Consider the following 141453-nt stretch of genomic DNA (forward strand, 5'->3'; position numbering starts at 1 on the left):
GGAATATAAAATGAAGCAGGGCAAAGTCTTGCAAAGAAAATGCACTGGTCGTAGCAAACACTATATTCCAACAACCCAAGAGAAGACTCTACACATGGACATCACAAGATGGTTAATACCAAACTCAGATTGATTATGTTCTTTGTAGCCAAAGATGGAGAAGCTCTACACAGTCAGCAGAAACAAGACCAGGAGTCGACCGTGGCTCATATCATGACGTCCCTATTGCAAAATTCAGACTTCAATGGGAGAAAGTAGGGAAAATCCCTAGGCCATGCAGGTATGACCTAAATCATATCCCTTATAGTTATACAGTGGAAGTGATAAATAGAATCAAGGGATTAGATCTGATAAACAGAGTACCTGAAGAACTATGGACGGAGGTTCCCAACATTGTACAGGAGGCCATGATCAAAACCATCCACCAAAATGAAATGCAGAAAGGCAAAAAGGGTTGTTTGAGGAGACCTTACAAATAGCTGAGACAAGAAGAGAAGCTAAAGGCAAAGGAGAAAAGGAAAAAGATCTACCCATCTGAATGCAAGGTTCCAAAAAATAGCAAGGAGATAAGAAAAACCTCTTAAGTGAACAATGCAAAAAAAAAAAAAAAATAGAGGGAAACAATATAATGGGAAAGAATAGAGATCTCTTTAAGAAAATTAGAGATACCAAGGGAACATTTCATGCAAAGATGGGCACAGTAAAGGACAGAAAAGTTATGGGCCATTTCTGAAGCAATAGATATTAAGAAGAGGTGGCAAGAATACACAGAACTATACAAAAGAGATCTTAATGACCCAGATAACCACAATGGTGTTATCACTCACCTAGAGCCAGACATCCTGGAATGTGATGTCAAATGGGCCTTAGGAAGCATCACTATGAACAAAGCAAGTGGAGGTGATGGAATTCCAACTAAGCTATTTGAAGTCCTAAAAGATGATGCTTTTAAAATGCTGCACTCAATATGCCAGCAAATTTGGAAAACTCAGCAGTGACCGCAGGACTGGAAAAGGTCAGTTTTCATTCCAATCCCAAAGAAAGTCACTGCCAAAGAATATTCAAACTACTGCACAATTGTGCTCATCTCACATGCTAGCAAAGTAATGCTCAAAATTCTCCAAGTGAGGTTTCAACATACATGAACCAAGAACTTCCAGATGTTTAAGCTGGATTTAGAAAAGGCAGAGGAACCAGAGATCAAATTGCCAACATCCATTGGATCATGGAAAAAGCAAGAGAGTCCAGAAAAACATCTACTTCTGCTTTATTGACTATGTCAAAGCCTTTGACTGTGTGGATCACAACAAACTGTTGGAAAATTCCCAAAAGATGGGAATACCAGACCACTTTGCCTGCCTCCTGAGAAATCTGTATGAAGGTCAAGAAGCAACCCTTATAACCAGACATGGAACATCGGACTGGTTCTAAATTGGGAAAGGAGTACGTCAAGGCTGTATATTGTCACCGTGTTTACTTAACTTATGTGCAGAGTACATCATGTGAAATGCCAGGCTGAAAGAAGCACAAGCTGGAATCAAGACTGCCAGGAGAAATATAAATAACCTCAGATATGCAGATGACACCACCCTTATGGCAGAAAGTGAAGCAGAACTAAGAGCCTCTCGATGAAAGTGAAAGAGGAGAGTTAAAAAGGTGACTTAAAGCTCAACATTCAGAAAATGAAGACCATGGCATCCAGTCCCATCACTTCATGGCAAATAGATGGGGAAACAATAGAAACAGTGAGAGACTTTATTTTCTTGGGCTCCAGAATCACTGCACATGGTGACTTCAGCCATGAAATTCAAAGATGCTTGCTCCTTGGAAGAAAAACTATGACCAACCTAGACATCATATTAAAAAGCAGAGACATTACTTTGCTGACAGAGGTCCATATAGTCAAAGCTATGGTTTGTCCAGTAGTCATGTATGATTGTGAGAGTTGGGCCATAAAGAAAGCTGAGTGCCAAAGAATTGATGCTTTTGAAATGTGGTGTTGAAGAAGACTCTTGAGAGTCCCTTGGACTGCAAAGAGATCCAACAAGTCAATCATAGAGGAAATCAGTCCTGAATATTCATTGGAAGGACTGATGCTGAAGCTGAAGCTCCAATACTTTGGCCACCTGATGTGAGGAACTGACTCATTTGAAAGACCCTGATGCTGAGAAACATTGAAGGCGGGAGGAGAAGGGAATGACAGAGGATGAGATGGTTGGATGGCATCACTGATTCAATGGACATGAGTTGAGCAAGCTCTAGTAGTTAGTGATGGACAGAGAAGCCTGGCGTATTGCAGGCCATGGGATCACAAAGAGTCAGACACGACTGAGCGACTGAACTGAACTGATAAGGGGAAAGAATATGAAGAAGAATAGATATCTATATCTATATTAAGAGTAGATATCTATACCAGGCCAGCTGGAATGTAAGGGATGCTGATTGTATCTAGTTCTAACCCTCAAGACTTTAATCAACTGAAGCTTGGAGTCTGCCACAGCCCAAATCCCTTAATGAACATGCCTGTAAAGTTAATATGTTAGTCACATACTCGTGTCTGATTCTTTGCAACCCCATGGACCACCAGGCTCCTCTGTCCATTGGATTCTCCAGGCAAGAATACTGGAGTGGACTGCCATGCCCTCCTCTGGGGATCTTCCCCACTTAGGGATTGAATCCGCGTCTTCTGCTATGGGCAAATTGTTTACCGTCTGAGCAACCATGAAAGCCTGAACATGCCTGTACCCATAGATTAAAGCTTCCCCAACTTTGCAGTTTAGAGAGATACTGCTCTGGAAAGCTCCATGGTGTTCTCCATAGTTCTGCAAGTAATACACTTTTCCTTCACATGAGCTTTGGCTGGGTTGTATCTTCTGGCTCAACAACCACCAAGAGGTAAACTCACTTTCCTGGTAACATTTCTCCGTCCAGACTCCCAACCACCACTTGATACTAATTCTACGGTCAGTTGTCTTGCTTCCAATACATGGAAATCACGTTCTTTTTCTGTGAGCAAATCTAGCTAAGGGCCAGAAACAGTGTCCCTATTTTACCTTGTGAAGCCAGTAGGTGTCAAGCAAACTCAGCTCTCTGGATCCTTTGTCCTCCAGTTCGATGCCTCGTTTTACAGAAAACACTTGCAAGGCTTTGAGGTTTTATTTATACCTCATTTCTGAAGGCTTTTAATACCTACATTAATATACAGATGACTCATCAGTGCCACTTCTACTTTGAGGTTTAAAATCCTCCAAGTTTTTTCTAACATACTTATTCCATGCCTTGCATTTAAATCTTTGACCATATGTTGTTTATCCTGTGTCTCATCAGAATTTAGTTAATTACACCATTTTCCTCTGACTAATACAGTAGTCATCACATAGAGTTCTTGCCAAAACTGGATTTGAAAAGGTAGGGCACAGATGGGCCTAGGAGAAAGTTCGGGAGCACGACTACAGTCTGGTGGAGCCAAGTTCTAGTTGAGAGCACTGGAAGGAAACATCCAGCCTGAGGACAACCCGCTCACTTGAGGATCCAGGCCTAAGAGGCCATGCCTGAAAACAAGCAAAGAAAACTGCCAAGATGCGCCTGCGCGCTGGAGGCTTCCTGACAGACACGCCCCCAGAGCAGCCAATCCCCGAGCGGTGGGGCGGGGCCTCCATCGCACTCCGCACATTCCCGGGGCCTATTGGCCAGACTGCCTCGGTCGCAACGCCGATTGGTCGCTCATGCCTGACTAGGGTAGCGGGCGGCCGCTGGCTCTTCGCTTCGCCTCAGCGTGGGAGAACTGGACGTCGCCGAGATACTAGTGCGCCCCAGGTCGGGTTGGGCAGCGCCGCAAGACAGCGGGCAGACTGACAGGAACGCACCCTGCACAACCCTCATAAATCCTTAGCCTGACGGCTTCAAATTCCAGGGTGAGAGGCCCCAAATCCCGTCAGCGTTGAGGAACCTGAATCCTGATCTGAAGGAAGCTTGTGTCTCATCAGCTTCAGGGACTACAAGTCCCTTCACCGGCAGAAACACCGAATCCCCTAGTGCTGGGACCCTCAAATACCTAGAGTAACCCCTGTTCCCCTCAGCCTGAGGCACCCTAAAAATAGCACCCGCAGAGAGACCAAATTTCCTTAACCTCGGAGACCCTGAATACCTCAGCCTGGGAGCTCTTAAAGCTCTTTGTCCTCATGACCCCAACTGTCCTGCCTGTTGGAGACCTAAAGCGCCTTAATAAGAAACCCCTGATTTCCTCAGCCTCAAAGATCCAAAGTTCGCTCACCCTGTGCATTCTACATCAGCCAAAAGATCCCCAGTCCCCTCTGTGTAAGGATCCCAATTCCTTCAGCCCGTGGGACCCAGATCTCCTCAAACCAAGTGACCTGTCCCTTAGATATAGAACCCACGTTATGCCCAGATTTCTCTGAGTCCCCAGGCAGAGATCCTCAAAACCCTTCTTGGAGAAATAGTCCCTCTCCTGCACTGGAACAGAGCCCTGATTTCAGCCTGACCCCAGGCCAGCAGTTACGGTTTTCCAGGTCTCCTCAGGAATCCCTCCGTCACCCACAGACATGTCCCTCCCAGTGCCTTTCCACAGAGGGGCTGAATTGTAGGGGATCCAAAGAAACCAAATCTAGTTCACATTAGGCTGGTCTGTCATAGCTAGTCAGGATCCCTCCATCCCACCAATACCCTCACCCTGACTTTCCCCTCACCTTCCTGCCCTAGACACTCCACCCAAGGAAGACAGACCAGGCTCTGGACAGTGGTCTGGGCTGTCTCAGCACCTTCTTCTTTCACAGGCACCTTGGCCTTGAGCACTCCAATGGCCATGAGGCCCAACAGGTCTCAAGAGGAAAGCACTGAGGGAGATGCCGGGAGAACAGAGCGGAAGCCCACGGTGAGAGGCGGAGGCGGCAAAGCTGGGCTCTAAGCCAGCTCTGTCGGAAGGACATGGCGCTGGTCCCTGAAGCACCACAGACTGCTTGCCTGGGCAGCTGAGTGAACTTCCCTGTGACTGTACACAGGATGGGAATGCCTGGTCCTGTCTGAGATGGTGGGGGGGGAGTGGGACAAAACAGTACACTAGATTCATCAACTGCTCTGTGTCCAGGGAGAGTTACGAAAATGCTCAGTGTTTGTTCAGTTAAGCAGGACACAGTTGGGGAGGAAAGTCTTCATCCCTGTCTCACACAGACCATCCAGTAGTTTCAGGCTACTCCCTGCTCAAAAAGGTGGAGGAGAAGGCTCAGCTCTAAGGTCTAACTTAAATTAGTAAATCACTGATGAAATCTATTATTTTCCTTAGGCCAAAGATGCTTTCAAAGACATCTCCGTATACTTCTCCAAGGAAGAATGGGAAGAGATGGGAGAATGGGAAAAAATCCGATATAGGAATGTGAAAAGAAACTACGAAGCGCTGATTGCTATAGGTAACAGGAGGTGCTGGGTACCTGTGAGCCTGGGAAACATGAAACAGGTCTTCACCCTCAGTGTTCACTTGGCCCTCTCTTAGGTGGCTTCATCTGCTCACAGTTCCCTTTTGTGTGGAGACTAACCTGAAGGAAATGTTTACAGTTTTGTACCAAAGGGAGGTTGACCCTGCAGTGCAGAGCTCACCCCTTGCCCTGTTCTAGATTCCCCCAGCCCATCCTACTGATCCCCTGACTCTGTGGTCTTCGCATTGCTTCTGTGCTTTGTTCCTCCTTCTTAGGACAAATATTTTGCTTCTTTCCAGGTTTCAGAGCCACTCGACCAGCTTTCATGCATCACCGCAGGCAGCTCATCAAACCCCAGGTAGATGACACTGAGGATTCTGATGAAGAATGGACACCAAGGCAGCAAGGTGAGGGGCCAGGAGGATTTGGAGGTGTCTTCCTGAAACCAGCCTGGGCTTAGGTCTCAACTACATCTCAGCCATGAGCAAAGAAAACATAACTTTCAGCATTCCTAAGTGGTTGTGTCCAAATATTGACATGAGCCTGAATGAAGATGAATGTATAGGTTTTCCAGTGTAATTCTCAAAAGTTTTATGGTTAAAATTTATCATTCTTTTTAAAAAGAATTATTTTTGCTAAACATTCTTAATGAAAGGCAATTAAAGAAACCTTAGACTATAAATTCACCAAAGAGATTTAATACTAATATCATAATAATTTGGTTATTGGATTAAATCTCTTAGAAGAGGAAATGATTAACATATTATGTCAAGATACATTATTTATGTATGTATATAAAACAATACCACATAATATTCTAACCCTAAGGTTAAACTAATTCTTTGTTTTGATTCTGGGAAAGAGTTTGAGAGAACTATTTATTCTCCCTGATCTTTCCCATATTTCACTAACCAGAGACAGCATCAGGTAAATAAAATGAAGTACACTCATTATAAAATAGAAGTGAGCAACTCACTTCCTCTTCTGCTGCTCAAACAGGTTAGAAGAGTTAATCTTCCTAGACTGGAGAAAACAATTTAGATAGTTCTATGATTCTCCACCTATGAATTTCTGTTCTCCCAGATTTTTTTAAATTATTTATTCAGTTTTGGCTGCACTGGGTCTTCGTGGCTGTGCACGGGCTTTCTCTGGTTGCAGTGAGTGGCTTCTCGTTGCAGAGCACATGCAGGCTCAGTAGTTTGTGACACACAGATTTAGTTGCCCCCCAAAAAGTGGAATCTTCCTGGACCAGCCATCGAACCTGTGTCCTCTGCATTGGCAGGCAGATTTTCATCCACTGTGCCACCAGGGAAGTCCTTCTATTCCCTTAGGTTATTAAAACTAGTGAAAGGGACATGAAAACCAAACATTTGGTTGTCTGCAAAGGTTTTGACATGAAGAGAGATTCTTTATAGGGAAAACATAGTCCACAGTTCACCATACCTCTGCACATCTTAACTTACCTTCTTAACAATTTCTGAGTGTATGGTACACTGTTGCTAACTATGTACACATTAGTGTTAGTGGCCATAGTGTTAATTGCTCAGTTGTGTCTGACTCTTTGTGTACCCACGGACTGTAACCCGCCAGGCTCCTCTGTCCATGGGATTCTCCAGGCAAGAATCCTGGAGTGGGTTGCCATTTCCTCCTCCAGGTGATCTTCCCAACCCAGAGATCAAACCTGCATCTGTTGCATCTCCTGCATTGCAGGCGGATTTTTTACCGCTGAGCCATTGGGGATATATATACACACTGCTGTACAACAAATCTGTAGAAATGTTCCATCTTGCATGACTGAAGCCCTAACCCACTGAACAACTATTCTCCAATCCTTCATCCTCATAGCCCTTGGCAACCATGATTATATTTTCTGTTTCCATGGATTTGATTAACTTAGATATCTCATAGAAGTGGAATCAGGCAATATTTGTCTTTTTTGATTGGTTCATTTCACTTGGCATAATATCATCAAGGCCCATCCATGATGTAGCATATGACAGAATTCTTTTTTAAGGCTTAAAAACATTCCATTCTGTCCATGTGTATATAACAGATATAAGATATATCTTATATATAATCTTTATCTGTTTACCTACCAATGAACATTTAGATTGCTTCCACATCTCACCAACTGGAAATAATGCTGCAATGACCATAGATGTGCACACTATTTATTCAAGATCTTGCTTTCAATTTTTTATGGAAATATACTCTTGAGTTGGATTGCTAGATCATACAGCAGTTCTAATTTTCTGAGGACACTCCATACTGTTTTCTATGAAGATTGCAACATTTTACATTTCCAACAATAGTGTATAAGGGTTCCAATTTCTCCACATCCTTAACAAACTTGCTATTGTCTTCTTATTCATATTGCCCATCACAGAAGGTATGAGATAATTTCCATTGTGCTTTTAATTTGCATTTCTCTATTGATTAGTAATATTGAGCATCTTTTCATATGTTTGTTGGCCATTTGTGTATCTTCTTTGGAGAAATGTCTATTCAATTCCTTCTCCCACTGTGTTAGTCAGCCCAGGCTGCCATAACAAAACAGACTGCTTGCCTTAAACCACAGACATTTGTTTTCTTACAATTCTGGAGCATGGAAATTTTATATCAGGGTGCCATCATGGTCAATCAAGTTCTCTTCCTGGCTTATAGGTAGGCTTCATATTGGTGTATGCTTATTAACCCCTTATCAGATACATATTTTACAAACATTTTCTACCATCCTGTAGGTGGCCTTTTCACTCTGTTCACTGTGTCCTTTGCTGCACAGAGGTTTTAAGGTTAATGTAATCTCATTTGTCTATTTTTACTTTGTTACTAATACTTGTGCACTTGGTACCATATCTAAGAAATCATTGCTGATTCAGTGTCATGAAGCTTCACCCTTGTTTTCCTCTAAGAGTCTTATTGAGTCTTGCATTTAGGTCTTTAATCCATTCTGAGTTGATTTTTCTTCATGATGTAAGATCTTCATTATTTTGCATATGGATATTTTGTTTCCTCAGCACCACTTGTTATAGGGATTAAACTTTCCCTGTTGTCCTAACACCTTTGATGAAGATCATTAAACCATGTTTCCAAGAGTGTATTTCTGTTTATTTCTGGCTGTCTATTCTGTTCCACTGATTGACATGTCTGTCTTTATGCCCGCGGGCTTCCTCAGTGGCTCAGCAGGTGAAGAATCTGCCTTCAATGCAGGAAACACGGGAGATACAGGTTCAATCCTTGGGTTAAGAAGATCCTCTGGAGAAGGAAATGGCAACCCCCTCCAGTATTCTTGCCTGAGAAATCCCCTGGATAGATGAGCCTGGTGGGCTACAGTCCAAAAGGTCACAAAGAGTCAATACCACTGAGAGACTAAGCACATGCTTTATGCCAAAACTGCACTCTTTTGGTCACTGTACCTTTGAAATATGTTCTGAAATCAGAGGCCTCCAGCTTTGCTGTTCTTTCTAAGGTTGTTTTGCCTATTTGGGTTCTCTGAGATTCCAGATTAACTGTAGGATGGATTTTCTACACCAGAAAAAAATTCCATTGGGATTTTGATAAGAATTGCATTGAATCTTTAAATTGCTTTGGGTAGTATGAACAGCTTAATAATATTCAGTCTCCAAATCCACAAACATGAGCTGCCTTTCTATTTACTTATGTCAGATTCCTTTCAGCAATACTTTACAGTTTTCAATGTATAAGTCTTTCATCTCCTTAAGTTTACACCCAATTATTTCATTCTTTTTGATGCTATTATAAATGAGATTATTGGGACTTCTCTGGGGGTCCAGTGGCTAAGACTCCACACTCCCAATGCAGAGAACTTGGGTTCAGTCCCTGGTCAGGGAACTAGATCCCACATGCCGCAACAAAGACCCAGCACAAATAAATAAATAAAAGCAAATATATTTTTAAAATTTAAATTTAGCTCTTGACTATAGCTTTAAAAAAATAAAAAATAAATAGGATTATTTTCTTATTTTCCTTTTTGGAATGGTCATTGTTCATGCAGGGAAAGATATTTGAATGTTGATTTTGTACCGTGCAACTTTCTGTGCAGGTTTTTTTGTGTGTGTGGAATTTTAAAGATTTTTCTGTACATAAAATCATGTCCTCTGTGAACAGACATAATTTTGCTTCTTTCTTCCAAATGGAAGCCTTTTGTTTCCATTCCTAACCTAAAGCCCTGGCTAGGACTTCTAATATTATGGTTAATAGAAATGTTGAGAATGGGCATCCTTGCCTTGTTTTCTGGATCTTACGATGAATTTGTGGAGGAGAAAGTGGTCTCCCCGTCCTATTCCTCCGCCATCTTAGGACCGCCCCCTGTTTTCTGGATCTTAGAAGTTTTCAGGTTTTCACTGATGACTATGATGTTAGAGGTAGACTTTTCATATATGACCTTTATTATATTGCAGCCACTTCCTTCTATTTCTACTTTGTTGAATATTTTTGTCATGAAAGGCTAGTAAATTTATTAGATACTTTATGGACATCAGATGAGGCACAGATGAAGTTTCATTTTTTTTTTTAATTTTAGGAAAATTATGTAATGCTCCCAGTGGAAGCATAGAAGTTGATGATACAGAAATCATTTTTCATTTCTCCTTTGGTAATCCTTGTCCTTGTCACTCTCTGCCTCAGAATTATGTGTCCTTAATTAGAATGCCCAGAGTTTGGAAACATTTACCAACCAAAACACTGATTCTCATCATTTTTTAGGTAAACTTTCTTCGATGGCCTTCAGAGTAAAGCACAGTAAACACCAGAAGGTGAGTATTTCCCAAATCCTGTTGCCAAAATATCCTCCTCATGGATCCAGTCACAGGTGAGAATAGGAGAAAACACAGAGATCCTGGAGACGGCTGCCTTCCTGCCCTGAATCTTTAGCACACTGTCTGATATCATCACCATCTTTACAGTTAGTAAGAACAACAACAGTAGTAGGCTGTTCTGTTGTTACATTATTTTCATAATATTTCAGACTTTAAGCATTTTATGTGAATAAACTTACTTAAACCTTAAAACAATCCTACAGTACCTATAAGTAGGTATATAGCTATCACCATTATAGATCAAAAAAATGAGGTAAAAAATGTTTGATTATATGCCTGAGATCACAGTATCACTGGTAGTGCAATCTAATCCAAAGCATGTTCTCTAAACCCCTTACAAACTGATTAAAACTTCCATAGTTCTATGAAGTTTATTCACAAATCTTTATATCATTCATCTGAGAGATGTTTTCAACTTCAGTTCTTTTGTGCTGTGCTAGGGAGGGATATGCTAAGACATCTGACTAAGGGAAGCTTAAGGATATGTTGGGCAGTTTCTAGAGTGGACGGTCCAAGATAAAGAAGGCAACAGGATCCCTACCTCAGAACCTCCCACACCAATAAGAAGAAGCAACTTGCAGCCCTGACAAGCCTCAGGTTTATGACTGAAAAGCAACAAATAAGAAAATAACTGAAGGACTTCACATAGATTACCCACTTTTGAGTAGAAACTCATCATCTGGGCATCATTTCAAATGCTTATTCTTGCAGGAGGGAGTAACAAGTCCTTCTCCTGAGCTCTGATTAGGCAACTCTCCTGTTTGGAATCATTTACTTAGCCTACCCCTGTGTTGTGAGCTTTGAGAGCCTAGCCCATACCCGTTAATTCTCAGAAGTCCAGGCCCAGCTCAAAGCCCCTGAGGGCCCCCTGAATGTTTTATGAATGACTGTCTCCACATTTAAACATTCATCTAGAAGAAGGAAGGTCAAAGAATGCTGAGGATAGTATCTGTGAGCTAGACCTCAAATACAGAGGCAGTTGAAGGGATAAATTGATGGCAGGGATGTACGCTCACATTCATACTGTATTAAATAGCTCACACAATGATTTCTTGAAATAGTATTAAATTTCATGTCCACAGTAAAATTAAGAATTAGAATGTATACCAATTTATGCATCAGGAAACTGAGGAGAATCAGCTAGTTGTACAGCCTTGTTCAAGCAGAATTGATGAGACCAGCTACTTTGATTCCAAACATTGTCTCTAGGACATGGTAACCTGCAACTTTCAGCTCATTTTCTTTATTGTCTAAATGTGTTTCTGCTGATCATCTTTTCTCTTCTCAATCTCACTGCTTTGTCACCTTATTTTCCGGTTGTGTTTTGTCCCCTCTGTAATTTTCCATACTTCCTAGTCCATCAAAGCTCCACTAATTAATAGAAAACCCCCATATTTCTCTATGAGCCCTTACCCTCTTCTTTCCCTGACCTCCAGCTATTCTCTCTGCCTTGTTCTCAATTTTATGCAGAAAGTTGAAGGGAAAGAACCTTAAGATATGAATTCTAGTTTTGATTCACTACCCACTTAGGTCCTTTTTTTCACTCCAGTGTTCAGACCCACCCTCCACCAGGTATGTCCAAGAACTGTCAAAGTATTAACTAAAGTCATGCATGTGAAAACACTTCATAAAGTCCTAAAGAACTAAAGAGATGCATGTTGTCTTTTACTCACATGAAGGGAATGTCCAGGGCATCATTAAGCAAGGAATCTAGTTTGAAGGAATTGCCAGGAGCAGCAAAATTGCTGAAGACAAGTGGCTCCAAGCAAGTGCCCCCTCCCAGAAAAGCAAGGACCCCTGGACAGCACCCCAGAGAAAAAGTCGGTAAGAGAAAATTTGGGGAGTTCCTCTAATTAGTTCCTCTAATCCCTGTAGAAAAACTAATAAGTATGGCCTGGGTGTGTGGCATGGACTTTGGGTAAGTGTGGGTTTAAGCTGGACTGGTCTGAGACATGAAGTTAGCACTGGGCCCTTGGGGAATCTTCTACATTTTCTGAGGTCCTGATTGCTATCTGTAAAGTGAAGATGAGGATACATAACTCATACAGTGCTTGAAAACCTTACATTAAATGCAAAAGTCTGACACCTACAAGTAGTTCAATAAATCCAGCTGTGAAGATAGGGACCATGCTTTGTTAGTGTTTATGCCCAGACCTCTGCTCAATGCCTTACCTGTCATGTGCCCTTAACACATACTTTCTGAGTAGATGTGTCAGTGAACTATTTCCTGAATAAGAAGGTTTGGAAGTTAAACTTACCAACAGGAAGTGCAGGACGCTATCACTAAACTGGGCATCTGTGGTCAGGGTGGAGCCTCAGTCTCCTGAACCAGTAGTTAAAGGGAGAAGAAACAAAGTATAGAGAAGGGACTTCCTGGGGGTTAAGTGGTTAAGATTCCACGCTTCCACTGCAAGAGGTGTGGTTTCCATTCCTGGTCAGGGAACTAAGATCCCTTGGCCACATAAGTGGCCAAGAAATAAATAATGTAACATTAAAACATAAAATTACAAAAGTAAAAGTTTGAAAAATACATGTAAGCAAGTTTTAACAAAGTGTATAGATGGACAGGTAGGAGATCTCACACTTTCCGATAAAACAGGGACTAACTCCCCAGACCCCACCAGCCTTGCTTAGCTTCTGTTCTCCATCTTAGAACTCAGAAGAAAGGAGACTGGAGTGAAGAGGTACAGTCTACGAGAAAGAAAGGGCCACGTGTACCAAGAGGTCAGCGAGCCCCAGGATGACGACTACCTCTGTGAGTGACCCCGCTGGCCCACTCACGGAGAAGCGGCTACGAGGCCTTGGTCCACTAACCTCACCTCACCATTTGGTCCCCCAGTCATCCCCTTCCTCTATGACTTGGGGTGCAGGATCGAGGCCAAATGCCATGAGTGCCCTAGTTCTTTCTGAAGGTCTTTACGACCAACAATGTCACTATACCTCCCCTCTTCCCTGTTCTCACCTCCAGATTGTGAGGAGTGTCAGAACTTCTTCATCGACAGCTGTGCTGCCCATGGGCCCCCAACGTTTGTAAAGGACTGTGCAGTGGAAAAGGGGCATGCCAACCGCTCAGCCCTCACTCTGCCCCCTGGGTTAAGCATCAGACTGTCAGGCATCCCTGACGCTGGGCTTGGAGTGTGGAACGAGGCGTCCGATCTGCCGCGGGGCCTGCACTTTGGCCCCTATGAGGGCCAGATCACAGACGATGAAGAGGCCGCCAACAATGGGTACTCCTGGCTGGTGAGAAGCACCCCTGTTTCCCTGTCCTCTGGCCTCTAATCACTAGTGTGTGCTGGGGGGTACTTCATGTCTACATGCGAGGACGCAGATGGTGATAACACAGTTGGCAATGACACAGTCAGCCCTGTGTACTGTGTCTGCTGGTGTGAACACAGGACTTCCATCTAAAGGTCAGAGGAGAGGTGGGACCAGTGTACAGACACACAGGACCTCTATCCAAAGGTCAGAGGAGAGGTGGGAACACAGTGTACAGACACACAGGACCTCTATCTAAAGGTCAGAGGAGAGGTGGGACTACAGTGTACAGACACACAGGACTTCTATCCAAAGGTCAGAGGAGAGGTGGGAACACAGTGTACAGGCACACAGACCTCTATCTAAAGATCACAGGAGAGGTGGGACCACAGTGTACAGACACAGAGGACTTCTATCCAAAGGTCAGAGGAGAGGTGGGAACACAGTGTACAGACACACAGGACCTCTATCTAAAGGTCAGAGGAGAGGTGGGAACACAGTGTACAGACACACAGGACCTCTATCTAAAGGTCAGAGGAGAGGTGGGAACACAGTGTACAGACACGGAGGACTCCTATCCAAAGGTCAGAGGAGAGGTGGGCGCACAGTAGTACAGGCACACAGAAGTGACTCCTCCCTTGTGGAACCCTTGCCTTCAATGAACTAAGAGACTCAGACTTGGAATGATGAGTAAGGAGCTTACCGTGTGGTCTGACTGGCAGTTGAATCCATGCAGGCTGAAGAGCACCAATGACTGCAGAGGGAAATAGCTCTTCTATTGCTTCCTACCAAAAAAAAAAAGAGAGAGAGAGAGAGAGAGGAAAGCTTGTAACTCTTTTTCTGACACTCAGATCACCAAAGGGAGAAACTGCTACGAGTATGTGGATGGAAAGGACACGTCTTGGGCCAACTGGATGAGGTGAGTGCAGTGAGTCTGCAGTGTGTAGACATGATACTCCCTCAATCCCATACCCCTTTCCTTCTCAACCCAGGTCCCTCAATAGCTTTCACATCTTCTTTCCTCTTTTCCCTCCATATCATGCTCTTTCATTTCAAAAGACATTAGAAAGAAGGAAATAAAAATATAGCATGTGCCGTTAAGATACAAGTCTATGTGCTGAACAAAACTGGGGGATTTGAAAACAACTTGAGGAGTCTAGATTCACCAGGGACACTTTAACTCACTTAATTGACACTTACCAAGCACTTTACATTTCAGTTTAGACAGTGAACTTTGTTACTGAAGCAGTAACTGTTACTGAAGCAGATCACACAACCCATGTCCTTTTGGAGAACATACTGCAAGCAGACTTTAGCCAATTGATTTTAGGAACAGTAACCTTAATTTTTCTACCTTTGAGTAACTGCGCCAGGGTAACCTAACACAGGAGACCTTGGCTCTATGTGGGCAACAACCTCCTCAGGCTTGGTTCCAGTGAGAAGTGGGCCCTGAGGCCTTGGAAGGAATGGGGGGCAGGATGGTCTTGAGCAGGGCTGTTCTCTGAGGGCCTCTCCTTTCATCAGGGCAGGCAGACAGTGAATAAACTATTACTGTTCCCTGTCTCAGAGCTCTCTCCAAGTTTCTGTCAGAGGGGGTGGGCAAGTGAATATGACCCTGGATACACATGGGGAGATTGGAGGAAAGCCTCGGGAGAAAAGGCAGGCTGGGGTGAGTGCTGAGGGCTGCGTGCTAGCCAAGGAGCACCAAGTCCTGTGGATGAAAAAGAACTTAATTCAGAGTTTAGAGGAGCTGGAGGTCACCAGCCTCACGGACAGTCCAGGTGGAAATGCGTCTGGAACTGAGCTCTGGAAAATGGCTAGTTAGATAAGGAGAGAAAAGCATTCCAGCCAGGACGAGGACCAGAAACAGGATCTGGAAATGGGAATTCGCATGGTCTGGTCGAAGGTGTGAACAGAAGGTCCCCATGAGGGGCAGCCTCAGAGGTGGAAGACAAGGAGCTGGGCATGGTTTGAGAGTGGAGGGCACTCATCACCTGAGGTTTCTTTCCCTTTTCTGGCCTCAACCCCAGGTATGTAAACTGTGCCCGGGACGATGAGGAGCAGAACCTGGTGGCCGTCCAGTATCACGGGCAGATCTTCTACCGAACCTGCCAGGTGGTCAGGCCGGGCTGTGAGCTGCTGGTCTGGTATGGGGACGAGTATGGCCAGGACCTTGGCATCAAGCAGGACAGCAGGGGGAAGAGCGAGCTGCCGGCTGGGATAGGTGAGTGCCACCCATCTTCCAGTGCCCCACTCCATCCTGGGTGGCCTCCCTGGGCCAATTCTGAAGCAGAGTACAATCCAGTCCAAAGTCAGTCGAGTCGCAATTAATATGCCTCAGAATTTGATTCTTTTCATATGATTATTAGGAAAATTTTTTATATTAAAAATGTTAGTTCTAATTTTTAATATTTCATGCAAAAAATATGTAACATCACCTTCTGCTGAAAGGCTTAGAAGCAAAAAGCAAGTTTTCTAGCACCTACCAGCTCTCTGCCCTTTACCTGTTTCTTCCTCATTTCCTCCCATTTCTAAACGACACATGTACAGTGATGTGCATTCAGTTACTGTTCCAGTTTGTTGTCATGTGAGTTCATACTCTGTGCCAGACGGGGCTCCACACACCGAAACAGACAGGACCACTGCCCTGGGGCAGCATGGGCTTCATACCAGACAGGGGCTGGTGCTCTGAGGAAAACCAGCGCAGGGAACGTGCCTCAGGTCAGCGTGAGCAGAGGGTGGGGTGTGCTGCAGGACGGTGCGGCAGGGTCTGTGCAGAGATAACACCTGCGGGGAAGGATTCCAGGCAGGGCAGCAGCCAGTGCCACAGCCCCAGGGCCGGGAAGAGAGGCCATGCCAGGGGTCGCGGGAGGAAGCACAGAGGGAGAGGAAGGAGGTTGGACGGGACACGGAAGCCTCAGGGCCTGTGTCCACGTGCAGGCCCCAGGGGTCCTCCTGGGTGACACAGAACAACCGCGAGGCTTTCAGCTGCTAGCAGCATGTTCTCTGTGCTAAGACGATGCTTTGGTTCACTTTTGGGAAGAGACAGCAGCGGGGAGTCCCTTCAGAGGTCAATTCATTGCCAGACATGAGGGAAGAGTGGGCTGGCTGAAGATGCTTGGGAGTGAGGGTGTGAAGAGTCTGGCTGGAGATATATTTTTAAACAGGACTTCCTAGTACATGTTAAATGGACTTAGAGTGAATGAAATAAATGAGGTATGAATACTGGTGAGGCTTAAGAAAGGACATGCCTTTATTTTATGATTTATGGAAAACTGAGAGAGGAGAAATTTGTGAACCAATTGGGGCAGCAGGAGCCAGAGACCTGTAGTCAGTGGGACCTGGGCTGCTCAGTCTCACCCAGTCTGAAGCCCACTTCCTGCAGTGATCAGGCCAAAGACTGCTCTTTGAACAAGGAGCCTCAAATTCAGCTTTACTCACACCTGCTCTAACCACCCCCTGTGCTGCCTCATATGCAGAGAGCTCCGGGCCAGGCGCCCCTAACTTAATAGACCCTTTCCCCTCACAGGGAGCCTCTCAGGAGATTCCACCTAAGTCATCAACTCTTATCTCTCAGTAGGGTAAATACCTGTGGCTACTGTGACATGACTTTTCAGACACTTACACACAGGGAAAGGTCCCTGCAGATCCACCTCTATGAGGAGAGATGCTGCCTCTGATGCTGCTGGAAGATCCCTATCTGGGTGATATGTAGAAAAGGCCCTTGACACAAACTTCCTGGATTTCTGTAGATGTAGAGAATAAGAATGGAATGGAAAAGTGGACTGTAATACAGACACACTTAATGGGAGACAAATCGTGCACTGTCAACACTTAGATGATTAGTGGGGCAGGCCTGACCATGGCAAACCAGCTACCTGACCAAGAGCTTCCTCTTTCAGCAGAACCAAAGCCCAAGATCCACCCATGTGCCTCCTGCTCTCTGGCCTTCTCCAGTCAGAAATTCCTCAGCCAACACATCCAACGCAATCACCCCTCTCAGACCCTCCTGAGACCATCTGAAAGAGACCTCCTCCAACCAGAGGATCCCTGCCCAGGCAATCAAAATCAGCAGCAGCAATATTCAGATCCACACAGCCCAAGTGACAAACCTGAGGTTTGGGAGGCCAAGGACAGGCCCCAACCTTTGCTGAAAACCATAAGGCTGAAGAGGATTTCAAGGGCCTCTTCCTACTCACCCAGAGGACAAATGGGGGGTTCTGGGGTGCATGAGAGAATGACAGAAGAGCCTAGCACAAGCCAGAAACTGAATCCAGAGGACACAGGCAAATTACTCATGGGGGCAGGGGTCTCAGGGATTATAAAAGTCAAGTACAGAGAGTGTGGGCAAGGCTCCAAGGACAGGTCAAGTCTCATCACACACGAGAGGACACACACAGGGGAGAAGCCCTATGTTTGCAGGGAGTGTGGGCGAAGCTTCCATCACAGGTCAAATTTCATCAGACACCAGAGGACACACACAGGGGAGAAGCCCTGTGTTTGCGGGGAGTGTGGGCGAAGCTTCCGTCGGAAGTCCCATCTCATCAGACACCAGAGGACACACACAGGGGAGAAGCCCTATGTTTGCAGGGAGTGTGGGCGAAGCTTCAGTCAGAAGTCAGTCCTCATCACACACCAGAGGACACACACAGGGGAGAAGCCCTATGTTTGTGGGGAGTGTGGGCGAAGCTTCAGTAAGAACTTCAATCTCATCACACACCAGAGGACACACACAGGGGAGAAGCCCTATGTTTGCAGGGAGTGTGGGCGAAGCTTTATTCAGAAGTCAGATTTCATCAGACACCAGAGGACACACACAGGGGAGAAGCCCTATGTTTGCAGGGAGTGTGGGCGATGCTTCAGTTGGAAGTCCCTCCTCATCACACACCAGAGGACACACACAGGGGAAAAGCCCTATGTTTGTGGGGAGTGTGGGCAAAGCTTCAGTCAGAAGACCCATCTCGTCACACACCAGAGGACACACACAGGGGAGAAGCCCTATGTTTGTGGGGAGTGTGGGCGAAGCTTCAGTAAGAACTTCAATCTCCTCACACACAAGAGGACACACACAGGGGAGAAGCCCTATGTTTGCGGGGAGTGTGGGCAAAGCTTCAGTCAGAAATCAAGTGTCACCAGACACCAGAGGACACACACAGGGGAGTAGCCCTATGTTTGCAGGGAGTGTGAGTGAGTCATGACCAACAAACCACATCTTAGCCACAGGAGGATTAGTGCAGTCACCCCATGCCTCAGCTCTAAGGGGAACTCAGAGGAGGTCTATGACCCGTTACTGTCCTGAAGAGTATGAGAAAAGACTTCCCAGGTAGTCCAGTGGCCAAGACTCCAATGCAGAGACCCATGTTCAATACCTGATTGGGGAACTAGCTCCCACATGCTGCAACTAAGACACAGCACAGCTGAATAGATGAATATATAATAAATATTTTTAAAAAAGAGTGTGGTAAGCACAGAATTACTTGTTAAATAGACCTTCCACTTTCATGAGAGGAGGTAGATAAACAGCAGAGGGTTTCTTAAGTGTTCTGGAGATGTTCATGCCAATTGCCTTCATGGTTTTTTGTACTCCTCTTCTAATAAATTTTGTCTCCAAACAAATCTGAAGCCCAGACTATGTACTCGTTCCCCCCTTATTACTGATAGCAGTGGGGTCCAGTGGTAGCTAAACCCCTCAGAAGGCATCATTCTGGAGCCAAATCTGTTAGGTCACTGGACAGTCAGTTCCTGGGTCCACGGAGAGGAATCTAGAGTTTGAGACAGACTCACCAGGAAAGGGATTCCCCGGCCTCCTGGGAAGTGGGGCCTCTCCTCCTTATAGATCTCGACTCTCCTTTGGCCTCTCCTGGTTGCCCTCTGGTTTCCTCTGACTTCTGTAGCTGCAAAGGTGAAGGCCACGTGCGCATGTGTGTGTGTGTGTGTGTGTGTGTGTGTGTGTGTGTGTGTGTGCGCGCACGCGCGCACGCCTGGCTCAGCATGGGCCGTCTGGTCTCTGCCACTCCCTCAGGGTCATCACAGCATCTGGACTCCAGATTCGACCACAGGGTTCCAGTTCTCAGCCCTGCCCCCAGCAGCTGTGTGAGCTGGGTCAAGATGCTCAACCTCTCTGTGTCTCTATTCTCATCTGTGATATGGGGTGGGAGCACCAGCATTTTGGTCTTTTCATAAGCACAGGCAGAATCTGGCAGAGGCTGGCTGAGAATGCAAGCCCCGCCTTTGCTGTTCTTTGTGGGTTTTTTTTTTTTTTTAATCTCTCGTTGTTTCTTAATGGAAGGATAATTGCTTTACAGAATTTTGTTTTCTGCTTGTCCTTCAGCCCCCACACCTTCCAGGTCTTCAGAGCTAGATAAGGAAGGGGCCGTTTAGGCACTAGGATGCCCTGATGAGGGGGTGTGAGGTCAGGGGTGCTAACGGAGGGTGACCTCCCTTCCTACCACTGCCATTTCTGCTGAGCTGGGCAGCCCCAGAGCCCCTCCACAGACCAGCAGTGCCGACAGTCGTCCGCCCTGCCGAGAACAGAGCCTGGAGCCGCATGTGCAGGAAATCCCTGTCCGGCCCCCATCCCACCCCCACACGGAGGGTCCTTGAAGCCCACACCGTGGCTTCTCTATGCATGGGCCTCGTACCTGTGCCCGTGTGCTCTGGTCAATGCTGTCACATCCTTAAAATTCTTAACCATGGAATAGTTCATCTTACACTTCCCTTTCATGAGTGAAGTCTGATGGGCCCCGGGGTGCACTGTGAGCAGAGCAGATGCACACACAGCATGGGTCCCGGGGTGACCAGGCTGCACATGGGGACAAGGTGGAGACAAAGGCCTCCGCGGGTGAGTGAGGGTGGTGACCGCCCCAGGAAGCCACGCTTGCTTAGACCCAGAACTGAGCTTCGACACAGAGTGGAGGCAGTGGGGTTCTTAAGGTCGACCACACCCTCCCCTCTGTGAATGACCTCTACCCTGGCCTGATCCTTCCAGAATGGGCTCAGGAGGCTGAAGTCCGTCCGGCCACCAGAAGACACCAAGGGGAGAGTGGGCCACGGGGCGGGGGGCGGAGGGTGCGAAGTCCAGGACTCGGGGAAATGGCTCTCAGTTCCCTCCATGTGCCAGGCTTGTGAAGCATCTCTACATGAACCGTGTCAGTAATAACCATGCACTATTATTTTCCCGTTTCTCTCATGCTTTCTTCAAGAACACGTTTCCCCTACAGGAAGGGAAGCCACGTAAACTCCCCATCTTCTGTGGCTTGTGGACGGGACCACGGAAGGGAGAGTTAGGGGTGGTGCAGGCAGAGGGGCTTCAACTGAAAAACGGTGGGGCCCCAGAAACTTGCAGGGGCTTCTCACCTGCACCTCCCACCAGAGCTGGGCCTGGAATCCCCTGGAAGCCTGAACAGGTCAAAGCTTCTCCTTCCCCTCCCCTCCCCTCAAAAAGCTGGCTCCTGGGCCAGCCCACAACACCCCCAAATCCCCCATCACCCACAGCCCCGCACAGGCCCTCCCTCACAGAAGTGGGATGACCTGGATGGTGGCACGGATGGTGTGTGACCCCAGAGCTGCGGGTCTCAACTGACCTTGAACAAGGGGGCTGGTGCTTTACACAGCCTCCCAGCCCAGGGAGGTGCCAGCAGCCACAAGCCATGATCTGAAGCAGAGCTGGGGGATGGGGAGTGGGGATGTGAGCTGTATGAGGTCCCATCCTGTCCCTACGACAGCGGCCAGGCCTCACCTGACACCATGACTGCCCTGCACGGGCACAAAGGACACCAGCAGTCACGGGACGGACAGCCAGCTGCCTCTGCCGCACGCTCCACCCTGACCACGGCGGCCCCACGGCTGTACCAGCCCCGCCTGTGCACGGCTCTGCTTGGCTGTTGGGGCTCAGGGACCCTGGGTGAGTCGGTGAGGGCAGAGCTCCAGAGGCCAAGCCTGTCTTCAGCCGCCAGACCTGCCCTGGTCGCCAGACTCATGAGCCCAACTGGTGTCTGAGGCCTTTGGGAGAATGACACCACAGACACTGACCTCAGAGCTCAGACTCCTGAAAACTTACTAAACAAGTTGTTTTTAGTCTTTTTTTAAAGTAGGAGGTTGACAGGAAGCAGGGAGGGGAATGACTTCCTCAGTGGTGCTGGGTTTAAGAATCCACCTGCCAATGCAGGAGACACGGGTTCAATCCCTGATCTGGGAAGACTCCACGTGCCATGGAGCAACTTAAGTCTATGCACAACTACTGCAGCCCAAGAGCCTAGAGCCCGTGCTTCCCAACCAGAGCAGCCACCACAGGGAGAAGTTCAGCACAGAAACGAGAGAGCAGCCCCCACGCCCGACAGCCAGAGAAAAGCCTGCACAGCAGCGAAGACCCAGCACAGCCAAAAGTAAATAAATAATCTTTTTTTAAGTAGGAGGTTGCAGCATTCCCTGCTGGTCCAGAAGCTAAGACTCTGAGCTCCCAACACAGGGGCCAGGTTCAATCCCTTGTCAGGGCACTAGATCCCACATGCCGCAACTGAAGACCCTGCATGCCACAACTAAGACCCAGTGCAGCCGATTAAATGAACATTTAAAAGTAGGAGGTTCATCTGTCACCAAGAGAAAACTGTAACATTTTAGCAAAAGAAAAAAAAAAGATCTTATTTTGTAAGTTCTCGTGGTTGATTGCAAAAATTTTCTCATAATATGCAGCTGTTTAAAACAAAAGAAATTTAGAAAATACAGAAATTAAAGTGAAAGTGAAGCTGCTCAGTTGTGTCTGACTCTTAGCAACCCCATGGACTGCAGCCTACCAGGCTCCTCCCATGGGATTTTCCAGGCAAGAGTACTGGAGTGGGTTGCCATTGCCTTCTCCAGAACTAAAACCAACCCATAAATGTGTGGGGAACACCAATTAGTGCAGCATCTGGCCACCACACACGGGAACACAAGTGCATCTTTTTCTCCTACAAAAGCTTTCAGCCTCCACCCCGCTTCCCACCAGCCTCTGCTCTGCTCATCCAGAAGACTGTGCTTTGGCCTCATGGCTGGGGGGTTTCTCTTGAACTCAGGGAGGTGGAGGAGCAGGGTTGTGTGGTTGGGGGCACCGTCTGGCCTGCAGTGAGGATAGAAGCACGAGTGCTCCGCCTCTGGGTCCAGTAACTCCAGGGGCCTCAGGGGAGCCGCCCGGGAAAAAGCCTCTCAAACACGTTCCCTGCAGCCTCCACAGTTACAGCACGCCCCATGTCTCAGGGTTCAGCTGTGAGTTAACAAATCCTCTCTTGTTGGACAGAAAGGTGTTTCCACAGAGAATCTGCCCAGATCTTGGCCTCAGTTGGTCCCCTTGTTGAACGTGAAAAGTTTTTCCACAGAGGATCTCTCTGCATCTCAGCCTCTGTTGGTACAGATTGAACAGGCAATATGTTCAGGGCTCAGGGAAGTTAGTCCTCAAGCTCCCTGGGTTTAGGGCTACAGCGCCTCCTCTCCTCCACCCCTTCCATGGTCATGGAGCCTTCTCTTCCAGAGGAAGGTGTCTGGCAACATCAGCCACAAAGACACTAAAAAGGAGAAAGGCCATGGCAGGTGGGGCTGGGTGTTCTTGGGGGAGCAGAGGGGCCTTGGACTGCATGCTGGACCCCTGCCCCACCGGCTTCTCCTCCTTCTCACTGGGCATGCAGCTTTCACCTCCTGGGTGCCTGCCAGCAAGGGGGTCCCAAGACACCAACTGGGGTTGGCGAAGGGCGAGCTGGATGCCAGGGAACCCGAGACCCTGCAGCAGGTCAGTGCACTGTGGACGAGGACCGGCCTCACTGAACGGTTAGGCCCTGTGCATTCAGGACAACCTCTCTGGACCCCAGGTGGAGGTGCTGCTGCCCCCAGTGCCCACCTGGGTCTCAGGAGGTGGAAGAGAGACCAGGTTGTCCTTTCCACCTCCTGCCCAGAGAATGACAAAGGCCAGGTCCCAAAAGTCAGAGCAGAGTGGGCAGAGTGAGTCTTGGGCCTCACAGGGTCCCTGTGAAGAGGGGTTCACTGCTGCCTGGATCCCTCTTGGCTGGTTCTCCTGTGTTGTCTTCACATCAGATCACAAGGACGAGGCAGTCCAGGTGCCCACAACATCACTCGCCCAGGTGCCGACAACCCTCCTTATTTATTATGGGCAGGGAGACAGGGTGGCTGGTGTGATGCTCCCCTGGACCAGAGAAGAGACCCCCCAGGCTGTGTCTCTTCTACTCCTGAGACCCAGGTGGGCGCTGGGGGCAGAGCACCTCCACCTGGGGTCTGGAGAGTGTGTCCTGAATGGACAGGGCCTAACTGTCCAGTGTGGCTTCAGGCGGTATGGGCAAGAGGGGCACAAACTCCTTTTTAAGTATTTCAGACAACCACTGAGTTCCTTTTGGTTTTTGGTTTCAGATCTTTTTATATGGTCCATTTTCAGAGTCTTTATTGAATTTATTACAATATTGCTTCCATTTTATGTTTTGATTTTTTGACTGCAAGGCATGTGGGATTGTTACCAAGTCCAAGCTCTCTCTGCATGCTTCACAACAGGCCAATAAATCAGAGGTGAGGTGCTGAGGCAAGGAATATGACTTTACTTGGAAAGCCAGCAGACTGAGAAGATAGCAGACTAACATCTCAAAGAAACCATCTTGTCAGGGTCTAGATGTCAGTATCTTTTATAGAACACAGAGCTGGGAGGTGATGAAGTAAAGTAAAAAGGCCATTCATCTGGCAAATATCTCCTGGAATGGCCAGTCTCAAGGGGAGATTTGTTACTTTCTCCCTTCCTGTAGCCATCCACAGGTGGACAGGTCCTGGACAAAGGCAGAGGGGCGGGGTTTCCTGAGGCAGGCCATTATGTATGGACAGTATCCCTGTAGCAAACAAACCAACAGGAAGCAAAGGTTAAAGTAAAACATTCAACATGTAGTCAGATTTTGTTCTTCCCTGTAATAATTCACCACTCTCAGTGTCCATTCCACAATCTTATGGGAAAAGGGGCGATGATTGTTCTAATTGCTGCATCAGTTACATCTTTTGGGAAGTGTCCACCATTGGTGCCAGTGTTCCAAATGTTGAGATTTGTCTTCTTTTGTTGCTCTTTGGAAAGTGTCTACTTCATATGTGTAGACATAAAAATATTTATAATCTAGGTGTTGAGAGTTAAGTTTTTTCATAAAGAATCTTTTAGGATTTCAAAAATGCAGGCAGCATCTAAAGGTAAGGAATCTAGCACTTTTTATGTATGGGAAGATGCGAGAGTCATCTCATTGAAATTATTCCTTTTGATACACACCTCATCATCTGGGGTCAGTATCCTGTCTTTTCCTTCCCGAGTTTCCTCAGGGCTCTCTGTGGGGAGTGGCTGCAGTCTGATGGCTGCTAGAGAGTAGGAGGGGGAACCTGGGTCCCCACTATGATCGTCTCGGCAGAGAGAGCAAGCATGTCCTGTGACTCCAGACAAGCTTCCAACATTCAGGGTTCAGCATTCAGCCTGCAGGATCCACAGCCATCAGCTCAGCCACTATGCTCTGCACTTAGTTGCTCTATAGCCCTGAAACCTACACTGCAGGAGGCCCTCTAAATGTGGCATCCTGTCCAGAAAACTCTCAGTCACACCCTCCAAGCCTGATCCAGGCCTAGCTTTGCTGAGAGGGTCTCACTGGGGACCCAGGTTCCCCCTCCTGCTCTCCCACATTCCCTTCGATTCTGTGTGATATTAACTGTTTTTACAGCCATCATAATAATGTTGAACACATTACCTTCGTGCTGGCAGTCTCGGTCTTTTTTTGTCCCACTGAGATTCTGTGAAAACACACCAGATGCTGGGCTGGAAGAGGAGGGGCAGGTCTGGTCTCTACTGAGTATGGACGTCTACTGGAAGGAGAGCATATTTGCAACCTCACCTGCTGCTCATTGGCTTTTTGCTGGTCCATGTGCCCTGCAATCAATTGCCCAGATAAACCTGCTCCCTTCTCCCCATGCTCGTGCTGGTGAATGGAATAATTACCAGGTGGCTAACCTGAGGAGTCTCCAGGAGCCCCAGGGATGGGGAACTGCTCAGGGGTAAAGAGGAAATAGGCACAGGCTTGTATAAAATGATACTGTAAAGCATTGATTCCTAAACACAAGTCAAGTGAAGCTCACATGTGTTCTTCCCTTTATCTTAGCTGGTCTCCCTCTTTTTCTTAGCTGATCTCCCTCTGCACATGATTCTGGCCCACACAGATGGGGTGAGACTCAGTTCCCAGACCCCCCTACCTGGGGTCACACATTCCCTTGGTCAGGGCACCATGGCTGTGGTCGGCAGGCCCCTAATGTGTAAACAAGCCAGGCCCATATGGTCAAAGCTGTAGTTTGTCCTGTAGGCATGCATGGATGTGAGAGCTGGACCATAAAGAAGGCTGAGCACTGAAGAACTGATGCTTTTGAACTGTGGTGTTGGCAAAGACTCTTGAGAGTCCCTTGGACTGCAAGGAGACCAAACCAATCAATCCAAAAGGAAATCAACTGTGAATATTCACTGGACGGACTGACGCTGAAGCTGAAGCTCCAATATTTTGACCACCTGATGGGAAAACCTGACTCATTGGAAAAGACCCCGATGCTGGGAAAGATTGAAGGCAGGAGGAGAAGGGGACGATAGAGGATGAGATGGTTGGATTGCATCACCGACTCAATGGCCGTGAGTTTGAGCAAACACCAGGAGATAGTGGAGGACAGGGAAGCTTGGCGTGCTGCAGTCCATGTGGTCACAAACAGTTGGATATGACTTAGAGACTGAACGACAACAACCAGGTAGCCTATCTGTGTCTCGATGAGTCCTGGGGAGGTGAACGTGTCAGAGGGAAAGACTGAGAGCCCTGCCTCAGCACTGACCCCCGGGAGGGCCATGGAACCCCACGGTTACCCAGAGAAGCCCACCTCAGCTCCAGACCCCAGACCTCTGAGCACTGACATGCAGGCACAGGCACGGAGTTTTCCAAGACAGAGGCCAGGCCGGGTCTGCACGCAGGTCTCCACGTCCTACTGCACAGAGAACCCCGCCAGGTGTAAATGTCCTCACTGTAGAAGAACACGTCTCATCTAAACATAATCAGTGTAGACAGGACTTGCAGAGGTCTGAATCCACCATGTAGACAGAACTTGGCCAGGTTCAAAGTCTCCTAGGGCTGCGCTCCCAGGAGGCACAGGTCACACCCCCGAGTCTCTCATCGTTGGACAGGGGCTCACCTGCGTGTGAGAACTGGAACATACCTTTCTTGAAGAAGAAATCATCACTGGCTCCACACTTCACCCACATCAGGAAACGGAACAAAAGCTTTGTCACTAAATACTTTGGCGGGCAAAACAAAACTGTGAGCAGGTTCTGCGGCCATGTGGTGGTCAGGGCCCAGGGAGAGCCAGGAACCTGGTGGAGCGCAACCCAGCATCCTGTGAGGACAGACTGGAAGTGGCCCAGCTACCGCGTCCTGGGCTCCCAGCAGAAAGCGCTGCCTGGGTCACCCAGGCAGGACAGTCCTGCAGGGTCTGCAGGGAGAGCGGGTCCATCCATCCTGCTGGTCAGTTAGGGATGGAGTGCGCTCAGGTACTGCTTCCCCGCAGGGGTGGGCCTGACACCTCCTAGGCTCCTGGTCAAGTGACTTCGTGCCTGGGTTGATGACCACAGGGCACCGTGCTACATCCAAACAGAGAATGTGGGCAGATGTGGGGCACAGATGCCATCAGAGCAGAGCGCCTGCGGGGAGCTCCCACCTGTGCCCGCCTGCCCACCTCGGGCCCCAAGCCCCCACCCCATGACCCATTACCACACACACACACACACACACTCCCACGCCACACACATAAGCGCTGTGCACCCACACCATGCACACACACAGCACGTGTCACCAGCAGGCGCACACACACGCATAGCACACACACACACACACTCACGCACACACTACCAGGCCACACACATATGCACTGTGCACCTACACCATGCACACACACAGCACGTGTCACCAGCAGGCGCACACACACACATAGCACACTCACGCATAGCACACACAGCACACACGCATAGCACACACACACAGCACACACGCATAGCACACTCACATATAGCACACACACACACAGCACACACGCATAGCACACTCACACATAGCACACACACAGCACACACACACACACACACTGCACACACAAGCGCTGTGCACCTACACCGTGCACACAAACAGCACGTGTCCGCCAACAGGCGCACACACATGCACAGCACACACACACAGAATAAAATGAATACCCTAAAGTGCTCATTCCTAAACACAAGTGAAGCTCACATGCATTCTTCCTTTCTTCTGAGCTTTGATGGTTTCCAAAATAAAAAAGTTTATAAAATAGTTAATGGTGAATGACTTTTAGATCATGGGACTTTCTGAATTCATTCCACAAATACTACAAGATGTGAGAGATGAATGAAGATAATCTGTGTGTCCCTTGACAGAAGAATGGACAAACAGAACGTGGTCTATCCACACAATGAATGTTGTCCAGCTTGAAAGGAAGGCAGTTCTGACACAGGCTACAGTGTGGATGGACTCTGAAGACATTATGCTCAGTGACATAAGGCAGAAACTGAAGAACAAATGATATTTGAGTCCACTCATACAAGGCACCTAGAACAATCAGCTCCATAGACACAGAAAGCAGGATGGTGGGTGCCAGGGGTTGAGGGAGGGGAAAGGGGACTGAGTGTCTTATGGGGACTGTCTGGGTTTTGCAAGATAGAAGTAGCAACTGAACGCACACAAGCATGCACTGCAGCAGCATTTACAACAGCTGAGACATGGAAGTAACCATAATGTACATGGACAGATGAATGAATAAAGAAATCATATATGTATAGAATGGAATATGATTCAGCCATGAAAAAATAATGCCATTTGCAGGGATAATCTAGAACTAGAACAATCATAGTAAGTGAAGTACTTCAGAAGGAGAAACTGATCCCAATGAGCTATTTTATAAAAGTGAAATACACACACAGTCAGGAAACAAACATGGTTACAGAAGGAGACTGGTGGGTGGAAGTGATAAATTAGGAGGTTGGGATTCATTTATCCTCACAAATACATATAGAATATAGAATTGGCACAGACCTACTTTAGAAAGGGTAGTGTACTACACACTCTATTATAATGTATATGTGAAAAAAACAAAGATGAATCAGAATGTGTATAGGGATAACTGATGAAGAATCTCTCCACCAACAGATACAACACTGTAAGTCATCTATCCTCCAAAAAAAGTAAACACTAACTTTAAAAAAGAAAAACAAGGATTAATGAGCCACAGGCTTTGGCATGTGCCAGAAGAAACCATGGACTAGAAGTCACCCTAAGGCTCTGGTTACTGTAGTAACAGGACTAGGGCATGAAGAAATCCTGTCTCCTTGTGGCCATCTCCCACTACAGAAACTTGAAAGCTATTGTTTATGCTGCAGTGAAATAAGAAGAAAGTTTTTTCTCTTTGGCCTTTTGATTCCTTCTCTACTTTAGCTGTTCCTAATCTACAGTCTGCATTGATAACTGTTTCCTTCTTTTCAGAAGATTAACCTATTGACTGTTTTGAAACAATGCAAAAAGGAACAAGAACATAGGAACCTTATACCTTTGTGGAAATGTTTTTTGGAGGAACTAGGAAGATGGCTTTAATCCATAAGATGGAAGAGGAGAGAACACAGTAGACTTGTGCCTCAAGAACAGTGTCTCCCCTGATAGGGAATCAAGGGGATCACACAGCTGGGGCTCACAGTCAGAGGTTGGAGATAAAGAGCAAACATATAAGGACCCTATATTCTTTCTTTTTGCATTGCTTCAAAATAGTCAATAGGCTAGCGTCAGAGAGCCCAGTAACTTGGGTCCAGCAGGCAGTCGCAGGAGTTGGGGCCATTGTCTTTTGTAGATGGCATTGAGGCTTTCTTTCCATAATGCAAAAGAGAAAACAAATTAAAAGGGGAGGTTTGCTGAGAGAGTACCATAAAGTTAAGCATCAGGATGTGACTAGCATAAAATTAAAAGATAATAGATGTGAAATACAGAGAAGACAATGGCACCCCACTCCAGTACTCTTGCCTGGAAAATCCCATGGATGGAGGAGCCTTGTAGGCTGCAGTCCACGGGGTCGTTAGGAGTCTTACACGACTGAATGACTTCACTTTCACTTTTCACTTTCATGCATTGGAGAAGGAAATGGCAACCCACTCCAGTGTTCTTGTCTGGAGAATCCCAGGGACGGTGGAGCCTGGTGGGCTGCAGTCTATGGGGTCCCACAGAGTCAGACACGACAAGTGACAGCAGCAGCAGCAGATGTGAAATATGGCTCATGCAGAGTTAGAGGGCGATAGGTGTAGGATATTCCTGGAGAAGAGCATGGAAACCCACTCCAGTATTCTTGCCTGGAGAACTTCATGGAAGAGGCTGGTGAGCTACAGTCCATGGGATCACAAAGAGTCAGACACGACTGAGTGACTAACACACACACATACACACACACACACACACACACACAGGTGCAGGATTAGCTTACATAACAGGTTAGTCTTCTGAAAAGAAGGAGACTTAATTATCAATGCTGGCTGTAGATCAGGAACAGTTAAAGTAGAGAAGGACTCAAAAGACAAAAGAGAAAAAACTATTTCTTATTTCACTGCCACACTTAAAAACACTTCATAGTCACAAGGACTGCTGGGCTTTATATGATACTGGCACTTTAAAAGTTTCCATGGGTAGCTAACTGAAAACAAAAACTAGGTAGACTGTGAAGATGAAAATTTCCAGTCAATTCCACACACACTAGTTAAAATCAAAGCCCATAAAAAACATGCTGCACACCAGGAATTGTTAGAGACGTGCAAATAAAACCACAGTGCAGGAACACTGCAGCTGTTTGAAAGGCCATCCTCAGTCTACAAAGGAAAACGGTGGAGAAGACATGGAGGAAAGAGAACATTCACGGTGCTGACGAGATGTAACTGCTGAGAATCACTGTGGAGAGGAGTATGGAACTGCCTTTGTTAATTTTTAGTAAGACAAACGTATTGATTCAAGCCCAGGTCACAGGGGGACTTAAAACATGTCCTGCTCAGCGTTCCCTCATCGTCAGCACCAACAAGGGCAGAAGGTGCCTGAACAGCGGCCTCGCCTGAAGCAGCAGACAGCCTCGGTGAGAGACGCATCAGTCAAGTCTTCCTCGTCGGGCGGTTAACGAGGCTCCCCCATCACAGCAAAGGGCTCCTTAACTCCAAATTCATTTTGCACAGAGAAGAGGAAAGAATCAGACATAAACTATAAACTAAATCAAGAATCTTTATTTTTAAATATAAAAAGTGAAGGATAAAAGCAGTAAAAATTACACTTCAAGTGAATAAATTACAAACCAAGTCAACTATATATTCTGACTTATACATAAAACAGAGGATGCTGCTGCTGCTGTTGGGAAGCCGTTTCAGTCGTGTCCGACTCTGTGCGACCCCATAGACAGCAGCCCACCAGGCTCCCCCGTCCCTGGGATTCTCCAGGCAAGAACACTGGAGTGGGGTGCCATTGCCTTCTCTGGAGGAGGATGGAAGCCACACAAACTACCATGAGTGAGCGGCCCTTGACTGGTGGGTACCACCTGGGTTCTCCAGTCGACTCCGCCACCAAACTCGGCTGCAGACGCCGGCTGGGAACCAGAGCTGCTCTGCCCATCACACCGGGAGGAGCCTTCTTTGTCGCCGGCGCGCGGAGAGAACCCAAGTCTGTGCCTTCAGGTGCCTCTTCTGCCAGGCTCCATGCAGAAGGCTCAACCTGAGCAGTGTTCTTCATTTTCTTCTCCTGCAGGTTAATGGTGGTAAAATGAGGCGAAGAAAGTGCCTAGAAGTTGGGCACCTCCCCTTTCTGCAGCTGTTTTATTTTCTTCTCCTTCTGTAAGTGACTTTTTTGTAATAAAACAGAAAGGGCGCATTTCCATAGTTCTCACTGGGATTTTGCGCTTCAAAGGTACCTGTCTTGGGGTGATTGTTGGGCTCTTATGACTCCTGTCTGCTCTTCATCCTCGTCCTCTTGGGTGGGTTTGGGTTCTTTTCTTCCAAACTGTCCTGGGGAAATGAGTGGAATTTCTTTCTTATCGGGAACACCCACAACACCCAACAAGATATGGTAAGGGCAAGGTTTCGCATAAATTTAAAGTGTTTATCCTGCAATACCCTCTTTGCTTCTTGCTGTTTGATTCTTTTCTCCATTCAAAATCAAAGCCAATAGGCAAGGTGGGTGACTTCTCTGGCAGTTTCTTAGGAAAAATGTGCCCACTGTAAAGAATTCAAGAATCCAGTTTCCGTGCTTTAAATTTGTAGAGCCCTGCTTCTACAGGATTACATTTCTTGGGTTTTCCACTTGTTTCCAACACCTCTTGCTGCATCTTAATTCTCTTCTCTGACTCTTGCTTCTCACTACTTTTTAGGATCTGCTGTATATGGGAAGAAAACCCTGGAAAAGAATAGATATGCATTTATGCGTGGCTGAATTAAGTTCCTGTACACCTTATACAAACACAACACTGGACATCAACTCTGTTCCAATGTAAGATCAAAATGAAATTGCACAGAAAGCAAAAAGGGGAGAGGGGGTGTGTGAAAAATGCTGCCTCCTTGTGGCCGTTTTCCATAGCGACAACGTCGAAAGCTGTGCTGATGGGCACTTAATATTCAGAAGGCCCATGGGGTTGTGACTAAACAACACCCGCTTTCAAGGAATGTTCTAGGAGCGTTTATCAAAACGTTTATCAAGACGTTTATCAAAATGTTTAAGAGTCAATTGCAAGAGGTTTCACTCATACCTTTTTAAAAAATCACAGGAAATGATGTCAATCTTGCTAAATATTAGAGAAATCCAAATCAAAACTACAATGAGGTATCACCTCACACTGGCCAGAATGACCTTTGTCAAACACTCAAAGAACCAAGGCTGGAGTGGGCGTGGAGAAATGAGAACCCTCCTCCATCGATGCTGAAATGTAAACCGGAAACAGCCACTGTGGAAATTGCGTGCATGCTAAGTCACTTCAGTCGTGTCTGACTCTTGCCGGTCCTGTGGACTGTAACCCGCCAGGCTCCTCTGTCCATGGGATTCTCCAGGCAGGAATACTGGAGTGGGTTGCCACACCCCCCTCCAGGGGATCTTCCCCAACCAGAGATTGAACCCATGTCTCTTATGTTTCCTGTGTTGGCAGGTGGGCTTTTTACCACTAGCGCCGCCTGGGAAACCCATGGAGACAGTGTGAAGGTTCCTTAAACAACGAAAATGGGAACAAAATTACAATATTCCTGTCAACTTAAAAAATATTCACAACCTAAAAGTTGAGTTATGTTTTATTCATTGGGAACTTTTAGAATTTCAAGCCCAGGAGACACCATCTCGGGTAACTCTGAGGGAACTGCTCCCAGGAGGTGAAGGGAGGAGCCAGGTTACAAGGGCAGGTAGTCTGAATATCAAAAGACTATTGTTAAAGAAAGCCAGATACCCTGAGTGAAGGGATTTAGTGCTCTTCTGTGTGCGGGAAGATGCCTGAAATCACTCCTTTCAGGTGCACCTCACCTGTCTGGGGCCAGCGTCCTATTTTCACGTCCTGAGCTTCCTTTCCTCAGGGCTCGCCTTAGAGCGTCTGCAGTCTGACGGCTGCTAGAGAGCAGATATGCCTCTCCTTCCTGAGCTCCCTGAGGGCTCCCTGGCTCACTGGAGGGCTGCAATTGCTGGTGACTCTGACATCCTTGTTTGCTGACACAGCAGGAAACAGTCCACTTCTCACTCCCTAACACCATACACACAAATAAACTCTAAATAGTTTACAGATCTCAATGTGAGGACACTCTAAACCCTTGAGGAAAACATAGGCAGAAAATGCTTTGTTGTAAATCACAACAGCAAGTTCTATTGGGGTCCACATCTTAAGAGTAACAATAAATAAAAATAGGCCAAAGGGATGTAATTAACCTTAGCAGAATTTTCACAGCTAAGGAAACCCTAAATAAAAGAAAAAGACAACACTCAGAATAGGAAAAATATTTCAAACAAAGATCCCCACAAAGAATTCATCTCCAAAACATACAGACAGCTCAAGCAGATCAATATCAAAAAACAAAAATACCCAATAAGAAATGGGCCAAAGATCTCAATGGACATTTCATGAAGAAGGCATACAGGTGGCCATTAAGCACTTGAAAAGGTGCTCAGGACACAGCAGCAATCTGAGAGCAGAACACAGATGAACAGATAAAGAAGATGGGGCACCCAGACATAACACAGTACTATTCAGCCATTAAAAGGGATCAGATAATGACATTTCCAGCTACAGGGAGGAAAGTAGAGGTGATCATTCTAAGTGAAGTAGGGGAGACAGAGCAACACAAGAATCATATGGCATCACTTCTAGGGGGAATCTAAAAATGGAGACACATGAACTTCTTTACCAAAGAGAAACGGCCTCACAGACATGGTTCTCAAGAAGAAGCTTACAGTTCCCAAGGAGGAAAAGCAGAGGACAGGGAGAAATGAGCTGGTTCAGATTAACATACACACACTACTCTTTATAAAAACCATCCATAAGGACCCACTGCATAGCACAAGGAACCCTCCTCAACACTCCATAATGACTTACGTGGGACGAGACCCTGAATAAGAACATGATGTGTCCAGCTATGCATGACTCAGCACCTGGAAGGACACCCCCTCACTCATCACTGTGCTCAGTCGCTCAGTCATGTCCGACTTTTTGCGACCCCATGGACTGTAGCCTGCTAGTCTCCGCTGTCCATGGAATTTTCCAGGAAAGAATACTGGAGTGGGTTGCCATTTCCTTCTCCAGGGCATCTTCCCAACTCAGGGATCAAGTCTGAATCTCTCGTATTGAAGGAGGAAACAGACAGAACAGGCTTCATCTTGAAAGCAGGACTCTATCTTGGGCTGGGCTGTGGACTTTGAGCTATATGCCCAGTATCTATGGAAACGACATTCCAACTGGAAAACAAGACACCCCCCCCCCAACTACCACCACCACCATGGAAGAGCCCCAGGGCTTGTACCTAGACTCTCCCATTGCCTAAAAGAATACCCTAATTATCTATGTAACTGAATAGAATCACAAATTCTATTATGATTATTGGGGTATGACCACAGGCCTATTGATAATAGTCCACTGTTAACTACCTAGACTTAAGGCATAAGAATCATGGGTTAACTTTGATTGTATCTTTCTTTTCCTTTGCTCAGACTAGTTTCACAGAATTTGGGGAGGTGGGTTTGACCACGTACACTTAGGGTATATAAGGTTTTCACAAAAAACTGGTTGGGGTCCTTGGCTAAAAGGAGACTCTGCCTTGCTGCACTCCACTATCTGCATTGTCCTTCTGATTGTGTTTGTTTCCCGGAGTGCGTGGCTACAACATTTGGTGCATTGGCCGGGAAACTCCTCACTTTGAGGAGCGAAGTCCCACTGGGGACTACTCCGAGTCCTTGCAGCTTGAATCTTCTAGAAGGGAGAAGGCGCCTTGCCCTTCTGGAAGGATTCTGCTTCTCAATGCCCGGACCTTTTACGTTAGCAGGTAGTGTTCGGCAGCAGGGGAACTGAGCGCTCGGATGAGGAGGAATCCTCCTGGCAGGGTGGAAGAGAGGGCCTGATCACTGCCCTAGGAGGGACTGGAAGGGGCTCAGACCCACAGGAGCCTGGAATAGGCAGGTGGCAGCGATTGCTTGGTAAACAGGTCGATGAGCATGTTAGGGCTTAGGAGGGAAACCTGTGAAGATCATTAGGAGGCGTGTCCACATCCTCTTGAGGAAAATTATTCCCGAGAGATCGCCGGGGGGGGTTTAGGAGAGACTGGGTCCTTGTGTGCTCGCACTCTGCCCCCCACCCCGGGAGAGGTCCTGTCTGCTGAGAAATGCTTGACCCCTTCAGGATTGTCAGGCTAGAAGGAGGGGGATACATAAGTTAGTACAAATTGGCTTTTCTGGAGACTGCCTGGGACATGGGATATTCAACCCATCTGTGTCTTCATCCATACCTGATCAAGCCCACCAAGGCAGAATGCACTTTAAAAGTTAAGGGAGAAACAGTCTTGGGCCACATGGTGTTCTGGTTCAGCCATGCTGACTGGCAGGTGAAGACATGCCTATCCCCCTCTGCCTCTGGGATCTGGCAGGTAAGGCTCTTCTCACCCCAATTAGGAAGGAGGCGGAATGGCAATTTAAGTGTTTCATTGAGTGGAAATATCAGAAGTACATAGGGTACTGAGAACTTCATAGGCAGAACGAAAAGGAAAAGTAGAAGAAGGTCTGAGAAGGTAAGCAAGATAGGGGGGAAGTGAATCTGAGGCAACTGTATTGGAGTGCATGATTAAAAATTTAAAGAAGGGATTTGGAGGAGACTATGGGGTGAAGATGAAGCCTAACCACCTCCACATACTCTGTGAGGTCGAATGGCCCCCTATGGGAGTAGGATGGCCACCAGAGAACACCATGAACTTAAAAATAGTGGAAGAAGTCTATACAGTAGTCACAGGAGAGCCAGGACACCCGGATCAGTATCCATATATTGACTCATGGCTAGAGTTAGCTCAGGAGAAGGCAATGGCACCCCACTCCAGTACTCTTGCCTGGAAAATCCCATGGACGGAGGAGCCTGGTGACCTGCTGTCCATGGGGTCGCTAAGAGTCGGACATGACTGAGCAACTTCACTTTCACTTTTCACTTTCATGCATTGGAGAAGGAAATGGCAACCCACTCCAGTGTTCTTGCCTGGAGAATCTCAGGGACGGGGAAGCTTGGTGGGCTGCGATCTGTGGGGTCGCGCACAGTTGGACACGACTGAAGTGACTTAGCAGCAGCAGCAGCAGCAGCAGGGTTAGCTCAAGACTCTCCTACTTGGACAAGGTTCTCTATCCAGAAGGAAAAAGGAAAAATATTAATGGCACAAAAAACGACTCATGATAAAAAAGGAAATTCTACACGATTTGGATGGGGATGGCCTGACCCCTCCCCCATACTGGATGATGACGGGCCCGCCGCCCAGTGTTCCACCAGGACTGGAGGCCGCCTAATGCCCAATCCAGGGCCAGGTGAAGTTCCTGCAGCAGCTGCTGCTCCTCCACCAGTTCTCCTGGAGATTGTAGAGCTGCCACCTCGGCAGGCTCCGATCCCAGCAATGGAGACCTCTGGTCAACGCCCCCAGAATTCCACCTCAGCTGGACCTCCTCGATTGCATCCACCTCTCCCGGTGAGTACTGATGGGGAGGGGGAAGAAAACACAGGAATTAGAGGCTGCTTGCCTCCAAGGAACAGGGGGAAATAACCCCACTACAGATGCCCCTCAGAGAGCTACAGCAGCCTCCGGGTCAGGACACATGTGGGCACTACCATCAGCCCCCCGTAGCCTATTATTACCAGCCATTTTCCTCTACGGATATATTAAACTGGCAGAGACACACTCCACCGTACTCAGGGGAGCCACAGCCATGATTAGGCCAATGGAGACTATTGTTCGAACCCACCGCCCTATATGGGGTGACATAATCCAACTCCTAGTTTCCCTTCTCAGCCCTGAGGACAGACACAGGATCTTAAATGAGGCCAGAAAATGGTTCAGAGAAATGGCACCTGAGGGTCCTGCAAACCCGCAGTGGTGGGAGAACCAGCCACCGCCGGTGAGAGGCCCAAATGGGGCTGTGACACAGAGGAAGGGAGGGTCCTCAAACCCACAGCGATGGGCAGAACCAGCTACCCCCGGTGAGAGGCCCAACTGGGGCTGTGACACAGAGGAAGGGAGGGTCCTCAAACCCACAGCGGTGGGAGAACCAGCCACCGCCGGTGAGAGGCCCAAATGGGGCGGTGACACAGAGGAAGGGAGGGTCCTCAAACCCACAGCGGTGGGAGAACCAGCCGCCCCTGATGAGAGGCCCGGCTGGGGCTGTGACACAGAGGAAGGGAGGGGCCACCTGGAGAGACATCGGGTGGGTATTTTACGAGGCCTCAAGGGTGGGGGGAGCCCAAAACCTAAGAGTATGGCAAAACCCCCCGAAGCGATTCAAAGGGAAAGCAAATCACCCTCTGAGTTCTACGAAAGACTGTGCGAGGCCTGTAGACTTTATACGCCAATAGATCCAGAGGCTGCTGGGTCTCAGATGGTGATAAATGCAGGCTTTGTCTCTAGACTACCCCAAAAATGTCAGATGGGGGGGACACCTAGTGACTCATGAATTTTTATACATCCCTGAATGCCCAGTACCTTTGTTGGGAAGAGACTTGCTGTCTAAATTGGGGGCACAAGTGACCTTCCCCCTCCCCACAAAAGGCCCACTCTTCAAGTGAGCTCAACCACCCATTTACTCTTCCTCTTGGTAACCCCTCCAGACAAATGGAGGTTGCACAATCTCCTGGAAGGGCTAAACATGAGAGAGAGAGAGAGAGAGAGAGAGAGAGTTAACACAACAATTCCCTGAGGTCTGGGCAGAAGACAACACCCCCAGGCTTGCAAAACATGTCCCAGTGGTAACAGAACTCAAACCTGGTACAATTACATCAGGCCTGCCTTGGGCCTGCCAGACCTTGCTAAGCCATTTACTCTTTACATGACTGAAAAGGACAAGGCAGCTACGGGAGTGTTGTCCCAGACTATGGGGACGCAGGACAGACCTGTGGCTTCTCTCGAAACGGCTGGACAACGTTGCCGCTGGGTGGCCAGGATGCTTATGGGCAGTTGCCTTACTGGTCTGGGAGGCAACCAAGCTGACTTTGGGCCAAGATTTGATTGTAAAAGTCTCACATGAGGTCAACACTCTCCTGCGAGGGGACCCCCATAAATGGCTGTCGACATCCCAGATTACTCAGTACCATGGACTGTTATGTGAGAACCCCCATGTTAATATTGAGCCTTGTCAGGCCCTCAATCTGGCCACTCTCCTTCCTGTGGGAGAAGGTGGACCCTCACATGATTGCAAGGAAACCCTAGAAGAAGTTTATGCCAGCAGACCTGACTTGAGAGACCAGCCAGTCCCGGACCCAGATTGGGTCCTATACACCAATGGCACCAGCCTGGTGAAACAAGGACAACGACTGTCAGGATGTGCAGCAGTCATGGAAGAAACCATCGTTGGGGCTAGCTCTCTGCCATCACACTGGTCTGCTCAACAGGCTGAACTACATGCTCTAATCCGGGCCCTCCAGCTGTCAAAAGGTAAGAAGACAAACATTTACACAGACTCCAGGTAGGCTTTTGCCACACTACATGTACACGGGGCTGTATATAAGGAGAGAGGCCTTTTGACAGCTAGTGGAAAAGATATTAAAAATAAGGAAGAAATTAAGACCCTATTAGATGTTGCCTGGGAACCAGAAAGGTTGCAGTCATACAGGACTGCTGAGGACATCAAAAGGAGGATGCCCCCCGGGCTCAGGGATCAGACTGGCAGATGAGACCACTAAACAAGCAACCAAGGGCTTGGGGGTGACAAGTGAGGCCCCTATTAAAGCTCTCATATTGGCGGAGCTGCCTGAGCTAACGCTGGAGTCTCCAAAATACACTGAAACCCAAAACCAACTAGCCAAAGTGGAAGGGGCCATCAAGACTGCAAAGGTATGGTGAGAATTGCCAAATGGCAAATTATTGGTACCAGAGGAGCTGGCACCCATTCTGGTAAGCCAAACACACCAAGCGACCCACCTAGGCCACGATAAACTGGAAGAGCTAATTCAAAAATATGTCTTGGTTCCCCGCCTCTCTTCCCTATGCAGGACAGTGCCGGGAGCCAGCACACAAGATCCCACCCATGAAAAAAGGTCATGAGGAGAAGACCTGACAAGCAAGGCAGATCAGGACTTCAGGGATTTTGAAAAGCTACCCCAGCACTCACCTTAAAGATGATCTCTGTCCTTCTGATGCTTGCTATATTAGACTACTCCCTAATTTCTGTGACACAGGTAGAAGGCCTTCTCTGATCTCTCTCCAAACAGAACCAACTTAGAACTTTAATCAATATGTCCCCCTGATGGTGGTATCCTATAAGATTATCCAGGATGAAAGGAGTGTTTCAATTTAGACCCCTTTGCTGGCATTCTAGCCTGATTGACAAATGCGTACTAATGCACATAACTGCTCACAACACCTTAATCATAAACAGCATAAAGAACCTGATCACATAAAGGCCCTAATGGGCACAGAGCCCTTTGGGGGGTGAGGAAGCCCTATTAGAGAACACAAAAACATTATTCTAAAAGTGGTTATAGTTAAAGATTTAGAAAAATAAGAGTTTAGAATTGTTCATTTTAACCAGGAATGCTAAACAGGGGCTGCCTCACCGGAGCTGCAGAGTCTTTGTGTGGTAAACCTTTTAGATAAATTTAACTGATAACTTCTGCAAAAGGACTGACCTTTGTGTTCATTAAAAAATAGATTACGAAAAACAGCTTTGCATTCACCTAGGTCATAAAATGTCAATAGGCCCCATGGCCAGAAGATAATGTACAAGACTCTCACAAAGAAGTATGCGGAAAACACCCTGGTTTCGTGAAGGATAAGCTGATGTAATATTAAACTATCTTCCTCTTAAAAATGTACTAACTTAGAATATAAAAGCTATGGTAAAAAATAAAGATTTGCCAGACTCTGCTGCACACCCCAGTCTTGTCTCTCTCTCTCTGTCTTTCTCTCTCTCTCTCTTTCACTCTCTCTCTCTTGCTGACGCCGTTCATCCTGAGACTTGGCCCCATCAAGGCTGGTCTCCCATGTTTTCTCTCGCCGATGCTGTTCATCCTGAGGGTACCCCCTGGATCCTGCAGAGGCTGGACCCCGGCAGGACAGAATCTGAGAACTGCATTGCCTGCTCACAGGTCAGTGCTGCCTCTCGGCACAGACAGACACCTCCGCAGATTCAGCTAAAAGGCACGCTGCCCTTTGAACACCTGGAAGTGGACTTCACTGAAATGAAACCTCACTGACACTACCGTTATCTGCTGGTCATGGTATGCACTTCTTGGGATGGGTAGAAGCTTTTCCTACCCGGACTGAAAGAGCATCAGAAGTAGCCCGGTGCCTGCTTAGGGAGATAGTCCCCAGGTTTGGATTTCCTACCAGCATTGGATCAGACAATGTGAAGAAGGAAATCATAGGGCCTGGACTCCATCTCAGGCCTGTCCGTGCTGATCGTGCTAGGCCGCCTCTCCAATGGACTCTGAACTCTGTGCTTAGCGCCTGTGGGAATGACAATGGAAGGATAAGACCCCCTTTGGGCAGGGGAATCTTGAAGATCACATCCAGGTTACTCATTGCCTAAGAGAAAACAGACAGTAATCACCCCTGCCTCTGGACAGCATCTATGTATGTAACCACAGGCTTATCGGTTATTAACTGGTTGGAATGTAACCGCGGGCTTATTGATTATTAACTGTTTGAACACATAACACGTGAATGATGGGGTTATTGTGATTGTATTTACCCTTCCTTTGTAAGCCTCAAGGGATTTGGGCTGGTGGGTTTGGACACGTACACACTGGGTATAAAAGATTTTCACAAATGCTGGTCAGGGCCCTTGGCTAAGAGGAGACTCTGCCTTGGGCCCGCTGGTGTAATAAAGTGCACTACACTATCTGCATTGTCCTTCTGAGTGAGTTTGTTTCCCGAAAAGCATGGCTATAACATTTGGTGCATTGGCTGGGAAACTCCTCACTTTGTTAGGAGACAGGTCTCATTTGAGGCCACCCCAAGGCTTTGTAGCTTGAATCTCCTAGAGGGGGGAAGGCGCCTCGCCCCTCTGGAAGGATTCTGCTTCTCAATGCCCGGACCTTTCACATCAGCAGGTAGTGGACGGCAGCAGGGAAACTGAGCACTCAGGAGAGGAGGAACCCATGCAGCAGGGTGGAAGAGGGGGCCTGATCACCCCCCTGGGAGGGACTAGAAGGAGCGGGGACCCACAGGAGCCTGGAATAGGCAGGCGGCGATTGCTTGGTACACAGGTCGACGAGCGTGCTACGGTTTAGGAAGGAAATTTGTGAAGGTCATTTAAGAGGTGTGTTCACGCCGTCTCGGGGAAAATTATTACCAAGTGATCGCCAGGGGGGCTTTAGGATAGGAAACTGGTCCTTGTATGCTCGTATTCTGCCCTCCCCCAGGAGGTGTCCTGTCTGCTGTGAAATTCTTGACCCCTTCGGAATTGTTAGGCTAGAAGGAGGGGGATACAGAAGTGAGTACGAATTGGCTTTTCTGGAGATGGCCTGGGACATGGGATATTTAACCCATCTATGTTTTCATCCACACCTGGTCAAGTCCACCAAAGCAGAATGGACTTTAAGGGAGAAACAGTCTTGGACCATGTGGTGTTCTGGTTCAGCTGTGCTGACCAGCGGGTGAAGACACGCCGATCCCCCTTCTCCCTCTGGGATCTGGCAGGTAAGGCTCTTCTCACCCCAATTAGGAAGGAGGCAGAATGACAATTTAAGTGTCACTGAGTGGAAATATCAGAAGTACATAGGGTACTGAGAACTTCGTAGACAGAACAAAAAGGAAAAGTAGAAGAAGGTCTGAGAAGGTAAGCGAGATGGGGGAAGTGAATCTAAGGCAACTGTATTGGAGTGCATGATTAAAAATTCAAAGAAGGGATTAGGAGGAGTCTATGGGGTGAAGATGAAGCCTAACTGCCTCCACATACTCTGTGAGGTTGAATGGACCCCTATGGGAGCAGGATGGCCACCAGAGAACACCGTGAACTTAAAAATAGTGGAAGCAATCTATACAGTAGCCACAGGAGAGCCAGGACACCTGGATCAATATCCATCTATTGACTCATGGCTAGGGTTAGCTTGAGACCCTCCTACTTGGACAAGGTTCTGTATCCATAAGGGAAAGGGAAAAATATTAATGGCACAAAAATTGACTGATGATAAAAAAGGAAATTCTACAGGATTATAACAAATGGACTGGCTTTCATAGCTGATTTAGTACAACAAGTAAGCAGAACTTTAAACATCAAATGGAAACTACACACTGCATATAGGCCCCAGAGTTCTGGGATGGTGGAATGGACCAACTGGACATGTAAAGAGACTCTCCTTTACGTGGATCATAGAGACTGACTGTTCCTGGGTGGACTTGTTTCTGATGGCTCTGCTCAGACTCAGGATGACCTCACAGTCCCATGGCTTGTCCCCACAGGAAATTGTGTGGGGGAGGCCCCCTCCCATAATAAAACAGGTGTCGAGGGGCTGATATTTCACAGCAGATGGAACAGCCAGGTCAGGTGATAAATCAGGGAACTCAGTTTGTACAAGAAAGGGTGCCATTCCCCCCTGGGAAGCAGATTCACGAATCTCTGCCTGGGCATCAGATGTGGTCAAGGACTGGAAACACGACTCCTTGGCCCCACATTGGAAAGGTCCATATACTGTTGTTCTAACCAGCCCTATGGCAGTTAAAGTTGCAGGTGTCACTCCCTGGATCCACCACATGAGGGTGAAGAGAGCATACCACGCAGACCTGGAGAATGCCAAGTGGGCTGTGTGAGGCTGCGCCATGACAGGCAGCCTAGATTAGGAGTAGGCCTGGTTTTCCAGGGTAACATGATTATCAGGCCACCTGGAGCCAGCCAATCAACATGCGCCTAGCAAGAAAAAGGGAACCTATCAGGGGAAAGCTGAAAAGCCCGCGAACGCCCAAGTTTGAAAAAAGCCCGCGAAGGTTTGAGCCAATAAGATTACTTTGCAAACATGTAACCAATCCGCTTAAGCCAGCTACCAACTGCTTATGCACACCCTATAAATTCGGGTAACAGCTTGGGCTCAGCACTCTCTGACCCCGCACCACTGCGTTGGACGCGGCAGGAGCCCTGACTCGAGTCAGCAATAAACTTCCCTTTTTTTGCGAGTTGCATTGTCTTGGAAGCCTTCTCTCTTCCCGCTCGGGGATTTGGACATCAGGCATAAGAAGCTGCACAGAGGGACCCCACTGACCCCCGAGAGACTAAGATCATTCTCAGGAAGAAGAAGGAAAAGAAGATCCTGAGCCCCTTCAGGATGAAGCCACATAGTCAACTCCTGCTGCTTGGCCTCATCAACGTGATTTTGAATTTAACTTCTGTTTCAACTCAGGACAATGTTTTCATCTCATGGGCACATTCCTACGCAGACTTCCACAACACCTCCAACTGCTGGATGAACCCAGTGGCTTTGTGGGCCTAAACTTTGGCCTTGGTTACCAATCGGCTGGGTAGGCTGCTGCACACTGGGATTCCCTTTTGCCCATGGCAGCATAAAGCCTAACCTACAACAAGCCCTGGTAAATCTACCTTATTTACATGCTAGGTGGACAAGGTCTGTGTTTCGATGGTATAAGTATATTGCTGCCTCATTCGTACCTTCTATCAGGACAACAGATATTATGATTAAAGTAGAGTCCTTGACTAATTTCACAAAACAGGCCCTCCTATTTGGTGCTAAATCCATCCAAGCCTTAAGTGAAGAACAAATCTAAATGAGGAAAGTGGTAATTCAAAATAGAACAGCTTTGGACATGCTCACAGCTGCTCAAGGAGAGACCTGTGCTATAATTAAGGTTGAATATTGTATATATATTCCTGATTTATCTGGCAATGTATCATCTGCTTTAGATGACATAAAAACCAGGTAAAAGCAATGTCAAATGAAAACATTCCAGAAAGGAATGTTAAACTATATTTACCATTGTTACAGTTGCCTTGATAATTCTGCTTTGTAGACCCTGCATTTTACAATGTATTATGAACTTTGTAACCCAAAGGTTGGTGTCGTTCTCCCAAATTGGCGGTTGGAGAGCCAGGGTGCAATATATCCCTATGAGTGATGCTCATACTATGAGTTAAAAGCATCAAGTTGGGGGGGAACGAAGGAGGAAACAGACAGAGCAGGCTCCATCCTGAAAGCAGGACTCCATCTTGGGCCAGACTGTGGACTTTGAGCTATACGCCCAGTATCTATGGAAACGACATAGCAACTGGAAAACCAGACCCCCTCCCCCCATGGAAGAGCCCGAGGGCTCATACCTAGACTCTCCATGGACTAAAAGAATACCCTAATTATCTGTGTAACCGAATAGAATCATAAATTCTATTATGCTTATTGGGGTATGACCACAGGCCTATTGATAATTGTCCACCGTTAACTACCTAGGCTTAAGGCATATGAATCATGGGCTTAAGGCATATGAATCACGGGTTAATTTTGATTGTATCTTTCTTTTCCTTTGTTGAGACTAGTTTCAGAGAATTTGGGGAGGTGGGTTTGAGCACATACACTTAGGGTATATAAAGTCTTCAGAAAAACACTGGTTGGTGTCCTTGGCTAAGAGGAGACTGCCAGTGTAATAAACTGCACTCCACTATCTGCATTGTCCTTCTGAGTGAGTTTGTTTCCCAGAATGTGTGGCTACAACAGCATCTCCTGCACTGCAGGCAAACTCTTTACTGTTGAGCCATACCAGGGAAGACTCACTCATTGTTAAATCAATGCTAATCAAATCTACACAAAGGAATCCCCTCTCACCAGTCAGAATGGCCATCATCAGAAAGATCTCCAAAGAATAAATGCTGCAGAGGATGTAGGGAAAATGGAATCCTCCCACACTCTGAGTGGGGATGCACAGGCATGCAGCCACGATGGAAAACAGCATGGAGGTTCCTGAGAAAAGGAAATAAAGGAGCCATGGGACCCGGCAACCCCACTTCTAGGCTCAGATCCAGAGAACACCACAATTTGAAATGACACGTGCACCCCTGTTTTCAAGGAAGCACTATTTACAATAACCAAGACATAGAGTCCACCAAAATGTCCAGTGACAGGAACATGAAGTCTGAGTGGTCCATCTATACACTGGACTACTCCTAGGCTCCGGGGGTGGAATCAGGATGGGAAAGTGTGGCCTCTGACCAGCAGCTGGTTGGAAGAAGGGTGATCGGTCCTGAGGGCAGGGGGTTCCCTGAAGTCTGTGGGCCCCAGTGCCCTGATGGGCTTCATCCCCAGTGGGGACATGGGCAGGGCCTGAGCCCCTCTGATGAAACCACAGCAGCACTGGCTCAGAGGTCTCCTGAGGGTGTCTCAAACACCCTCAAACAAAGGAACAGGAGAATGAAGCTGAGCTCCTAAGGGCCAGTCCTGGCTCTGACTTGCTTCCAAAAGACTACCATCACCTGCATGGGGTCGGCTTTGACCCACCTTCCCCCTCCTGGTCTTTCCTCTTCCTCCCAGTGGTGATTGCAGTGACATTTCCAGCCTGGACCCCTCTCCCAGGCCACATGCATCTCTCCATCCACGGCCTCTACATCTCACCTTGGGGGCTAACAGGCCCCTCAAGGAATGTGATCCTGCTGCTCCCCACGCCCAGGAGGCAGTCCCAACTTCTCCAGCTGCTGAGCCCAGACACCTGGTGTAACCGAGCAGGAGCCTGTGGAGCCCTCCCAGGACAGACCCCACCCTGTATCCTCTGCTGTAGCTCCTCTCTGAAGTATGAAGATAGCAGCATCTGATGCACACTCCAGGAGTTTTACAGATGCTAAAATCCCCACTGAGTGTAAGAAGTTAACTACTTGATGGGCATGAACACTTCACCCCCAGAGCATCCAGTGCCTGAGGGTTTGTGAGGTTAGCCACCTGTTACCTCACCAACCAGAGAACCGTGCACCAGCGGATCACAAACTCTGTGACCCCCTCCCTCATGCGGCCTGTAAACTGCTTTCCTGAAACCCTCCAGGGAGGCCAGGGTTGAGAGTTCTGTGACCCCCTCCCTCGTGCAACCTGTAAACTGCTTGCTGAAATCTTTCAGGGAGTCTGGGGTTGAGAGCACAAGCCGTCTGTCCTCTTTGTATTGGTACTTTTATAATTATCGCTTCCTTCACCGCAACCTGGTGTCGTAGACTGGCTTTACTGCACTCAGGTGTGTGGGCCCAAGTTTGGTTCAGTAACACGGGGGCCTCCCAGGCTCCCACTTCCTTGTGCCCCAGTGACTGTCAGCACCTCCTCCAGAGCCCACGGCCAGTCCCCACACTAATTCTCCTCTACCCCTAATCCCGTAGTTACTGGTTACATCATGGTATTGATGATGATATCCAGAAGAGCCAGCTTTGCGAGGTAGACACTTCTGAACTTGACACTGGGCCCCTTCCCATGGGTAGGATGGAGTGATGGGCCTCATGGTGGAGGAGCTCACCTGATGAAGACAGGCCTGATCCTTTCCAGGTGATTGCATAGTCCTCATTCTCCCCAGACTCCTACCCACATGGCTGCTGCCTGTGCTGGTCTATATGGGATCTTAGTAATCTAAAATGAGTGTGATTTTATACACAGATAATGGGCTTCCCTGGTGGCTCAGACAGTGAAGACACCTGCAGTGTGGGATCCCTGGGTTTGGAAGATCCCCTGGAGAAGGGAACAGCTACCCACTCCAGCATTCTGGCCTGGAGAATTCCATGAGGATCCTGGCAGGCTATAGCCCATGGGGTCACAAAGAGTCGGACATGACTGAGCAATTTTCACTTTAAATGGATTGAATGGTGGCCCCAAAAGATGTGTCCCCACCAGAATATATGAACTAGACCACATCTGGGAAAAGGGTCTTTGTAGGTGCATTTGAAGATGTTGAGATAAGGTCATCTTGGGTGTGGGTGGCCCTCAATCCAATTAGCAGGTTCCTTGTAAGAGACAAAAGAAGGGAGACAGACACAGAGGACAAGCTGCATGAAGACAAAGGCAGAGACGGGAGGGAGGGGGCTGCAAACCCAGGGACCCCTGGAGCCCCAGAAACTCGAAAAAGCAGGAAGAACCCCATCCTGGAGCCCCTGGAGGCCCACACCGCCTTGATGTCAGGTGTCTGATCTCCAGAACTCGGGGAGGATGAACTCCTATTGTTTTAAACCATCCAGCTTGTGGTCATTTGTTAGAGAGGCCACAGAGCAGCCACACAGCCCCTGCTCTGTAGGATCCTGGAAGTGTGGGTCTCAGTAAAGGCAGATGGAGGCTGGATTACGGAACCCTGCACTGGGCCCTCAGAAATGCTAAAGCAGTGGCTGGACCCCGGTCAAGTCTGAAGCCTAGCCCCTAGGGCTGCACATGCCTCCCCAGGTTCTTACACCTGAACAAGTGGTATAACATGTTAGTCCTGACTGAGGACATTTAATGTCACTGTTCACACTGCTAATTTCATCAGTTACACAGGCGAAAACCCAGTTAGGATACTTGCCACACTGATGATCAATTCTGAAGATGATCAGGGGTGGGGACTCACATGCAGCCAGCAGCCCTTCCACCGTCTCCACCCCCTTATCCCACCCCTTCCTCCACCCCACCCCCCAAGGAGCATCCTCAGTGGGAAGGTGGGGGACCCAACGGAGGCCTCTCTAAGTAAACCTTGGCTGAGCCCCAGGTGAGCTGCTTCTGAACCTCATCCATCATTCCCAGATAAAACACCCAAATATGAGCAAAGACCTCACAGGCTCGAGAAAAGGGCTTGGGGCCACCTCAGCGACACTGTGCTTCCCAAGTTGGTCCTGACCCAGGGGCTCTTCTGGAAGCTTTCTGTTCCCCTACCTGAGTTACCTCTCCAGTCCTGCTCCCACTACCTTTTCTCTTGCTTCCTCACCACCACCACCCCCCGACCCCGGGGAGATGTCCAACAGCAGGAATGGGTGACACACCGCTTCCTTACCTGGTCTAGAGAAGACCTGATCACAAACAGCAACTGCAAGGCCGTCTCGCCAGCCCAGCCCACACACCCCGCAGAGTATGGCGTTGAGTCCAGCTGCAGGTGCTCTGACACCTGCTTACAGAGACCTCAGCCCAGGCACACCTGGAAGGGCTGGCTGGCGGCTCAGGGGAGCCAACCCTCCCCCACCAGGGGCTCCCAGTTGCAGAAATGGGCCTTGCTGTGCCCGCCAGGTGCAAGGAACAGGAGTGGGTCCTGAGGATCAGGATTCACTTGGGGCTGGAGCTCTGGCTTGTTTTCTAATCATTTTATCTGGCCCACGAGTGGGAGGTAATTTCAACAGGAACCTCTCCTAATGAGGGGAATCCACAAGTCAAGGAGAGGAGGGGTGGGGTGTGGAGACAGGCCCCAGTGCCTGGGTGCAGCAGAAGTCTCTGGAAGACTCGGTGGAGGGAGGCTGCATAGTGAAGCCCAGGGTCACTGCCCTGTCCAGGAGCAGCTGTTTGTTAGTTCAGGTCCTGCTCTGAGGGGCTCAGGGTCAGACCTGACCAACAGGTGGGCCGGGGGTGCTCTGAAATGAGGGCTCTGTACACAATTCCTAGGTGCTAAGCCCTGCGGATACCTGCCCAGGTGAGCCCCATGCCCTTGGAGGAGCCTGCCCACCAGAACCCTGTGCTCCTGGGAGGGGTGTGTGAACGAGCGGCCCCGGTGCAGCAGGCACAGAGTAGCTCCCACGCCGGCAGCGCCAGGATGAGATGAGCACCAGGCACACAGTGGGGCCCTGAGCCCACCCTGGGCCCATGCAGAGTGAGGAGGTGGGGAGGCGGGTGTGGCCACTGTGCTGTGTGTGGGAGGCCCCACCTGACACCACGGGGCCTCCCCAGGACAGCACACAACCTGCCCCGGGTGGTGGGAGCGCCTGGTGACCCTGCAGGGGCCGTGAGAGAGGGAAGGGCCAGGCCAGAGGGGAGTGAGTGCCCAGGCAGAGCAAGGGGGCGCAGGGCCCAAGGGGGCCTTTGTGGTCTGAGGGGGAATGGGCAAACAGGTGGTGAGTGTGACCCTGGGAAGTGACCCAGGTAATGGGAGACTGAATCTGCCTCAGAGGGACAAGGCTTCCAGATGATCCCAGGACAGGATGTGAGACAGGAGTCCTGGTAAAAGACAGTGAGTGAGTCCCCCTAAGAGGAGGCTCTGTGAGCTGCCCCAGGAGCGGGTAAGGGGGCAGACGTGAACCTGCTGTGAGAGGGCTCTCACCCTGGGCAGGGGTGACGGGGGCACATGTGAACCTGCTGTGAGAGGGCTCTCACCCTGGGCAGGGGTGACGGGGGCACATGTGAACCTGCTGTGAGTGGGCTCTCACCCTGGGCAGGGGGTGAAGGGGGCAGACATGAACTTGCTGTGAGCAGGCACTCACCCTGGGCAGGGGTGACGGGGGCATATGTGAACCTGCTGTGAGTGGGCACTCACCCTGGGAGGGACTGAAGGGGGCACACGTGAACCTGCTGTGGGTGGGCACTCACTCTGGGAGGGGGTGAAGGGGGCACATGTAAACCTGCTGTGGATGGGCACTCATCCTGGGTGGGGAGCACACACCCCGCTCCATGGCTGCACGTCTGTCCTTCTGGGTGGGTCACTTGGCTGCTCGGAGCCTCAGCCTCTCAGCCTGCTTGTGGGCTGACGGTAGCACAGACTGACCAGTCATTTGCTCAGAACAGCACAGAAAGGGGCATCATGGAAATTCCACAGAACATCATCAGGACGGGACTCACGGCCCCTGTTTCCTATAGGTCTGTCTGCAGGACCCAGAGAGCAGTCTTGCAGCAGAGCCTGGGACTGGCTCAGTCTGGTGGTTGGTGGAGTGACCGCTCCTGTCCACAGGCCCTGCCTGCATTGGCCCTTCAGGCTCCGGGTCGGGGAGCCCATGGGGTGTGGGTCCCGCTGTGCCCACCAGGGAGGCCTGGAGGACCTGGTGAGGAAGCACTGGTGTGGCCCTCACCTGTCCAGAAGCTTCCAACCCAGGGTCCAGTGGGAGCTCTTGCCCTGCACGTGGGTTTCAAGCCCACAGCGCACATGAGCTTCTACGGCTCTGCTTGTTTCCTGCACGCCAAGTCCTGACACCCAGGACACCCACCGCCCGTGAGGAGGCTCGGCCGACCTGGCTCCAGCTGCTGCTTCTGGGCCCCTCCTGACCGCGTGCCCCGCAGCCCCCATCACTGAGTCAAACCGTCGGGTGCCCTCAGGGTGTGGGGACGAGAGCACAGGCCAGGCCCGGGGGGCCGCGCAGACCACGGCCGGTGCTGCGGCTGTAAATGCGCCCTCCCCGCCCCCCAGGCAGAGACCACCGCCCCCTACAGACTGTCACCAGGTCAGTCCATGGACCCTGCTTGGGCCCTAGCCTGGCCAGGGCTCTCTGCCTCAACAGGTTTACTTCTTCCATTCGGGTTCAAGTAGGCGATTATGAAACCAAAGCTGAGGCCAACACAGCACAGGCTTTGTTCAGAGGCCAAAGAATGGAGAAGTGGGAACAGAGCTCACAGCTCAACTTCTCGCCCACCTGGAGAGAGTGGTTTGATTTTAAAAGTAAAGACAAAGGGGGAAGGAGTGAGGCTGATCCTGGGGAGGCAGGTCCGTTTAGGGGAAGGGCAGGCCTTTCGGAGTCAGTGGGGTGCCACCTCCTTTTTACCATTTTTGGTTCTTCATGTTCCGTCACGGCCAACGGCTGGTGTATCACTTAATATAATGATCAAGTTAGCAGTGAGCAGTGACCTAAAGTGAGATCTTAACTCCCTGCCCAGGAATGGAGCCTGGGTGCGAACCAGGAATCCTAGCCACCAGACCAGCAAGGGCTAGAGGCTAGAAGCTATTTTTCCTCAGATCTTTGCCCCCAGTGAAAAATGTTTTTACCATGGAGGCAGAAACTGTAAATGCAGATATAAAATTTATTATTAGGGGCAAAGTATAACAACAGGCGGGAGAACACATAGAGAAATGGTTTGTTAAGACAGAAGCACGGCAGGGAGCGGGTGTGGGTGTCCTCCCAGTGAGGGGGAGCGCAGCAAAGAGGGGGTTAAGTCATTCATACAGAGCAGTTCTTCTGGGTCTTTGTCTTCCTTCAGGCTGATTACCTGGTTTCTCTTCCCACACCTGACCTACTCTGGGACCCTCCCCTGGGTGCACACTCACCTCTCAGGCAGGAAGGGTCTCGAAGTGAAGGCTTCAGGGAGGAGCAAGACTTATTATGGCCTTATTATTAACTCTTGAGTTCTGACCCAAGAAGCTTTTCTGCGCATGTGTAGTGTCTCCCTTGTCCCAAAAGTCTGGGGGCAGAGATCCCTGAATCCTTTACTCACACAAGCTTTGGCCCTCTCTCTGTCTTTGTCCTTGCCGTGAGTATTACCTTAAGGTGTTTACAAGAGACGAACACTGGCTATTTACTCTCTGTTGTTACTTCCATTTCAGAGGGCAAACAGGAGGCTGACTGTAAATACCTAGACTGAAGCCCACCTCTCTCCTCTCAAAAATGCTAACAGTTGTAAGTATCCAGCCTGAAGCCCACTTCTTCATGTCCCATGAAATGCAAACAGGAGGCCAGTTATAAATGTCTAATCTGGACCCCATCTATCTGCTACATCAATAATACACTAAAATCACCACACAATGAGACTCGGGGTCTGCTGTTGTTTGTAGCTTCCTCTCTTCTCTCTAGACCCTTTACCTTAAAGACTTTTGTTACATCCTGCTAAAGGTGTGAGCAAGGTTAAAGGGTTGAGAACAAGGACACCCCTATTAAAGGTTTCAGATGCTGCTACAGTACCCCCTGATCCTTTCCTGAGAATACTGCGGGGTGGGGTGGGGGTGGGGGTTGTGAATTCAGGCTGCAGGGCAGACAGGTTGCTCTGGATGCTCATGTGGGGAGGTGGGGCACAGCAACAGGCTCTGCCTGCAAACCCCAGAACAACTCACAGATTGGCTCCAGCACCGCTCCTGGAGTGGCAAGAAGGGGTGTCCCCCTGCTAGACCTGGAGGAAGGGGCGGGGTCTCAGGGCTCCTGGAGTGACAGGGGGAAGGGGTGTCCCCCTGCAAGACCTGGAGGAAGGGGTGGGGTCTGCAGGGCCGCCTCATCTTGGACCTGCTGGGAGGCTCCAGGCTCAGCACAGGCTGGGTGCCTCAGGGCACAGTGGGGCTGCCCCGGGGGAGGGGCCCTGAGCCACTCACTCACCACCCTTCCTGCACCTCCTCCCTCGAGGGTGTCTGGGTGTGTCTTCCCCCAGCGACAAAGGGCGAAACCCTGACAGTCACTCCCACCCCGTCCCGTCAGGGAAGTGCACTAGAGACTTGACACCCGTCTGGAGGCTGGTCACATGGTGGTCTCTGCCCTCACCCTCCAGAATCCCAGTGCCGAGAAGGGGAGCCAGGGCTCAGCATGAACCTCATGGTTGGTGCAGACAGCATAGGTGCAGGGGGCTGCCCCTAATGGGAGGGAGGCTTTAGATCAGGGCAGGACCACCTGCTGCATGAGCTTTCCGGGGCAGTGGTGACAAACAACCACACGCGGACACTCTGAACAACAGAAGCCTACCCTCTCTCAGTCCTGGAGACCAGACGCCTGAGGTCAGCGTGTCCCAGCGCCGCACTCCCTCCAGAGGCTCCAGCTAAGGGCCCTTCCTGCCTCTTCCAGTTTTTTGGGGTCCAGGTGTCCCTGGAGCCAACACTGTTTCAATGTGTCCAAAGTGGTTTGTGAAGTTTTATGCTGGAGATTTCTCACTGGGCGATACTTCACATTCAGGTAGACCTGTTGAAGTTGACTGTGATCAAATAGAGACATTAACTGAGAACAATCAACATTATACCAGACAGGCGATAGATGACATATTTGAAATAGCCAACTCAAGTACTGAAAATCATTGCATTAACTTGGTTAATCACTTTGATGTTTGGGCCTGCAGCCCTCCACCCTCAGGCCTCAGCTCCCAGAGTGTACATTTCACAGGAGAAATTGATTTCCTGCTTCCAAGCAGACAGACAGGAGATGAAACCCTTAACCTTACCCTTGAATTGTGCCCTTTAACATGATGCTGGGGATGGGAGGAGGACTGGCCAATCTCCAGGACCTGCAATGGTCTGTTTTGTTTTTTTTTCTTTATACTTCTCACTAGCTTTGCCTGTTTACTCAGATGTGGGTTGAAGTTGTTCTTTGTGTGCTCACAATTTACTCACTTCAGAAGCCACATGGAGCCATCAGAGAAACTGAATTTCAGAAGATATAGCTAATCAGAAACCCAATGTTCATTATTCAGAATTGTTTGTTTTTCCTGGAGTAGTTACTAGAACCACAAAGTAAATAATAAAAGTTAATACCACTACAATATAACATTTAACATGGATTCATCTGAGCTTTATTTATTTACACACAAAGGTGAGCATCTGAACTGCCCCTTGGTGTGGGCAGCAAAACCTTTCAGTGAGCTCCCTCAGGTTGAGTAAGAAATAGGAGAATTTTCTCTGCATTTATCATGTGCGGGGAGCCGGCCTGACTGCTCAGGCCCCTTCTCGGCCCTGAGAGAGATCAAAAGGTCCCTCTCTGTCCCGCCACCCCTGATTTGTTAAAGTGCAAATTGGCCTTTCTCACCTCCCTCAAGGAAATCGCTGCAGCCACCATTTGCCCATTTTCCTGACTCTGATAAGATTATCGGGCTCCTGTGAATGGCTTATGTCTAGGTAGTCTTTACCTGATTGTAAAACGCTGGTGCCATGCTCTGCTGGAGTTAAGATAAAACTCCTAAAACTAGTATCTGCAGTTCTGCACGTATGCAAGTCTTTGATCTAAAATTTGGTGAATCCTGTTAGTATATATATGTATGTTACCCCTCAATAAAGTCGTCGGAATCAATCACAAGCTGACTCCGTCCCTCTCAACCCCATCTTTCCTAGTCTTTTATTTCTCAGGTGCTCTGGTGATTGCGTCCTCGACCTGTTCATCTAGCCGGCAGGCCCGGCAATCATGCACTAGGCTGGGTATGAGGAATTCACAGATACTGCGACCTTTAACGATCTGAGGTATACGTGTTACCGAAGCAGGTCTGTGTTTCCCGTAGGGCATGTGTTCTCCAGCATGCTCAACCCTTTGTGATCCCATGGGCTGTAGTCCGACAGGCTAGTCTGTCAGTGGGGTTTCCCAGGCAAGAATACTGCAGTGGGTTGCCATTTCCTTCTCCAGGGGATCTTCCCGACCCAGGGAAGAGGAGTTAGGACATGTCCTGTAGATCAAGGGTAAGGGGGAACACCAGACCTTTGGGTGTTTGGTGTTTCTCCTGGCCCAGTTCAGTTCAGTTCAGTTGCTGTCGTGTCCGACTCTTTGCGACCCCATGGACTGCAGCACTCCAGGCCTCCCTGTCCATCACCAACTCCGGGAGTTTATTCAAACTCATGTCCACTGAGTCAGTGATGCCATCCAACAATCTCATCCTCTGTTGTCCCCTTCTCCTCCCGCCTTCAATCTTTCCCAGCATCAGGGTCTTTTCCAATGAGTCAGTTCTTCGCATCAGGTGACCAAAGTATTTCACTTTAATTGATGATCCATACACAGGATTTTCCCTGAAGCTCTGCTTGGCCAAGGAACCAGTTGAGCATGAAAAACTGCTGCCACCTTGTGGCTACATCTAGTAGTACAACTTTAAAACCAGTTCTCAAGGAATCTTGCTATTCAAAAGGCCTGTGGTGGTTTAGTAGTTCAGTCGTGTCCAACTCTTTGTGACCCCACGGACTGTAGCCTGCCAGGCTCTTCTGTCCATGGGGTCTTCCAGGCAAGAATACTGGAGTGGGTTGCCATTTCCTTCTCCAGGGGAACTTCCCGACCCAGGGATCAAACCCAGGTCTCCTGCATAGCAGGCAGATTCTTAACCAACTAAGCCATCAGGGAAGCCTAATTCTATTCAAAAGGCCTGAGAGGCTGTAGATGACACCTGCCCTTCAAGTAATGTCCCTAGGAAAATCATCAAGAAAAGAATTCAAAGCAGGGCCCAGTCTCAAGAGGTACATTGTACTCATACTGTCTACGGTCCAAAAGCATTTGGAAACATACTCCACATGACCACCTTCAAAAACGAGGAATCACCTCATATTGCTCAGACAGACCAGTATCAAAAAGATCTACTGAAACTAAGTCCCACAGAGGGCTTAAGAGAAAAAGAAATCCTCCTTTCCTCCTGTTGGTGCAAATGCATACAGGAAATATGCAAAGTAGCACAGGGATTTCTTTAAAAAAAAGACCAATACGTTGCCCTTACTTTTCTAACACAAGTTATTAGAAGTATGACCTAGCTTTTTAAATATACTAATCAAGTACTTAAATACATAAGGCTCATAGAGACAGACAGTCCATAGTTTTGACATTTACTAGGAAGAAAATAAAAAATAAATTTTAGCGATACCACCTCACAGCTGTCAGAATGGCCATCATTAAAAAGTCTACACATAAATGCTGGAGCAGTTGTGGAGAATAAGGAACCATATATAATTGATCAGTGACAATATACTGATGTGAACATTTTAGTGGCATGTATAAATACATATTGAGTAGTGTTATGATAACTATTAGTGTTGGCACAATGATTATTTTTTTCATGTCTTTTTCATATATTCCTTTTGAGATTCTGTTCCATTATATGTTATCACAAGATATTAATATAGTTTCCTACACTATACAGTGGGCTTCCTTCATAGGTCAGTCAGTAAAGAATCTGCCTGCAATGCAGGAGACCTGGGTTTGATTCCTGGGTCGGGAAGATTCCCTAGAGAAGGAAATAACAACCCACTCCAGTATTCTTGCCTGGAGAATTCCATGAAAAGAGGAGACCGGCAGGCTACAGTCCATGGGGTCACAAGAGTCGGACATAACTTAGCAACTAAACCGCCACCACCACACTATACAGTAGGTCCTGGTGGTTTCTTTCGTGTGTAGTATGTATCTGTTAAGAATCCCAAACTCCTAATTAATCCCTTCCTACCTTTTCCTTTTGGTAACCATACATTTGTTTCCTATTTTTGTGAAAATAGCATCCTGTGATGCTCTGTGAAAATGGCATCCTCTGTTTCATAAATAAGTTCATTAGTATCATTTTTCTTACATTCATTCCACATATAACTGATACCATATGATATATGTCACTCTCTGACCTCACTTAGTATGATAATCTCTAGGTCCATCTATATGTGGCTGTAAAAGGCATTACTTCATTCTACTTTATGGCTCAGTAATAGTCCACTGGTATGTGGTTGTCTGTGCATGGAAACACATCAATATATCACATCCTCTTCATCCATTCATCCGACAATGGACAGTTATTAGGTTGGCTCCATGTCTTAGCTGTTATAAATTCTACTGCTATGAACGTAGGGGTGTGTGTATCTTCTCAAATTAGATTTTTTGTCTTTTCCAGATATCTGACCAGACATGAGACTGCTAGATCATATGACTATACCTTTAGCTTTCTACAGAATCGCCAAGCTGTTCTCCACATTGGCTGCACCAATTTATATTCCTACCAACAGTCCAGGATGGTTCCTTATTCTCCACAACTGCTCCAGCATTTGTAGACTTTTTAATGATGGCCATTCTGATGGCTGTGAGGTGGTACTGTCTCTGTGAGCCTTACATATCTAAGTACTTGATTAGTATATTTAAAAAGCTAGGTCATAGTTCTAATAACTTGGGTTAGAAAAGTAAAGGCAATATATTTGTCAGATGAGTCAACAGAATCTTACTATATATAGTTATATGTTGACCTCATTTTAGGAGTCTGGCAGGGTGATGGTGGCAAACAAAGGATGAGATTTAATAGGAGATAACAGACTGGTTCCAAATAGGAAAAGGAGTACATCAAGGCTGTATATTGTCACCCTGCTTATTTAACTTATATGCAGAGTACATCATGAGAAACGCTGGGCTGGAAGAAGCACAAGCGGGAATCAAGATTGCCAGGAGAAATATCAATAACCTCAGATATGCAGATGACACCACCCTTATGGCAGAAAGTGAAAAGGAACTAAAAAGCCTCTCCCTGAAAGTGAAAGAGGAGAGTGAAAAATTTGGCTTAAAGTTCAACATTCAGAAAACTAAGATCATGGCATCTGGTCCCATCACTTCATGGGAAATAGATGGGGAAACAGTGGAAGCAGTGTCAGACTTTATTTTTTTGGGCTCCAAAATCACTGCACATGGTGATTGCAGCCTTGAAATTAAAAGACGGTTACTCCTTGGAAGGAAAGTTATGACCAACCTAGATAGCACATTAAAAAGCAGAGACATTACTTTGCCAACAGAGGTCCGTCTGGTCAAGGCTATGGTTTTCCCAGTGGTCATGTATGGATGTGAGAGTTGGACTGTGAAGAAAGCTGAGCACCGAAGAATTGATGCTTTTGAACTGTGGTGTTGGAGAAGACTCTTGAGAGTCCCTTGGACTGCAAGGAGATCCAACCAGTCCATCCTAAAGGAGATCAGTCCTGGGTGTTCATTGGAAGGACTGATGCTGAAGCTGAAACTCCAATACTTTGGCCACCTCATGCGAAGAGTTGACTCATTGGAAAAGACCCTGATGCTGGGAGGGATAGGGGGCAGGAGGAGAAGGGGACGATAGAGGATGAGATGGTTGGATGGCATCACTGACTCGATGGACATGAGTTTGAGTAAACTCCGGGAGTTGGTGATGGACAGGGAGGCCTGGCGTGCTGTGATTCATGGGGTCGCAAAGAGTCGGACACGACTGAGCGACTGAACTGAACTGAACTGAACTGAAGAGGGTTTGATTAAACAGACTATTTTTCTGAAATGTGCAACAATCTGCCTGCAATGCTGGAGACCTGCGTTCAATTCCTGGGTTGGGAAGATCCCCTGGAGAAGAAAATGGCAACTCACTCCAGTAATCTTGCCTGGAGAATCCCATGGACAGAGGAGCCCGACAGGCTACAGTCCATAGGGTCGCAAGAGTCGGACATGACTTAGTGTTATCTTTTTCTTTCTTTCAAGAGGGTTTGATTAAACAGGCTATTTATCTGGAATGTGCATGTGTCATTGCTCTCTGTCCTGTGACCATTCAAACAATAACATACAATGGTTCATTATGTTTGTAAACAATATTCAATTTCAGCTAAAAGTTGCTTGACTGTGTTAAGGATGCTGACATCCATTGTTCAGTTCAGTCGCTCAGTCACATCCGACTCTTTGCGACCCCATGAACTGCAGCACGCCAGGCCTCCCCGTCCATCACCAACTCCTGGAGTTTACCCAAACTCGTGTCCACTGAGTCGGTGATGCCATCCAACCATTTCATCCTGTCATGCCCTTCTCTTTCCACCTTCAATCTTTCCCAGCATCAGGGTCTTTTCAAATGAGTCAGTTCTTCACATCAGGTGGCCAAAGTATCTATAGCTGACTCCCAAAACACCCCAAAATTAAAAAACAGCAAATGCATGAAACCACTTATGTTGTGAGCAAGGTGGATTAGTCCTAAGTTCATCGTGATGTCTTATTTAAGGGGAAACAGTAGATGATTTTACGTGAGATGGCCCTGAAGTAAGGACCAGGTATCACATACAGTTCATTTATAGAAATCCGCATGGAGCCTGGGCCAGAAATTAAGAGGCGTATTTTGGGGCAAATGGATACTTTTTCATATCTTCATAATTAAGCTCTGATTATCAGCAATGATAAGCATGTTGACCAACAGATGATTTGACTTAATATGTTATATATGATAAATACACATAGCTATCATATAGCATTAATGACTTCAATGACCCCGGTAAAAATGAATACCAATTGGAATCTAAAGTGGATTGAACTGTTTAATGTGTTGTGTAATATCAACTGGCTGATATACATGCTTATACACATTAGATAGTTCATGATTTTACATATAATAAATATTTAAACAAAAAGTACCATGGTTTATTAAAGTACTATAATTATATTTCATGGCTGCAATCACCATGTGCAGTGATTTTGGAGCCCAAAAAAATAAAGTCTGACACTGTTTCGCCATCTATTTCCCATGAAGTGATGGGACCAGATGCCATGATCTTAGTTTTCTGCATGTTGAGCTTTAAGCCAAATTTTTCACTCTCCTCTTTCACCTTCATGGAGAGGCTTTTTAGTTCCTCTTCATTTTCTGCCATAAGGCTGGTGTCATCTGCATATCTGAGGTTATTGATATTTCTCCTGGCAATCTTGATTCCAGCTTGAGCTTCTTCCAGCACAGCGTTTCTCATGATGTACTCTGCATATAAGTTAAATAAGCAGGGTGACAATATACAGCCTTGATGTACTCCTTTTCCTATTTGGAACCAGTCTGTTGTTCCATGTCCAGTTCTAACTGTTGTTTCCTGACCTGCATACAGGTTTCTCAAGAGGCAGGTCAAGTGGTCTGGTATTCCCATCTCCTTCAGAATTTTCCACAGTTTATTGTGATCCACACAGTCAAAGGCTTTGGCATAGTCAATAAAGCAGAAATAGATGTTTTCATGAAATTAAAAGACGGTTACTCCTTGGAAGGAAAGTTATGACCAACCTAGACAGCATATTAAAAAGCAGAGACATTACTTTGCCGACAAAGGTCCATCTGGTCAAGGCTATGGTTTTCCCAGTGGTCATGTATGGATGTGAGAGTTGGACTGTGAAGAAAGCTGAGCACGGAAGAATTGATGCTTTTGAACTGTGGTGTTGGGAAGACTCTTGAGAGTCCCTTGGACTGCAAGGAGATCCAACCAGTCCATCCTAAAGGAGATCAGTCCTGGGTGTTCATTGGAAGGACTGATGCTGAAGCTGAAACTCCAATACTTTGGCCACCTCATGCGAAGAGTTGACTCATTGGAAAAGACCCTGATGCTGGGAGGGATTGGGGACAGGAGGAGGAGGGGACGAGAGAGGATGAGATGGCTGGATGGCATCACCGACTCGATGGACATGAGTTTGGGTGAACTCCGGGAGTTGGTGATAGACAGGGAGGCCTGGCGTGCTGTGATTCATGGGGTCGCAAAGAGTCGGACACGACTGAGCGACTGAACTGAACTGAACTGATACTTATATATGTAGAAGGGCATATAATTCTCCAAGCAAACAGTACTATTTGCTTTTATGACATCAATTTTGAATGCTTGTGTGCCACTTAATGACAGTGTTTATATCCTGTAAGCAAATTGTTCGGGAAATAGTTTAAGCTGAATTTCAATTTTCTGTGCTGATGGGAGAGTTAGAGCACCTTCCCTGAGTCTTAAGGGGACATTTTACTCTCAGTTTCTGACAAAGTCTCTTACACTTTAGCGGGTTACTTTTAACAATGCTTATTAGTGCTATAACTACAAAGATTACAAAAAAATATAGAACAGATGCTAGATCTCCAGTGATAATATATCGGTGATCAATGGAATCTCTTCCAATTCATGTGTGTTAATAGGTCCACTACTGGGAATCAAAAAAAAAAAAAAATTAGCTAAGAGGTATCAATGTTACTCCTTATTGTTTTGATATACAAACTACTGGGACAATTGCCAAAATAACAGTTGGGAACATTAGGGATAATACACCCATTTAGTGTGGATAGATCACAGAACAGCATATGCAAATTACAAGTATTATCTCAGTTTGATGTGAAGGGGGAGTGTTGAAGGAGTTAGCTAGCATATAATTTTCTGGGTCTCCTAGAGGGTCAGATGAGAATACTATTAGAATTATTAAGACTAATAATAAGAACAAAGCAACCAAGGAATCCTCAACTTTGTAGTTCGGATGAAATGAGATTTTGCTAGAACTGGATGAGATCCCTGTTGGATTACTAGACTCTGTTTCATGAAAGATTAGTAGTTAATCGACTGCTAAAACTGCAATTAAAAAAAAAAAAATGGGAAGATAAAATGGAAGGCAAAGAATCCAATGAGGACCAGAATCCTCCTGTGATCCTTTTGAATAACTTAATGTCAATGGGAAGAATGGCTAAAACAAAACTTGACAAACCTGTTTCTCCTCAAAGGGACATTTAGACTCATTGCAACAGGTAACACACAAACACTACAGCTATTAAAGAAACAGTAAGCTGGTTCTAATGTTCATAATTCTAATACAGTGTAAAATCCACATACAGGCTTCTTGCTGCATGAATAAAGAAACAAAGAACATGGAACCTCCATTTCCATGTAAGTAACAAATAATCCATAGATTGTTCACATATTGGTACATGTGACTTGTACTTCATGTACAATGTATTGCTAGAAATAAATATGTTGTGATTTCATTTGCAAAAGTAAACAAATACAAAGCGAACAATGGGAATTTCATAATGATATTTGATGGGGACGGTAGATCAATAAATGCACTGTTAACAATTATGATTAACATCTTGAATTTTCAAATGTTCATCATTACTGTTCTTACAGTCAAAACACAATGATGATTTTTCCTTTCATTGCCATGTTTCAATTCCAAGTAAGAATATTGATGACATTCATTGTATTGTTAGTTTTATAAAGTTTTTCAAAAATTTTCGTAAATTTGTAGTAGGTTTGGATTTATTAACATGGTAGAATTGTTTGTGTTATCCTAATGAATTTGGATGAGTGATCTTGGGGATTAATTTTTTTTTAATATATAGGGTAACTGTTAGTAGTTTTTGGTAATGCAAAAGCTATGGCTACTAAGCATGATGCTGAGGTTTGAGTTAAAAATCGTCTTGGGTATATTCCCTTTCTATAATGATGGAAATACAGATTAAAGTCACAATGCAATGTCTGTTCACATTCACTAAACAACTAGAACCAAGATCAAATATTAACAGCAATGTAGGAAGTCGGAAACCACACGCTTTGCTTGTGGATATGGAAAATAGCAGACTATATGCATAGTAGTTTGGTATTTCCTCAGAAAGATAAAAATACACTTACTGTTTATTTCACCAATTGTCTATTTCTCTGCTCTTGGATACACATGTCAATAACTGAAAACAGCTGTTCAAACAACAACTGGTACACAACTATTCCTAGCAACATTATTCACAATAGCCCAAAGGTAGATGAAAGGTTGTTGCTGAGCTGTGAACAATGCCAGGATTCTTGGCCTCCAGAGAGGAATTCAATCCTGGGCCAGTGACGAGGCTTGATCGCTCAGAGTTTTTGTGTAATACAGTTTTATTAAAGTACAAAAGAGATAGAGAAAGCTTCTGACACAGACATCAGAAAGGGGCAGAAAGAGTGCCCCCTGCTAGTCTTTAGCCAGGTGATACACAGCTACTAGCAGGCTGCGGATTAGAGGAAGGCAATGTCTCAAAACGCAGAGGCTGGCACCAGGCCTCTCACCCACATATAACACTGGCCCAAGGTGAGCTGTCCTGGCCATAAACAATCAACATGAATCCTGAAGAAAGACAGGCTTCCAAGCAAAAACATAGTCTCATTGACATAGCTTAAGAGAACATTTGCATGCGTAAAACACACTGGTTTGTCAAGTCAGTACTGAGTCTTAGGCGGAACTGACTTGAAGAAAGACAGAGTCTAGGGTAAATAATAGTTCATTAACATAGCTTAAGAAAAACATTTCCATAAGAAAAATGCATTGGTTAGCTCAAGGTTTGAGAAAAGTTAAGTTCAGGCGGAACCAGGGGCCATCATGGCAACACAGAATTTTAAAGAAACCTCTTTTTAAATTTGCATTTTACATTTACATTTAAAGTCGCTCAGTCGTGTCCGATTCTTTGTGACCCCATGGACTATACAGTCCATGGAATTCTCCAAGCCAGAATACTGGAGTGGGTAGCCTTTCCCTTCTCCAGGGGATCTTCCCAACCCAGGAATTGAACCGGGGTCTCCCGCATTGCAGGGGGATTCTTTACTAACTGAGCCATCAGGGAAGCCAAATATCTGACACTTGTAGTTTATTTCCTCCATTTGGCGACCCCTAGGCCTTCCTACCTGTTACCCTCTCGTTCCCCCCTTTTCTTTTAGGAGAATTATGTTGCCTAAGGAAAGGGGCATCATCTCTAAATTGGTGAGGCAACATATCCTCCTAACCCTCATATTGAGGGTCTTTGATCCAGGGGCCCCAAGTAGTAGTTGGAGGAGTGCCAGGAGTTTGAGCAACCATTTGTAACTTAAAAGCCTTCATGCAGCTAGAAACAAATCCAGCTACGCAGTTACAGATGCAGGGAGCAAACAGCAAGAACAGAACAATCAGCAAAGTTAAAAGTCACATTATGTCCACAGTTAAGGTACAAAGTGTTGCACCAGTCCATATTAGGATTATTAGATGTCATCAGATTAAGAAGAGGCATCACATATGGTTGCTGTTGTTGAAGGTATTTGCAGACTTGGAGAAAGTCTTTTCCTTGAAGTGGAGATGTCCACCATGGGAAGCCTTCCACTGATGAAGAGGGGAGTGCTCCACAGACCCAGCAGTTAGACCAATTGTGGAATGTGGCATAGGAGTGAGCCCAGGACAGGAAGGTATTGTCTTGAGGATCAAACAGCAGACTCAGGACTTTTGGAGTCAGCAGAAGCAGGCTCACATAGATTATCAGGCCCATCTGAAAAGTAAAGTCAGAGCATAGGAAGTAAAGACATAAAATGACATCACTTAGTTCTGGTCAGGGTGCCACCTCTTAACTCAAGTGTGAGGTACCCACAAATCAATTCCTGGCCCTTTGACTGCTGTGAGAGGAGAAAGAATAACCTGGTAAGGGCCTTCCCAGAGGGGCTCAAGGGATGGGTCCCCAGACCCCAATGTTTTTATCAAGATCTTGGTTCCTGGCTCAAATAGAGGCTTGCTTGACTCAGAGCCTGGGTCAGAAGTCACCTCCCAGAGTTCCTTTAATGCCCGTTGAAAAGCTGAGAGCTGAATTAAATAATTAGTTAATTCTAAGGCTACAGGGTCTAAAACAATGTCTGTGAATAAGAAGGGACTTCCATAAATACATTCAAAGGGGGACAGTCCCTCCTTTTGGGGGGCAGTTCGAGCCCTCATTAAAGCTATGGGTAGAACTTTTAAGCATTGCCCTGCGTCTCTTAAGTTAATTTGTGCAGAGGTCTCTTAATAATGTCATTAGCTTTTACAACCTTTCCTAAGGATTGGGATCTCCAGGAACAGGGAAGTGACATTCTATTCCTAGAGCTTTTGACAACCCCTGAGTTACAGCAGCTGTAAAGGCGGAGCCATTGTCACTCTGAAGGCTCCGTGGCAGCCCAAACCTGGGGATAATTTCATGGATTAAAATCCTTATAACCTCCTTAGCCTGTTCACTACGACAGGGAAAAGCCTCAATCCATCCAGTAAAAGTATCCACCCAAACTTGTAACCAAGAATGTCCATTTGCTTTTGGCATATGAGTAAAATCAATTTCCCAGTCCTCTCCAGGATATTTTCCACTTTGTTGTAACCCAGATTTTGCTAGCTTTTCTGTCTTTCGGTAATTTTTCTGACAACCTTCACATCCTTTGATAATGCTCTTTAAAGTTTTCATTATATTTTTACCTTCAAACAAACGAGAAGCCATCTGGTAAGTACTTTCAACACCTAAATGAAAACTCTGGTGTAAACCCTTAAGAATTTTCCATTGAACATTTTCAGGAATTATTAATCATCCATCCTCGGACTGTAACCATCCTTTATCAGTAATCTTTGCTCCTCTTTTCTCGTATCTTTGTAATTCTTCTGCAGTATATTGTGGTTTTTTCCTGTTTCATAGGACCTGTCCAGATCAAAGGCGTCTGCAGTGAAGGGGTTTCATAAAGTGCCACTCTTCTGGCTTCACGGTCAGCCAGCTGACTATCCTTGGCTACTTTACGCCCATCCCTGCTGTGCCCTTTGCATAACAGCTACTTCTTCAGGACAATATATAGCAGTTAGAAGTCTCTCGATCTCTCTGAAATGCTTAATAGGTTCTCCTGTTGCCATTTTAAACTGTCTTTCTTTCCATATTGCACCATGAGCATGTAAAGTCAAATAAGGATACTTAGAATCAATGTAGATATTTATTTGGTGCCCTTTGCTTAACTCTTGAGCTCCAGTCAGAGCCACAAGCTCTGCTAGCTGAGCACTTGTTCCCTGGGGGAGAGATTTTGCTTCTAAAACCTGTTTAGCTGTCATCATGGCATAACCTGCTTCCCATCCCAAACAAAAAACTGCCATCCATAAATATTTTCATGTCAGGTTGTCAAATGGAGTCTTCCCAAGCTGCATAGTTTAAAGTTAGAAATTCCCAATAGTGGTTAGGTGTCTCATTTTCCCTCTCAGGAAGGAAAGTGGCAGGATTTAAGTTCCCACAAACTTTAAGCTTAGCTATTGGTCCTTCTAACAACAGTGACTGATATTTAAGAAGCCAACTGTCTGTCATCCAAATATTAACTTCACAGTTTAAGATTCCACTCCTACAGGCTGCTGGTGAGGCCCTCAGGGTTGTGTCAAAACACCCAAGGCAATACCTTTTCTTTCAGTGTCAAACAAATTAAAGTCTGACCCTGTGGGCGAGCTCAAAGCAGGAGCTTGCAGGAGAGCAGTGTGAAGAGCCTTAAAAGCCGTGTGAGTATCTGGAGACCACACCAGTTTGTCGGTTTGGGCTTGTTGAGTTTCAGTTATAAGTTTATATAAAGGCCGGGTAAATTCCCCATAACCAGAATCCAAATGCAGCAGTAGCCTGTGATTCCCAAAAATCCTCTCAATTGTCTTAAAGTCACAGGTAGGGGATGATTTAGTATAGGTTTAATTCTAGAAAGCATACTGAAAAATATTTGGCTCATTTAGGGATTTCAGACAATAGAGTATAAGAATTAGGCACCATGGGGTGTAAAGGAACTGCAGCCTCATTTATTATTTGTAAATCTTGAACTAGTCTCCATTTATCATTTGACTTCTTTATACCCAAAATACGAGTGTTGCATGAACTGTTACAGGGAATTAATAGTCCCTGCTCCTTTGAATTCTTGATGATGGGTTTTAACCTTCCTTAACCTCAGGTTTCAGTGGATACTGTTTTTGATGTGGAAATAAGTGCAGGTCTTTGAACTTGACAACTACAATAGCATTCTGTGTTCCACCCACAGATTTTCCATCAGCACACATTCTAGGATTTACATTTTGTTCAATTAATGGGAGAGAAAGGGACAGCTCCATATTCATGAAAACAGAGGCATGGACCTTGCTCAGTATATCCCTCCCCAAAAGGGGTGAGGGAGACTCTGGCACGATCAAAAACTTGTGTGAAAATAGCACAGAGTCCCAGTTGCAGCTTAGAGGACAAGTGAAATAATAACGTTTGGCTCGTCCTGACAGTCCCACTATGGAAGCAGATCAGAAAGAAAGTGGACCAGGGGCTTCAATAAGCACAGAGTAAGTTGCCCCAGTGTGTAAAAGGAAATCGACGGATTGGCCCCCACAGTTATTAGTAACTGGGGTTCCTCACGTGTGATTAGGATGGGAGCTTGTGTGGGGACCCCCGGGCACCTTCAGTCCTGGTTTTCTTGAAACCTAGGTCCCTAAAACCTATGCCTCTTGGGGCAGTCTCTTCTCCAGTGTGGTCCCTTGCAGACAGAACATGGAGCTGGGGGCGGCTTAGACACCTGAGGGCAATCCTACTTGAGGTGCTCCTCCTTTCCACAGTAATAGCAAGCCCATCCCTTTTCACCTGGGTCCCTCTGGGCATTTTTCTCAGGCTGTTTAAGAACGGTTCTGACAGACATAACAAGGGCTTCCGCCTGTTCCCTTGTCTTTCTCTGCCTTTCTTTCTTTTCCTCATATTCCCTGTTCGAGCCAGGTGCAACAGATTATCTAAAGACTGCTGGTCCATACACCTGTTTTAATAGCTTATGGTGGATACCTGGAGCCAACTGAGTGAGAAACCTATCCTTTAATCTATCTATCTATCACTCTCCCCTCTTCACTTTCAGGATCAATCTCAGTGAATCTGTGATGGGCTTCCTTCAGTCTATCTAGGAATTTACCAGGAGCTTCCTTCTCTTCCTGTTCTGTGTTTGCCAATTTGGCAGAGTTTAAAGTCTTAGCACGCGCTTGCCTGAGTCCTTCAAGAACACATCGGACAAAATGACTCTGATCCCATCTTCCTTTAGCTGTGTTATAGTCCCAGTCTGGTTCTATAGTTGGGACCGCCTGATTCCCAGTAGGGAGGGCAGCTATCTCGTCCTCTCTCTTCCCTACTGATTCATTACCAAGCCGTTCATCTCCAAAGTGACAGCTTTCCCCAAAACTCAAGTTTTTGAGTGGGGAGTTAGTGTTTGTCCCAGAACATACATCAGTTCAGTTCAGTCACTCAGTCGTGTCCAACTCTTAGTAACCTCATGGATCACAGCACGTCAGGCCTCCCTGTCCAACTCCCAAACTTTACTCAAACTCATGTCCATTGAGTCGGTGATGCCATCTAACCATCTCATCCTCTGCCATCCCCTTCTCCTCTCACCTTCAATCTTTCCCAGCATCAGGGGCTTTTCAAATGAGTCAGTACTTCACATCAGGTGGCCAAAGTATTGGAGTTTCAGCTTCGACATCAGTCCTTCCAATGAATATTCAGGACTAATTTTCTTTAGGATGGACTGGTTGGATCTTCTTGCAGTCCAAGGGACTCTCAAGAGTCTTCTCAAATACCACAGTTCAAAAGCATCGATTCTTCAGCACTCAGCTATTTTTATAGTCCAACTCTCACATCCATACATGACTACTGGAAAAACCATAGCCTTGACTAGACGGACCTTTCTTGGCAAAGTAATGTCTCTGCTTTTTAATATGCTGTCTAGGTTGGTCATAACTTTTCTCCCAAGGAGTGTCTTTTAATTTCATGAGAATTAAAAGCATGAGAATTATTTGGAGCTAATTAATTTTTTTAGAGGACACATGATCATCTCTGAAACCCAGGTCAAGATGGCTCTTCTGTGAGTCACACTGACAAGAGAAATCTCATTTCAAAGGCAGTTTCTCTCCATACCAGATAGAAGGAAGACAGTCTTGAGAAACTCTTTATCAATAGGAAAGGCTAAGATGTAAATCTGCACAACAACCATACCCTTCTTTCCTTTTGTTTTTATTTGTTTATTTGGCTGCGCCGAGCTGACCTTCATTTAGTCAAGCCAGATATTTAGCTGCAACATGCAAACTCTTAGCTGTGGCATGGGGGATCTAGTTCCTTGACCAAGGATTGAACCTGGGCACATTTCTTTAGGAGGGCAAAGCCTTAGACACTGAATGGTTTCTCCAAAGAACACACAAGGTACACATGTTACTAAACTGGCTTGTACAAGTCAATTAGTTCATACTACAACACTGTATGTTTACAATGATTTAAATGGTAAATGGCATGTTATTTATTTTTAATTACAATGGCAAAAAAGAATGTAGTACTGATACATGTTACAACATGAATAAACATTACAAACATTTTTAGTGAAAAAAATTCCATACAGAAAAGGCCACTATGATGGCATATTCACCTGTCTGCTTTAAGTCCACCAGGGTTGTCCAAATGACCAAAAATCTCAGTAACACTCCAAACAAAAACTAGATGAGGATGGGAAAAAAGATATATTCATACAACTGGGACACTGCGGAAAGTGGAAGTAGGCCTGTGAATTACATTATAATGTGGAAACCATATGATTTCCTGATTTCGGTGGTTACGTGCTGGTTCCGCAGAAGAAAGCGTTCATTTTGGATAAAACACATGGAGTATTTTAGGTGATGTGGTAAACGGAAGTACTTTTTACCATTATTAGGAGCTTTCTCTACATTCTAGATTACTGGAAAGTAAATTATTTTTCAAAACAACCACATCAATACACAAAAGAAAATCAGGTAAGACAGGCATGAAACTTTCTTATAGAGGCCAAGACTTACCGGATCAAGTTCAAGGGAAGCTGTGATAATCATTGTCCTTGCAGGAGTATGGCATGAAGAAGCACCATGGAAAGAGTCCATTAGTAGCCACCATGTCTTACGTCCTCTGGATGACCTACTGCAGGAGAAACAGATTTTACAAATAAAATTTTCTACATAACTTCATAAAATGGTATTAGAATACATTCAGTAAAGTTGAATAACTTGAAATCAATATACAAAAATCAGTTGTGTTTCTATACACTACTAACAATCAGAAAAAAATTAAGAAAATCCCACTTATAATTGCATCAAAAAGAATAAAACATCTAGCAACAAATTTAACCAAGAACATAAAAGACCAGTAGTCTATTTCCATATGATAGAAACTAGGTAACTAGAAAGCACTGATAAACCAAAGAAAACACAAATATATTTATTCCACACTCAAGCACTGGAACAATGAGTAATTAGAATGTCCATTCCAACCAAAGCCATCCGCAAATGCACTGCAATCACAAAAAAAATATCCAATGGCATTTTTCATAGAAATAGAAATATTCCTAATATTAGTCTGTAACTAAGGACCTTGAAAAGCCAAAAAGACTGAGAAAAAGAACACACCTGGTAGCATCTTCCTCTCCGACTTCAAACCACATCACGGAGCTGTAGTAACCACAACAGTGAGGATCTGGCACGAACACAGACACATGGACTCGAGGAAAGAATAGAGAGCCCAGGAATGAACCCGCATGTACGTGGTCAGTTCATGAAAATCAAACCAGGAACGTGCCAAGAGGAAAGGACAGTCTTCTCAAGAAACAGTGACAGGAAAACTGGCCACCTACACTAAAGAACATCACTGGTCATCCTCTAGCTCATCTAACAGAAATTTAACTAAAACCCCACCATTTGGCACATGGACCGCTTTCCCCCCTGAGTCCGCTGCGATGGACCTCCGGTCAGCGCTCAGCTGGACACAGGAAACGTCTACTTCGTCCTCATTTTTCCCTCCTGCAGTGCCTCCTTGCTGGCGGGCACTGAGGCAAGCCCGCTCCTCTCAGCCTGGAAGCAGCCCTGTTATCCAGAAGCCCGAGCCCTGATGGCCCTGAGACAAAGCTCCCGCCAGCTGGTCACCGAGCCCAGTCTGAAGGCAGAGCGTCCTGCACCCGCGGGTCAGAGGGGGCTTTGGGGCCCCCTGCGGGCCGCTGGAGAAGAGCAGGCAGCCCCGCGCTCACACAGCCCAGCGGGCTCCCCCAGAAGCAGCTCTGCGGTGAGCGCTCAGACTGGAAATCCAAACTGAAATGGAGCAGAACAGCTCCATGACCCTCCTCAAAACACGGTAAGGAACAATCAGAGCCTGTATGGAATGCCGCCATAGAAAGGAACACATTTGAGTCAGTTCTAATGAAGTGGATGAACCTAGAGCCTATTAAGCAGTAGTCAGAAAAACGAATATCATACATTAACGCATATATATGGAATCTAGAAGGCTGGTACTGACGAATCTGTTTGCAGATTAGCAATGGAGACGCAGACAGAGGCAACAGACTTATGAACAAGGCTGGAGGACAAGAGGTGGGGGGTGAATGGAGAGCAACATGTGCACCAACACGGGTGAGTAAGACGGCCAGCAGGAATCTGCGGTACCACTCCTGCGGTCAATCAGGGCTGACACTGGGGCTCTGTGATGACCCAGAGAGGTGGGACTGGGCGGGAGGAGGGAGGGAGAATCAAGAGGGAGAGGACACATGTACACCTATGGTTAAGTCGTGCTGATGTATGACAGAAATCACACCAATACTGTAAAGCAATCATCAATCAATTAAAAATAAATAAATTTTCTGTATGGCTCAGGAAACTCAAACAGGGGCTCTGTATCAACCTAGAGGGGTGGGATGGGGAGGGAGATGCAAGAGAGGTTCAAAAAGCAGGGGATATATGTGTACCTATGGCTGATTCATATTGAGGTTTGACAGAAAACAGCAAAATTCTGTAAAGCAATTATCCTTCAATTAAAACAAATAAATTTTTAAAAAATAAAAAAGTAAATATGTTTTAAAAAAATACGGAATGAAATGAACATAAACACAAACTCTGCAACTGACACCATAATTAAAAAACTATAAAAATTTTAGAAAACAACAAAAGGTGTACATGACCTGTGGTTTGGTGATGAGTTCCAACACATAACAAAAAAAGCCAACTTACCAAATTTTTAATATAAATTAATTAAAACACTGACTTTTAAAAATGTATACCTTTACTTGGTGAAGGACCTTATTCAAGAAAACCAAAAGACAAACTGTTAAGGGAACCACTGACCACCAACCATTGCCAGGCTCCAGAGAAACCACTTGCAGGAGTCATCCTGCAGCAGGAGGTCCTGGTAAGGAACCAGGAACTAACAAGCTACCACCAACCAGGATTCTGGAGCGGTCAAAAGGAGGTGGGAGACTCCAGTCCAGAGGTCCTACCAACTTGCCAGGATCCTCCTCACTGGAATCCATCTCGGCTGAGTGACGCGTGTGCCCCCAGGAAGGATCCCAATTCAGAATGACTGGCAAGAGACAAACCAGAAACTAACCCAGTGACCATAAAACCTGAGACTGTGAGGCACGTGGCAGAGCAGTTCTCTCCATTTCCCTCACCCTCCTGCCCTCCGCCCCGGCAGCCCTTCCCAATAAAGCCTCTCGCTTGGATAGCACTCCGCTCCTCGGACAACTCATTTCCAAGTGTCAGACAAGAACCCACTCTCAAGCCCTGGAAGGGATCCCCCTTCCTTCATGAAAACCACAATCCAGGAGAAAGTATCTTCAAAACACTATCTTGCAGAGAAGGAAATGGCACCCCCTCCAGTATTCTGGCCTCAGAAACCCCATGGACAGAGGAGCTTGGTGGACTACAGTCCAACAGCAGGGCATTTCTGAGGGGAGGAAACAGTCCCAGGGAAGTTGAGGCACTCGCCAAAGGCCCCAGAGCTTTTGATAGCACAGCCAGAACTGTGGCTGTGGATTTCCAGGTGCCAGGCCTCTTGATCCCGGCCTCTCTCACCAGATACATGTGTGGAAAACTAGAATCTAAAATATGCCCTGGTGGCAACGTCGTAAAGAATCCGCCTGCCAGTGCTGGAGATGCAGGTGTGAGCCCTGGCATGGGAAGATCCCACATGCTATGGAGCCCGTGTGCCACAACTGCGGAGCCTGTGCGCTAGAGCCTGGATGTCACAACGCCGAGCTGACACACTGCAACTACTGAAGCCCGTGAGCCCCACAACGAGAGGAGCCGCTGCAGTGAGAAGCCCGCACACCACTGGATATGGCCCACGCTCACCCAAACTAGGGAAAAGCCCACACACGAAGACCCAACACAGCCAAAAATAAATACAATCGTTTTCCTAAAAAAAAAATGCATGTCTGACAAAGAATCTGTACTCAATTGTCCAAGAACGCTAGAGCAAACAAGCCCATTCATAACTAGTAAAGACTGAAATAGACACCTGGCCACGGAGGGTCTACTGATAGTAAACTATCAGACAAAAACATACTCGAGATACTGGTGGAATGCATGCAGAGCGTGCAAAGGTGCCTAAATGGAGAGCAGGGAGACCCAGTTAAGAGAAGGGACTCAGGATCAGGAAAGGAAGTGAGGGAAGGAGGCTCGTCATCATATTCAGAAAAGCCCAGCCAGAGAGTTCTGCAGGCGGAAGGAGGAAGCAGGCTGGAGCTGTGTAGAGGATGAAAGGGGGAACTAAAGCAGGGGCCCCCAACCTCTAGGATCTAATGCCTGCTGATCTGCAGTGGAATTGGTGTAATAATAATAGAAATAAAGTGCACAAGAAATATAATTCACTTGAATCATCCCAAAGCCTTCCTCCACCCCTGTCCATCAAAAAATTGTCTTCCACAAAAACACCTGAAGTCAAGGAAGGAATTTCAAGTGTACTCAGCTGTCCCAGGTTGCTGGCTTAGGAAGATGCCAAAGCAGGGGTGTCCCAATAGGTAGAACCTCCCTTGCGAGGGGTCCTCAACAGACCTCCAATAGCCTTGGATATGATGGGAGAGACTTGTTTCATTTTTTAAATATCCATGTGGGATAAACTTAAAACCTAGCAATTCTATTACAGTCCTCATAATAAAGTTTTCTTTACTGATCTGTGAAGTACCAACTGTGAAGACCACTGTTCTAATAGACCTCATAGTGTTGCTGACCCTTCCATGGATATAATTATGTGAAACTGAACTTATTCAATAAAAACTATGAGGCATCTGCCCTGTGCCCAGCACTCTCCCGAGGTTGGGGATGCAGTGAAAATACTCCGTAAGACGCACAGCTGGTAGGCACATTCTTTAAAAAAGCCGTTTACCTTTTCACCCATAGTTTATCCTCAATGTCAACCCTTGCTGATTCAAGACCATGCTGTGTAGAAAGTTCATCAAAAACCCAGGAGCCAGGGTTCCTGGAAGGACATCCCATTCTCCCTTGGACAGTCCTCCACCCTCTCTGGGTCTGTTTCCTCATCTGTAAAAACATGGACATCTGACTATAATTCATTCCTGGAAACCAAGGGTATTGAGGGAGAGGGGAAATATCACCCAGGCCTACTCTAAGGCCTGCAATGATGGGCCAGATTTAAAGAAAAATATGTCCTCACTGGTTTTCAGTTAGACAGACAGATACAATGCCGGAAGGAGCCCCTGGCCCTGTGGGGTTTGCCTGGGAAACTTGTCTAGGAAATTCTTACTCATCAGGAGATGGCTCTGAGCTGAATTTCCACAAACAAGGGCACCCATGCAAAGGACAAGCCTGCAGAGCTCTGTGCCCATCAGCCACAGGAAGAGACTGCCTGTAGGTTCCCAATAGCTCAGCATTTACAAGTGACCTCCCAGGGCCTTTGCCAAACTGCTGGGGCACCACTGGGTTTTCCGTTTCCTTCCCTTTTCTCACTCTTTTCTCAAAAAATGCACATTTCTTCATAGAATGCCACAGTGGAAGGAAAACAGACCTTCAGTTTCTAGCCCTCAATTTACAAAAAAGCTAGAGGTTCCAGGGGTTTTGTTTTTAAGCCAAAGAACAACATAATTTAAAATTTTTAAACGTTTAAAATGAATTTTTATTCAGTTCCAAGATACCAAACTCATTGCACATGGTCTCCATAGAAAGGCCCCCTCAACAGGACAGCCACAACTCCACATTGAAAGGACAGCAAGGTGCCCTCCCCCCTTCTGTTCCACTGGGTGGCCACCAGGTTTTTTAATCCATGCCCCTCTCAGGGGTAATTCTGAAAACCTTCCCTTTCCCTGGGCTTCCCTGATAGCTCAGCTGGTAAAGAATCTGCCTGCAACGCGGGAGAGCTGGGTTCAATCCCTGGGTTGGGAAGACTCCCCTGGAGAAGGGTTAGGCTACCCACTCCAGTATTCTGGCCTGGAGAATTCCATGGACTGTAAGTCCACAGGGTCCCTAAGAGTCAGACATGACTGAGCAACTTCCACTTTCACTTTTCCCTTTCCCATTCCAGCAAGAGGCCAAGGGCTGGCAAGACTGCAAAAGAGAAGGAAGCAGGGCTGAGCCAGCCATCCAGAGTGGGGCTTCCCGGGGTCCCAACAGGTGAGATCTCCATGAAGGATAAATACCTTGGACTCTCCATTGGCCAAAGGCGACACTCTCACAGCAACGGCCCCTCTCAGGTTCTGCTTACAGAGACCTCACTGGGGGCACTAGGCTGCTTGGGAAAACCATAACTGAGCTTTATGCCAGGGGGTAGGCTTGGGAATGCCCTCAAAACCTTATCCCAAGGGTGAGCCCTTCCCAGGACCGCCAGGCTAGGGGGTGCCAAGGCTGTGCCAGCAGGTGGATGTAATATGTGTTTCCCTGCACGCACCGTCACTGAGCTCCAGCCCCCTCACTGCGGTTCACACGGACCCTAGCGGGAGCAGGAACCCACAAAAGGAGCACGCGCATCCACCGTACGCTGGCTCCCAAGACCCCCACCAGCTCGCCTGGGACACACGGCAGGAGCTGGGAGGAGGCGCACAGGGGCACCAGGCGCCCTCGGCCCCAGACCCACGCAAGGGGCGCTCCTGGGAAAGGCGCGGGCCTCACTACAGGGCCCGGGGGAACCGCAGCCAGGGCCGAGCAAGCCCCGCCGCACCCGGACCACGTCCACGTGTAGCTGGAGAGTCCATGCACTCGCTGGCCGGGCATCTGTCCCTTTCCCGCCAGCACCAGGGAGGAAGCGTGCCCATGCCCCACCACGAGCAATGTGTGGTGCATGAATTCCCTCTGCAAGCACACCGTGCCAGGCTGGACTCGCCAAGGCCAATGCCACCAGGAGAACCACGTGGCGGGCCTGGCTTGGGCCAGCGGGGCTGCAAGCCCTTGCAGACAGCCCAAGGTTTTAAATGGAAAAAGGACTTGAATAGACCCTTCTCCAACTTTTCCTCACCTTTTCCTTCAGGACCTCCAGCTCCCGGCAGGTCCTGAGGAGATGGGGCTCCTGTCAATGTGAAAGGACGCCACAGGGTCCCAAAGGTGAAGCCCCAGTGCGTCCTGAGGAGACCCGGCTTCCATCAGCATCATCTCCCCCTCCAGTTGTCTGGAAGCCCAGGTCAGGTGGTCTGGTGTTTCCATCTCTTGAAGAATTTTCCACAGTTTATTCTGATCCACACAGTCAAAGGCTTTGGCATAGTCAATAAAGCAGAAATAGATGTTTTTCTGGAACTCTTTTGCTTTTTTGATGATCCAGTGGATGTTGGCCATTTGATCTCTGGTTCCTCTGCCTTTTCTAAATCCAGCTTGAACATCTGGAACTTCACAGTTCACATACTGTTGAAGCCTGGCTTGGAGAATTTTGAGCCATTACTTTGCTAGCGTGTAAGATGAGTGCAATTGTGCAGTAGTTTGAGCATTCTTTGGCACTGCCTTTCTTTGGGATTGGAATGAAAACTGACCTTTTCCAGTCCTGTGGCCACTGCTGAGTCCAAATTTGCTGGCATATTGAGTGCAGCACTTTCATAGCATCATCTTTTAGGATTTGAAATAGCTCAACTGGAATTCCATCACCTCCACTGGCTTTGTTTATAGTGATGCTCCCTAAGGCCCACTTGACTTCGCATTCCACAATGTCTGGTTCTAGGTGAGTAATCACACCATCATGGTTATCTGGGTCCTAAAGATCTTTCTGTATAGTTCTTCTGTGTATTCTTGCCACCTCTTCTTAATATCTTCCACTTCCGTTAGGTCCACACCATTCACACCACACCTGTGAGCTCTGTTAAGCTCCATACATATGCCAGCACCCACTGCTGGAGGGTGAGGAATAACAGGAACTCCCCCTCACTGCTGGGATGCACGCACAGTCACTTTGTAAGACAGCTGGGCAGTTTTTTCCAAAGCTAAGCAAGTTTCACCTTGGTATCCAACAATCATGCTTTCAGCATTTAGTCAACTGTTTTGAAAATCCATCTCCAAACTCAAATAAGGATGCAATTATGCACAGCAGCACTATTCATAATAACTAAGAACTTGAAGAAATCGGGATATCCTTCAACAGAAGCATGCAAACAAAGTGGAGTACATCCATGTCAAAGGCGACTAGAATATGCCACCCCAAAATATGACTCTCTGGCGTAAGGATTATTTCAGTGTAAAAAAAGAGAGAAAACTGAGTAGTGATTACCCTTTTGTGAAGGACATTTACAATGGAGAAAGCTCCGCATTTAAGGGCTGTCCCTCTTTGCACCAGAAATAGATGATTAAATCTCAAGTAGCTCTTATCAACGGCAAAGTTCAGGCTTAAATCTGCAAACAATCATTTGCTTCTTTACTGTGTTTTGCATGATAACCTGTCATAATGGCTTCCCTCTCCCCCAAGGTCTTCCTTTTGTTTGCATCTGAAGATGGCATTTAAGGTGATGAAAGTGAAAGTTGCTCAGTCTTGTCCAACTCTTTGCAACCCCATGGACTATACAGTCCATGGAATTCTCCAGGCCAGAATACTGGAGTGGGTAGCCGTTCCCTTCTCCAGGGGATCTTGCCAACCCAGGGATGGCACCCCGGTCTCCCACATTGCGGGCGGATGTAAGGTGATGGCTTTGAGCATTTCAGGGAGTGACTCAGTTTTCCAGGGTCAGTTCAGTTCAGTTCAGTTGCTCAGTCGTGTCTGTTTGCGACCCCATGAATCACAGCACGCCAGGCCTCCCTGTCCATCACCAACTCCCGGAGTTTACTCAAACTCATGCCCATTGAGTCGGTGATGTCATCCAACCATCTCATCCTCTGTCGTCCCCTTCTCCTCCTGCCCCCAATCCCTCCCAGCATCAGGGTCTTTTCCAATGAGTCAACTCTTCGCATGAGGTGGCCAAAGTATTGGAGTTTCAGCTTCAGCATCAGTCCTTCCAATGAACACCCAGGACTGATCTCCTTTAGGATGGACTGGTTGGATCTCCTTGCAGTCCAAGGGACTCTCAAGAGTCTTCTCCAACACAACAGTTCAAAAGCATCAATTTTTCGGCGCTCAGCTTTCTTCACAGTCCAACTCTCACATCCATACATGACCACTGGAAAAGCCATAGCCTTGACCAGACGGACCTTTGTTGGCAAAGCGATGTCTCTGCTTTTCAATATGGTGTCTAGGTTGGTCATAACTTTCCTTCCAAGGAGTAAGTGTCTTTTAATTTCATGGCTGCAGTCACCATCTGCAGTGATTTTGGAGCCCAAAAAAATAAAGTCTGACACTGCTTCCACTGTCTCCCCATCTATTTCCCATGAGGTGATTGATGGGACCAGATGCCATAATCTTAGTTTTCTGAATGTTAAGCTTTAAGCCAATTTTTTCACTCTCCTCTTTCACTTTCATCAATAAATAGGAGGTAGACATGTTATTAAACTTCTGGGTTTTTTCCTGGTAATATATTTTTTCTTTGTTGTGTTTTTTTTGTGTTTTTTTTCAATGGGGAAGTCTCAACTAAGAACCTAGAATAGTACAGGAAAAATTTTTTTCCTCCCATACACATGCAATGAAATACTGCTTAGCAAAAGAAAGGAATGAGCCATCACCCCAAAGGACAAGGATAAACATTATCTAATATGTATATTGTTAAGTGAAAGAATCCAGTCTCAAGAAGCTGGACACAATATGATCACCTGTGCAGAAGCTTCAGAGCCAGTGTCCACTGGGAGATCTTGCCCTGCACATGGGTTTCAACTCCACAACTCGGATCAATTTCCAGAGACTGTCTGCTTTTTAGACACAAAGCAAAGTCCTAACATCCAGTATGTCCACTGCCCATGAAAAGGCACATTTGATCTGGCTACAGTGGCATATGGGGCACCTACCAACCTGGGGCGTTCATCTTTCGGTGTCGTATGTTTTTGCCTTTTCGTACTGTTCATGGGGTTCTCAAGGCAAGAATACTGAAGTGGTTTGCCATTCCCTTCTCCAATGGACCACGTTTTGTCAGAACTCTCCACCATGGCATGTCCCCACATGGCATGGCTTATAGTTTCATTGAGGAGTTAGACACTGTGATCCAAGTGATCAGTTTGGTTAGTTTTCTGTAATTGTGGTTTCCATTCTGTCTGCCCTCTGATGGAGAAGGATAAGAGGCTTATGGAAGCTTCCTGATGGGAGGGACTGGCTGTGGGAGAATCTGGGTCTTGCTCTGATGGGTGGGGCCATGCTCAGTAAATCGTTAATCCAATTTTCTGTTGATGTTAGTGGGGCTGTGTTCCCTCCCTGTAGTTTAGCCTGAGGCCAAACTATGGTAGGGGTGACGCGGGTAATGGCAGTGATGGCGACCTCCTTCAAAAGGACACATGCCAGGACTGCTGTATTCAGTGCCTCTGAACCCATGGCAGGCCCCTGCCAACCCACGCCCCTGCCAGAGACTCCTAGACACTCACAGGCAAGTCTGGTTCAGTCTCTTGTGGGGTCGCTGCTCCTTTCTCCTGGGTCCTGGTGTGCACAAGGTTTTGTTTGTACCCTCCAAGGGTCTGTTTCCCCAGTCCTGTGGAAGTTCTGTAATCAAATTCCACTGGCCTCCAAAGTCAAATTCCCTGGGGGTTCTCAGTCTGTTTGCCAGGTCCCTAGGTTGGGAAATCTGTTGTGGGTCCGCGAACTTTCTTAACAGTATGAGAACTTCTTTGGTGTAACTGTTCTGCAGTCTGTGGGTTGTCTGTTCGGCAGCTCTATGGTGGGTAACCCTGAGTGACCCAGGTCTGCTGCAGCCAAAGCCCCTGTCCCTGAAGCAGGCCACTGCTGACAGATTAATATATATATATACATATATATATTTTTTTAATCTATTTTAAAATAGACTAAAAACCTCTTAATATTCACAAGGCCTGCAGGGCTCTAAATGACACTTGCCCTGAGGAAATGCCCAGGGGTAACTCATTGGAAAGTAACAGTTGCTCAGACTAAAAGTGACCCCTCACAAAGCTGCTGCTGGCCGTCATCATCATTATACAAAGCCCAGGCCAGCAACGTTGATCTAGAAGAGGAAAGAGGGGAACACAGCGCTCACCAACCTGCCCTAGCTTCTGAAAATGGACACAGGGACTTCTCTGGTGGCCCAGCAGCTAAGACTCTGCACTCCCAGTGCATGGCGTCCAGGTCTGACCCTTGGTCAGGGGACTAGATCGCACAAGCCACAACTAAGAATTTGCATGCCACAACTAAACATTCTGTGTGCCACAACTAAGACTCGGCGGAACCAAATAAAAAATTTTAAAAACAAATTTAAAATAATGAAAATAAAAATGGATATAAAATCTCATCAGTAAGCCAGGCACCCATGACAGATAAAGCTTCAACCTGAAAAAATATCAGAAAAAGGCCCTGCAAATTGCAATGTTTCTTCCACTCAATAGTAACCAGAAGGCAAGGCAGACACATGTCACACTTGACAGCAAAAGCCACCTTCTTTCTACAAAGAACGCGATGATTTTGGAAGAGCAAATCGGCTTTCATTGAGAAAGAAGATAAAACATGACAATTCCACAGGAAGGATTAGTCGCTCCCATGGTATTAGTTAAGATCAAGAATCCGAAATAAAGAAGTAAGTTGAATACTATTAATAATTATTAGGAGGTAGATGTATGTGTCTGAACTTCAATGTAGCACACGGTTTTCATGTGACTTTTTCTGGGTTTGTTTCTTCATGAGGGTTAGTGACTTTGAAGGTCCCGTCTACTGTTCAGATTTAATAATGTTGAGCAAATGATTTCTTTAATAAGACTGCAGATTACAAATGCATGCATTTGAAGTATAACAGATGCCATGTGAATGAAAATAAAAATGACATATTTACCTAGCCCTAAGCAGTTTTGTTTTGTTTTTTTTCATCTAAAACTTTCCTTATAGTGGAAATCTTAAGATTTCCAACAGGAACATGAACTATATAGGACATGAACATCAACTATGAACTACATACTGGGACTTCCCTGATAGCTCAGTTGGTAAAGAATCCACCTGCCAATGCAGGAGACCTGGGTTTGATCCCTGGGTCAAGAAGATCCCCTGGAGAAGGAAAATGGCAATCCACTCCAGTATTCTTGCCTGGGAAATTCCATGGACAGAGGAGCCTGGTGGGCTACAGTCCATGGGGTCATAAAAGAGTCAGACACAAATTAGCGACTAAACAACAACATAGCATACCAGGTACCCCGGCTGACTCTCACTACAAACAGCTACCAATGTTGAAGGAAAACTGTATGACATCTTTTAAAATGCATCAAAGAACTGGCAAGTCAGCAAGGAATATTTACATGTCAAACAAACTTAAGCAAAGGCTGGAATTCAGATAGCAAGTGGAGCTTTGAGAGTGGGCAGCGAGGGCATCTGCAGAACTGAGCACGTTCTCCCGCTCCCCCCAAAAAGGGAGGTCTCTAGGGAGGGCCCTCCAGAATAAGGCAAGATCCCAAAGGGTTACATCTTAGTGGAAAGAAGATGGCACAGAAAACAGCCTATATCAAGTCACGGCACCAGAAGGAGAGGGTTACCGTCCCCCTGGGACAATCTGTAACCACTAGACAGGCCCCAGGGACTGCAGCCCAAAGTCGCACACTGTACAAGATACACTTCAGGTAGATAAAGAGAAATCCCAAAATGAAAGGATTCAATGCAAGAAGGAGTAAGGACCAACTAAAGTAGTCAATAAGAAATAAGTGTATCTAGGGGCTTCCCTAGTGATCCAGTGGTTAAGAATATGCCTCCCAATGCAAGTGTCATCGGTTCAATCCCTGGTCTGGGAAGATCCCACATGCCACAGAGCAACTGAGCCAGGGCACCACAAATACTTAGCTCACGAGCTACAACCACTGAAGCCCGTGAGCCTCGTGCCTGCACTCAGCGACAAGAGAAGCCACCGGCAGCCACAAGGAAGAGCAGCCCCTGCTCACCCTAACCAGAGAGAGCCCATGCAGCAGTGAAGACCCGGCACAGCCAGAAAATGAAATCAAACAAATAAGAAACAAGTGAATCTAAACAAATACAGGACTAATGATGTCTTCCAAAATTAAAAAATAACTAAACTACACACCTATGGAATAAAAGTTAAGGCAGGAGTATTAGGAATTAAAGTGTGTTAAGGTCCTAACTGCTTGGGAGTAAAGTGTAAAGACACTGACTAAAGTTAGAATTTGCAAAGTTATGTAAATTGAGAGATATGCTACGTTCATGAATCAGAAGATCAGTATCATAAAAACATCACCCCTATCCAAATTGATATGTAATAAATTCAATTCTAATAAAATTCAAAGCAATTCTAATAAAAGATTCCAACAATTTTTACGGAATTTGATAAGCACAATCTAAAATGAAGATAGCAAAAAGCCAAAGCTTTACCAGATACCAAGAATTGTTATATAAGAACTTAAAGGGACTTCTCTGGTCCCTTTGGCTAAGACTGGCCCAGTGTTTAAGACTCCTGCTCCCAGCGTAGGGGACCTGGGTTTGACGTCTGGTCTGGGAACTAGATCCCACATGCCGCAACTAAGAGTTTGCAACCTGTAAGTAAGGATCCCATGTGCCACAACTAGAAGATCAAAGATCCTGCGTGCCACATCTAACACCTGGCACAGCCAAATAAATAAATAAAAATTAGGGGAAAAAAAAGAATTTAGAATTTAAGTCGATGGGATATTGGCACACAGACAGAGATAGATGGTAAAGAGCCCAGAAAAAGACCCATACATTTGTGGACACTTGATGTACAATAATGGTTACTGGTGACTTTAATGATCCACAAGAAAGGAATTTATTTTTCAGTACATAGAACTGGCTTAATCTGATGTGCTTATTTAAAAACAGGAAAAAAATTAGCTCCTATCTCAAACCATATAAAAAATTATTATGAACAGACTAACGGCTTTAGTGTAAAAGGTAAAAATCATAAAATGTTTGGAAGACAATATATGGGGAAATACCTTTATAAACTTGAAGTAGGGAGGAAGTTCTTAAAAAGAAATAAGAAGTGCTAACTATTAAGAAAAAGTTAATAGATGACATTAAAATTAAGAATTTCTGTTCATTAAAAAATATTAAGACTGACAAGACAAGCCACAAACTGGAAGTGGATGGTTGTGGGGCGGGGGGGGTCTTTGTATAATAAAAAGACAATTCAATAAAACAATGAGGGAAAAGATTTAAGCAGCTGTTTCAGAGAGGCTGAAAGCTGAACAATCCATTAGTGCATGAAAAGATGCTCAACCCACTGATAACCATGAAGATGCAAACCGAAACCACAGCAGCTATCACTGAGCTTCCAACGGATTAGTACAAAGCTTAAATCTGACAATACCGCTGTTTGGAGGACATGAAGTGGGAAGAACTGTCCCTTGAACTGTAAACTGGGGACACCACTCTGGAAATGACCTGGTGTAACTCTATTCAAACTGCAGGGGCACACACTCTCGGATTCAGTCCTCCTCCCTGGGGTGTATCCTGAAGGCTGCACACACGCGCCCAGGAATGGTCATAGTACCACTGTCTGTCTCAGCAAAGTACTGGGAACAAATGTCCGTCAAAAATAGAAAGGATACGTAAATTCTCACACAACAGAACATGGATCAGTGAAAACGATATGCAACATGGATTACTCTCAAGAACACGTTAAGCAAAAAATTTAGACCTTGAAAAAAACAAGATGATGTACTGAGTTCAAAAACATGTAAAATTAAATAAAGTGACATTCTTTAGCAACACAAACACATGTGGTAAAACTAAAGAAAAGCAAGAGACAGGAATTCCCTAGCGATCCAGTGGTTAAGACGCAGCACTTGCAGTGTCATGGCCTGGATTCAGTCTCTGCTCAGGGGACTAAGATCCCACAAGCCACGGGACCAGAAAAACAGTAAAGAAAAAAGAAAAGCATGAAAACAGTAAAAGCGAACTCCGTGATTCCGTGGGTGGGAGTGGGGCGGGACCAGGGAGGGGCACTGCAGAGGCAAAGGCAGCACTCTTCCGGGTGGCGGGTGTACGGGTGCTCCTTGCATGCTCACCCTTCAGGCGCTACATACTCTTTTCTATCTACTCAGTATTCAGCAAGACAGCTTACAGAATTAACCAGTGTTATTTCTGACTTTAAGCCGTGACTTGAAGCATTAACTTGGGCCACTGACTGAGTTATACTCAACCAGGAAAGTCTCTGACAGGGGCCCACCCAGCCCTGAGACTACAGAGATGAGAAATGCTTCAGCAGCCAGGCTTCTGAGCTGGAGACAACTTCCCACTGGGCCCTGGAGCCTTCCACTCAGGACAGGAAAGGTACTGCTTAGATGAATCGGGTCAGTAGAGGAAGTGGGGTGGGTGGGGTAGGGGGAACAGGTTCTACTGCCAGAGCTTTTAAGACCAGAAGCTGAGTACATTTCTGAGGTGACAATGAACCCACCAGGGCTGCTTTCGGCAGACTCCCAGCAGGAAGTGCCACCTCTGAGCCTCTGCACACTGCTCTTTAGAGTCGAATGAGCAACTCTCAGCTCTAACCCTGCCCCCGCTTCCTTCCTCTGAAGCTCAAGGCTGACCTCTCCAACTCCTAACAAGCGGGTGTGAATGTAAGAGCCCATGTCCGGGCTTTCTGTACCATCTGTGACTACATCATTGAGGTCAACCATAGGCGGCCCTCAGACTCTTAAGCTACTGATACCCACGAGGACCTCTGAGAGGGCCAGACACCTGGAGCAAACGCCAAAATCACTCGCTGCTAAAATGCCTACTCTTTGTGACCTCTATTATTTCAATCATTGAAAAATGTGGCTGGTGAAAGTAGATTATGGTAAATTACGGTCTCTAGGATGATATGCTTTGTGCACAAAATGTGCTTGGAGGTTTTCATTTCCTGTGAGGTTGGAGTCCCTTCCTCTGGTGGTGTCCGTTACCCTGCCAGACACCAGGTCTGAGAACCTATGCCACCCGTGTGGCACCATCCTTGGGGGAATTCCAGGATGGCAGAGACTGGGTTTTTTTTGTGGCAAACTGTCCCAACTGAAGCTCTGTCCACAGAGGCTGCCCTTTCAGCATTCTAGACTGAAGGCTCAGTTTATGTGCAACAAAATCAAGGCACGTGACCCTTTAAAATGTCTCCCCTCCACACACATACAGACATGCATGAGCACACAGACGCAGCCAAGAGTTACCTAGGACAGGAACCGGGTCAGACCTGAGAGGGTCACTCACTTTCCTATCCTAGGCATTTTTCTTCCTCAATTCTGCACGCTTTCTCTCTTGACCCTCACAGGTTGTTGTTAGATCATCCTCTCCTAACTAACACATGGTAACACTAGATACCAACTGTGGACTCAAAGACTAAATAAAGCACGTCGTGGACTGTGACTCTTCACCACCTCACAGAGCCCTCCAACATCAGTCATCCTTCTGTGCTCCACACAACTTCTGAAGAGACTGCTGGCATTTCCGACACTGTACTGTGATTGCACACGTGCTCAGCTGTATCTGACTCTTTTTGACCCTATGGACTGTAATCTGCCAGGCTCCTCTGTCCATGGGATTTCCCAGGCAAGAATACTGGAGTGGGTTGCCATTTCTTCCTCTAGGATCACTTCTTGACCTCCAGGGGCACTCCTGCATCTCCTGCAATGGCAGGTGGATTCTTTACCACTAAGCCACCTGGGAAGCACATACCATGATTACCATGTGGCTAAGAGCGCCCTGATCCAGGGATCCAGCTCCCTCATCTCCACAGCCTGAGCCCCCAGTGCAGTGTAGACACGTCAAGCACAGAAAACACCAGCTGTGTGAGCAAGCCTGGACTCGCTGGGCCCAAGCAACATGAACAACTCAAAGCCAGAGGGGCCTGCCTCAGGGGCCCAGAGGCCTGAGGAACACACCCCACCCGGTTTCACCAGTGAGTGGACTTCCCTCGGGCCTACTGTCAGAGTCAGCAATCCAGTCACACTGGGGACAGAGCAGGTGCTCTCAGCCAGCTTTCCCTCCAGCACTGGAACAGTCGTGATTCCTCCTTTGGTTGTACACCAGAGGCAGGGGTTTGGGGACACACTGTACAAAAATATGTATATTTAAACATTAGAACCTTAAAAGGAAAGGGTATGTGCTCCCTACTCTGTCTTTCTCTCTCTGCCATACGGAGTGCATACACAGTGGCAGGAGCCAGAGCAGCCTGCTCAGTCCACGAGATGGAAGCCTGGGTTTGAGCAAGGAGAGCCACATGATCAATGGACCCTTGCTTCTGGATGACTTCACAGAACAGAGTGAGCTGCCCTGACCAGTTCTGGACTGCCCACTTCCAGACTGTTAAGGGACAGGAATAAATTTCTATTTCCTTTCAACCACTGTATTTTGGAGCATTTTAGATTGTATGTAATTAAAACAAGGTGTGAACACTGCCCAGGGATTAACCTAGCAAGATCTTTGTCAGCAAAACGACAACGTTATCAACATTCTCCTAACCAAACTACCTAGGATTTTGTCATTACTGTACACTTTTAAAGAAAGTTTTCTTGAAAAGGTGAGTTGAATCACGCTGCGCCTAGAGAAGGACGGACAAACTGACCTCCTGGTTTGTTTCATCCTTGAGTCTTAACAGACATACCTCAGATTTCCAAGTAGCCCAGGCTACTCTGGACGGCTTGACGGGGGAAACTCCAGCTTGGCTCTCCTCCTCCAGATCATTACCTGAATCAAAAACCAAGTGGAAAATCTGATGAGAACCTGTGGGATTCTAAGAGCTGCTCTGTATCCACCAAACACAGGCAAATGCAGAGCACTGAGCGCAGAGCCTGGCACAACAAAGTCAGTGCTCAATAAATATTACACTGGATTGTCACTGGGCTGCTGCATGCCAGACCCTCTGCTGGAGAGCTGGAACACAAAGATGAATAAACCTAGTCCCAGTCCCCACAACTCAGGAAAGCCCCCTACACTCAGGAAAGCCCCCTAAACTCGGGAAAGCCCCCTACACTCAGGAAAGCCCCCTAAACTCGGGAAAGCCCCCTACACTCAGGAAAGCCTGCTGACCAAAAGGCACAGCACAAGGTTGATGAGCAAAAGCAACGAGGCTGTGCCCAAGTAGTCTTGCAGCACTAGCATTCCCCTGGAATGTCCCAGATCCCGTGCTTCTCACTCCAGACCCTCACCCCGGTGACATGTCCCTTCCCACAACTGTAGAGACCTATGATGGATGCTAGATCACCACAGGACAGCTCCATCTGAATGTTTTACTGCATTTACTACAGACATGTTCAAAACAAAATTTGTCTTCCCTCCTTAAACCCCCTCCCCATTCTGTTCCCTACCCCAGCGAGCAGCATCACATCCACCAGTCAAAAACTCGGAGCCAACCCGGACCTCTCCCCCAGCCACTAAATCCCCCATCTAAGTCATCACCAACTTTGGTCAAGTCTACCTCCAACACATCTCTCCCCACGTTCTGCCTCTAGTCTAACTCAAGGCCATGGTCATCTCTCACTGCCACAGTTCTAGCAGCCTCTTAACGGGCCTCCAGGGCCATTCCCTTTAGTCTTCACTAGAGTGATCTTTCTAATCCACAAATCTGATTCTTAAATGTGTCCTCACTAACCCAAAACTGCAAGTCCACAGCTAGGTTTAAAAGCCTCCTAGGGGAGATTCCACTACAGGATCCGTGGTTGGGGAACTAAGGATACCTCATGCCCCATGCCTGCTTCCCTTCCCCAAAACAAGACCCCTGAGGACCAGACCATAGACTAGTCTCTTTCATCTCTGTCCCCAGGCAGCTTTCTCACACATTACATCTTCAACTAAGAATACTCTTTCTGCCTGCACTTCCCAAGCATCCTTCAGTTCTGATTCCTGGGGAATAGAAGCCTTCCTGGATTCACCTAAACCTCTACTCAGTGTCTCCAGAGCAAGAACTTTTCTGCTTTTCTTCCATCAGATCAGAATTGCCTACGTTTCTGTATGTCTCCCACGTGAGTTTCTGAGTTCTGGGTGATGATGATGATACAAAAAATAACAGCAACAAGCACACACAGCATTTACTTTGTGCCAGCAAGCCTTCTCAGAACTTTACCCCTGTTATCTCACTGAACCTTTATAATCGGTTTAGGAGGCAGATTTCATTCTCAACTCTCTTTAAGAATGAGGAAACTGAGGCAGGAGGTGAGGAACCAACGTGCCTAAGGACACAGTTGGCAAGCACCGAGACAGGATTCAAACCCGGCTGCTTGGTTCCACAGCCGAACTTTGTAACCACGACGCCGGTCTGGGTCACTCGTTCCATCCTCAGAATCCACGAGGAGCTGAACCACTGTCTGCCGACCGAACGAAAGAATGATATGATCCCATATGGGCAGCATCGGTCTCCACCAGGACCAGCTCCTCCAGGCCCTCGCAGGCACGTGTCCTCGACCCCGCCGGCTAAAGGGCGCGGCGCCGGCAGCCCGCCAGCCCGCGGCCTCAGAAGACCCACCCGGCGGCGCGCCGGTTCGAGGGGCGGTGACAGCCGCGCGGCGGGGGCGGAGCTGCCACCAGCTGGGTGTCCGCCCGGAGGCGACTCGCGCTGCCTCACCCGGACGACGAGTCCGGTCCGCCCGCTCGCCGGGCAGCGCCCTGCACCCTCACGTTGTGCGGGGCCCCCTCAGTCCCGGGTCCCCTCGGTCCCGGTTCCGGTCCAGTCCACTTCCCTCCGTTCCCCCACAAAACCATCCCCGGCGTCCAGCCGCGCCCCATCCTCCGCCGCCTCCGCCCGATTCCTGGGACAACCCCCACCCCACCCCCGGCCCCGATGCTTGCTCACCCTCACCCGCCATGTCCCGGACCCCACCGCAGCGTGAGGGGCGTCACGGCCGCGAGAAGGCGGGACGGCACTTCTGAACAGAGAAAGGGCGCCGCCATGTTAGAGTCGGGCGGAACCGACCGCGCTGGCTTCCCAGCGCAACTTCCGGCGCATGAGCAGCGCCCGCCCTAGGAGTAGCTCGCGGACACGCGCATGCGCCTAGTAATCCAGCCGGTCTGTGAAACAGACTGCGCTTAGAAATGTCCTTGGGTTAGGAAGCGTTCAACCCTTCCTTGAAAGTTTTACACTTCAAATGTAAAAGTAACAGCTTTTACGTGTTCGGCGCTTCCTGTGTGCCAGGGACTGTGTTAACCGCTTTACGAGCATTATCTCAAGTCCTCTCACCATCATACGATAATATTTTTCTCCCACTTTGAAGAAGGGAAAACGTAGTTTCAGGGTAAATGAATTGCTCTTGTCACGCTTATTGCGAGTGGTGAAGCAGAGATGTGAACCTAGTTGTGGCTTCAAAGCTGTTACGTTTTTCTACCTTCTGAGCTAAACATCACCCCTTTCCCTGTTTAGGAGATGTCCAGGGTTAGCCTGTGTGGGAATGAGCGTGCCTGAAAGCAAAAGTCAGCTTGCAGACTTCACCAGCGCCTCTGCGGCGTCGTTCCAGCTTTTCAGCACCACCAGGCCATTGACTTTTCTACTTCCTAATAGTTCTCCTTTCTTCATTTTTGACCCTGTTTATTTTCATGATCCATAACTTTAACAACACCCTTGCAACCACCCTGATCTCCTTTGCTCTCTTGTCTGTTTGTCACGTGGATTTCGTAAGAATTTCAACCCTGAATGAATCTGTTGCAGGAAGGGGGACCCCTTCCAGGGCCCAAAACTGGGCTCTTGTCTAACACTCAGAAATGAATTGTCCGAGGAGACACATGTGCTGATAAAGCAAGAGATTTTATTGGGAAAGGGCACCCGGGTGGAGAGCAGGAGGGTAAGGGAACCCAGGAGAACTGCTCTGCCGCTTGGCTCGCAGTCTTGGGTTTTATGGTGATGGGATTAGTTTCCGGGTAGTCTTTGGCCAATCATTCTAATTCAGAGAATTTCCTGGTGGCGCACGCATCAGCCAAGATGGATGCTAGCGAGAGGGATTCTGGGAAGTGGACAGACACGCGGTGTCTCTTTTTGACCTTTCCCGAACTCTTCCGGTTGGTGGTGGCTTATTAGTTCCGTATTCCTTATCAGGATCTCCTGTCATAAAACAACTCACGCAAATGGTTACTATGGTGCCTGGCCAGGGTGAGCGGTTTCAATCAGTGTGCTTCCCCTAACAAATCCAACTGCTCCTTTTTCCCTTTGCTGACACCTAAAGAGCCAAGCACAACTGGAGAAAGTACCCAGTGGGACAGACTGTTCTCTACAAACTCATGACTGCTAGCCTTAAGAGGGACTTCAACAAATGTCAGTCTGGCCAGTTCACTGCTCCTCTCTTCATAATAGCTAGAGAAACTAAAATGCTTAGCAACAGTTGACTTCACCCTTTCTTTTACAGGAAAATATTAATAATAGCAAATCTGATAGGAAACCCCTTGTCTTCCCAATACTAAACATGTAAGTTTCTACTTCTGAGTCCATCTGTGTTGGATCTAGTCAATTGAGACTTGCCATCCATTCCTTTCAGAATCTAAAAAGTTAAAATTTTATTTCCCAGACTCAGCAGCAGTTGGAATCCCAGGTACAGGTAGGTTCTGCCAGTAGGTAAGATTTGGAAGCCATTGGCCTGCTGATGTTAGCCGATTTTTGCTGGCAAGAAAGGTCATGCAAATGTGAGGTGCTGCAGCCAGCGGTACACTGTGGCCTGTCTGCAGCTTCCCAAGTGTTCAGAAGCATCTGTGAGATGGGGGCCGCCAAACAGCATTCTGGTGCCTGGGAACCAGTGTCTAGTCCCAAATCTGGATCCATGGACACGGTGTGGTGATGTGTTTGCTTTTTCAAGTCTTAGAAATCACGTTTATTTTTCTTAATGTTTACTTCTATGCATTTATCTGGCTGTGCTGGGTCTCCATGGCTGCGTGGGCTTTCTCTAGTTGCGGCAAACAGGGGCTACTCTTTGTTGAGGTGCACGAGCTTCTCACTGAGGCGGCTTCTCTGGTTGGGAGCCCAGGCTCCAGGGCTCGCTGGCTTCCCTAGTTGCGGCTTCTGTGCTCTACGGAACAGCCGTGGCACACGAGCTTAGTTGCTCTGAGGCGTGGAAGTCATGTTTATTTTTACCTTTTACCCCATGACAACAAAAAGTACACAGTGGAGAAGTGAATAGTTACATAAATTAATCAAAGGCCTAAAAGACAATGCAATTGAGAAGATGAAAATGAATGAACAAATAGTTGTTTTTTTTTTTAATCAATGTAAACCCCAGAGGGAATTAATGGCAAATGATCCACAAGAGAAACTGGAAAAATCCGTTAGATGCAGGCTACACATGAAGCCTCCAGTTATGAGGATAAAGTCAGGATCTGGAAACATGTTTGTTATACCTGCATTTCAGTTCACTGGGGAGCGAGTGGTTGCATGTATTAAAAAAATCACAGTAACTGTATTTGTAATCACTCATTCACTCACTTTTTAAGACAAGTGGTTTTATAATTCACAAAGCAGTTACCCAAAACTTGCAAAAGACGACCCTCTTGGAGCCATGAGGACACCACCAGCCTCTCCTTTCCAGGTGACCCCCCCCACGGTGACTGGGCCCAGGCACCCTGTTCATTAGTCTCAGGTTAACCATTCTTACATTCAGAAGAAAACGACTTATCTTTCCCCAAAGGTGCTCCAAGGAGGCTGGAGGGCTCAGCCCCAGAGTCTGCTCAGTTGACAATGGGAGCCCGAAAAGGAAGGTCAGGTGTGAAAACTAATTCTGGCAGAAAATGAAAAAAATCTGGAAGCCCCCACCAGCTTGACCAAGGAGCTACACTTGAGCCCCACATGGAACACCAAGTTTGAAGCTGCTCTGTATTCCAAAGGACTCCAAGGTAAAGGGAAGAAAAAAAAATTAAGATCAAGTTTGTGGGAGGGAGGGGGAATTTACACTTAAAAAAGGACACCTGAAAGAGACACGTGCACCCCAATGTTCATCGCAGCACTGTTTATAATAGCCAGGACATGGAAGCAACCTAGATGCCCATCAGCAGATGAATGGATAAGGAAGCTGTGGTACATATACACCATGGAATATTACTCAGCCATTAAAAAGAATTCATTTGAATCAGTCCTAATGAGATGGATGAAACTGGAGCCCCTTATACAGAGTGAAGTAAGCCAGAAAGATAAAGAACATTACAGCATACTAACACATATATATGGAATTTAGAAAGGTGATAACGATAACCCTATATGCAAAGCAGAAAAAGAGACACAGAAATGCAGAACAGACTTTTGAACTTTGTGGGAGAATGTGAGGGTGGGATATTTCAAAAGAACAGCATGTATACTATCTATGGTGAAACAGATCACCAGCCCAGGTGGGATGCATGAGACAAGTGCTCCGGCCTGGTGCACTGGGAAGACCCAGAGGAATCGGGTGGAGAGGGAGGTGGGAGGGGGGATCGGGATTGGGAATACATGTAAATCCATGGCTGATTCATATCAATGTATGACAAAACCCACTGGAAAAAAAAAATAAAAAAAAGGACACCTGAAGACTCACTGCATCCTGGACAAACCTCGGATGTTAGGCAGAAGCCACCTCCTAAGTTCCCATGTTGTGAGACCGTGGATCAGAAAGAGGCAGAGCTCAGGCAGGGAGGGGGCCAGCGGATTGCAGGGGCTTCCCGGGGTGAGACTGTTCTACAGTCCTCTGAGTGCCCGTGGACCCACGCACGGGAAGCAGGTGGACCACCTCATGGTCAAGGACACCTGCCGGAGAGGCATCCAAAGGAAAGACACCTCCTGCGTGTTCAGGGAGGGTCAGGTGAACCCAGATTTCCTACACTACTGCTGACAGCTCCCTCGGGGGAGGGAGGTGTAAACCTCACCAGGCGGGCCCATCTGCCTCTACCCACAGGCACAGCCACAGCAGATAGGCGCTCCTGGGCCACACCTGTCGTGGTGGGCCCGAGGCAGGATCCTCTCCACCCTCAACCCGACTCCTGTTTGTGGATAGAAAACCAAAATTAAACCCTGTAATGCTTCCCTGGTGGCTCAGATGGTAAAGAATCTGCCTGCAGTGCAGGAGACCTGGGTTTGATTCCTGGGTCGGGAACATCCCCTGGAGGAGGGCATGGCAACCCACTCCAGTGTTCTTGCCTGAAGAATCCCACGGACACAGGTGCCTGGTGGGCTACAGTCCAACAAACTGCCTGAATCCTGAAAGGACTATAGGCCTGAACTCACTGAGGGCTCAGGAACCACAGAGCCCCCAGCCACAGCCCAGAGCAGCACTGGCAGAGCCCGCAGGCATCCCAGGGCCATCCATCGGTCCCACCAGCAACTCAGCCTCAATGCCCAGCTCTGCCCCACAATGGGCGTTTTCCCTCCCCTGAAAATCTGAACATTTACTGAATGTTGTTTTATCCTTGGATTACATCTTACTCTATTTTCCTAGGTTTGCATTGCAAGTTACAAAAAACACCACTTCTGCAAAAGCAGGTGTTCATGCTACAGACTTGGGTTTTTAACTCTCACCTGCTGTATCCTGCGTACATGGGCAAAACTCAGGGCTCACTGTCCCACTACTGACCACCAACCTGCCCAAGTCAGCAGGCCTTCCAGCCTGCCATTCCCTTAGTGCACAGAGAGCCCAGCCCCTCCCCAGCCCCACCACCTCCTGCTCTACTGGCCAAGGGCTGACTTGGGTGGAGCCAACACAGTGCCAAGCACAGCCATGTCCTGCCCCTGGGAACCTGCATCGAGAAGGCAGAAATCCCACCCAAGTGAAGCCAGTATACCAACAAGGGTGCCTCTCAGAGCCTCATGAAGGGCACCAACAGGGGAGCCTAAGAGGGTGACTTCCCAACAGTGGGCACAACCGTCCCCGGGACTGAATGCTCCCAGGGAGACAGCGGATGGGCAGAGTCACCCCTCGAGGGAAGTCTGAGCACTCTGCCTCTCTGTTTAGAGCCACCAGGGGCACTCACAGAGCCCTTCCAGATTTGGTCTTAAATGTGTAAACGCTGCCAATTCCCAAAAATAGCTCTGAGGTGAAAGAACCCAATGGACAGTAATGAAGGGAGTGCCAACAAGTAAGCATAACCTGTGTTCATTTTTCTCATTGAGTTCAAGAGTTTTTAAAAAACAAATGGTGCTAACTGAACAAGAATCTTCAAAGATTGACAAGTCTCAGGATAAGTGGTGGCTCTAACAGTAAAGAATCTGCCTGCAATGCTGGAGACTGAGATTCCATCCCTGGGTCGGGAAGATCCTCAGGAGAAGGGAATGCATACCCACTCCAGTATTCTTACCTGGATAGTTCCATGGACAGAGGAGCCTGGTGGGCTACAGTCCATGGGGCCACAGAGTTGGACACCACTGAGTGACTTTCACTCTTTCACAGGATAAGCTTGTCAACAGGGAGAATGAGCAGCCTGCAGTTAGGGTCACAGTGTTTCCTCGGGGATGTGCCTCTTGGCAAAGTCAGGGCAGCTCTCACCACACAGCCCTCAGGGGAGGAGTCTTTCTGAGACACCAGAGCCCATCACCTCCACGAGGAGACCAGGACTCGGCGGGCAGCTCCCCACAAGTGCTTGGAAAGTGTCACTCGCTCAGTTGTGTCCAACTCTTTGTGGCCCTGTGGACTGTAGCCCACCAGACTCCTCTGTCCATAGGATTCTCCAGGCAAGAATACTGGAGTGGGTTGCCATTTCCTTCTCCAGGGGATCTTCCCAATCCAGGGATCCAAGCTGGGTCTCCTGCACTGCAGATGGATTCTTTACCATCTGAGCTACCACGGAAGCCCACAAGTGCTCAGACTTGTTCCTAATTCAGGTTCTGGGGCTTCTGAGAAAGGGGGTCATGGGGCAGGTGTGCCAAGAGAGCCTTGGGACTTCATGGGGGGCTGGCCCTGGGGGGGGGTGAGTCCTGGACCCCAAGAGTCAGTGCCCAGCTGTGGCACTGACACAAATACCTGTTTCTGCCCCATGGCGCCCACCAGTGTTTTCCTTGCAGCTAGGAAGAAGTGGGCACGGGGCAGAGGGTGCAGCAGCTGCCAGCATCCAGTGCATTTTGCTGGAATGACCTCCAGGGCCCCTTGAAGCTAATCAATTAATCTGCACATGTGCAGAGAACATTTGTAGTTTATTCAAAACTGCAAGAGTGCCAATGTGAAAACCATTTTCCACACAGTGTCTATGCTCCTTTTGCTTGGAACATTTCTGAGCTTCATCCTGAGAACCACCATCACTCATAGCCCAAGAATCTAAAGCAGCTGAGTTGACCTTAAAGTGCCTGGTCAAAATCCCGAGGGCAAGGATGACTTTAACATCCACAGGCCAGGGTCACGTTCATAAGAACGTCATGAGTCTTAGGGAGCAGACCTGTCATGGCAATCTGATCGCAGGTTGGAAAAGAATTTCCAGACACAGAGCATTTTTGAAGGGAGTGAGTTTATTAAGAGCAAGGAGCAAAGATAAGGAAGGTGCTGTCAGCACAGTGCCCTGACCTCCCGACAGTCCAGGGAGAGCCGAGGGGACACAAATACAGGAGACCAGGGATCGATTCCTGGTTTGGGACGATCCCCTGGAGAAGGAAATGGCAACCCACTCCAGTGTTCTTGCCTGGGAAATGCCATGGATAGAGGAGCCTGGTGGGCTAGAGTCCATAGGGACACAAAAGAGTCAGACAGGGCTGAGCGAATGAACAACACAGCAACAGGGGTGAGCGCTGGGTTGGGCTGTTTTGCCTAATGTGGAGTCAGGAAGCCTGCTGGTGGTGTTCCGGGGGCTTCTGGCAATGGTTACGAAGGGGCTCAGTCAGTTCTGGAGACGACCTTGTTTCTGGGTTCTGCTTCTGAGCCTTGGTTCAAGGCCTCCCACCCGTGGTCTTGGGATAAACTCCACAAGACCCAGTCTGCTTTGTCTCTTCATGAAATAAAGTCATCTCAAATTACCTGCATCTAACACGCTTCCTCTGGCAGCCCATATGGCGCTCTCTTGATCTAATCCTCCAGAGACACTACCAGAGTGAAAGGCACCCACGTGAATCAGTGCACACCTGCATACACTCCTGTCTGCAGTGTGCAAGGCCATGGGGCTCGAGGTCCCACCTTCCTCACCTAAGCTGCTGTGATACAGCTCCAGAACTTCCTCAACCATGTCCCCAGGACTCCAACCCCTGACTGACCCACGAGCACCACAGTAGAAACCCAGTGGCCCCGCACATCTCATGCAGGCCACGACGCTCCCCAATCTCACAGATGCCCCACAGGTGATGCCTGCCAGACATGCAAGTGAAGTTAAAGGGCCTCCGCTGGGACGCAGCTCTTTGTCTTTCCTAAGGAGATCATTTTGTTAGTTGCTAAGTCCGATTCTTTGTGACCCCATGGACTGTAGCCCGCCAGGCTCCTCTGTCCATGGGATGTTCCTGGCAAGAATACTGGAGTGAGTTGCCATTATGTCCTCCAGGGGATCTTCCAGATCCAGGGATTGAAGCAGTGTCTCCTGCATTGGCAGATGGCTTCTTTTACCACTCAGCCACCTGGGAAGCCCATAAAGGATGGGGAAGGGGATGGAATTGTTGTGTATCATTTCTTACAATTGCATGTGAACCTACAATTATTTCAAAATGAAAAAACTGGGACTTCCTTGGCAGTCAGTTCAGTGGTTAAGATGACACACTTCCAATGCAGGGCGGGGAGGGCTGAATCCCTAACTGGGGAACTAGGATCCCACATGCCCCATAGTACAGCCAAAAAATATTTAAAATTTTAAAAAATCAAAATAAAAGGTTTTAATTAAAGAGAAAGCCCGGTGAGATTTCTACTTCTGCAGGAAACTGACCTTCAAAGATGGAAATCAGGGCATTAAATTTGAAGGTAATTCAGATCTAGTCTATTTCATTCAGGGGAAAAAATAGTACAATAAGTACTGTTGCCTAGAGGAAAGTGTCTACTGAAGATGAAGCTTTGGTGGATGGAGCAGTTGCTGTTCAGTTCAATTCAGTCGCTCAGTCGTGTCCAACTCTTTGCCACCCCATTGATTGCAGCATGCCAGGCTTCCCTGTCCATCATCAACTCTGGGAGCTTGCTCTAAATCATGGCCATTGAGTCAGTGATGCCATCCAACCATCTCATCCTCTGTCATCCTCTTCTCCTCCTGCCCTCAATCTATCCCAGCATCAGGGTCTTTTCCAAAGAGTCAGTTCTTCTAATCAGATGGCCAAAGTATTGGAGTTTCAGCTTCAATATCACTCCTTCCAATGAATATTCAGGACTGATCTCCTTTGGGATGGACTGGTTGGATCTCCTTGCAGTCCAAAGGACTCTCAAGAGTCTTCTCCAACACCACAGTTCAAAAGCATCAATTTTTCAGTGCTCAGCTTTCTTTATAGTCCAACTGTCACATCCATACACGACTACTGGAAAAACCATAGCTTTGACTAGACAGACCTTTGTCAGCAAAGTAATGTCTCTGCTTTTTAACATGCTGTCTCGGTTGATCACAGCTTTTCTTCCAAGGAGTAAGCATCTTTTAATTTCTTGGTTGCAGTCACCATCTGCAGTGATTTTGGAGCCCAAGAAAATGAAGTCTGTCACTTCCCATTGTTTCCCAATTTATTTGCCATGAAGTCATGGGAGTGGATGCCATGATCTTAGTTTTTTTAATGTTGAGTTTTAAGCCAGCTTTTTCACTCTCCTCTTTCACTTTCATCAAGATTCTCTTTAGTTGCAGTTGCTGTAACTGACCATTATGATGGGAGTGAGGGCTATAAGAACTGTGGGGTGAACTGTGAATTATTATAACTGTGATAATTACACTGAAGATGTTCAAAAAAGAAATAGGATTTAAAATTCCAAGACAGAGCCAGAGAACTAGGCCATTCCTGATTATTCTACGTTTTCTTATCTCTTATAGCCACAGGGCTTGTGTAGTCAAAAATTCAACAGAAGTGATCAGTGGGTTGCTAAACTGTAATATAATTGTGATATAATTGCACCTGGCCAGATACATTGAATGGGAACAAGGTGCACTTAGGAATTGAAATGGGGATGTTTGGGTGGATGCAGATGACTGAGTTCCCCTGATTCCCGAAATCCAAAATTCAAGGAAACGCCCTTACCAGCAGAGGCAGCCCCTCCCCACAAGGCATGAGGCCAAACTGCTTTCCCTGGAGGGCATGTAACAGCCTCATGTGAAAATGAGAGTCCTCAGTGTCCAACTCTTTGAGACCCTGTGGGCTATACAGTCCATGGACTTCTCCAGGCCAGAATACTGGAGTGGGTAGCCTTTCCCTTCTTCAAGAGATCTTCCCGACCCAGGGATGGAACCAAGGTCTCCCACATTGCAGGCAGATTCTTCACCAGCTGAGCCACAAGGGAAGCCCAAGAATACTGGAGCAGGTAGATTATCCCTTTTCCAGTGGATCTTCCCAAACCAGGAATTGAACCAGGTTCTCCTGCATTGCAGGTGGATTCTTTAACAACTGAGCTATCAGGGAAACCCAATTAGGAAGTTATTTTGTTGTGTTCCACACAGTCAGAGGCTTTAGTGTGGTTAGTGAAGCAGAGGTTCCTCTGAAACTTGTTTGTTTCGTTCATGATCCAACAAATGTTGACAATTTGATCTCTGGTTCCTCTGCCTGTAAAACCTCCTCTGTAAAACCCAGCTTGTACATCTGAAGTTCCAGGTTCATGTACTGCTAAAGCCTAGCTTGAAGGATTTTGAACATAACTTTGCCAGCATGTGAAATGACATGAATGGACTTGAATCTGGGCAAACTCCGGGAGTTAGTGGAGGGCAGAGGAACCTGTTGTGCTACAGTCCATAGCGTCGCAAAATGTTGGACACAAGTTAGCAATTGAACAACAAGCAGCAAGGAAGTTGTTTTGCAAGGAGATGCTGGTTCCTCTCAGAGACCACTCACTCCACCATCCTTCTTTTGTCTCCAGATCTATACAGAAAGTCTAATTCCAAAATGCCCAGTCTGATCTTGGAGGTGACTTACACACAACAAGGAAAGGAAAGGAAGGAAGGAAGAAGAGGAAGAGACAGAGAGCGGTCCTAACTAATAAATGAGCTGAAACCGGGGAATATGGGTGTAACTGGATTCTAAAGGTGCTAGGTCCAGGAGGAAGGGAGCTTACATTAGACTTGGCAGAATGTATCAATATATAAATGCATGTTACAGAGATTTGGGTGTTTTAATGATTCAGCTGAGAATGGTTCTAACAGCACAGTTGGTTGAATAAAATCTGGACTCACTAGTGGTCTTCATTAAACAACACTGAGATGCCAGAAACTCTTTAGAGTAATAGAGAAGAAGAAATCCAGAAACCTGGGATGGGTGGTTGGGATAGGGCCGGAGTAAGTACACAGGCATTGGTTGAATGAGTGAAGGACTGACTTGCCTGGTTTCTCACTAAGGGCTAGTGCTCTGGTGTGTTACTAACCAGCTTCCTCACCCCGAGCTTCTCCCCTCCAGAACCCCCTCCCCTCAGAGTGACGGCACAGGGCCCTTCACCATCTCCAGAGCTTCCAGCCTAAAACTCACCCACCCCCTACCCTAAAGTCTTCCCAACGCTCAGGCACTATTTACACGTGGGCTGCCTTGAACTTTCTGAATAAGTAGAACTTTTTTATTTGGTTGACCAGCCTGAGGATATAAACCTGAAACACTGTAGATAAACCGACAAATGTCTATTTATACAATTTAGTTTATCATGCTGACTACAAACGTTTTACAATCATGAATTATGTAACAGTATTTTAATTTGTAAATGCTCCTTTTATGTTTTCTCTGCTCACTTGTCATGTAATGGTTTTCTTTACTCTTCACAGTCATCCTCGGCACACACCCTTGATGTGCACTTGTAAACTCCTTTTCATTTTGGAAATTCTCCGGGACTCCCTTGGTGGTCCAGTGGTGAAGCACCCACCTGCCAAAGCAGGCGACCCTGGTTAAGTCCCTGGTCCAAGAAGATTCCACACACTTCAGGGCAGCTAAGCTCAAGCACGCTCACAGGTAACAAGCCCTGTGCTCTGAAACAAGAGAAGCCCCTGCCATGAGAAGCCTGAACACCCCAACTGAAGAGTAGCCGCCCCAGCTCACCGCAGCTGGAGAAAGCCCACCTGTGGCCACAAAGGCTCAGTGAGCCAGAAATAGTACATTTTAAAAACTTGTTAAAAGAAAAGAAAACTTTGTAAAGAACACAGAGTAGTGAAAAGAGTGAAATATTTTCTGTACATCTATCACCCAGATTCTATAGTTAACTTTTGCTAAATGTACTTAAGATACCCTTCTTCCCCCCACCCCACCCCTTCCCCACCAGGGATCAAACCCATGCGCCCTGCAGTGGAAGTGAAACTGATTACCTTAGATTGGGACTTGAACTAATATCAGTTCGGTCCAGTCACTCAGTCGTGTCCGGCTCTTTGCAACTGCAACACTCACATGGCTGGGACCAGAACTCAGCCAAAGTCCAGTTTGGGACTCTAACCCACGTGGCTGGGACTTGAACCCAGCTAAAACCCACAGTACCTGGTTTCAGGACCTAAAGAAGCTTGATGTCATTGCAGAAAGAATTCAGTGAAACACAAGGTGACAGATAATAAGGGATTTATTTAGAGAGGAACACACACTGTAGAGAGAGTGTGGGCCATCGCAGAGGGTGAGTCTGGCAGCCCGAGATGTGGTGTGGTTGGTTTTTATGCACTGGGTAATTTCATAGGCTTAATGATGGAGGGTTAAGAGCTTATGAAGTGAAAGTGAAAGTCGTTCAGTCATGTCCGACTCTTTGTGACCCCATGGACTATACAGTCCATGGAATTCTCCAGGCCAGAATACTGGAGTGGATAGCCTTTCCCTTCTCCAGGGGATCTTCCCAACCCAGGGATCAAACCCAGGTCTCCCACATTGCAGGCAGATTCTTTATCAGCTGAGCCACAAGGGAAGCCCATAGGCTAATGAGTGGGAGGATTATTCCAACTACTTTGGGGAAGGGGTGGAGATTTCCAGGAGCTGGGCCACCACCCACTTTTTGGTCTTTGATGGTGCCTTGGAACTGTCACGGATCCTCTGGGTGTGCCATCTAGCTTGCTGGCTGAGGATCAAGGTCTAATCAAAGTCAACAAGTCTGCCATCTTGGACCCATTTGATTCTAATCAGTTTATGTTGTATCCCTGGGCTATGTCATTCTCTCAAAAGCTGTGTCCTCTCCCTTTCCTCTTGTTTCAGAAGTATAGAGTCTTAACCACTGGATGGCCAAGAAAGTCCTTTTACTTACTCACTTTTTAAAAAGATTTGCTGAAGTGTTTTAAAGCAAATCCTAGATATCAAGTCATTCCATCTTTATATATTTCAGTGTGCAATTCTTTTAAAAAGATCTTACATTTATGCAATGCCCTGATCATGCCTAACAAAATGTTCTTTGGAATCATTTAATATCCAACCAGAATCAAAATTTCCCTAATTGTCTTGAAATATCTTTTTATTATTTTTTCCAACCAGGATTTATACAAGGTCCTCTTTCACTGCAGTAACAATTGGGTGGGGTGTTTGGGGGGGTGGTTGCTTTGTCAGCTACAAATTGGCACTTACCAAGAGCATTGCCAACTGAACAACAAAGGCATTTGCCATCTTCCTCTGTGTTGACCTTCAGCAGTCCCTGAGGGAGTTCAGGCACTCTGTGCTCCGGGGAGTCTGGCGGGACAGGTCTTTAGATGGTTGGATGCTTTTAGGAACAGATTTTATGACCTCAATCCTTGCATCTCCTCATTCCTAGAGAAGCACTAAATCCCTTCATGGTGACATCAGATTCTCATGGCTAACAGAAACCTTTTGTAAAATGAGTGCCTAATGGTATTGAACTCCCCCTTCAACAAAACCTTATATACCGACCTTCCCCGACAGCCGCTTTGCAGCAGTCTCTCAGAGCTATCTGAGGTGCTGCCTCCCAGGCTGCAGTTCTCTTTTTGCCCCAAATAAAACTTAACTCGAAACTCTCAAGTTGTGCATCTTTTTTAGTCAACAGTTAGTTTTGGCTTCTGAGTCACTTTTGTTCCAAAGTAATCTTTTCTCCTTGTCTCATTTTTTTGGTTTTTTGATCTTTTTGTTTGTTTGTTTGTTTGTTTGTTTCATTGCCATTTCATTGCTTTATTGCAGAAATGGGGTCACTTGTCCTATAGAATGACCCACATTTTGGGTTTTTCTATTTCCTTCCTTATGCTGTCTTGTAATTAGTTCCTTTGTCCGGTTCCCTGTAAAATAGCTATAGACGCCTAAGCAGATTCAGATCCAATTTTTTTGGGGGTAAGAAGCCTTCCTAATTGCTGTTGAGTGTTTTGTGTGTTGTTGTGTGTGTTCAGCTGTGTCTGACTCTTTTGAGACCCCATGACCTGTAGCCCTTCAAGCTCCTCTATCCATGGAATTTTCCAGGCAAGAATACTGGAGTGGGTTGTCACGCCCTCCTCCAGAGCTTTTTCCTGACCCCTTAGTGATGATACAGTGGGTGGTTTGGGTGGTTTGAGTGGCAGCGGCATGATTCTTTCTTTGGAAAGTTTCTCATCAAACTTCCGTAGTACTTTCTTCCTTTGAAGATGCTTGTCTGAGTCAGTAACTTCATTAGAGGTTGTAAAATGATGCATTTCTGATCCTATCATTCTTTCCACATTTATTAGCTGAAATTCTGTAAACAAGAGCTTTCCCTCATCCAGGGCCACATGATTTTCTAGAAAAACAGTTCATCAGGGAAGATAGGAAAGCACTCATTTTTTAAAAGATAACAGCTCTATTGAGATTATAAACATGTCATACAATCCACCATCTTGAAGTGTAAAATTCACTGGTTATTAGTATATTAACAGTTGCACAGCCAACACTGCTATCTAATTTCAGAACATTTTCATCACTCTGCCAAACCCCATTTCTTCCTTCCCCCAACTTCTGACAACCACTAATCGACTTTTGGTCTTCACAGTTTTGCCTATTCTGGACATTATATAAAATTATAAAATGGAATGAAACAACATATGGTCTTTAATGACTGGCTTCTTTCACTTAGATTTTAAGCTTCATACACATTGTAACATGTATCAGTACTTCACTCTTTTTTACAGTCAAATAGTATCCTGCTGTATGAATATACATTTGGTTTATCTGTTCAACAGCTGATGGACATTGGAGTCCTTTTCACTCTGTGCTTAGTGACTCAGTCGTGTCCAACTCTTTGTGACCCCGTGGACTGTAGTCTGCCAGGCTCCTCTGTCCATGGGATTCTCCAGGCAAGAGTACTGGAATGGGTAGCCTTTCCCTTCTCCAGGGGATCTTCCCAACCCAGGGATTGAACCCAGGTCTCCCGCATGGCAGGCGGATTCTTTACCAGCTGAGCCACAAGTGAAGCTGTTGTGAATAATGATGCCATGAACATTTGTGTACAAGTTTTGTGCGGATGTGTTTTTACTCGGGTATACATATTGAGTCAAACTGCTGGGTCTTATGATAACTTTGTTAAGCACTATGTCCTTTATTTTTTGATTCATCATACTGGAACATAAGCTCCGTATTACAGGATTTTTTGTGGGTCTTTTTGAAAACTTGTTTCTTCCTGGCTGTGCTGGGTCACTGCTGGGCTGCTCTTCACGGCAGTGCTGGGGCGTCTCACTGTGGCGGTGTCTCTGTGGGGCCCGGGCTCCAGGGTGCGCCAGCTTCAAGACTCTCAGCGCCAGGGCTCAGGAGCAAAGTGCTGTGGCTCGCGGTCTTAGTTGCTCTGCCACACGTGGGATCGTCCCGGATCAGGGATCAAACCCACGTCTTCTGCATTTGCAGGTGGACTCTTTACCCCTGAGCCACCAGGGAAGCCTATGATGACTCGATCATTAACATTTTGAGAAACTGCCAAATTATTTTCCAAGATGACAGCACCATTTTTAAAAACTGAATTACGATTGATTTACAGTGTTTCAGTGGTTCAATTATACATACATACATATTATTTTTAAGATTACTTTCTATCATAGATTGTTACAAAACATTGAACATAGTCCCCTGTGCTATACAGGAGGTCCTCACTGTTAATATATTTTATATATAGTAGTGTGTATCTGTTAATCCAAATTCCTAATTTACTTGCCCCACTCAAAGTGACTGAAACACTTAACAATCCCACTAGTAATCTGAGAGGATTCCAAATTCTCCAAACCCTCACTTGCACTGTCTTCCTGATATTCATTTCCTTTGAATTATCAGAGAAATGAGGTGTCCCAGTTACCTCCACTAGCGTCCAATGAGAGTCTTCCCCACAAACTTTTTTAAAATACTTTTTAATTTTTAAATAATTTTAGGCTTATTGAAAAGCTTCAGAGTTAATGCAGAGAGTCCCTGTACAGTCCACACCCAGTTTCCCCACTGCTCACATCTTACGTGACCATGGAACACTTGTTAAAACCAAGGAAACAACATTGGTACGTGACTACTCACTAAATTCCCGGGCTTTATATGGATTTCCCCAGTTTTCCTGTTAATACCCTTTCTCTTTTCCAGGATCCAGCCCAGGATTCCACATGGCATGTAGTCATCACGTCTCCTTCAGCCTCCTCTGGTCTGTGGTATTTTCTCAGTCTTTCCTTGTTTTTCACGATCTTGACACTGTGAGGAGTACTAAATGGGTATTTTGCAGAATGTCCTTCAGTTTGGATCTTTCCAGTGTTTTTCTGACAATTAGACCAGGGTTATGGGTTTTGAGGAGCGATGCTTTACAGCTGCTGGGCTCCCTGGTGTCTAAGGGGTAAAGAATCTGCCTGCCAACACAGAAGACATGGCTCGGTCCCTGGGTCAGGAAGATCCCCTGGAGAAGGAAATGGGAACCGACTCTAGTATTCTTTCCTAGAAAATTCCACGGACAGAGGAGCCTTGCAGGCTACAGTCCATGGGTCACAAAAGAGTTGGACACGACTCGGCGGCGAAACAGCAGCAAAGCTGTACAGCTGAAGCTGACACAAGGCTGTAAATAAGCTAGACCAAACTAGTTTATAAAATAAATACAAACTAGTTTATAGTTTGTATTATAGTTAGTTAGTTGCCTGATGAACCCTTGCTGTCTCCAAAGGGAAAGTAACCTTGCGATAACCAACCCACTTTCCTGCCTAGTGTAACTTCCAATTCTGCTCCTTTCTGCCTTTGTACAACTACTCAGAGTTCCTTTCTATCTTCTAGATTGGATGCTACCTGATTGAAGTCAATTTTTATTCAAATAAACTCTTAAAATGTTTAACATGTCCCGGTTTGTCTTTTAACACCATCAATGGCAGACTGAGTGTCTCATTTTGTTTCATTCTGGCCTTGTCCCATTGTCACATCTCTCTAACTCAGCTTGGAAAATGGTCCCAGTTTAAGGACTAGTGTGATTAGGGTGTATTCACTTAGATAATCCACCCAATATCCCTACATCAAAGTCCATACCTCTGTAAATACATGCGTGCCAAGTAGCTTCAGTCGTGTCTGACTCTTTTCGACCCTACAGACCGTGGCCCACCAGGCTCCTCTGTTCATGGGATTCTCCAGGCAAGAATCCTGGAATGAACTGCCATGCCTTCCTCCAGGGGATCTTCTGATGCATGGATTGAACCCAGATCTGTTAAGTAAATGCATATTTGGTCTTCCTACTGGGTCCTGGCACAGAGCTCCTACCAGCCTTGGAATTTCCCAGTTGAGAAGAGGGGAAAGGGTGGCTTTTGTTGTCATAATGAGGTGACTCTTAGAAAGGCCCTACATCCACCTGATGTGAAGAGCCAACTCACTGGAGAAGTCCCTGATGCTGGGAAAGATTGAAGGCAAAAGGAGAAGGGGGCAGCAGAGGATGAGATGGTTAGATAGCCTCACCAACTCCAGGGACGTGAATTTGAGCAAACTCTGGGAAATAGCGGAGGACAGAGGAGCCTGGTATGCTGCAGTCCATGGGGTCTCAGAGAGTCGGACACTGAACAAGAACAACAGCACCTAAGCAGGGAAGCCGGAGAACCAAGCGCTAGGTTAGAGGGTTGGAAGCGTCAGTCCCACTCACCGACCGACTAACCTTCAGAGAGTGAGAGGGACTGGAGATTCGTGGCCAACAATGGCCAATGGTTTAATCAATCATGATTATGCACTGAAGCCTCCATTAAAACCCTAAAGAACAGGGTATTGAGAGCTTCTGGGTTGGTGAACTGGTGGAGATTGGGGAAGAGTGGCGTTCTCAGAGGTCGTGGAAGCTCCTTGCCCTTCCCACACAGCTTGCCTGTGCATCTCTTCCATCTGGCTCTTCCTGAGTTACAGTCTTTTAAATGTATATATATTTATTTATTTATTCAGGCTGCCCAGGTCTTAGTGGCAGTATGTGGGATCTTTGATCTTCATTGAGATATACAGGATTTTCAGTTGGGGCATGTGGGATCTTTCATCTTCCCTGCAACACGCAGGAACTTAAGTTGTGGCATTCGAATGCTTAGTTGTGGCATGGGGGATCTATGTTCCCTGACCAGGGATTGAACCTAGGCCCCCTGCGTTGGGAGTGTGGCGTCTTAGCCACTGGACCACAGGGAAGTCCCCTGAGTTATATCCTTCTATAAGAAACTGGCCATCTGATAAGCAAAACATTTCTCTGAGTTCTCTGATCTGCTCTAGCAAACTAATTGAATCCAAGGAGTGTGTTTTGGGACCCTCCCATCTGTAGGTCAGAAACTCATCTGACAACCAGGACTTGTGATTGGTGTCTGTGCCAGGGGCAGTCTTGTAGGACTGACCTCTTAATCTGTAAAATCTGAAGCAATCTCCAGGTAGGCAATGTCAGAAAAATGTTAACTGCTTGGTAATGTGGAAAAAAGCAATCATCAGAATTGGTGTCAGAATGGGAACACCCTTAATCACACCTGCAAAAGCTTCTTTTGCTGTGTAAGGTAACATTTCCACAGGTTCCGGGGATTAGGGCATGGGCTTCTTTGGGGTAGCATCTTCTACCATACATATTTATTTATAGTAGTACTACAACAAAGAATGTCACCTGCCTTGTCAGTAAACAAACAATGTTGCAATCAACAAGCCAGCCACCACTGCAACCACCCCAACGGTGCACCCTGACGGGATTCAGGAGGGAGAAAAACGGAATAGTTGAGGTGCATGTTAAAGGAATAATTTCAATAAGCCCAAACTCGTGCATCTTCCCATACATATAAAAGCACTAAATTCACTAATGTGACATGTCTGATTTTCTTTAATTAACAGTAATCTTTTTCTTTTCTTTTTTTTATTTTTTGGCCACACTGCACAGCATGTAGGATCTTCATTCCCTGACCCAGGATAGAACCTGAGCCCCCTGCATTGGAAGCTGGGAGTCTTAACCTCTAGACCACCAGGGAAGTCCCTGACAGTAATCTTTTGATGTTTCAACTACCTTGTTTGTTTTGTTTTGGTTTGTTTATTTTTTTTTTTTAACTCCTATATATCCTGGCTCTACACTTACCTCTTTTGATCAGGTTTTCTCTTGGACTTAAGTCCTCAGTAAATCCACTGAAAAAACATAACTCTGAACTTTAGGCTGTACATTTTTTTTCAGTAGACAAATATTTCTCTTTTTCAGTAAAAGAAAAAATTGACTTAAAATTTGATTGACCTAAAAGATGCTGTAGATAGAATACATCCTCCAAAAATTCATATTTTGAAACCTAGAAAAGGCAGATGAACCAGAGAGCAAATCGCCAACATCTGCTGGATCATCAAAAAAGCAAGAGAGTTCCAGAAAAACATCTACTTCTACTTTATTGACTATGCCAAAGCCTTCGACTGTGTGGATCACAATAAACTGTGGAAAATTCTGAAAGAGATGAAAATACCAGACCACCCAACCTGCCTCCTGAGAAATCTGTATGCAGGTCAAGAAGCAACAGTTAGAACTGCACATGGAACAACAGACTGGTTCCAAATCGGGAAACGTCAAGTATGTCAAGGCTGTATATTGTCACCCTGCTTATTTAGCTTATATGCAGAAGTACATCATGAGAAATGCTGGGCTGGAGGAAGCACAAGCTGGAATCAAGATTGCTGGGAGAAATATCAATAACCTCAGATATGCAGATGACATCACCCTTATGGCAGAAAGAAAAGAAGAACTAAAGAGCCTCTTGATGAAAGTGAAAGAGGAGAGTGAAAAAGTTGGCTTAAAACTCAACATTCAGAAAACTAAGATCATGGCATCCAGTCCCATCACTTCATGGCAAATAGATGGGGAAACAATGGGAACAGTGACAGACTTTATTTTTAGGGGCTCCAAAATCACTGCAGATGGTGACTGCAGCCATGAAATTAAAAGATGCTTACTCCTTGGAAGAAAAGTTATGACCAACCTAGACAGCATATTAAAAAACAGAGACATTACTTTGTCAACAAAGGTCCATCTAGTCAAGGCTATGGTTTTTCCAGTAGTCTTGTATGGATGTGAGAGTTGGACTATAAAGAAAGCTAAGCACTGAAGAATTGATGCTTTTGAACTGTGGTGTTGGAGAAGACTCCTGAGAGTCGCTTGGACAGCAAGATCCAAACAGTTCATCCTAAAGGAAATCAGTCCTGAATATTCATTGGAAGGACTGATGCTGAAGCTGAAGCTCCAATAGTTTAGCCACCTGATGCAAAGAGCTGACTCATTGGAAAAGACCCTGATGCTGGGAAAGCTTGAAGGTGGGAGGAGAAGGGGACAACAGAGGATGAGATGATTGGATGGGATCACTGACTCAATGGACATGAGTTTGCACAAGCTGTGGGAGTTGGTGATAGTCAGGGAAGCCTGGCGTGCTGCAGTCCATGGGGTCACAAAGAGTCAGACACGACTGACTGAACTAAACTGAACTGAAGAGGTGGGCTCTTTGGGGAGGGGTAATTAGGTCATGAGGGTAGATCCCTTATGATGAGGTTAGTGCCCTTATAAAAAGAGATCCCAGAGACCTCTCTTGCACTTTCTGTGAGGTGAAGACACAGCTAAAAGATAGCTATTCATGAACCAGTAGGCAGGTCCTCACCAAACACCAGAATCAATAAGCACTTTGATCTTGGACTTCCCACCATCCAGAACTATGAGTAATCAAAGATTTGTGGTTTAATTCCCCTAATCTATCGCTGCTCAAACAGAGTATGACAAGGACATGTTGTCAGTAATATTCCATATAGTTCTTTGTTGCTGTTCCGTCGCTGTCATGTCCGACTCTCTGTGGCCCCACGGACTGCAGGATGCCCAACTCCTCTGTCCTCCACTGTCTCCCGGAGTTTGCTCAAATTTATGTCCATTGAGTCAGGGACACTATCTAACCATCTCATCCTCTGCCGCCCCCTTCTCTTAGGTGAGACCAAAAATAATAAATAAAACAGCTAAAAACTGGGAATGCAGCCAGGCAATGACTGAGGTTCGGGAAACTGAGGCCTGGAAGAGATGGTTCCCAGGCTCGTCCCAAGGGAGGAAGCCGCTGAGCTTGGAAGAAACAGTGTGTGTTTGGTAGAAGGCCTGCCTCCCAGCCACCCGACTGCAATCCTGTTGACATAAACCCGTTGATCAAAGCAATCCCCCAACTGCTCCAGGCCAGTTCCTGTGGCTCCTGGTGGAATTCACTCAGCAGATCCGGATCTGGTAAATATAAAAGGTCTGGTCCTTGGGTGCGGACCCGCATTCTGGACACGGCTGCTGAAAACGGCTTCCTCTGCCAGTGCCGAGCCAGGCGCCATGGCAGCAGTCACGTTCCCCTCAGAAGACCCCAGAGAGCCGAGCGCCCACCCCGGGGGCCTTGAGATGAACCTGGAGACCAGCTCAGGTGAGAGGTGACAGAGGGGGCCTCAGCCCTGCAGCTGAGAGGGACTGGGGAGGCCGTGGAGTGGGGAGGGAAGGAAAGGAAAGACAGCCTCCCTCCGGGGCTGCCAAGATTCTCAAGCCACGGATGGGCTTCATTTACAGTTGACCCTTGAACAACTTGGGGGCTGGGGCGCTGATCCTCCGAGCAGTGGAAAATCAGGCTATAACTGCAATCATCCCTTTGTACCTGAGCATCCACATCCACAGATTCAACCTATTATGGATTGTGTAGGAATGGGTATTTATTGAAAACAAATCCACATATTAAGTGGATCCACAGTTCAAACCGGCGTTGTTCAAGGATCAGCCACATTTCCTGCGTTAACTAACTTAGCAGAAGAGAAGCTTCCTTCTGAGCCTGGGTCATGGTGACGAGCACGTAGTCAAGAGGATGGTTTTGTTTATCATTTGGGCAACTTGAAATGTTCTTTTTGAAGAGCAAAGGCTTTGGATTCGGAGAGACCTGCTCTGGCACTTGCTTCTTTGATAAATCCCCGGGTTGGTTCATTGATAAGCCCCTGGGTTGGCTCATGGCTGCTCCCTGTTTGGTGGGGAAAGATACAGTAAGGATCCCCGAGGCAGAGAGGACAGGTAGATAAGAGTATGGTGGGGGAGGACGGGAGCACAGCAGTGTTTCCTGAGGCCACTAACACCTGCACACTGAGCCTCAGTTCCCTCACCTGTAAAAGGAGGTCGGGCTTTCCTCGTACTGCTCACCACAGTGTGGTCCATGGGCCAGCAGCATCAGCATTCCCTGGGAGCTTCTCAGAAATGCAGACCGTCAGGCCCCAGCCCAGACCTGCTGCACCAGAAAGTGAAGTGAAAGTGTTAGTCGCTCAGTCATGTCTGACTCTTTGCGAGCCATATACTGTAGCCCGCCAGGCCCCTCTGTCCATGGGATTCTCCAGGCCAGAATACTGGAGTGGGTAGCCATTCCCTTCTCCAGGGGATCTTCCCAATCCAAGGACTGAACCCAGGTCTCCCGCATCACAGGCAGATTCTTTACCACGGAGCCACCAGAGACTCTGCATGCTAACAAATTGCCCAGGCAGGTGTAGGCATGGTGGGGCTGAGAGGCTCTGATGTGGTGGGCTCTGTGCTCCCGGAAGGCAGAGGGCTGATGGGGGTGGGGAGGAGAGAGGTTTATATTCAGGCCTCCCCAGTGCTGAAATTCATGCTCTTAAGCCCCACCGTCTTCCCATTTTTGTGTGTCAACTAACCTACAGTTAGAGCTTCCCAGGTAGCGCTAGTGGTAAAGAACCCACCTGCCAATGCAGGAGACATAAGAAATGTGGGTTGGATCCCTGGGTTGGGAAGATCGCCTGGAGGAGGGAAAGGCTACCCACTCCGGTATTCTTGCCTGGAGAATCCCCATGGACAGAGGAGCCTGGTGGGTTACCGTCCACAGAGTCTCAAAGAGTCAGATACAACTAAAGCAATTTAGCACGCACAACATATAGTTAAATCCCTGTTGAGGGAACTCTACTTAGTATTCTGTGATAACAGGACTTCCCTGGTCCAGTGGCTAAGACCTCGTGCTCTCAATGCAGGGGGCTTGGGTTCAATCGCTGGTTGGGGAACTACATTCCATATGTCTTAACTGAAAGATGACACAAAGATAAAAAATCTGGCATTCTGCACCTCACACCCTGTGCAGCCAAATAAATAAGTAAATACATATTTTTTACAAAATTCTGTAATAACAGATACGGGAAAAGAATCTAAAAAAGAATGGATATATGTCTGATATATATATATATATAACTGGATCGCTGTGCTGTTCTCCTGAAACTAACACAGCATGGTCGACCAACTTCTGTTGTTCTTTGGTTGATAAGACTTTTATGACCCCGTGGACTGCAGCCCGCCAGGCTCCTCTGTCCATGGGATTCTCCAGGCAAGAATACTGGAGTGGGATGCCATTTCCTTCTCCAGGGGATCTTCCCAACCCAGGGATCCAACCCCTGTCTCCTGCATGGCAAGCGGATTCTTTACCGAGCCACCAGGGAAGCCCAAATCAACTATATCCCAATATAAAATAAAAATTAAATTAACACAAAAACTCCCGGTTGAGTGAACGAACACGCAAATCACTGGAGCCGCCCCCGCGCTGCGCCATCACAAACCTTCGGCCTTCTCCTCCCTTCCAGGCGGAAGGCCAGCGCGCCAGCAGAAGGCCATCCCCAGAGCTCACCTGACCTTCGTCATCGACTGTGCGCGAGGGAAGCAGATCTCCCTGGCAGCACCCCCGGGGCCACCCCGCACCCCCAGTCCCAACCCGGGACCTGCCGTCCCTCCGATGAAGACCTACATCTTGTTATGCGGGGAAAAGCAGTCCCCCAACCTGACTCGGGAGGCTCCGCTAGGTGGGGGGGGCCTTGCGCAGGCCAGGGGGCCCTGCCCAGGCCCCCCCTGCAGAGGGACTACGGCCCAAGCTTCCCCCCCAGCCAGCCCAGGAGGCCTTGCGGAGGCTCCTGAAGCCAAGGGGAGCCCCGTGAAGGCCGTGTCCTCGCGGTCCTCCGCGTGGGGAACGGTCATCGGCTCCCTCAAGGCCCTCTCCTCCTGCGTCTGCGCACAGGCGGATTAACTGCGGGACCCTGGCCGTGGGCGGGGAGGCTCGGGATCCCTGCACGATTCCCTGGGTCCACGCCTGCCTCCCCAGCCGAGCAGAAGGCTTTTCTACCTGAGCCAGAGAAGGAGAGTTAGATCCGAAAGGACATCTGAAACAGTCCCAAGCATCCTACTTCTTCCTTCCTCTCCATCTTTGCTAGCCTTTCAGCAGCGGCAGGATAAGGCACCGCCAGGTAGAATGAGGCTGACTCATTCACACAGCATATTCTAATGCAGCATCTCCCAATTCCCAGCCCTGCAAAGCATTGAAAAAGACACTGCAGCTTTCTTGGAGTTTGTATTCTTGAGGGTGGGGGAGAAAGGTTAAACAACCCAATAAAGACTATTTGAACAGTATAATGAGTGCTGTATAGAAACTGAGCAATGTGGTGGGATGGAAGATGGTGGAACAAAGAGGTGGGTTTTTTTTTTTTTTAATGGTTGCTCCTCTTGACATGCAGGGTTTTCTCCAGTGGCTCAGCGGCAAAGAATCTGCCTGCAATGAGACACAGATTCGATCCCCGGGTTGGGAAGATGCCCTGGAGGAGGGCATGGCAACCCACTCCAGTATTCTTGACTGGAGAACCCCATGGACAGAGGAGCCTGGTGGGCTACAGTCCACAGGATTGCAAAGAGGCGGACACCACTGAAGCAATTTAGCATGCATTGCATGGCATGCAGGATCTTGGTTCTCCAACCAGGGATCGAACCTGTGCCCCCTGCAATGGGAGTGCAGAGTCCTAGCCACTGGACTCATAGGGAATTCCTGGCAAGAGGTTTTTTTGATATTTTGGTTGGGAAAGGCCTCTCTGAGTGGGGAACAAAGTATGATCTAAAAGATGATCTAAAAGTATGATCTCTTGATGAAAGTGAAAGAGGAAAGTGAAAAAGTTGGCTTAAAACTCAACGTTCAGAAAACTAAGATCATGGCATCTGGTCTCATCACTTCATGGCAAATAGATGGGGAAACAGTGGAAACAGTGACTGACTTTACTTTTTTGGGCTCCAAAATCACTGCAGATGGTGATTGCAGCCATGAAATTAAAAGATGCTTACTCCTTGGAAGGAAAGTTGTGACCAACCTATACAGCATATTAAAAAACAGAGACATTACTTTGTCAACAAAGGTCCATCTTGTCAAAGCTATGGTTTTTCCAGTAGTCATGCATGGATGTGAGAGTTGGACTAGAAAGAAAGCCAAGGGCCAAAGAATTGATGCTTCTGAACTATGGTGTTGGAGAAGACTTTTGAGAGTCCCTTGGACTGCAAGGAGATCCAACCAGTCCATCCTAAAGGAAATCAGTCCTGAATATTCACTGGAAGAATTGATGTTGAAGCTGAAACTCCAATAATTTGGCCACCTGATGCGAAGAGCTGACTCATTGGAAAAGACCCTGATGCTGGGGAAGATTGAGGGCAGGAGGAGAAGGGGAAGACAGAGGATGAAATGGTTGGATGGCATCACCGACTCAATGGACATGGGTTTGGGTGGACTCCAAGAGTTGATGATGGACAGGGAGGCCTGGCGTGCTGCGGTTCATGGGGTCGCACAGAGTCGAACATGACTGAGCAACTGAACTGAACTGAAAAGATGAGAAGGAGCCAGCACTGGGAACTATCCTCCCCAGGATCACCTGGTTGGTTTCTCATCCAGAGTAGGAGTCAGAACCTCCCAGCACAACAGGCAGGGGCGATACAGTGACTGCAGTCATCTTAGCTCACCGTGCAAGAGTGTAGGTCACCAAGGATCACCGGGAGGGCATAGGACTCAGGATGGGAGATTTAAGGACCCAGATGGGGTGGGAAATAAGGGGAACTGGCTTCTCAGGATGAGGGTGGAAGTACTCAGAAAGGGAAGGGAGTATCATGCTTGAACAGATGAAAATGAGATATTACTTATTGAGCATCCACTGCATACCAGGCTTATACTGCCCCTAGGGACACAGAAAAGTAGGTGGGGGAACTTTGTCCCTTTCCCCCAGGGCAATCCTGGTCCTCAGCAGGAAGTGGAAGTTGCTCTGAGGGAAGATGAAGGTCTAAGAGATGCTGACGAAGAGGGTCTCAAGGCTCTTGGATTAAAATTGTTGAATGTTCATTTATTCACTAATGTTTTAGTAGGTTCCTACGAACACTGGTGGGTTTCCCAGGTGGCACTTGTGGTACAGAACCTGACTGCCAATGCGGGAGACATATGAGACACAGTTTTGATCCCTGGGTCCGGAAAATCTCCTGGAGGAGGGCATGGTAACCCACTCCAGTATTCTTGCCTAGAGAATCTCATGGACAGAGAAGGTTGGTGGGTCACAGTCCATAGAGTTGCAAAGAGTCAGACATGACTGAGCGACTTAGCATGCACACACAAACACTGGTGGCTAACATGTATTGACCATTTGCTCTGTGCCAGGGAAATGCCTGTACAGAGAAGCGCCTTTTTTTTTTTTTTTAATCCATTTCACATATTAGAGAACCATGGCACAGAGAAGTTGAGGAGTGCACTCATGGCCCATAGACAGGTGAAGCTGGGCTTAGAACCCAAACCAGCTCTACAGCAGATGGCCTCTCCTCCTGGCAGTGTCTCTTCTAAACAGAGGGGATCTAGAGAGAGCAGACCCTGTCCTCAAGGAGCTCATAGCCAAGTCGGGGAGGTGAGAAAGAAGACGACTGCTGATTGTCGTAACTTCTGGTAAGTGCAGCAGTAAGGGCACACAGAATGAGATTGGGGCTGGAGGAGGGTGCCCAGGCCACTCAGGAGAGGAGATCAGGAGGGCTTCATGCAGGAAGTGGCATCTAAACTAAAATCTGACCAGTTGAGTGAGTCATACCAAGACAAGGGGCAAGAGTGGGGAGTGCTCCAGGGAGAAGGGCCAGTCTGGCTGGAGTATTCATTCATTCATTCACCAAGTATTTGTTGGGCGCCCACTGTGTGCTAGGCTCTGGGCTAGACCCTGGGATGGAACAGTGACAGACAGACAAGGCTTTGCCATCAAGGAGCTTGTCCTCCAGCTGGGGGAGAGAATGCATGTACACACTCCAAACAGAGGCCGGAGAAGTGACAGGGACCATCTCACGGGAGGCCTTGCAGGCCTCTGAGATGGGGACTACTGGAAATTACGACCCGCCTTGTGAAAAAAAGATGCCTTAGCTCTTGTGCTGGGAGAGGAAGGCAGGGGAGGAAGCTGCATCTTAATCCAGGCAAAGGCAGTAATGCTCTGTCCTAGAGAGGTGGTGAGAGAGGAGTCTGGACTGTTGACATCCCCTCCTCTGTCCTCCCCTTGCTGAGAATCACTGAACTAGCAGAGACCAGAGGCAGGGCTGGGAGTCTGGGACCCTGCAGGAAGAGGGTAGGGCTGCAGGCCTAGCTTCCTGCCAGCAGGTGTCACCCCAGCATCAGACTGGGCAGCCCCGCCTTCCGGACTGGGAGAGGGCCAAGCTTTCAGAAGCCAGGCTTTTACCCTAATCAATGTCCCTTTCCTCTCGAATAGTCACTGTTGATAGTTTTATATACACCACATGCCACTTCAGTTCCTCTCACACTGGACCCGTGAAGACACTGAGGCACAGAGAGATGAAATGATTTACCCAAGGTCACCAAGTCCAAACCGCAGACAGTGTGACTATGCAGTTACAGCGTCATGAGCCTGTACTGTGCTGTAGGTGCTCTGCTCCTGTTTGCTGAAGGAGTGAATGAACAGTCCCCAGGGATCATTTCCCCAAGGAACAGTCCCCAGGGTCTGGCCGTGTGCGGGGGTGTCTGAGGGTTGAACAAGTGACTGAGGCCCTCACTGCGCTGGGCACACAGGTGGAGGAGAACACCTCACCTCTTCCCCACAGTCCTGTGGGGGCCGCCCCATTGTACAGATAAGGAGACTGAGGCCCGGCTGGCTGGAGTGACTGGCCCAAGGTCATGCAGACAGCGAGTGGCAGAGCCAGGGCTGAAGTGGAGACGGCGCGTCCTCAGAGTTTTATCTACCCACCATATCACAGAAACTTACTGAAAAGCTGTTGAGAGGATGAACCAACAAAGAAGAAAGACCTTTCTGAAGCAGCGAGTAGAAGTGTGAATCGGTGAGTGCGTCTCCAGGTCGGCAGCCACGCCTATCAGGACTGTGTCCCCAGTGCCCTAAAAGTGCCTGGTGCATGACACGTGCTCAAGAATCGTGTGGGAAGAAAGGGAGGAAGAAGTAGAAGGAAGGGAGGGAAGCAAGGAGGGAGAGGCAGGTTTGCGGTCTGCTCTCTCCCCTCCGGCTCCCTGGGGCCAGCGGCCCGGCTTCATGCCCCTCAGGAAGGCTCCCCAGGGCCCCCATCCTGCCAGCAGCCCCCAGACCCCCAGGGAAAGCTGCCCCTGGGTCCAGGCGCTGGAAGGCCCCAGAGCTCAGGACAGGTCTGGGGCTGCTCGGGGTGAGCCCAGGCCCGCTGTGCTGACTGTAAACAGCACCATCCCGCTGCCCAGAGGCTCCTGCCTGGGACCCCAGCCTGGCAGACTCCAGCCTCCCTGCTCCTCAGGACGCTCTCCCGTGTGAGGGCAGAGTCAGGGGGTGGAAGCTTGGGTTTCCTCATTCAGAAAACAAACACAGAGATTCTAACAGGAGCTTAGCATTTCCCGAGCTTACACTAAACACCATCTGGCTCTGGCTGTCACAGCGGGCCTGGGAGGGTGCTACCTGATCTTTGTTTGTGGAAGAGGAAACCAAGGCTTCCAGGTGCTTCTCTTGCCCACCTCCCCCACCCCCAGGGCCCAGACAGGTCTTCCAGGAGGGCCTTGGAGAACTGACCACTTTATTATTATTACTATTAATTTTTTTTTTGGTTGCACCGGGTCTGTGTTGCTGCACTCGGGCTTTCTAGCTGCGTGAGCGAGGGCCACTCCTTGCAGTGCTGGGGCTTCTCATTTTGGCGGCTCCTCTTGTCACAGAGCACGGGTTCCAGGCTCAGGAGGTGCAGCGAGAGGCCTCTAGAGCTCAGACTCAGTGGTTGTGGTGCATGGACTGCAGTTGTCCGTGGCATGTGGAATCTTCTGGGACCAGGGATTGGACCTGTGTCCCCGGTGCTGGCAGGTGGATTCTCATCCACTGCACCACCAGGAAGTCCCAGGAACCTACCTTTTCTGTCTGTTTCACCTGCTTTTCCTGGAAAGCGGACCCCAGGTACAAGGCAGCTCCTCTGCCCTTCCAGTCCAAGTCTTCATCTTAATGGAGCCAGAGATGGAGTGTCAGGATTCAAACAGAAATGAGATTAGGGGGCTCTAAATGAGCCCTTCTGGGTGTTTTCAGCGCATGGCATATGTGAACTATAGTCAACCATATGTACCAAGCCCTTTAAGTGTATTACAAAACAACCACAGCAGGTAGAACCTGTTAGCACCGTTTTATGGTGCAACAGTTCAGTTCAGTTTAGTTCAGTCGCTCAGTCGTGTCTGACTCTTTGTGACCCCATGGACTGCAGCACACCAGGCCGCCCTGTCCATCACCAACTCCCAGAGTTTACTCAAACTCATACCCCTTGAGGCAGTGATGCCATCCAACCATCTCATCCTCTGTCATCCCCTTCTCCTCCCACCTTCAAGCTTTCCCAGCATCAGGGTCTTTTCCAATGAGTTAGTTCTTTGCATCAGGTGGCCAAAGTATTGGAGTTTCAACATCAGTTCTTCCAAGGAATATTCAGGACTGATTTCCTTTAGGGTTGACTGGTTGGAACTCCTTGCAGTCCAAGGGACTCTCAAGAGTCTTCTCCAACACCACAGTTCACAAGCATCAATTCTTCAGGGCTCAGCTTTCTTTATAGTCCAACTCTCACATCCATACATGACCACTGGAAAAACCATCATAGCCTTGACGAGACAGACCTTTGTTGGCAAAGTAATGTCTCTGCTTTTTAATATGCTGTCTAGGTTGGTCACAGCTTTTCTCCAAAAGAGTAAGCATCTTTTAATTTCATGGCTGCAATCACCATCTGCAGTGATTTTGGAGCCCCCCCAAAAAACAAAATCTGTCACTGTTCCCATTGTTTCCCCATCTATTTGCCATGAAGTGATGGGACTGGATGCCATGATCTTAGTTTTCTGAATGTTGAGTTTTAAGCCAACTTTTTCACTCTCCTCTTTCACTTTCAACAAGAGGCTCTTTAGTTCTTCTTTTCTTTCTGCCATAAGGGTGATGTCATCTGCATATCTGAGGTTATTGATATTTCTCCCGGCAATCTTGATTCCAGCTTGTGCTTCATCCAGTCTGACACTTCTCATGATTTACTCTGCATAGAAGTTAAATAAGCAGGGTGACAATATACAGCCTTGATGTACTCCTTTCCCTATTTGGAACCTGTCTGTTGTTCCATGTCCAGTTCTAACTGTTGCTTCCTGACCTGCATACAGATTTCTCAAGAGGCAGGTCAGGTGGTCTGGTATTTCCATCTCTTTCAGAATTTTCCACAGTTTATTGTGATCCACACAGTCAAAGGCTTTGACATATTCAATAAAGCAGAAATAGATGTTTTTCTGGAACTCTCTTGCTTTTTTTGATGATCCAGCGGATGTTGGCAATTTGATCACCAGTTCCTCTGCCTTTTCTAAAACCAGCTTGAACATCTGGAAGTTCACGGTTCATGTATTGTTGAAACCTGGCTTGGAGAATTTTGAGCATTACTTTGCTAGCATGTGAGATGAGTGCAATTGTGCAGTAGTTTGAGCACTCTTTGGCATTGTCAACTTTGGGATTGGAATGAAAAGTGACCTTTTCCTGTCCTGTGGCCACTGCTGAGTTTTCCAAATTTGCTGGCATGTTGAGTGCAGCACTTTCACAACATCATCTCTTAGGATTTGAAATAGCTCAACTGGAATTCCATCACCTCCACTAGCTTTGTTCATAGTGATGCTTCCTAAGTCCCACTTGACCTCACATTCCAGGATGTCTGGCTCTAGGTGAGTGATCACCTCATCGTAGTGATCTGGGTCGTGAAGATGTTTTTTGTACAGTTCTTCTGTATATTCTTGCCATGGTGCAACAGAGAGGTTAAGTTACTTAGTCAAGATCACACAGCTCACAAGCAGCAGAGACAAGAGTTGAACCCAGGTGGTGTGGCTCCAGAGTCTACAGCTGATCCTCCACTCTTTGTTTTAATGAAATCTATACATCACACACTTTCGATCGTTAGTCACCTATCCATGTCTAGGGCCCCGTTTGAACTACGCTTTTTAACTTATTTTGCTGCATCAGGTCTCAGGTGCAGCGCACAGGATCCGCACACATTGCGGCTTTGCGGACTCTCTGGTTGTGGTGCGCCAGCTCGACAGATGCGCGGCGTTCTGGCTTAGTTGCCTCTCTCCCTGTCCTGGCATGTGGGATCTTAGTTCCCTGACCAGGGATCAAACCCAAATCACTGGACCACCAGGAAAGTCCTGAACCTCCACTCTTTTTTTTTTTTTAAGGAAGTTTTTAGATTTTATTTGTGTATTTTTGGCTGCGCTGGGTCGTCGCCGCCACCGCGCCCCGGCTTTCTCTAGTTGCGGTGGGCGGGGGCTGCTCTTCGCTGCGGTGCATGGGCTTCTCTGTGGAGCACAGGCTCCAGGCGGGCAGGCTTCAGCCACCGCAGCACTCGGGCTCAGTAGCTGTGGCACAGGGGCTTGGTTGCTTCGCAGCATGTGGAATCTCCCAGGATCAGGGATGAACCCACATCCCCTGCATTGGCAGGTGGATTCTTATCCACTGGGCCACCAGGGACCTGCCACTCTTCACTAAGGCTTCTGAGCTTTTTTTAAAAATTCCACAAGCATTTATTTAGCTCCTTTCCCATGCTGGGCTTGGGAGCAAGAAGGCAGAATAAGGCATCTTCTGCCATCGCAGAACTAGGATCCAAGGCAGACGGGAAGCGGACAGGGGTGAGGGAAGATGGAGGGGTACAACGGGGAAGTGGGTCAGGGAAGGGTGGTCTGGGGATGGGGGGTGGTCTGGCAAAGAAGCTCTGGCCTGAAGTTCTAGAGGCCTGGTCTTCATCCCGTCTCTGACACTGACTTGCTGTGTGACGGAGGGCAAGGCCCTACCCCTCCCAGGCTCTGGGTCCCCCATCAAACCTGAGGAGTTGGGAGTGACTCCCAGAGGATATGGGGCTGGCCAACCAAGGCTCAAGTCTGCCCTCAGCCCCGGGCATGTGCTCATCTCATCTGAATCTGAGCTTCTTTTAAACACAAGTTTTGGGCCTGGGGTTCCTTGAGCTCTGTGACTCTGACCTGGTAACTCTGGAGGACTTTTGGGAGGAGGAGGCTTTTGGTCTGGGCTAGGCCTTTGAAAGTGATGGCACCTCCTAGCTCCTCCACACCCATCAGGCACTGGACCTGGACTTGCTCACAGATCTCCAGCCCTGGAAGGCTGCGTGTTTTCAACCTCCCCTGCCTCCTGCCCACACCCTCTGCTAAAGCTGTAAGATGTAAGGGTTCCCCTTCCCTATACAGGAGGGCAGGGAGTGGGGGACTGATCTGAGCTGACCCAGCAGAGGACATTCTAGAGCCACAGTGATTCACATTCTAGCCATGCCACTTCCCAGCTGTGTGACCTTGGGCCAGTCACTTGACTTCTCTGAGCCGCCTGTCTGCCTTGGCGCCCACCTTGCGGGATGGTGGGCGTGAGCAGGTGTTTGGCATACACTAGGAGCTCAATGAATGGGGCTGCTATAATTATTTTTCACGTGGTGGGGGCGGAGCCCAGGACCCGCAGCCAGGTCTATTTTTAACCTGGAAAGCGTAGGGGTCCAGTGGAGACAAAGAGCGGCCGCCTGCCCCGCGCCAGGGGGCGGAGCCAACGCGCTGAGGCCGAGGTCCCCAGCCCCGCCCTCCTCTTCCGCGGGTCACCTTGGCAGGAGGGCGCCTTCAGTCTCCACCGGCTCCCTCAGCCTCTAAAAGCCCCGTCTGGGGAGGGGCCGCTGGGGCCCTAGGGGTGGGGAACATTCGGCCCCATTGGCCACCGGGGAGCTGCCCCCTTTCCTGTCCCAGGGAGGGACGCCGCTGGGCTGGGGACGCCAAGGTGAGCCTGGCCCCAAGTAGGGGTCGGAGGAGTGGGAGAGCTGGTCCCTCCTCCCCCCAACTCCTCAGCGATGAGTGTCGGGGCTGCAAATAGCCCGGTGGAATCGGTGAGTCACGGAGACTGGAAATACCGCGCCCCTTGCCTCCCTTCCCTCCCCTCCTCCAGACTGCCCCGAGCTGCCTGGAACTCCCATTTCAGTAGCGCCTGGTGGTTTGTGTGGGGCGTCCTTCCAAAGGGCGCTCAGACTCCCTGAACCGGTCCGCTCCCCAGCCAGGTTCCAGCCGGCCTCTGCCCAGGCTGTGTGCCCCTAGGTTAGTCCCTCAGCCTCTGTGGTCCTCCAACCCGGCTGGTACAAGACTGGCTTCAAAAGCCGCCCAGTGCAGCTGGCCCACTCTTGGTGTCCCCGTGCCTGGGACAGTGCCTGGCAGGTAGGAGCAGGGGCTGGCAGTTGGAAGAGAAGGCGACTCAAGTGTTTCAGGGAAACCATTCCCAGAAGGCTGCCCAATGGGCCCAGGAACCAAGGCAGGAGGCAAAAGGAACCCATACTTCTGTGCCGTCTTGACCTTTACTTGAGCTACCACCCCAGCCCCCCAATCTCAAGAAAGACGATGTTTATCCAGCTTCCCATTCCTGCCCTACCCCAAGCTTGAAAACTTCAGGCGGGTGACCTCCAGAAGCCGGTGATTCTGCCGTTTATTGTGTGTGCAGGATACAATGCCAGGACCCACCCCGCCCTGGGTCATCCCCTGAGGGCCCCAGAACGGCAGGGACGAGGCCACTTCACAGAGCACTGACCCAGGAAGCGCAGGAGGCCGGACAGACAGGGACCCACCCTCCCCGCTCAGCCCTACCTCTGAATGTGGGAAACTGTGCCAGGGTCGTGGGGGGCAGCTGGGGGCCCCCAGAATGGAGGCTGGCAGGAGGTCCTTGTTCTGGCCTGGGGATGAGGAGGGACAGGGGTATTCTCTCTCTAGCAGGAAGCTGTGGGGCAGATGCAGAGCGGAGAGGCAGAACAGGGGAGCTCTTCCCCTCTGCACGGAGGGGCAGGTGGGGTTCAAGAGCGGCTTCCGACATCCTGGGTTCAAACCCAGGCTTCAGTGCGCAAGCTGGCTGCTCAGCTACTCAGACTCCGTCCCCACTGATAAAAGTAACAAGTAAAGATTGTAAACCTGATTTCAGAGTGTTCTGAGAGTTTCCTGGTGGTCCAGTGGTTAAGGCTCCGCCTCCCCACGTAGTGGGTGCGGGTTCAATCTCTGCTTAGGAAACTAAGGCCCCACAGGCTGCAGGGTGTGACCAAAAATTGAGAAAGAAAGAATGTTCTGAATTGGGCTGCAACCAATGGTAACGCTTAGTATTTGAAGGACAAGGGTAACCGGGCATGCATATGTGTGTGTGTGTGTGCGCGCGCGCGCACCTGTTTGTGTGCATGTGGTATACACACACTCCATGCCTATAGTTTCACAGGTAATAGATAGGGAGGATGGGGGAGGCAGACGGCCAGAAGGGAAGGTTGGTGGGAAGCTGGGATCCTACCTCCAGGACTCAAGCCCCATCCATGCTTCCTTTTGTTGGCTGACTTGTCTGCAGTGGAGACAGTCCTAGGAGCCCAGGTCTCCAGGTGGGAGGAGGAAGGGTCAGCCCCGCCCCCGGCCCAGGCTTCCCTGGAGGCATGAGCAGGTGACACACGGTTCACACAGTTTATCACGAACCAGCTGTATTGGAAAAACCCCATCTATATACAGACACAACATGGCCCTGCCCGGGGGCAGTGGGCTGGATGGGACACCTCGTGAGCGGGCAGCCTAGCAGCGGGCTCCGGGCTTGGAGAACGGCCGCGGGGAAACGGACCCTCAGGGCTGTCTCCTGCCTCTCCGTGCCTGGCAGTTGGGTTTCATGGGCGCCTCTGTCAGCGACCTCCCTCAGCCCTCCTGCTCCCCTTGGCCAAGGGGGTCCCGGATACCCAGTTCCCCTACCCTGCAGCGACTCCAAAGATGAAAGAATATGTCTGTCTGTCCTGCAGATTATTTGCCCAGATTGCCTGTCCCAACCCCCTTCTCCAAACCGGGTTCTCTGGGATTTCCTGTTCCCATCCCAAACCCTTTGTTCTGGATTAAGGCCGTATCTGCAATCTGGGGGCCACGAGTGAGGCAGGGGGGTCCCCGGCCTGCCCTGGGTAGAGCAGAAGCCCTCATTTGGGGGTGGGGATGACCCACCTGGGGTCTGGGGTGGGGTGGGGTCTCAGCCCGGGAACACGAGGGGCTGACACGAGGGGATCAGGAGAGCCACTCTGGCTGGCCGGAGGGGGAGAACGTGACACGGGGCAGTGGGGGGTGGGGCGGGGCGGCCCTCAGATCTTGATCTCTGTCCGGAAGGTCTGCTGCACGTGCTCCGTGGGGGGCTGGCGCCTGGCCCGGATGGTGAGGCTGCCGTCCTCCCGCAGGGCCGAGGTCACCGACGTGGGGTCCACGTCCTCCGGCAGCTGGCACTTGTGAGCGAAGGTGTTCATGACAGTGCCGTCGGCTGCCAGCTGGAGAAGGGCCGAAGGATCAGGGCGGGCTGCCCCCCCCACGCCCCCCAAACCCCTTAGCCTGTTCACGTCAAGCCCCAGCCCCTGCTCCCTGCTCCCACCCCAGCTGGGCCCCACGCGCCCTGAGCTCCTGATCTCAGGTGCAAGGGCCTGGCGTCCGAGCTGCCCAGGGCAACGGTGGCCTCCGGCTGAACACCAGACCGTGCAGAGGAGCTCAGAGGACCCCAGCGGGCTGGGGGAGGGCGGGGCTCGGGGGGAGAGCCCAGAGGAGGAGTGGGGAGGCGGGGGGGGGGGGGGGGGGCGTATCCGGGGCTCCTGAGCAGCAAGGAGCTGCTCGCATTCCCGTGTGTGTGGATGTCCGTCAGCCGCTGGCAGCCGCGGCCCCTGACGCCGCCAGCACACAGTGTCCAGCGGAGCCCGGGCGGCTGAGTCACTGGTGGGGGCAGGGTGGGCACGTGCTGCCCACTGGTCCTGGCACCGCAGGGCCTGGCTCCCTGATGGGGGCCCTCTGGGCTCAAGGGAGGAAGCCGGGCCATCAGAGGCGGCCGTGGGCAGCCCCTCTCTCTAAGGGGCACCTCCCTGTTCAGCCGCAGCCACCACCTCCTCCAGGGCGCAGGCCTCCTGACCCTGAGCCCAGTTCAGGGGTCCAGAGAGGAGACGCTAGCCGGGCCCCTGGGTCTGGGAGAAACGAGGCCTTGAGGGGCGTCAGGGGCGAGAGCTCGTTCCCCAGCTGGCCCCAGGCATGAGGCGCCCACCACCCACAGGCCTAGAGGAAGGGCCGTCCTCCTCCTCTCAGTTCCCTTTCTCGCCTCGCCTCCTGGGGGCCCCTTCCTGCACCCCTCTGCTCCTCCCCCCTCCCCTGTGGCTCCCTTGGCTCCTGAAGAAAGCACCTGGGAGCCTGGGGCAGAGAAGGGCAGTGATAGGGGGGCGCCTGTGCAGAGGGTACGGGTGTGAAGTCCAGGGTCGCGGCGGGGGAACAGGCTCACCTTCTCAGCCCGCACCTCGATGTGGTTGTTGGAGGTGGTGACGATGATGTCTTCAGGTGAGAAGTCACTCACGTCCACAGCAAACTCGTAGGCGTCTCCCAGGGTCTTGATGTTGCCCGGTCCCCCGGCGCGGGCCGTGGGGAGCGCTGGGTGGGCAGAGCACAGGGCAGGCTGGTCTCCAGGGCCAGGTTTCCGGCTCCCTCTCGGGTGCGGGGTGAAGGGGCAGACCCTGAGGCCCTGCCGCCGCCTCAAGCATGGCTCCTAACCCGCCCGCCCCCCTCACCTCGTGCGGCCCACCTTCTGCACCGAGGGGGCGGGGCTTTGCCCAGCAGAGGCTGTGGGGGAGGGGCGTGCGTGTATGACGCTCTGCGGGGCCCCGCCCCAGGCCTGCAGGAAGGGGTCTGCGTGCCTCCCCCGAGGCTTGCAGATCTCAGGACTCCAGAGAGGACCTGGCCCCAGGCCCCGCCTGACCCGGGCACCAGAGCTGACCCCAGGCCAGCACTGTCTCCTGAAGGCCCGCCGTCCTGGCTGCGTCTGTCTGTCCGGCCACATCTGCCCCGCGGCCGCACGGGGCCGCAGCTGTAGCACCTGTCGCTGGAGGTGCGGCGGTGGCCACACCATTGCGTGTCCCCGCCCTGCGCGGCTCCCCTCCCCACGGGGCCCCGAGCACTTGCCTGGAAAGGCTAGGGGCTCCGAGTGGGGCCGCATGAAGCTGCCAAAATCCTCGGAGAACATGCTCAAGGCCTTCTCCATGGGTGGGTCCTGGGCTGGGAGGCTGTGGGAGGCCGAGGAGGAGGAGGAGGAGGAATGGAAGCTCCGCTCCGCTCTGAAGGTGGAGGAGGTCCTGTGGCTCATCCACGGGTGGCGGCAGGCCCCGGCCGGCGGGCTGGGCGGGCAGGCAGCACGGGGGGCAGCGGGCTCGGGGAGCTGCCGGGCCCCGGCCGCCGCCGCTTTATAAGGCCCGGCCGCCCCGGGCGCGGGGCCAGCCTCTTGTCTACCGGCTAAATTTAGTCCTCTCCGTGGCCCAGAGGGGCTGGGGAGCTTCTCCAGTGAGACAGCCCTGTTGACAGTTTAACTCGGGCGGCCGCGAGGCTGAGCTCACCGCCTGGCATTCCAGGCTGATAACTCCAGCCCCGGAGCCGCCGCGGCAACCGCGCGGGGGCCTGTGCTGTCCCCGCCCCCCGCCGCTCAGACGGGGCCTGCCTCAGGCCCCTGTGCACGCCTGTCTCTGAGTCTCTGTCTTCCCCCAGCAGTAGAAGAACTGTGCCTCCCTCATCAGACTGCAGACCTCTTGCAGAGAGTTTTCTCTCTCCTGCCTCCTTTCCCCCGAAGTTTCAGCCCTTGGTGCGAGGGATCAGGGCAGAGGACCAAGGCCCTGGATCTGAGGAGGTCAGGAGATGCAAGGTCAGGGGTGCATGGGAATCCCCGTGTGAGGCAAGGGCTTCCCCAACCAGGACAGATAATGTTCACGGTCATCTCTTGGGAGGCCTGAGACAGCCCTAAAGGGGGGAATAAAACGTGCAGCTGTTCCCCTCCCAGCCCCCCAAGGGACCCAAATGTCAGGCTTGTCTCTCTGCCCCCTGCCCCTCCCACCACCCCGACTCTGGAATGTTTCAAGACCCAGAGGAGAAAGCTGAGGCAGGTTGGGTTGGGTCTGGACTCAGGGGAGGAGAGCAGATGATTCAGGAATGGTCCTTAACGATATAGAAGGTTCTGTTCCCAGGAGCTGTCTGCCTGACCTCCAGCTCAGAGGAGAGGCCGGGGAGGCAGCAGGAGAGGTTTCAGTTGGGGGTGAAGGAGGCCCGGGGAGACGGTTATTCTAGCTCTGAGTTCTGAGGGGCCTGCTGGGCCTGGGCTCCTGGCTGGGGGCTTTCCAGTGTGGCCTCATTCAATCCCTGCAAGGAGAGGTTGCTCCCATTTTAGAGATGGAGAAACAGAGTCTCACAGAGAGCCTGGGGCTTGCACCCCGGAAGTGGCAGAGCTGGGATCTGAAACTGGAGGTATCTGACCCAAATCCCCCAGGAAGCCAGAGCACCCTGAACATCCATATAAGGAGACAGGCTGGCCCAGAGCCCCCTGAGAGGCCCCTGCTCACACACAGGTCAGCAGGTGACCTGAACATCCATATAAGGAGACGGGCTGGCCCAGAGCCCCCTGAGAGGCCCTGCTCACACACAGGTCAGCAGGTGACCTGAACATCCATATAAGGAGACGGGCTGGCCCAGAACACCGAGAAGCCCCTGCTCACACACAGGTCAGCGGGCCACCTGAACATCCGTGTAAGGAGACAGGCTGGCCCAGAACACCGAGAAGCCCCTGCTCACACACAGGCCTGCGGAGCCTGGCCTGACGTCACGAGGCATCGGGGGGTGAAGCCAGGGAAGGCTGACCTCGGAGGCTGGGGCCCCTGCTCCCCTCCTGCCCAGACCAGCGCTGGTTCTTCCTCCCCATGGAGGCCTCTCTGACTGCTGCAGCCCACGAAGGAGGTCCTGCCCCAGTGCACACTGTACCAGCTGGCCTTGCCCACCCTGGCACTGGGTGAGACTCGGGCTTCCAGTGTCCCCGCTCCCGTCTGAGACTGGCAGTCCCCTGAGGCAGGTCTTCGCCTGTCTGCCCCATCAGAATGGGGGTTCCTGAACATGGAGACCGTTCCCCTCTTGTCTGGGTCCCGCACAGCCTCCCCCTTGGTGTGTGTGTGGCGGGGGTCCAGCTACATGGGTGATGACTGGGGCTGGTGGTCCATGCAGTGGGGTCAGGGTGACGGCTGGAGCAAGAGGGTTCTGTGTCTCAGTGGAGATTCCTGCCTGGCTGGGTCATCCCCCACCAAAGAGGGGCTTCCAGCAGGGCTGCCAGGAAGTCACCAGCACTGAGGTGAGACAGAGGGACAGTGGGGGTGGGGCTGGGGGGCCAGAGGCCTGCTGCCCGCCCGCCAGGAAACAGGAGCCCGTGGCTAAATGCAGATACACGGTCATGGTGCGGAGGCCTGAGTCACTGCTCCTGGACGTCAGATCTCATTACCCACCCCCGCCCACCGAGCCTCCCCCCTCCCCCTGCCCCCAGGGCATCACCCACACAGGCACTGGATCTACTGGCTTCTGTGGCCAAGAGGGACCCTGTAAGTTCATTAAGTCCATTCCCCTGTCTCTACGCCTGTCTCTCCCTTCAGATCCTAGGGACAGAAGGGGCTTCAGAGATAATGCGGTGTCTTCAATCCCAAACCTGCCAGGGCACCTCAGTCTCCTGCAGAAACTTTTAACAAACACAGACTCTTCCCACGTACCCAGAGATTCTGATGGGACTCTGCTCCCGTCAGTTCCCTACTCAACCAGCCCACAGGCCAGCGTTTGGAAACCACTCATGGCTCAGCAGGTAACAGCTGAACAGCTGCTCTGCGCCAGACATTGTCCGGGTTCTGGGGGACCTGTGAAGGTGATGAACGAGGCAGAGACAGGGCCCTGCGCCCATGGCTCTTGCGCTCCCCTCCTTGGAAGAAGTGAAGTGTCAGTCGCTCAGTCGTGTCCGCCTCTTTGTGACCCCATGGACTGTAGCCCACCAGGCTCCTCTGTCCCTGGGATTCTCCAGGCGAGGATACTGGTGTGTGGGTTGCCATGCCCTCCTCCAGGGGATCTTCCCGACCCAGGGATGGAACCTGGGCCTCCCGCATTGCAGGTGGATTCTTTACTGTCTGAGCCCCCAGAGAAGCCCTCACTGGACTGAGGCTCTGAGTGGTGAAGGACCGGTCAGGGGTGAGAGAGCTGTTCCAGCGCCAAGGCTGCCCTCAGCCCTCACGGCCTGACGCAGAAGCAGGAGATGCCGGGGGCTGCAATGCGGGGACTGGCTCTGCAGGGACTCACCGCGGGCACGGTGTCCACCCACCACCCTCTCCCCAGGTTCCTGATGCTCGAAGGGCTGGGGGATGAGGTGTGGCCATGCGCTGCTGGCTGGCCAGCCAAGGCTGCCTAAGAGCGGAGACGCAGGTTTGCGGTGTCAACAAGGCAGCCGGCAGCGCTGTCACTAAACACAGGTTGGAGCAGCTGAGCAAGGCTGGGCTCTGGTCTGTGCAGAGCAGTGAGCCCCCACCCCAGCCCTCACGGCACACATGTGCTCCTAGCCTGGATGGACTTGGTCTGACATCTAGGGGCAGAGGGTGGCTCGGGGTCTCAGGAGTTCAAGTCACTGAAGGGCCATCGTGATTTTCAGAAAGGGGGCACTGTCTGGAAGAGGGCAGGAGTTGTCCCAGATCTCTGGCCCAAATCTTCAAAAAGTGATATCGGACAGAGATCCTCTGCTCTCTGTGCCTAAACCCTTGTCCTGAATGCTTAAGCCACAGGAGCTGCGGGACTCTGGGCAGAGGAAGAGCCACAGAGTCTGAGTTTGGGTTCAGCGTCTGCTTTGTGATCTTAGATGAGTGACTCACCTCTCCGATGCTCCATTTACTATTTGCAAAATGGTGCTAGTACGACTGCATCTTTGCGTGTGCCAGGCACTGTGCTCAACCCTCCTCCAGGTTAGTGAGTGCCCAGGGAAACCCAAGCTGGTGAGAGGTGTCAGCCCATTTTAAAGAAGGAAGCCTCGGAGAGGCGAGGGTGCTTGCCCAGGGTCACAAAGGCCAAGGGACAAAGCCCAAAGTTCCACCCTGCTTTGCCTGGCTCCCAAGCCTGGAGATCTCTTCAGGATCCTGCCTTGATGACCTGTCTCACTCAGAGCTGGGGGCAGGGGGCAGACAGGCTGAAGCAGGAACAGGGAATTGGGGCGGGGGGAGGAACTTGGACTAGATCCTCACGTCCAGACCCCCCAGTCTGCAAAACTGCCTTTCCCACCACAGCAACTCAGGGGCAGTGGTTGTGCTTGGGGCTTCTGGGTAAAGGCCACAGACTTTATCCCACCTCAACAGAGAACGGGAACGGGTGCATCAAGGTCCTCCTCCCAGCAGCCCTGTGGGTCAGGGATGGCATCACCGTTTGGGTGGGCCCTTCCACTCTCTCTTCTCTGATCTTCCAAATCCCTCCCGTGCCCAACTCTGAGAATCTGCAGCCCTGACCTTCAGCCCCAGCAGAAGACCCCTACGTGAACTGTTGCATCACGAGCGTCCCCCTCCCAGGCCCCCTGACTCCAGCCTGCAGCTCAGGTGGGCGCCCCCCGCCTCTGCATGGCTCTGGCAGGTTGGGGAGCCCCTGCCCTGGCCCCTCCTGGAGGCTCTGGCCTGTACTGCTCCGCTGGCTGGGGCAGTTCCAGTCGGTTTGTCAAGGACATTCTTAATGGCCAGGGTAAACCTCAGCGGGGAGGGGCGGGGGTGGGGGGGGGCAGAGTGTTGATTGGTGGAATGCACACCTGTCCAGGTGCACCTGAGTTGCAAGCAAAGGAGTCTCTTGTCAGAGGCGCGCTGGCTGGGGTCACAGCGGAGCAGACTGACCGAGGTGAGGGGCCACGGGGTACAGTGCCGGGATGGACTTGGATGAAACCTGCCCAGACCAGTGCAGGGAGGGAGTGGGAGGCTGGGGGCAGGGAACCAGCACTGCCTTTTGACCCTCAGGGGCTCTCCCTCTGGACCTTGGGTTTTCCTGATTCAAGCCTCAGCTGTGGGGGTGGGGGCTCAGGGATGGGCCTGGGGACCCCATGGTGAGACAGTGACTCCCCTGGGTGAGGAGGCTACCCCGAGCAGCGGTAACAGTCAAGCGTCCTGGGAAGGCAGTGATGGCTCCCAGAGAGCTGGGGGCCCGGCCTTGGTCAACAAGCTGCTAGACATGGAAGGGGCCGCTCTAAACCCCCCATCCCCACCCTGAATGTTAACACGCACACGCGCAGCCTCGGGGTACCCCCTCAGGAACAAAGGCACATAGGAGCTGTGTCTGCTCCTGAAAATGCCTCCTTTCCTTCCTATCCGGGAAGCAGAGATGGGAAGGGCCCAGTGGCAGGGAGGGGAAGGGCCTTGGAGCCGCCCACTAAGGGTCCATCTCCCCATGCACTCCCTCAGGGGCCTGATGGAGGAGCTGGTGGGGCTTCGTGAGGGCTCCTCGGGGAACCCTGTGACTCTCCAGGAGCTCTGGGGCCCATGTCCCCGCGTCCGCCGAGGCATCCGAGGTGAGAGCTGGGCTCCCCACCCCCAACTCCCTGTGGGAGCCCCCTCGAGACAGCACCCTGTCCAGCCTGCCTCCCGACTCTCCTTGGCGCCTAGGAGCAGCCCACTCCTTCCCCGGGTCCAGAGTTTCCTGGGTGACGGGAGGGAGGGAGGGAGGGGGGTCTGTCCGCCTGTCTGTGGGTCAGACATGCTTGCGGCTGGCTCTCTGCTTTTTGGGAACATGGCCCCCAGGCCTGCTCGCTGGGGGCATTGTTGGGGGCCCCAGGGTGCGCTCGGCATGACCCCAGGATGGCCCCCAGGTCCTGGGACAACAGAGCAGTCTCCTTAGACGCTGGCGTTCTCTCCGCCGTGGACCCTGCGGAGACGCTGAAGAGAGCACCGCTCCCAGGCCCGCACGCCCTACTCCCCCTCTTCCTCCATCAGAACCTCAGGAAGGGGCCGGGGTGCGGGGGGCAGATGGTCAGAGGCGCCCTCCTGGCAGGGCCTGGCACCCACTGTGCTACCGCCTCCACTTGCCACAAATCCTGCCGTCCTTCAAGTGAGGCAGAGCCCCCTCCCAGCCTCCCAGGACTGGCCCACCTGACCCCAGCCCCACACAGCACCTTCCCTCCCTGCCCTCCTGGGCACTGGGCTCTGACAGCTGCCCCCGCCCCAGGTGGCCTGGGCTGGCTGAAGCGGAAGCTGTTCCGCGTGGGTGAGGACTGGTACTTCCTGACAGTCCTCGGGGTACTCATGGCCTTGATCAGCTTCACCATGAGCTTCACCGTCAGGCGTGTGGTCCGAGGTAACCCCCCACCCCCACCCTGCCGACACGCACACCTGCTCTGGAGTCAGGCCTCCTAGCACGCTCTCGGGATACCCAGGGGTGGGGGGTGGGGGGCGGGGCGGACTGCCAGGTGCAGCGGGGGCGGGGAGGGCACTGGGTCTGGTCCTGGCGTGCTGGGTGACCCTGGGCACCTCCCCGGGCCTCAGACTCCATGTTTGCACAGTGACGAGAGACCAAGTCATCCCCCTTTCTCTGAGCTCCATGCCCACCACTTCCTACTGCCCCCGCTTCCCCTGCCCTGGTCTCAGCTCAGTAACCCTGGCTAGGGCCCTCGTCTAGACCACCAGGCACAGAACATTCCCTCCCCATGCTCCTGCAGGCTCCCTCCACCTGAGGTACCCCTGCAAGGGGGGCGAGGGGCAGGAAGTTGCTCTGGCAGCCTTACAAGGACCTGCAGGGCACTAGACCACATCTGGGTTTCTTACGATGTCCCTGTGAGGGCGTTACCATCAGAGCCCATTTGACAGATGAGGAAAACAGAGGCTCAGCGGTGTTAATAGCTTGCAAAATGTCACTCAGCTAAGCAGTGGCAACACTGGGATAGGGATCCAGGGTCCTGCTCTTCCTCCTCTTGGGGGTCTGCCGCTCACGGGGTAGCTCTGGCCACCTCTCTGTGGGCAGCCTCTGGGCCTGCACTTGAGGGCCAGCAAGTGGGTGTCTGAGGGCTTTGCGGTCTGTGGATGGCTCCCTGACACCCCGCTGTCCCCAGCACACCAGTGGCTGTACCGGGAGATCGGGGACAGCCACCTCCTCCGATACCTCTCCTGGACTGTGTACCCCGTGGCCCTGGTCTCCTTCTCCTCAGGCTTCTCTCAGAGCATCACGCCCTTCTCGGGAGGTAAGCCCAGTCGCCACGCCATCCGCCTGCGTGCCTTGCCCGGCAGTGCTTGCTGGCCAAAGACTGTCCCGTGGGGCTCCTGCTGGGGGATGGCAGGAAGCGGTAACCTCACCTCTCGGCAGAGAAGCCAGGCTCAGAAGAGTCGTGTCACTTGCCTGAAGTCACACAGTGAAAAGGATAGATCCTGCCCCAGGTCGCTGCTGGCTCTGCTTTGAGGGGCTCATGGAGGCATACGTCTCTGCCAGGCCTCGCAGCTCTGCCTCCGGTCCAGGCCGGCAGAGGGGGGATGCAGGGGTGTGTCACGGGGGCGAGGTCTGAGAGTCCCTCCTAGTTCCCCTCATCCCACAATAGCATCTAGCAGGCCCAGCTGGAGGAAGGTGGACGGTTCACATCCCCTCTCTGGCCCGCAGCTTCCTCATCCACAGAAAGTGAAAAGTGTTAGTCACTCACTCATGTTCAACTGTTTGTGACCTCATGGACTGTAGCCCCATCAGGCTCCTCTGTCCATGGAATTTCCCAGGCAAGAATACTGGAGTGGGTAGCCTGTTCCTCCTCCAGGGGATCTTCCCCACCCAGGGATCGAACCCGCGTCTCTTGCATTGCCGGTGGATTCTTCACTGTCTGATCCACCAGGGAAGCCCTCATCCACAGAATGAGTTTATAAACCCTCACTGACGGGTTTAGGAGACCTGACAAGACCTGAACGTGAAACCCTGTGCAGGGCAAAGGGATAAGGCTAATATAGAGACGGTCCCTCCCCTTGCCCCTGTCCATCCACCCCACCAAGGTTCTGGAATTCCGGAGCTGAAGACCATCCTGTCAGGCGTGGTCTTGGAGGACTACCTGGACATCAAGAACTTCGGGGCTAAGGTGGTGGGCCTCACCTGTATCCTGGCCAGCGGCAGCACCATCTTCCTGGGCAAAGTGGTATGGACGGGCGTGAGAGCACCACTACCTCCCCACCCCACCCTCCAGCCCCAGCTGCCTTTTCTCCATCATCACCCACTGAGACTGGGTCAGCAGGAACTCAGGCCGGTTCCCGCCTGAGGGTGGAGGCAGGCCAGGTCCCCAGAGTGTGACTCAGGAACCTGGGAGATGGGGTGGGGGTTGGGGGCACGCCGTCCCTGGATGAGCTTGGGGGGCCTGGGACCGAGGGAGCGGAAGGGGAGGAGCAGGGCTGGGGCTCCCCTCAAGGCCCGACGGGTTCCCTGTGCCCACACCTCCGGGCAGGGCCCCTTCGTGCACCTGTCCGTGATGATTGGCGCCTACCTGGGCCGCGTGCGCACCAAGGCCACTGGGGAGTCCGAGGTAAGGGGCTCGTGGGAACCCCCTCCATTGGAGGAATGAGAGGGAGGGGTGGGCAAGGGCTGGCTCTCAGCCCAGGACTCTGGATCCCTCCAGAACAAGAGCAAGCGAAACGAAATGCTGGTGGCCGCGGCGGCGGTGGGCGTGGCCACGGTGTTCGCAGCGCCCTTCAGCGGTGAGGCCCCGCCCGGCCCCCGGTTCCCACACCCCGAGTTCCCACACCCCCAGGCTCCCCAACACCCGGCCCCCACGGCCCTGGCGCAGCCCGCCAACTCCGCCCGCCCGGCGCAGGGACCTGGGGGGCAGATGGGGGCGGTCGCGATCCTTCCGCCGTCTTCCGGGAGCGCTGACTGTCCCCGGGGTGGAGGGGCGGCGCGGGTGGGCGCCGAGACGCGCGGCGGTCCCCTGGACAGACTTGGGCTTTGAACTCGGCGCCCCTGCGCGTTCGCGAGCGGTGAGCCCGGCTCTCAGCCTCACTCTCGTCTGTGAACTGGGGGCGGGCACCCTCCCCACCGCAGCCATCAGGATGGGGGCGCCCCGCCCTCGGCTTCAGCTCAGAACCCGGAGCCGGTGGCCCTGCCCCGGCGGCAGGCTCTCAGCCCCTTGTCGCCCCCAGGCGTCCTGTTCAGCATCGAGGTCGTGTCCTCTCACTTCTCGGTCTGGGATTACTGGAGGGGCTTCTTCGCGGCCACCTGCGGGGCCTTCATGTTCCGCCTGCTGGCGGTCTTCAACAGCGAGCAGGGTGAGCGCCGCTGGAACCCTGCCCCTGCCCCCTGCCCACTGCCCCCTGACCCCTAACCCCGGCCCCCTCCCTCCTGCCCCTTGCCCCCTGCCCCTCCCCTCTCCCATCTCTTCCCCTCCCTCCCCGCACTCCCCTCCTCCTAGGGACGTGGAAGGAACAGGCCTGTGTTGGGCGTGAAGGATGGAAGCCCTCAGGGTAGAAGCGGGTGAAGCCAGTCAGGGAGGCGGGTGGGGAGGAGTCTGGGGCACACCTGCCCCGCCTCCTCTCCTGCCCATTGATTCTGAGCCTTTGGCTGGGCAGGAGTGCCCGCCCTGACCCCACTCCCCGTCTCCCCAGAGACCATCACCTCCCTCTACAAGACCAGTTTCCGGGTGGACATCCCCTTCGACCTGCCAGAGATCTTCTTTTTCGTGGCGCTGGGGTGAGTGGGGTCGCCGCCCGCCTGCACAGCCGCCCTGGGTCCGGGCGGGGCTCTGGACTCACCATGTGCCCCTGCAGGGCCGTCTGTGGCGTGGCGAGCTGTGCTTACCTCTTCTGCCAGCGAAAGTTTCTCGGCTTTGTCAAGACAAATCCAGTCCTCTCCAAACTGATGGCCACCAGGTGGACCCTGGATGGGGGCTGGGGACCCATCAGGGTGATGCCCCAGACTCTCCCTTCCCGGTCACCAGCACCCCTTTGCAGGCCCCCGCAGGGTCTGCCTCCCCACTTACTGGGCCACCAGCATCAACATTCCAGCCCTTCCTCGCTAACGGCCTCCCCACTGCCCGCGAAACCCAGGACCTCACTGAGCCCTGTTCCCCCAACCTTGTCTGAGCCCTGGCGTTGCCATTTCAGACTCAGCCCTCCTCCCCCAGGCTGGTCCTGGCAGACAGCGGCCTCTGTCCCGAACTCTTCTATAGTCCCACCCCCGGTCATCCAGTGGTGTGGGGCCGCCCCCCCGGATCACTGCCCTGCTCCTGCCCCCCCATTCCTGCCTCAGCGTCGCCCCCAGACTAGTGGGGCTGCCCCATGGGGTGGGGTGAGGGGAGTCGATGGCTGGCCCGGTGCTGACCCCCGCCCCCCGACAGCAAGCCTCTGTATTCAGCGCTGGCGGCTTTGGTCCTCGCCTCCATCACCTACCCCCCTGGCGCGGGCCGCTTCATGGCTTCTCGGGTAAGGGACTGAGCTGGGGGGCCGGGGGGGCATGCCCATGGTTGTCCACTTTATGTCCATCATCTCCCTGAGTCCTCTCAACACCTAGAAAAGGAGGGCTGTGTGGCGCTTTTCATATGAGGCCACGGCAGTTCCCTGGGGGTTCAGACGGCAAAGAATCCACCTGCAGTGTGGGAGACCTGGGTTCGATCCCTGGGTTGGGAAGATCCCCTGGAGGAGGGAAAGGCTACCCACTCCAATATTCATGCCTGGCGAATCCCATGGACAGAGGAGCTTGGCGGGCTGCAGTCCACGGGCTTGCAAGGAGTCAGACACGATGAGTGACTGAGCACATAGCAGCTCCTGCAGTGACAGAGCCCTTGCCAAGGAGTCCCCCAGCAGGAAGTGACAGCGGAGGGTCTCAGGCCGTAGCGGGGGGCACTGCTGCCCAGCCCCCAGGCAAAACCCTGACCCCCCTCCCCTCCAGCTGTCCATGAGGGAGTATCTGGACTCCCTGCTCGACAATAACTCGTGGGTGCTGCTGACCCGGAACACGTCCCCACCCTGGCCCATGGAGCCTGACCCCCAGAACCTGTGGTTCGATTGGTACCACCCACAGTTCACCATCTTCGGGACCCTCGCTTTCTTCCTCGTTATGAAGGTGGGCCCCCAGGGGTGTGCACAGAGCCTGGGTGGGCTGGGGTGCCTCCCCATGGCATGCATGCAGCACGGGGCCTACATCTTCCCCCAGACCCCCTGTCCTGACCTCCGTTCGCTGTGTGGTCCCCGGCAAGTTGCTCCAACTCTCTGAACCTTGCTTTCCTCATCTTTAAAACTGGGGTCGTCACCGGACCTACATCATAGACAGTGGGGAGGGGAGAAAGGAGAGGCTCTGGTGCAGTGCCAGGCACTCAGTAGGCGCACTGCCAGGGCAGAGGCCCTTCCCCGACTCACACCTTTGCTCACACCAGCCGCTGGTGACGGGTGTGTGCCTGGGCCTCCTCCTCCTCCTCCAGGGACACTCCCCACCCCAGCCGGTCCCTCCTCTGCCTGCTCTGGTCTAGCCGCTGCTAACCTCTGCCCCCTTTGCCCCCAATCCCCCCCACAGTTCTGGATGCTGATTCTGGCCACCACAATGCCCATACCTGCCGGGTACTTCATGCCCATATTTATCTATGGTGAGTGTTGAGGGTCTGAGAGGCTCAGGGGACAGGGACAGAGCCGTGGCCGCGCGTCCACCTGCCTCCCCAGTATGGTGCTGAGACTGGTCCCCAGGTGGGGAGGGCGCTGGGAAGCGGGTCAGCCTGGCCCCCGTCCTCACCCCAAGTTTGTGGCCAGGAGCTGCCATTGGGCGCCTCATAGGAGAAGCCCTTTCTGTGGCCTTCCCAGAGGGCATCATGGCCAGAGGGGTCACCAACCCCATCATGCCTGGGGGGTACGCGCTGGCAGGTGAGTGGACCTGGTTCTTACTGGGTGGGCATACATCATGGGTCTGGGCTGGACCTGGAGAATCAGCCAGCAGTTCTGCAGGGCATAGGGAGGTCAGTAGCCTCCCATGAGCCCCGCCCCTCCCTGGACCCCTCCTCTAAGCCCCCACTACTCTTTCTAGCTTCTCTCTGGGCCCTGATGCCCCCTCTCCCTTACTGCTCTCTCCCTCACCAAGCCCAGGCCAGAGGCATTTCCAATAGTAGCCAGTTGGTAGCGTCTGAATTATTCCCACCTGAGCCCACGGCCATCCTCACAGCAGCCTTGTCCTCTGCACGAAGCTGTCTCCTAGCCTGAGCCCCACTCCCTGGCTGTTCATGCCCCCACCCCACCCCTGGCTTGCAGGGGCTGCAGCGTTCTCAGGGGCCGTGACCCACAGCATCTCCACTGCGCTGCTGGCCTTCGAGATGACCGGTCAGATCGTGCACGCACTGCCCGTGCTAATGGCAGTGCTGGCGGCCAACGCCATCGCCCAGAGCTGCCAGCCCTCCTTCTACGACGGCACCATCATTGTCAAGAAGCTGCCATACCTTCCGTGGATCCGGTGCCGAAAACTCAGGTGAGCGGTGCCTGCTCAGGTTGGTGGACCGAGGTGACGGTGTCCAGGTGGGCTGACCTCGGTCCTGGGTAAGTGTGGGAGGGGCTGACACACGCTGCTCTCTAGTCTGCTGCTCTCCAGCCCCCCGTGTGACCTTGCGTGAGTCCTTGGCCTCCCGAGCCTCAGTGTCTTCCTGGTCATCAGTCTGTCTTCACAACAGGAGGACAGATGCTGGGGCTCAGAGAGGTGCCATGTCTTCATCCAGGTCACACAGCGAGTCAGCACCAGCTCGGGGGGTCCCACCCCTCCCCCTGCTCCTGCTTTGCGGTCCTCACTGGGGTCTTGGGAGCTGGAGGTGGGGCTGGAATACTAGAATGGAAACAGGCTTTGAGGTCCTCACTCGACCACATAGGGTCGAGCAGCCTCTGTCCCCAGAGAAGCAGGACTAAGCCTCTGAGACTCCTGGGCCCAAGGCCCAACTGAAGCATGTGCAAGCTGCTGCCTTCTCCAGACTCAGTTTCCCCATCTGTTAAATGGGGGTGGTTACTCCAGTTATTTTAAAACTTTAAAGTTTTTTTTCCCCCCTTTATGCCATAAAGCTTTTCTTCAAATGAAATTCTCCAGGGACAGCTTCTGAATAAAACAGATGAAACTGGAGCTGGTCTTGGGGAGATAGAGATCCAGTGGCTGGGAATCCAGAGCCAGGCCATAGGCGAGTCGGTCCCCAGGCTCCTCCCCACCCTGGGATGTGAGCAACTGTTCCTCCTAGGAATCCCTTAGTCCCTGCCTGCACTGGAGAACCGGCGGAACTCCCCGGGCCCCCCGCCTTGTCCCAGGGTCTGGAGGACACCCTGCTCCAGGCCCTGATGGGAGCACGCCTCTGCCTGCAGCTCTCACCGGGTGTGTGTGGAGCACTTCATGAACCGAGCCATCACCACACTGGCCAAGGACACACCACAGGAGGAGGTGGTCAAGGTCGTGACCTCCACAGACATGGCTGAGTATCCCCTGGTGGCGAGCACAGGTGCCCAGCAGGAAGCGGGGTGAATGGGGAAGGGGCTTCCGTCTGCTCCCTGTTGCACCTGGGAGAGTCAGCCTCGGGAAGGGGTGAGCAGGGCCTTGGAGCTGTCAGGAACCTGAGTCGAGACCCAGGTCTGCACTGTGTGACCTGGGGCAAGTCACTGCACCTCTCTGAGCCTCAGATTCCTCATTGGTAAAATGGAGATAATAACCATCCTACCTTGGGGTGCTGACATGTTTATTTATTTATATTTTTTCTGCTTGTAGTCCTTTTCTTTTAAAGGTTTTTCTTTTTTTTTTTTTTGATGTAAAGTCTTTATTGAATTTGATACAATACTGCTTTCAGATTTTTTTAAGTTATCTATTTATTTTTAGCACAGGCCCTAGGGCTCAAGGGCTTCAGTAGTTGGAGCACTCAGGTTCAGTGGTTGTGGCTCCCAGTCTCCAGGTTGGTCCCCAGGACTCAGGCTCAGTGGCCGTGGTTCCCAGTCCCCAGGACTCAGGCTCAGTAGCTGTGGCTCCCAGTCCCCAGGACTCAGGCTCAGTGGTTGTGGCTCCCGGTCCCCAGGACTCAGGCTCAGTAGCTGTGGCTCCCGGTCCCCAGGACTCAGGCTCAGTAGCTGTGGCTCCCGGTCCCCAGGACTCAGGCTCAGTAGCTGTGGCTCCCGGTCCCCAGGACTCAGGCTCAGTAGCTGTGGCTCCCAGTCCCCAGGACTCAGGCTCAGTGGTTGTGGCTCCCGGTCCCCAGGACTCAGGCTCAGTAGCTGTGGCTCCTGGTCCCCAGGACTCAGGCTCAGTAGCTGTGGCTCCTGGTCCCCAGGACTCAGGCTCAGTGGCCGTGGTTCCCAGTCTCCAGCACTCAGGCTCAGTGACTGTGGCTCCCGGTCCCCAGTACTCAGGCTCAGTAGCTGTGGCTCCAGCACTCAGGCTCAGTGGTTGTGGCTCCTGGTCTCCAGGACTCAGGCTCAGTGGTTGTGGCACATGGGTTAGTTGCACCCCGGCATGTGGGATCTTCCCAAACCAGAGGCGCAACCCCTGTCTCCTGCATTGGCAGGTGGATTCTTATACACTGCACCCCCAGGGAAGTCCCAATGTTGCTTCTCTTCTTGGGGGTTTTGTTTGTTTTGGCCATGAGGCTCCCTGACCTGGGGTTGAACCCAGACCCCCTGCATTGGAGGTGAAATCTTGACCACTGGACCACCAGGGACGTCCTGACATGTTTGGATGAGAGATGAGAGGGGACTGGTAAGGCACATGTGAATCCTAGAAATCAGGGTGGTGTGCTTGGGGTAGAGTGATGGGAACACATCTTCCTCCCAGGAGGCTCCTCCCTCAGCCTTCCCGTCCAGTGTTCCCCAGCTGAACCTCCCTCAGTCCTGTCACCATGAGAAAGACATCTTTTCACAGAAAAATGGGTGGGGGCCCTTGTTAAAAGACTCATAAGCTGAATCTTAAGGGAGGGCCTAGCTGGAACATCATTTCCCTCTCGGATAAGTACAGTGTGAGTGGGAAAGATAAGCAGGGGGTTAGGGAGGGGACAGCTATGTCCACTCAGGGACTCCGTCAGCCCACATGTCCCCTTTGTATAAATGAAAAAAGGTGCACACTTGGCAAGCATAGCTTGGCTGGATTTTGGCCCCTACTTGTCCTTTGGGCAGGTTTCTTGGGCATTGAGCAACCTGCACAACCATATGTGTCATCCGCATACCTAACCCAAGAAGCATAAAGCTATTTATGAGCAGCAAAACTGTAGATAAACCCCTTAAGCTCTATGAACTGCAGTTGCCTCAGCTGGAAAGTAGGGAGGACAGAGTTGTCAGAGGTTCTCATCCCAAATGCCAGGCCCTTCTTCCCACTCAAAGTGGGACACCTATAGCATTATCCCATAGAACATGCCAGATATCCCATTAGAAAATATCTGCACAGGGGTGTCCCCTCGAGAAGCTTCACTCCCTGGAAAAGAGACTGAAGTGGTGTCCAAGACCAACTCCAAATCTACCCTTAGAGCCACAGGAAGCAAAGCACTCCTAACTAGCACAGGCCCAGGCTGTGTGACCCAGCTGCTCATCCAAGAAATAGCTTTGTTTTTTGTTTTTAAAGGGGGAACATGTGTATGTCCAGTTGTGACGTTTTTCTTTTACTGGAAAAGGAGCAAAACTGTCAGGCTGTCCTTCAAAACGGAATACTTGCAAACTCCAGTGACGCCCTGAAAGCTTGCGACCCCTCCCCCAACAGGAACAAGGTGGCCTTCTGGATTCACGCCTTCACTGGGAAATGAGGGGCAATGCCCAGCCCCAGGGCATGGCTGTCTTCATGGAGGTGTTCCAGACCTGCTCCTGCTTGAGGCCCTGCCACATGGGGCATTTCAGGGTGGGCAAGTGACCTCCTGGCCCCCTGGCAGCCTTGCCCAGCTGCCCTCAGAAGCTGAGTGACCTTGGGCGAGACAACTAACCTCTCTGTGCCCCTGAGCCTCAGTTTCCTTTTCTGTAAAATGGGCGATATTAGCTCCTGACTCACAGATTGCTGCAGGTTCCCTAGAGTCATGAGAACACCCAACACAGTTCTTGGCACATCACAGAAGCCCAGGAAACAGAAGTTCCTTTTTCATAATGTGGCTCTTTCCGTCTCCCTCTCTGCCTGTCCAGAGTCCCAGACCCTGGTGGGCACTGTCCAAAGGGCACAGCTGGTGCAGGCCCTCCAAGCTGAGCCACCCTCCTGGACTCCAGGACAGCGGGTGAGTGCTCACGTGAGGTGTCTGGAGGGCGTGGGGAATCAGGAGGGTTAGCGCAGAGTGGCCAGCTGATCGCCTGTGGTTTGAGAGGGGTAGCCCGGGACAGGGGGCTAGCCTAGGCCCCCATAACCCTTCCCCCATCCCCAGTGCTGCCTCCAGGACATCTTGGCTGGGGGGTGCCCCGTGGAGCCAGTAACCCTGAAGCTGTCTCCGGAGACCTCCCTGCACCAGGTAATGGGCAAAATTCGGGCTGTGGGCAGACCTGGGTCCTGGGATAGAGGGGAGGAACCTGAGAGGGAAACTC

The 141453-nt window shown here is 49.5% G+C and overlaps 4 protein-coding genes and 1 long non-coding RNA gene across 15 annotated transcripts in view; 3 read left to right on the top strand and 2 right to left on the bottom strand.

The window, feature by feature from the left end:
* The first annotated feature begins 4822 nt into the window (after positions 1–4822).
* LOC122698876 (probable histone-lysine N-methyltransferase PRDM7) lies at positions 4823–54237 on the top strand. The gene is made up of 17 exons (XM_043910552.1): positions 4823–4891; positions 5300–5423; positions 5729–5836; positions 10155–10204; positions 11947–12091; positions 12921–13022; positions 13236–13507; positions 14374–14441; positions 15553–15746; positions 17428–17508; positions 19545–19615; positions 20511–20590; positions 21247–21425; positions 23179–23279; positions 23338–23401; positions 50432–50592; positions 54211–54237. The coding sequence occupies exons 1-17, from the start codon at positions 4823–4825 to the stop codon at positions 54235–54237; spliced, it is 1896 nt and encodes a 631-aa protein (XP_043766487.1).
* A 9102-nt stretch (positions 54238–63339) lies between these two features.
* Positions 63340–88458, bottom strand: LOC122698215. The gene is made up of 4 exons (XR_006342287.1): positions 88332–88458; positions 86148–86230; positions 69100–69217; positions 63340–63790 (listed from the first exon to the last, which is right to left on the bottom strand). It is a non-coding gene; the product is annotated as an uncharacterized LOC122698215 (long non-coding RNA).
* A 20651-nt stretch (positions 88459–109109) lies between these two features.
* On the top strand, positions 109110–112290 carry LOC122698893 (steroid receptor associated and regulated protein). Its single transcript, XM_043910565.1, has 2 exons — positions 109110–109285; positions 111474–112290. Exons 1-2 carry the CDS (start codon positions 109198–109200, stop codon positions 111908–111910), a joined length of 525 nt encoding a protein of 174 aa, XP_043766500.1. The 5' UTR covers positions 109110–109197; the 3' UTR covers positions 111911–112290.
* Positions 112291–122633: 10343 nt separating this feature from the next.
* Positions 122634–125814, bottom strand: HSPB7 (heat shock protein family B (small) member 7). Of its 2 annotated transcripts, none has more exons than XM_043908901.1 (3): positions 125129–125814; positions 124470–124600; positions 122634–123468 (listed from the first exon to the last, which is right to left on the bottom strand). In XM_043908901.1, exons 1-3 carry the CDS (start codon positions 125307–125309, stop codon positions 123289–123291), a joined length of 492 nt encoding a protein of 163 aa, XP_043764836.1. In that variant the 5' UTR covers positions 125310–125814; the 3' UTR covers positions 122634–123288. The 2 variants fall into 2 exon arrangements, with proteins under 2 accessions (XP_043764836.1, XP_043764835.1); XM_043908900.1 differs by having other exon boundaries at positions 124455–124600; positions 125129–125652.
* A 3978-nt stretch (positions 125815–129792) lies between these two features.
* The window catches only part of LOC122698216 (chloride channel protein ClC-Ka), a 13253-nt gene continuing 1592 nt past the window's right edge, over positions 129793–141453 (top strand). For 2 of the 10 annotated variants that reach the window (XR_006342289.1, XR_006342288.1), the window contains exons 1-17: positions 129952–130535; positions 131189–131317; positions 132069–132197; positions 132985–133124; positions 133428–133505; positions 133599–133677; positions 134119–134244; positions 134581–134665; positions 134743–134844; positions 135312–135396; positions 135863–136036; positions 136484–136553; positions 136714–136824; positions 137206–137419; positions 138289–138441; positions 141064–141152; positions 141297–141380. Coding sequence is in view for 7 of the 10 variants with exons in the window: in XM_043908892.1 (XP_043764827.1) it covers positions 130316–130535; positions 131189–131317; positions 132069–132197; positions 132985–133124; positions 133428–133505; positions 133599–133677; positions 134119–134244; positions 134581–134665; positions 134743–134844; positions 135312–135396; positions 135863–136036; positions 136484–136553; positions 136714–136824; positions 137206–137419; positions 138289–138422; positions 141064–141152; positions 141297–141380 (2049 nt within the window). In the remaining 3 variants the exon portion in view is untranslated. Of the gene's footprint in view, positions 129872–129951; positions 130536–131188; positions 131318–132068; positions 132198–132984; positions 133125–133427; positions 133506–133598; positions 133678–134118; positions 134245–134580; positions 134666–134742; positions 134845–135311; positions 135397–135862; positions 136037–136483; positions 136554–136713; positions 136825–137205; positions 137420–138288; positions 138442–141063; positions 141153–141296; positions 141381–141453 lie in introns of those variants that run through there. The other 8 variants (XM_043908896.1, XM_043908895.1, XM_043908894.1 and 5 more) reach the window with 7 other exon arrangements.

This window comes from Cervus elaphus, chromosome 8 (assembly GCF_910594005.1).
Source record: "Cervus elaphus chromosome 8, mCerEla1.1, whole genome shotgun sequence".
Taxonomy (NCBI): Eukaryota; Metazoa; Chordata; class Mammalia; order Artiodactyla; family Cervidae; genus Cervus; species Cervus elaphus.

Bases quoted from the DNA above. Each gene is read 5' to 3' on its own strand.
- HSPB7 (XM_043908900.1), bottom strand. From the start codon at position 125,309: ATGAGCCACAGGACCTCCTCCACCTTCAGAGCGGAGCGGAGCTTCCAT. The intron at 124,601-125,128 runs GCAAGTGCTCGG...CTGCCCACCCAG, and splicing joins GGAGCCCCTAGCCTTTCCAG to CGCTCCCCACGGCCCGCGCC. The intron at 123,469-124,454 runs GTGAGCCTGTTC...GCCCTTCTCCAG, and splicing joins TCGAGGTGCGGGCTGAGAAG to CTGGCAGCCGACGGCACTGT.
- LOC122698893 (XM_043910565.1), top strand. From the start codon at position 109,198: ATGGCAGCAGTCACGTTCCCCTCAGAAGACCCCAGAGAGCCGAGCGCC. The intron at 109,286-111,473 runs GTGAGAGGTGAC...CCTCCCTTCCAG, and splicing joins GAACCTGGAGACCAGCTCAG to GCGGAAGGCCAGCGCGCCAG.
- LOC122698876 (XM_043910552.1), top strand. From the start codon at position 4,823: ATGAGGCCCAACAGGTCTCAAGAGGAAAGCACTGAGGGAGATGCCGGG. The intron at 13,023-13,235 runs GTGAGTGACCCC...TCTCACCTCCAG, and splicing joins CCAGGATGACGACTACCTCT to ATTGTGAGGAGTGTCAGAAC. The intron at 23,280-23,337 runs GTCAGTGCACTG...CTGTGCATTCAG, and splicing joins AACCCGAGACCCTGCAGCAG to GACAACCTCTCTGGACCCCA.